This window comes from Lepisma saccharinum, chromosome 17 (genome assembly GCF_977018435.1).
Source record: "Lepisma saccharinum chromosome 17, izLepSacc3.1, whole genome shotgun sequence".
Classification (NCBI taxonomy): Eukaryota; Metazoa; Arthropoda; class Insecta; order Zygentoma; family Lepismatidae; genus Lepisma; species Lepisma saccharinum.
The window spans coordinates 24,337,652-24,460,550 of NC_139245.1; the positions used below are offsets into that span (position 1 = coordinate 24,337,652).

General features: G+C 37.9%; 2 protein-coding genes across 3 annotated transcripts; one reads left to right on the top strand and one right to left on the bottom strand.

Moving 5' to 3' along the window:
• The first annotated feature begins 1,009 nt into the window (after nucleotides 1–1,009).
• Rab3GAP1 (RAB3 GTPase activating protein subunit 1) lies at nucleotides 1,010–51,865 on the top strand. Of its 2 annotated transcripts, XM_083139167.1 has the most exons (16): nucleotides 1,010–1,340; nucleotides 1,654–1,969; nucleotides 7,432–7,568; nucleotides 12,303–12,507; nucleotides 15,704–15,936; nucleotides 17,138–17,319; nucleotides 19,522–19,596; nucleotides 26,696–26,868; nucleotides 27,813–27,867; nucleotides 28,259–28,334; nucleotides 29,255–29,460; nucleotides 39,686–39,823; nucleotides 43,732–43,831; nucleotides 45,049–45,368; nucleotides 46,188–46,397; nucleotides 51,383–51,865. In XM_083139167.1, the coding sequence occupies exons 1-16, from the start codon at nucleotides 1,139–1,141 to the stop codon at nucleotides 51,620–51,622; spliced, it is 2,868 nt and encodes a 955-aa protein (XP_082995293.1). In that variant the 5' UTR covers nucleotides 1,010–1,138; the 3' UTR covers nucleotides 51,623–51,865. The 2 variants fall into 2 exon arrangements, with proteins under 2 accessions (XP_082995293.1, XP_082995294.1); XM_083139168.1 differs by lacking the exon at nucleotides 19,522–19,596.
• A 56,615-nt stretch (nucleotides 51,866–108,480) lies between these two features.
• LOC146001233 (uncharacterized) lies at nucleotides 108,481–120,631 on the bottom strand. Its single transcript, XM_083138535.1, has 4 exons — nucleotides 120,357–120,631; nucleotides 115,591–115,761; nucleotides 112,952–113,093; nucleotides 108,481–111,272 (listed from the first exon to the last, which is right to left on the bottom strand). Exons 1-4 carry the CDS (start codon nucleotides 120,368–120,370, stop codon nucleotides 109,647–109,649), a joined length of 1,953 nt encoding a protein of 650 aa, XP_082994661.1. The 5' UTR covers nucleotides 120,371–120,631; the 3' UTR covers nucleotides 108,481–109,646.
• Between the last annotated feature and the right edge of the window lie 2,268 nt (nucleotides 120,632–122,899).

Here is a 122,899-nt window from a genome sequence, read left to right on the forward strand (position 1 = left end):
TAGGAACAAACAAAATAAACTACGGGTGTATGAAGTTGAAGAGATGAGACTTGATGTATTTGGCGTAGGAGAAATAAAATTAAAAATAAGGAATTTACTTTCAACCAAAAATGATCAAAAATAGAAAAATCAAAGAAATTAGCTTACTTCCAGACATGTCCTTGTGTATTATTGTATTCATTACTCGTGAAAAAAGTGTGTAGACCGTTTCAGAGGCCGTGTCCCAAAGGTGCAAGACCGTACTTGAAGCGAGCATCCTCCGAGTATGGTCTTGGAGTGCGGTCTTCAAGTCGTGGACTGGAAGTGAAAGTTTTTCGAATTGCACTTCGACTGCAGCGCCAAATACGATCAGTAGATAAAACTCAGTACTCTTTGTTTTCGCCACGTTTTAAACACTTGTCTTTCACCATAGAAATCTCGTTGCATTTTCATATGTTCGTACACATACATTTCCACACATTAGTAAAACTATAACCAACAACTTGCTGACCCATAACGTATATTTAACCTGTGTTGCTGTTTTTCTACCTCCGCGATTTTAAACAAACGAACAACGAGTGTGGAAATCACGTGACCGAGTCAGCTTCCATCTGCACTGCGAGCTATGCACTTGCGTACTCCTGTTCTTGGCGCTTTCGAACTGTACTAGGTGACGTCACTTCCTCCAAAACCATGCTTCAAGTACGTACTTCGTACCTTTTGGACAGAGCCAGAACTTCCTTTTTAAAATCGACAACGACGTCGATGGGTTCCTTCTGTGAAAAGAGCACCAAACAGCTGCAGCTACTATCCCACTTTGCTGGAGTCGAGTAGAAAGTGTGTAAACAGCTACTCGCCATAGAAGGTCCGAGTCGAGCAGACAGGCCAGTAACTCGTCCCAGTAACTCTCCCGCTCCTCGACCAATGTAAACCAGCCATAAAGATTGTGAAAGGAAAGGTCCTCCATGGACTTATGACGTCATGGAGCTAGGGGCCCTAGAGAAGGCATATGTGTTATGTTATGGTGACATGGTGCATATTATTGTCTGGCCGATATCCGCAACAGCTGTTGTTTATGGAAGCGTAGTAAACTCAAGTGAAAGAAAATATAGAAGTTGTTTGTTCTTAGTTTTAGCTTAAAGGTAAAATACGGAATATAATGAATGAAGAAACAGACGAGCATGATGAGCATCAGTTCACGGACTTCACAACAGCGTCGGACTGGGAAGTGTTCATAGCTCGTCTGGAAGAAGTAATTCACGACTGGAGATTACCCCAAGTTAAAGGAGGTCCTCCTCTGAAGAAAGGGGATCTATCTTCTGGAGATTGGGAATGCAAATATGAAAGACTTTCATTTGTTGGTATGTTCGAAAATTACATATGTGCGACTAATTATCTATCCACCTAAAATATCAATGCAAGCACCCAAGTGCACATTACTATTATGACATTTCTGTCGTAATTTAAAGTATGTTTGTATTTTTAGGTTATTTGATGTTATGTTAAAGTGAGCAACTTATATTAAACGTATAGGAGGGAATTTATTCGTTACTTCTATAATTTTACACTACATTGTAATCATGGAGTGTGTGTAGGAAACAACATTGCTGTAACATTTAAACTCATTGATTAGCTTATTACATCCAATTGCATGATGGGATTTTTTTTTTTCAGACTTTGATTTCAAACTGACAAGATACTGCTTGAAAAACCCAGCTGCAAAGGAAATAGTGAGTCCTCTAGAGGAAGAGACTGAACTGGAACCTCACCAGGCACTGCTGGATATTATGTCTAGAGAGAATATCTTCATTCCTGTAACACAATGCACAGTTGACAATAGCAGTGCAGAAGAATTGCATCCTCTCTCCAGGTGGTATGGACTGCGAGACTTCCTTGTTCTCTCTCCTGCAGGAAATGAGGAAATAATGTCAGAAAGCAAAGCAAAGGTTCTGCTAAGCTCAGTCTGTATGGCAGTCAATAACACTAATTGGTAAGTTATACACAAAATAAAAGGAAACAACAAATTATGGTAGAATTTTGGGTAAATATCCGATAACGCCCGAACGGATTTCTTCAAATTTACAGGAGAAACTACTTACTGAAATCAGTTTCTGTAGCATTGTCGAAGTTCTTCGAGGTATTTTCTGTCGCGGAAACTGAAAACTTCACCATAGAATGCTGCAGAACAAGAAATAATAACTTTTTATGTAAGGAACTTGCATTTTCTGTTAAGCGACAACATTATCCCGTTGTTTCCATTATGTGCCTGCAGATGGCGTGAGTGTCGAAAATTAACATGCGGTCTCGCCAGTGTTTCCAAATGTACCTTTTTTACGAGAATTTTTTCTTCTTTTTTTTAACTAAACTAACCTTGCTGGAAATGGTCCGTGGGGCTATCGTGAATGGTTTTTGGGGCTATCATGAATGGGTTTTGGGGGTATTGTAAATGGGTTTTGGGGCTATCGTAAATGTGTTTTGGGGCTATCATGAATGGTTTTTGGGGCTATCGTGAATGGTTTTTGGGGCTATCCGTCAATGGTTTGTGGCGCTATCGTGAATAACTTTTGGGGCTATCTGTCAATAGTTTGTGGGGCTATCGTGAATGGTTTGTGATGACATAATGAATACGAATAGGTATTTTTTGGTTAAGAAGGTTGAAACACTGCATACACACTCCAAATCGACAAAACACAAGCACGACGTGCGATGATCCATGACGAGTGCACGCCATATTGTCTGTTACCCAAGCGGAACAAGGAAGACAAATAATAACTTGTAATATGAAAAGTTGACACTATTTTATGGGAAAAGGCATAACTTCACCTTAAAGAATATTCTGCAATGCAGAATAGGTAAGTATCAATGCTAAAATTAATGAAATAAACGAGTGTTCGGGCTATATTGCATAATTACCGAATTTTGTATTCTGAAGAAATATTTAGGTACTGCTTTACTATAGGTGAGACACCTATAAATAATTTATTTCACACTTTTGTTCATTGCTGACGTAATATTCTGCATTGCGGAACATTTCTTTACGTGAAATAATGAATTTCTAACGAAAATAATGTCTATTTCTTACATTAACGAGTACTTACTGTTCTTCCTTATTTCCACACAGAATATGGTGATAGCTTACCCGTTCATTGCACGTTGTGCCAGTGTTTTTTCGATTTGGTGTGTGCATGCAGTGTTGCAACCTTGTTCACAGAAAAATACCTAAATTAAAAAAAAAAACACTTCACAAAATTTTTTCACAAAAAATGTTCAGTTTTTGACATAAAGAGTAATTATTAAACCATTGATGTTAGCCCCAAAAACCATCCACGGCTAGCCCCAAAAATCCACGATAGCCCCACGAACCATCACGGGGATGAGGTATGCCTATGAGGTTAGGTTAGGCCTGTTCGGTTAGGTTCCATTAGCACTCATTTCGTTCAATTAAGCATATACGGAGAACATCGGTTTTTCTCGATGAAAGAAAATACACTGAATTCTTTTCAATTTTAACTTTCCACGTTCTGCATTCTACTTCTTTCTTCAAGATTCTGTGTTGAATTACAAATTCCACGGCATCTTCCACACCCGGCAACAACTTCACGACGCATCCTCGACACGTCATCTTGTGGCGATAACACGGCGTTGTTTGAAACACTGACTATGGGGTTTACATTATCTAACACACGGAACATTGTGCTCTCGTGCAGAAAGCAAATGGAGGCAGCAGCAATAGAGCATCAGAAAGAGATTTTCATAGAAAACCACATGCATTCGCATTAAAATGGATCAAAACTACATTCCCGAACTTCAACAACGCTACAGAAAATGATTTGTGTAAATACTTTCTCCTGTAAATTTGAAGAAATCCGTCTCACCTATAGTAAAGTGTTACCGTTTGTTTTCTTATTTGTGTAATTATTTCCAAATAACATTATCGTATTGTATTTTTGTTATTTCACGTTTCTTTTCTGGCCACTTTTTGGGTAAATGTAAGCATGAGAATGAATGATGATCAAATTGAAATTGATGAATGGACACTAAACAAAGAAATACCCACGCAATCCTTGACTTAAACCAGGTATTTTTGGTACACCTTCCTCAACATAATTGGGGTACAATGAGTTAAATTGATGTACAAGAGTAGATGAACATTACTCTTACTTCGTTGCTTTTCCCTTTAGGATAATTACAGGATCCCAGTTGTAGTTTTGGAAAATGCAAGAGCCTACATCTTTTTACAAGGTTTGATTTGCCCTAATTTCATGTTTCATTGTAGTTGCATTAACGCTCCCTTCCTACTGTTCAGCTTCATATTGAAGTTGAACAGGTGGAATATGCTTTTCAAGTCTTGTTCAAGTTCATAATCCTGATTGAATATTTAAACAATCTGGAGTGTATTTGGTTCGTTCATTAGATTTTTAAGTGCTTTTTGATTTCTTCCTTTGGCCCATATTTTATGTTACGTGATTATTTTTCGTTCTTGATGTGTATGTGTGTATTACACATGTATATTGAATGCTTTTGCATTTTGTGTGCAGAGAAATTTTTGTGTACAATATTCTACATACATATGTCATAGTGAGTGATCATTTTATTACACAATGGACTCTTTTTAATTTGAACTCCATGGGGACACAAAAACAATTAGAATTAACAAAAACATCCATTATTAAAGAAAATCAATAAAACAAAACTACTGTACTACAGTATAAACAAATATATATAGCCTGTAGTGGACTGACCATACCATAAAAATTGCCGTATTTTGTCCTTGGTTCTACAGTGCAAGCCAATAAAAATTCCTCCCACAATAGTAATTAAGCTACCACTAAATGGAAAACACATTTAAGTAAGTACACTGTATTAACACACAAAATTACATCAATGTGTAACAACATTAGCTACCTGTTGTCCTTAACAAAAGCTTCAATTTCCTTTATTGAGTGAAACAAGTTTAGTTGCAGCGGTCAGAAGTAGCACGCTACTTGTAGCGTCGCTACAGTAGCTAGCTACAAAATTTGTAGCTGTAGCGACGCTACATTTTGAAAATTGTAGTTGTAGCTGTAGCGAAGCTACAAAATTCCTGAAGTTGTAGCGAAAATTTCGCTACAGCTACATTTTCTCTCACCATTTTGAGGTGAATTTTGAATGTGGCGACAGCGTTAGAAAAAATCGACAATAACCTTTAATTTTGCAGGAGGTTCATAAAGACAAAGTCTATTACATGGAAATACAGATTATCTAGATTGTAGATTATAGATATCTGCATGTTATTTAATTAGTATCTGAATAATTCAGATATCCAGGTAACTAACTGACATATATGAATATATTCCAGCTGGCAGCTATGTTTTTTTGAGCTGCATCACTGCTCGTTTGCATCACCCCCGGAACAAATCCTGTGGATATCCATGGTGCAAGAGACACCAAAATGTCATTAATTGCTGTGTAAAAAACAACTTGCAGTGCAAAAATGAGTGATTTTTTTCCGCTGCACTGACAAAGGAATAGTGCCAGCAATAAATGGTTCAGTACGTTAACAGCACTGATCATTATCAGTATATAGGATCTCACCAGCAAGAAATTATTGTTACAAGAATGATAGAGTTTTTGAAATTACAATTATTTTCGCTATAATATTTGTTCACAAATTTTAAAATTACAATACGTTTAGAACACTCGGGTTTACACGACAGTTTCCTCAATATGTTGTATCATATTGTGAAAAGTACGTATGAGTTATTGACTTTCTGCAGAAACGACAATTTTCTTTAGTTAATATACATAGTTTTCAAATTTATGTGTATGGGGCCTCCCCGATGGCGCAGTGGTAGCGTTGTCGCCTTGTAATCAAGGGGTCCCGGGTTCGATACCTGCTGGAGGCACATAGTGGTTCGGATCCCACTTTAAACTGTAGGTCCAGTTCCAATTAGCCTTACTGTGCATAAAGTGGACTTAAAACAACAAATCAATCAAATTTATGTATTTTTTCTACTTTTGCGTCACTTTTCTGTAACTTTTACTAATCATGACATCATCATCCTTCGCAGTTTCCTGCCTCTGGCTGGGTCGGCATAGAAGTCAAGCCTCCATTATTTCCTGGTCTTCCACCACTCCTCTCTTTTCACGGTGTTACAATCTTGTCCTCTTCTCCTAACACTCTCCGCTATCTGCTCTTTCCACCGACATCTTGGTCCCCCCCCCCCCCCCGGCCTTATTCCCACTCCTTGTGCATTATAATCTCTTACTGGTAGTCTTTCTGCATCCATCCTCTTGATGTGTCCAAATCATCTCACCTGTACCTGATCTATCCTGTCCTGAAGCTTCACCACACCCACTGTCTGTCGGATCTCCTCATTCCTTATTCTATCCCTTCTAGTCTTCTCCCATAGACTCCTTAAAAATTTCATCTCCACTGTCTGCATCTTTTTCTTGTCTCTCTATGTCACATAATTATTGGCACATAGTATGTGTTATATATTACCTTCTTGCATTTCATAGGTACATCCCTGTTCCATATTAATGTTCGAACGCTTTGATATAGTCCACCACCCATTTGTCCTCTTCTGTTTACCTCCTCATCTATTCTTCAACTCTTCTCAATCATGACAATGAGGATGAATGGTTTATTTAATTATTCTCTTATCTATAGTCGCTTTCTGCCACTTTCGGCTAATTGTGAGAATGAGGAAGAATGATGAACATTGTGGGGAATGGAGGAGCAGGAGGATCCCATTCTCCCAACTTGGCATCTTTCTTAGTTTTTGTTTTGAGTCTATTTTATGCATAGATAAGCTGATCGAGACTGGATCCGAGCCACTATGTGCCTCCGCTGGGTATCGAACCTGGAGCCCTTTTGTAAACAAAGAGCCCCAGGTACTTTTCATTCAAAATGCTGCCTTCATATCAGTCTATTAAAAAATGAAATATTTATTCTCAAGAAAAATATGTTGATGTGAACATAAATACGTAATCCTACCAAATTTGATTTGTGTATAGTTGTAATCATTAATTTTGTTTTCTCTTTATGAACATTATTATTTCAATGAAAAAGTGAAGCAATGACGAGAACAATATCTTACAAATCCTTTGAGATCCTTGCTTTTTAGATGTTAATTTTTAAGTGTGTGTGTATTTCATTAGAAATTGACAAACAAACACAATGATGATCATGCTTATGGAGGTAGATATGAATATTATTAAAACTAGAAACATATTTTTACTTTAAAAGAACAGAGGAGTAACAATTTGCATCGTTAGCAATTGATAATAAAGAAAAAAGTTTACATGAATAATATAAATAAAGATACTGGTGTATTACAGCATAATCACCAGTATCACTGAGTCAGACTAAACATAAAAATTGTTCATTTGGTACACACACACAAAATTCTACTGTTGTTTAATATGTGTTCATGGTTCACTTATGACCATTCCTTCTTAATTTGATAGCCCAATTCCTGTGTTTGTCCAAGTGCTGTACAACTGGCAGAATTTTTACATGGGGATATGCGAAGGGAGAGGCATAAGAACAGAATTTGAAATGATTCATCTGAAGAGGCCGCCTCCGCACTGTAACCATCTTGCAGGTGAGGGATGCCTTGTGTGCAGCAATGCAGCAACTTGAAACTTTGGATTTCTGTAGCCATCCTTTGTACTTTAGAGGTTTCAAATCCTGCATTAATAATTTTTCTGTTTTCTTTGTTTTAGTTTGTGATTGATCTTCTTCGTTGCAAATAGTATTTGTTTATGGTTGCCACTTTATGTCATTTCTTGACAAAATGAGCTCAAAACTTGGTGGGGACTTGAATCTTAAGGGTGAAGATTGTGAAATGAGCAATAGGTGCTCTTTGACACTTAAGGTGTATGGCAGGATTAGGAAGCATTCGTAAGATAAGAATATAATGTTAAATAACCTTTGAGAACATAATAATCATGTTTATTAATAATAGAAACTATTTCCTTCAACTATATTTGTTCCTGGAAAGTATGTTACAAAAAAATATTTGTATTTGTAAATTGCAGCTGTTTTGTTTGCATTAAAATATTCAATCCATGTACATGAGGGTAGGAAATTGTGGAAATACTAAGGTAATGAAACCTATTGGGCTTAATATACTCACAAAAGCAATCAGGGCAATAACGTGATAAATGCTATTAGAATATAATTTTAGTATTTAGTAATCAATATTATCATATTTGTGCTTGGTGATGTGTTAGAAGATGTGCTTTTCTAGTTATTGAAATGTTGTGTTTATACGAGGTGAAAACTATAAAGGCTGACAAAAATTACAGGACAGACTGTAAACAGCTCAAATTTACATGAGATATCGACTGTTATTTACAAAATGACCTCAAGGCTGCAACACTAAACAAGTGAGCTTCACAGCACCATATTTGTCATTTTAAAGATGGCACCTTATGCATACACATGCGCCAGTGAAGAGCACTGGTCCCTTGCCCTCTGGAAGCCTAAACGTTATAAACATTCTGCGGCAAATGAAAATTCAATGTGTCTATGCATGCTTACCACACCAGCAAGTGTACAAATAGAGGAGGAAGTTCAACAATGGCATGTCTGCATGCAGATGGGTGGAAAGACCTTTGTGGTGGCTCGTAAGTAGGGGGCGTGAAGTTTTCGCTTTAACAATAACACCGAAAAGTTGAGGAAAGCAAAATAAAGTGTTTAAAATGTATTTGGGTAGGTTAAGGAAGCAAGTTTTTGGTGTTTTGGAATCACGAATTATGCCATTTTCCAGAATAACACTGAATTTGCATTTTAATGTGAAAAACGCCGCGAAATATGCAATATAAACTGGGAATAACACTTTCTTCATTCAAAAAGAACTACCTGAAGTTCTATGAGATCTATCATTTGTAGTCTGGCTGGTGAATGTTTGATTCAAAAGAGATTGTCATGCTTCATGTATTGCAGTTTGGCGCAGAAATTATTTGACCTCGTCCTGTAATAGAATTTGCCACGGGGATCTTCTCAGAAGAGATGTTTCGTAGGAACGGGAAAATTTTCAGGGAGAAACGCCTGTTGTGTTGTGGTTTAGGTGTATGTAGGGTATTTTGAGGTGTAAGAGGGATTTTTTGGCATTGTTAGTAAAATTTCAGTCAGTCAGAATTCCTGATGCTGCATGGCTTGTGCATCGTATTGCATTTCCTTTTCCTCCTGTGGTGTACTTCGCAGTATGACAAAGCTAGCAGTAAATGCATTAGTTTGCTTCTGAAAGATATTATGCTTCACAGAGAACTACAAGGGTCGTTCAATGTTGACCGGGACTTTTATTTCTGCAGAGGAAATACGTAGCAGAAGAAACACCAAACTATGTCAGTTTTTCAAAGTATTCTCCGTGCGCGCCGAGGCACCGTTGCCATCGTTCTGGCAACTCCCGAATTCCTTTGGCGTAGAAAGAACTTGGTTGTTGTCGTAGCCACTGGAGGACATCGCTCCGCAGTGCTTCGTCTGTCGTGAATTTCTTCCCTCCCAGATGGTCTTTAAGGGGTGCAAACAAATGATAATCACTGGGGGCTAAATCTGGACTGTAGGGAGGATAGGGCAGAACTTCCCAGCGCATGTCGGCCAGAGTTGTTGTTGTCACATTGGCCGTGTGAGGGTGGGCATTGTCATGGAGAAGAATGACATTTCCAGACAACATGCCAGGTCTTTTCTTGCGAATGGACTTTCGTACAGCACCACTCAACAATGGGGAGTAATACTGGGCATTAATCGTGCTCCCTTTGTCCAGAAAATCCACATGGATAACGCCCTTCATGTCCCAGAAGACACTTGCCATGATCTTTCCAGCGGACGGCTGCGTTTTGCTTTTCTTGGGGGGCGGGGAACCTTTATGCCACCACTCCATGCTGCGTCTTTTGGTCTCTTGGGTTGAATTGTGCAACCATGTTTCATCACATGTGATGATGGATTGCAACAATTCATCACCTTCTGCTCGAATCCGATTCAGAAGCTGTTCACAGACCGTCCTGCGTGTCCACTTCTGATCGAATGTCAGCTGGCGGGGACCCACCTTGCACAGATTTTGCGGAAGCGTAAGTGGTCGTGAATGATTGTCTCAACACTCCCGACACTGATATTCACCTCGGCAGCAATATCCCGCACTGTTACTCACCGGTTCTCAAGAATCATTTGCTCAACACATGCGATATTCACTGGTGTGACTGCAGTCGGGCGAATGTGTCCACGCGCTTCATTTGTCACCAGCTCCCGTTCTTCGTGAAACTGCTCACACCATTCGTACACTCTTGTCCGCGACATCGTTTGTTCACCATACTGTGCTTGCAATCATCTGAAAATCTCAGCTGGTTTCACTTTCTCCTTCACGAGAAATTTGATTACACACCGCTGCTCCACAGCCACAGACACACTGCTTGCCGCCATGTTCGCTGCAACTGCTGCGCATGCGCGAAATACGTCATGCCGGGCGCTAGTTACTCGCAAAGGAATACATTACGTCACCCGCTTGTTTCATCATGATCCGGCTATTCATCGATTTTTTATGTACGAAAATCCCGGTCAACCTTGAACGACCCTTGTACATTATTTTGTTATCATTCAATTGCAAAATAACACACAACACAGGAGCGGAAGGATTTCTTGATTAAGCACAATGGAAGTGAGAGGCACATGGAGAAGAAAAGTTTATTTGTTTGAATTGTTGTTTTACGTCCACTTTATGCACGTAAAGGCTAAGCAGGATTGGACCTATAGTTTGTGGTTATTACAAGGTGGCCACGTTACCACTACGCCGTCGGGTAGGTCCGAGAAGAAAAGTAAATCGAGTGAAACAAACCGAAAACTTTCTGTCGTAGAAGGCTTCAAGAAGCTTAAAGGAAGGAAAGAAGACAAGGTGTACATCACACTTCGAACTGTGGAAGCCTTTGTTAAACATTCATTCCATTGGAGTGAACGAGGAAAAATGCTATCTTTCTATTTAGAAGTGATTTTTTTTATAGGAAGTATGGTGAGTGAATACTGTGAACATTTACTATGCACCATCTGTGTGTGGAAAATCATGAATGTTAATGTAAACTGAAAAGTGAATGTAAGAAATCAATTTTTTTTAAATTTATTCTGTGAGAGTGAAAAGTTTGAAATATGATTGTGTTCAATGATTTGGGCGATATCCTTCAATAAACATTTCATATTTAGTGACCCATGAAATGAAATAGTTTTCCAAATGCAAGAAATTTGGTTATTTCTCACAAAGGTAAGACTTAAATTTATTTCTTTCTGTCATTAAAACTAAAATTTGCCTTAATTTTCTATAACTAAAGCAATGTGAAAATCTTATGCATAGAAGAAACCTTAAAAATGCCTGTAAAAATAACACCAATTTTCAATTAATAACACCGAATTGCAGTAAAATATAACCTCGAAAATTAGGGAAAAATAAAACTAAAACTTCACGTCCCTACTCACAAGTGACTGCACACAGATTCCAAATTTTCTTCTTCTTGAAGTATGCAGGCACTAACTCAGACTTGAAAATATATGTGGATCAGCAATGGATATATACTAAAATGCAGCAAACTTGTACAGCCCTAGATGCAGAAACCTACTAGCTAAAAAACAAATTAAAGTTTTCATTTACTCTCCCTTGTAAATCATGGCTGATAAATGTAAGCTGAATCAAGGCATACCATTAGATTTACACATTTACACTGGTATTGTTATTACTTAAATTGATTTGTATTATCAGTGTGTTTGATGTGTACATTTTTCCAGAGTGTTTTCTATTCTGTATTATATCACACATAGAGAATTTAGCAGAAGGATATTTCTCCTGTACTAATTCATGCTGTGAGAACTGACGTTAATGTGAAGTTAGGCCTAAATTAAAAATTGTATAAATTTTTTTAAAGTGAATTTTCAGATTTCAAAAGAAACTATTGGTTATTACCAGGGATAGAACAGATTAAACAGTGTTCTATCAGTATCAGCTGATGTAGGAATATCGTTTAGGTGTTTATGTAGGTATTGTATTAGTTAATCGGAGAAATATATGATAATACACAAACAAAAGTAGTCTGTGATTTAGTCGATTTTGTTTTTCAATTTTCTTATTTTTGCATGCTATAGCTTAGTAATGTAAGTGTTTAAATATGCAGTCTTCAAAGGCAAAATTTATTGCAGTCGCATGGTTATGTACATTAATTGTGCATATTAATTCATGGTCTTCAAGCAACATTTTTAATTTCATATCAGATTGGCGTTAGTAAATTTTATATTGGCACCAACAATTTTCATGTCCGTTCTGTGTTTATAGTATGCATTCTTTATTTCTTGCATTAAGGTTTGTTGGTTGTGTTCAAGCAGCAGATAGGGTCCCCTCTTGCGCTGCCTTCAGTTACTGTTTCCGTACGATTTACATACATTTTGAAGGATTGGACGAGCAACACGTGGACCCAGGAACCCCCGGATTTCGACCACTTTCAGGGTGCTGTGGGAATAGTTGAGCTCGGAAGGCTTCCTTTTGGTGCCATCTATGATCCACTCAGGTATGAGTCAATGATTCATTCACTTACAGGAACTGCATACAGGGTGGGCCAAGAGCGTGCAACCATTACCTACAAAGGGTTATGCTACGTATCAAAATGGTCTAGAAATTCACGAGAAACATGATGGTGTGTTCATCTTTATCATCATTAATCTTCATGATTAGTTTGATCATTCATATTCATTGCTGCAGTTTACCCAATAGGCAAAAAAGTAGCGTAAAATAATAAAAATATAGCAATAAAATGATAACATGATAACGGTGGCTCAGTCGGTAACGTGTCTGACTACCATGCTAAAAGTCCCGGGTTCGATCCCCGGCCGGTTCAAATCAGAGAACTTTTCTAACGATGGAAAGCGGCCCCGGCGCACACCCAGCATCGAATAACATGGGTACCTGGGGGAAACCCTGGGGGGTAAAGGCGGTCAGGGGCATGATGCTGATCACATCACCCCCACTCACGACCGGATCAAGAAAGTTACCCCCACACCCCCTATACGCCTTCATGTCGTGGTGCTATGCGCAGGGGAGCACTTTATCACTTTTACTTTTTTTTACAAGAACTTCTTTGATTCTTATGCTGCTCATCAATGAAGAATGGCTCAGACAAGTTTTACCTTAGAATTGTTTTGAACATAAAGAAGATTACGTGAAGTATGAATTTATTTAAGAGCAATAACAAAATGGTGGAACTTTCTACTCAGTTACAGGCTATTTATAGGAATATTGAATCAATAAAAATATCAGAAATTTGATTTCAAAACAATACAGAAACGACATTGATTAATTAGCCCCATCTCTAATTTTTATTATCAGATTAGTAAAAATAATGCTGATGGGAACACACGGTTAGGCAAAGAATGCACAACTATTAACATTGTTAACACCGCAGTGCACATGCTCTTTTCACTAACATAATTACATGCGTGGGCGGCATGCACTCATTGACATATAAGCACAAATAATGTGTATTAATGTTTCAGCAACAATTTTTAATTTTCTAATTTTACACACCACTGAACATTTAGCTAAACATCTGTAATGATTGCTTTATATTTTTATAATAATTATCTTTGTTTTGTTCATGAAATTAATGTTGCATGCTTTTTTCGTAATACCATTACAAGCACAGGCAATGTGGTGCTCACTGAAATATTTTGCTTAAAATTATTAGTTTTCAGCAATACATGTATGATTATTTGTTTGTTTGGTCACTCATCTTGTTTATCAGGTCCAAAATTTGCCTCTGCTCTACATCGCAATCCAGTTTCACAGCAACAACTCAGATGGGAAACCTTGGTAGCATGCACGGGTGGCATGGAGCTGCATGCAAAAAGAACTCTTGACATCTTGACAGTAGCACAGGTCGAGGCAGCCGGGTATTGTGAGGAGTTGGAGATGGTGCTTTTGCAAGAGAATTCCTGCAAGGACTCATCGATCCAACAAAAACGTGCAATAATATCACAAGTAGATCTGTCCGTAGGAACATCTTCAAGCCCAGGCATTTTCATGTGTTCCTGCATCTGAATTCCATTCTTTCTGACTGGCAGTTCCATGAAAATGGGTGCAAAGCTAGAGAAACTGGTGCCCTTCAATAGCAAGTGTCTCAAGAATGATGCTAATTATGTCAAAGTAATGTATGTATGTACACCCTCCTGTCAACAGATGGTGTTTTATTTCAAGTCTCAACAGTTACAGATTGGCTATGCATACAGCATTGGCGTGAACCAATGCTAAATACTCAAGACTCACTTCAAAACTAACAGACTACGTAAAATACCTATTTTTCTGCCATGATTGTTGAACAAAAGTGGCTGACTTTCAATCTAGCAAGGGAAGACTGTTCTTTGTGATTGTCGCTCCATCAATTTCATCTTTTCTTTATTCATCCTCATTGTCACATATGCTGATGCAAGCATTAACAAAGTACAACTACAATAAAATATATTTTTTCAAGAACTCTTGAGTAGACTTCGGGCCGCAGCAACAGTGTGTTATTATTATTATTTGTTCAGCACAGGATACATCTCCCAGTTATGTTGAACATAATATACTATGCATAGAATAAAAAACAATGAAAATGACAATCTATATACACAATATTTACAATAATTTACACTAGTTCGTTCACTGTGTCCTGCATTTGCAGTGCAGGTGAAAACCTATGCACGTTGACTCTTGATCTCTGTGTGTAGAATAGATTTTGTTGTCTTGCACTGTGGTGGCCTACATTAAAGATTATAGTTTCTAATAGCTGGAACACTGACAGTCATGTTTAATCAATTTCTGTAGGAAAATGACGTCACTGACAACTCTTCTGTTAAGTAAAGGGTCCAAACCAAATTGTTTACGTAACATTTTGTAGTCCTTTCCGTGGTAAACATTATTCACTTTGACACAAAGCCATTTCACAAACTGCATTTTAACGCTCTCCACTTCGTTTAGCCATGTTTTTTGTACTGGGGATTCCATATGGGACTGCAGTATTTGAGTAATGGGCGAAGAAGTGTAATGTATATTTTGACAACTGTGTGCACAAAAAGTTTATTGTAAGAAACCAACTAGTCTTTTACACTTTTCACCTTTGTTTGATAATGAGTATTGAAAGACAGGTGAGATGTGAAGTGGACACTGAGGTCAGTGACGCCACTCATACACCTCACTGTGGAGCTGCCAATTTTATACTCGTGCATAATGGGTGTTAAAGGAGGCTCCTGTCCAATACAGGACAACATTATGTCACTGATTTTCTACAATTGTTTCAAATTTGATTATTTTGTTCCCGCTGATTATAATATGTAGCACTGAAAAGTACGAGGATGAGGAAATAGGGAAGGGTGTGTTCATTCTTATCCATTTGCCCACTTAAGTATTTTCCTATGATGTGAAGTCAGTTGTTACAACTCAACACCAATCATATCCAAATGTTCCCCATCAACCAGATATTTTCAAAACCTTTCAACTATAAAATAACCATACAGCAAATTATTCTTTTGTGTTCTCCAGCATATATGTTTAAAAGCATACATATGAAAATTTCGCACTGGAGTATGAGGCATTAAAAATATTTTGGGGGTACATTTCAATGATCCTGCTTGAAAAACAATTTTTTTTCTAAAATATTTGATAAGGAATATGTTCAATTTTTGTAGGCTTGTACAAGATATTTTTTTAACTATGCAGGCCTTTTCTTGCAGTGAGCTCCAGCTGTATGCCACCTGGCCCGAGGTAACAGAGGATGTGGTTGTGGACAACGAAGGGTATTCGGACTTCGAACCTTGTGAAGCACAGCAGTGGTCCGTGAAGGTCCGGATGATTGAAAAGCCGGCATGCCTCTTGAGCGAATACCTTACAGAATTCCTGCATCTCTGCACCAACACTAGGACCATGGTTGATATCCTTGGTGACTTTGTTGAGAGCCACAATGCAGGTAAACAGCTTGGAATTACAATCATATTGATGCATTTTTGAAAATCTACAGTTGCAATGGATAACCTCAGTAGATATGGGATATCTGAAAGTATGTTTAAAATGTAAATACCGTTTACTTTTATTTCGCATAATTTTGAAGGAATGCTATCATTAAGTTTAGTCCATACTGATGAACCAGCAAGCATGGTGTTTATATTAGAAAAATATTGGTTTGAATCGACATGATATTAGCTCAAATTGCATTTAGCTTACAAATAGTTAAAATGACAAGCACTGTGCACTAATCATATTAATGCTAATGGTCTGCGTTAGTGCACTACTTTTCACATAAAAGTGTCAGTTTTCAACTTGGAGTCATGTTTCAAATTCTCCTGTCGGTTAGCTCTTTTTCAGTCAACACACACAAAAACCACCCAAACAAGATATTGCTCTCTTGCAGTTTTAGTAAACCATGGGACATGCTGATTTCTTCTTTTTCTACATTTTTTATTAACCTTATTTCATGTCAACTTTTTCATTCTGAATGCCACTAACTACAGTTATAACTGCATTCTTGAATTATTTTTTATTTTATTTTTGGTTTTGCAAAATAACAGTAAAGCAAATACAAATGTTGTTTTTCATTGCATCAGGTTCATCAGGCCTTGTTATTTTTATTCTAACAATTATCAATTAATCCTTTAAAATGAGGAACGAAATTTGACTTTCACCTGGAAATTTGAAAGTGACTAGTGGATTCTTGACAGACCAGATATACAGATTTTATGAATTTTGTTGTCATTACATGTATCCATTAAAGTGGGATGCAAGGCATTGGGGGCTACCTGCATGGTGGAGTGGTTAGCACAGTGCTGTATGATGCTAGGTTTCCCGGGTTCAAATCCTGGCCAGGACATTGTGTTCTTTGTGACTGCCTCTTCATCAATTTTGTCATCATCCCTAATCTTCATCGTTGCAATTAGCCAAAAGTGGCACAAGCACAAAGTAAAATACAATCAGTCAATCAAGCAAAGCAGTGGAGATTAGTAAAGTCTCAGTTGTTATTGGTTTAGGGATTTTAGAAGACGGTAGTGTGAACATGCTTGGGAACAACTGTAGGTAACTTCTGTTGAAGGAGAAGTAAAGAAATGATGTGAAAGTTTTGTACATGAGTCATGGCACATGAGCTCTTATCAACTAAAGTATGTTTTTACTTTCAGAAGCAAATTTATCTGCACCACTTGACGTTCTGACAGAACCTCGCGTGCCCGGTTTAGGACTCTTCATGAGGCGTTCCTCCAAAGCGCAGAAGAGGCCTGTGACACAAGATGGCCCTATCAAGGAAGAAATCCTGATGCCTATGCTGTACTTTCTGTTCCCCGATGCAGAAAAGGACAATCCTGTAAGAACACTTCAGCAATGAATATTACTTTTTGTGGCTTGTTTTGTAATCTGATAACCATACTGAATTTATCTGGAAATTAGGAATATTTTTTGGAATTTGACCACCATTCAAAAGGCAAAAAGTATAGATGGACAGAAAATGCTAATTCTGATAGGAATAATGAGTGCTCACGTGTGGCTGAATGGTTAGCACACTAGTCTTTTCTGTGGACTGTCTTGGGTTTGATTCCCAGCGGAAGCTCCAAAATTTCAGTGGTGACCAGTATCGTGAGCAATAGTAGCAGGTGTTGGTCTTCAAAGCCAGAAAATAGCAGCTAGGGGGGACGGCATGGTGACCAGGTGTCATCTTAGGGCTGTTGACCACCCCTGATTTCATAGTAGTAACGTTGTCACCTTGTGATCAACTTGTTCCACTTTCGATCCGGTGGAGGCATATAGTGGTTCGGACCCTGCTTTAACACTGAGTTAGGCACATAATTTTCTATAACACACTTAGCTGAACTTAGAACAAAGAACGAACATTCAGCTAAAAAGCATTCCTGTGCAGTATAGTTCACAGTGTTGAAATCTTGCAATGAATATCGATTGGTGACACTGGTCACCGACATGCCTATTGGACAGCTAAACTGTAGGTTCAGTCCCAATTAGCCTATCTGTGCATAAAGTAGACTAAAAAAAACTGAAACATCATGGAGTTTAGTGATAAAGCATAAAGAATCTATAAAATGACAACATCGTTAAATACGTTAATGAACACCATTGCCGTCGAGCAGATATTGCCTAGGACATTTTTTTCTGCAGCCGACAGAAGCGAAGAGGGAGGCCGTTCCGCTACCCTGAAGAGGCAACAAGGAAGAAGAGGCCGCCAATGCAAGGAAAGAGCAGGAAAGGACTTTAGGGCATAGTGTGCTATGGGGTGATTCATATGCCTGTTAAGGGGCCCTGTTCCCGTTCAGACCTACCGGATCAGCCAGTGTTGTCACATTGGATTGGCAGAAAAGAGCTAAATCCCGCCTAAAATAGGAATACCATTTCTGTGAAGGAACTAGAGGTAGACTGCAGAGCCAAGGCTGGATTGAACTACAACTGAGACCAGTTAGGTAATAGACGAAAATATAGTTCGGCAACAGTAGTACGTACAGCTGGGCGCTTCCCTTCCACAAAGGAGCGGAGGTCTGTCGTCTGCTCAGTGCTCACCACACAAACGTCAACCTGACCCGAGAAAAGTGTGTATCTTCTTCTTCCCCTTCGCAACTCATTGCAAAGAAACAGAGACAGATGAAAAATTGACAAGGGTCTACCACTATTCATTGGATTTTCGTGGTAACTGTCTAATAAGTGGTAGTTCTTTTTAGGAGTATTTGTGGCTAAATCACTGTGCTGATTGCAAAGCAAGAACGAAATGAACAAATATCTAGCTCGAAGACAGGGGGTAGGGAGTGATAACGTCTAGCAGCCATAATTGTCGTACTGATAGCTGGTAACACTTTTGAAAAAGTCACGCCACGGCACTGGATGTACGCAAAACACAAGTGTATTTTCAGGTGCTGACCAACTACTATATCATGCAAGGCCCACTCTGAGAGGAGGTAAATGGCTTATACAGAAAACCTTGTGGTGTATTGTGAAGTAAACTTAGAAAACGACATTAGCACTTAATTGCTTCCCCCCCCCCCCCCCCCCCTGTGGTTCAGGAGTTGGAAACAGCAAACAATGTGTTTTGTCGAATTATTCAACTACTCTTGTAATTTATGAAAAAAATCAAGCTTTGATTTCAATTGCGAAAAAAGAAATTGAGGTCATTTTTGAACATATTTTACATCATCAACATCCAAGTTCATAAGCGACATAATCTTCAATATCCATGCAAAGTTTTCCACTTTCTAATGGGGCTACAGAGGGTCAAGGACACTCAGAGTAAAGATGTTACAGAATACTTTAAAAGAAAAGTTAATAGAAAGACTAGAAAAGACTGGAAATTTAGTTTGTCAAGAATATGTAGGAACCATAACTCTTAACACAGTGAATGAATAAGTGAATATCATCTTCCTAGAATTTGCAAAGAATTGATTCATATTGTGAAGTAACACCAACAGTGACAAGAAATTGAACAATTTATTTGGAAATGGATACAATTTATTGTTGTGGTAAGATGCTTGGATGCTGTATGGTACTAAAAAGATGTATCTATTCTTTACAGACCCACCCTTATCCAGAGTTCAGTAACCACCCAACAACAACAGCAATAGAGAACCTGTCTTTCAAACCAAGTGAGGTGTGTTGGTTTGTTGCATTTTTATATTATGTTATTGCTACAGAGCTGCAATCTTCTTGTACGAGGGCAAATCGAAAAGTCTTTGGCCCAATTTTTTTCAGCCAGCAAATCAAATTATAGGAATTGTTCTCTGTACCTTGCACTATTCTTCCTCATAGTCACCACAGCAGTTCAGGCATTTGTCCTATTGAACTACTAGTTTGGAGATGCCACTCTTGTAGAATTCAGCCAGTTGATCGTGGAACCACTGCTGGCCAGCGGTCTTCGCTTCGTCGATGCAAATGAACCTCTGTCCTTCCAGGCACTTCTTCAGTGGACCGAACATGTGGTAAACACTGGGGGCGAGGTCTGGTGCATGCTCCAAATCTCTCATTTGAATGACTGAAGTCTGTCGATGGTCCTGTTTGCCTCGTGAGGCCTTGCATTATCGTGGAGGATAACCACATTGCAGGCGCGGCTTGTGCATTATTTACCCAGGGGTTCACTGAAGTCATGTGACATATATTCAGTTTCCGCAAAATAGACTTCCTTCACCTAACAAAAGGATGGGGAGGGCTTAAAAGATTTGCCCAGAATTTTTTTTTTTATCTGGGAGTATAAGGTTTTGTAGTAGGTGTGTGCGAATAAATTTAGGGCTGAAACTATAATAAATTGTGCCTTTATGAAAAAAGTGGGGTTTTGTTGGAAAATCATGGACGTCCTCAAGTAGGGGCAAGTAATATATTTTTTTCCCAGGAGGAGCAAGAAACACTCCTTCAGTCTGAAGTTACTGCAATGCTTTTATAATAATTACCAAAAATTACTGTGACTGAAATTAAATTGTATGCGTGTAATATATAATTTTTGGTTGACATTCAATTTCCATGGGGAGTAGCCCCCTTTTCCCCTTCTGGACGTCCATGCCGACTAATCAGAACTGGTCCTACATTTATTAAAGGGAAATGGCAACTAATGGCATGTGCATACTAATAATCGAACCTGAGACCCTTTCATTGATACACGACAGCTTTGTTCAAATTTGGGGCTGGTTGACCAGCACACACTTTTTTTTCCGTGGACAAGGAAGTTTGTTTACGTTAATTATGTGCATTTCTATCGGTCATTTCTTACCTGCACGGACAGCAACGCCTATACTGCATCAAATGAATAAACCTAGGTAAAGTCCATCCCTCGCTTCACTCGCTACATCACTTAATACTTTCCAACAAGTATCCAAGCACTTCAAAAACTAACAAACTTGAAATGATTGACACCGAGCGATAGCGAGTCACGTCTTCGTGCCATTCTTTCTCTTTTTTGAACCCAAAGTGTTTCCACCTTTAAGGAAAAACCTCTGAATGCATGCACGAGCTATTTTGTTAGTGTATATCCTTTATTTTATTTCATCGCATCTAATTCCAGATTTTATTTGTTTCCACTCATCCATCTCTGCCACAATCTTGCATTTATTCCAAGAAGTTCGGTGCAAAAATGATACAAGAGAAGATTGAATATGTAATGTGTGCGCTTCAAAGTTGAACCGCACACAGCAACACTGGAAGGGAGAAAGCAGCGAGAACGGAGCCTTGTCCCGTGGCTTCTGCGAGAGAACGAACTGCGCATGACCGTTGGGTGGAGACATAGGTTCTGCAATATCATCTTCCATGTATTTTGCCCTATACCCTCCTCGAGCTTCTGCTCCCGCCCGAAGCTTTCACAATGGCACGAGCTGTCCTGTGGGGGTTCAACTGAGGGTCTGTATCAGGGCAGCCGATTCGCGGTTTCTTCTTCTCAGGAAAAGAGTTCGCCGTATTACGGACACAAATACATGACTTATTGTGTAGAATTTTTAGCGAAATCACGTGAAAATGTAAAGACATTGTTTATTGTTCATTCTCGAGGTGATTATCGTATATTACTGGGGGTTCACTGATCCTCTGCGCTATAGGGCCAACCGCGCCTGCCACATTGTCCACATGAAGAATCCCTTGGTGCTTTTTCCTGAAGGCAGCTTGCAGATGCGAGAGACACTTGTCCCCATATGTCGGCTGCATTTCCCTATGGATCTCGATGGGCATTCGTCCCTTGCTCCATAGAAAATGAATAACACTTTGTTGCTCATACGATGTGGACATGTTGAGTAGTACAGCCATGTTTGCAAACTGACGGCAGCACCATGCTGCAGAGCAGCCAAGTGTTAACGCTGGGCCGTTCCAAGAAAAACCTATTGCATTGAATGTATATCTCAGTTTCTCAATTGCACTAATATGCTGAAAAAAATAGGGGCAAAGACTTTTCGATTTGCCCTACTCCATAACAGTGCTAATGTATGTCAATTTATACAATTTTTAGACCGTTCATGTCTGTCTTAAAGTATAAATATTAAGACTGAGCTGATTTCAATGTCAATGAGTTGTTATTGTCCAATACTTCCCTGCATTTAGATCTTCTATGAGTTCTACAAAAATGTGCACAACATTCATATCAGCAATTGTACTGATAAATCAATGTGTCTAAATCCATCAATGCTGGTAGAATACCATTTAATCTGTTCCATATGTAGTATTCTTATCTCTATTGATATTTTAAAACCAAATTTATGTGGATCCATATGTAGGGACACATACTAAATAAAGTATCAAGATTTCAGCACAAAAAAGTAAAATACCTGAACCCAATATGGCCTATGTAAGGTTTGTGAATGTTTCTAATGGCGTAGAAAGTCATAAAGGTAAAATTAATCGCAAGATTCAAAACAGGGAACATTTCTGGACATTTACTGAAAATTGGAGCCAGTTCCAAGTAATAACATGGGTGCAGGGAAGATTTTATTAAAAAGTCATGTTTAGGCCAGATTGGGTAGTCATATATTTTGTTCTTTCTTTCACATAAAAGAAAAGCAACAGAAATTGTAAAGAAAGTGCCACAATGTAGTTTTTATAGGTAGATAAGTATATTGATACACTAACATTTTATTTACATAATGAGATGAGATGTTCACAAAGAAATAACATTGTATACAAAACAATAAACAAGCGAGTGACACATCACAGTTTGTTTCCAGAAGACCATGGATTACACATCACAATCTGGGTAAATGTAAGGTCGTTTATCATCCTTAGTGAGTTCCACACACTCTACGGGGTGGGAAATAACCTTTTGCTAGGGGTCCACAGTAAAAAGTAACAACAATTAAGAAATTATGGTAATACCAAATGTTTACTACGACAATTGTGGTTACAAAAACAAAATTAAAAGTTAGTATGTCCGCCGTTTGCTTCTCTCACAGCACGAAGACGATCAGGGTAGGAGCTCAGAAGATTCGCAAACAGTCCGTATTCCATTCCATGTCACGGAGGGCTTGTTCCAGATGTGCAAGGAATTTTGGCCGGGAATAGCGGTCCGATCCGCGTTCCACTATCATCAAGGACTCAACTGCGTTCTTCAGAATAGCCAAAAAGTGCTCCACTGCATTCAGAACTGCTGAAGAACTCAATGCCACTTCGCGAAGAAGGTCTTGGTTTTAGCATTTGCCTTGAAGTCAGGTGCTTTGTCGTGAACTAACTTTTAATTTTGTTTTTGTAACCACAATTGTCGTAGTAAACATTTGGTATTACCATAATATCTTAATTGTTGTTACTTTTTCCTGCAGACCCCTAGCAAAAGGTTATTTCCCACCCTGTACATGAACGTAAGAGTAACAAATGTCTCATTTGTGCATGTGGTTCACAATATATTACTATGTAGGCCATATTGAGTCAAATTTACATAGTGTTCTTTTTCCTTCATTATAAACAGTGTTTTAGATTAAAGTCCAAAGTACATTGTTGTAAAGTACAAAGTATGAGCTATCATAACAAGTACTAGAGATATAAACACGTAGTACTTGGAAGATGTAGTAAGTAATAACTTTCATATTATTAGAGTACGTAGAACACAATCGCAAGATGAAGCTATTTTGCTTCATTGTCGTCAAGTTAATGTACTATAGGTACAGCCAACAGGTTCAATCACGCCATTCGGACAGTCTAAATGACATACTAATGTCATCTGTTAAATTAACCATGCAACTAATTGGAAACGGCAAATAGGCCATATTGGGTTCAGGTAGCCTCAGTAAATTTTGAGATCAAAAGCAGTAAATAAATGTTTTTTTTTTTTTTTTGTTAAAATGTTGAATAAAGTCTTAAATTTTCTTTTAAAAACTATACTTAATACTATCCTAGATACTTATTCACAATAAGAGGTTGGCTACTAGTGGTCCCAGGTTCGAATCCCAGCCTGGGCATGGGTGTTCTTTGTGAGTGTTCCTTCATCAGTTTCATCACATCATCACTTATCCTTATCTTTGCCACTAGCCAAAAAGTGACGGAAAAGCGAAGTAAAATAACCAAATCAATCAATATACAGGGTGGCTCAATAAGTCACTTAACACCCCCAGTACAAGGCCACTGCGGCATGGAACGTGAAAATGGCAATACCCAATCGTTATCAGGCCAAGGGGGAACCACATTGACGTCACCCGCATAGTCGGCAGCCATCTTGATGTCCGCCATCTTGAATTCAACTTCAGAAATTTAAATGAGAAGGGGGTCGTGCGACATATCAAAATGGGCTAGAATTTCACCAGGAAAACAACTGTGACATTTGTTTTCACCTAACTTTAATTGTTGCAGAGTTAACAATACCACAAAGTTATAACACATGTTCAATATGACGTCCCTCTTGAGCAACACACACACGTGTAATCGTCTCTCCCATGACCTTACCACATTCTGAAGAACCTCAGGAGTTATTGCAGTACAGGCATCCACAATGCATGTGCGCAAGTGGGCCAGATCCCTGATTTTCGTAGCATACACCATGGCTTTCAGGTGTCCCCAGAGGTAAAAGTCCAATGGTTTCAGGTCAGGTGAGCGTGCAGGCCATTCCACAGTCCCTCGGCGACCAATCCAGTGGTGAGGGAATTGTTGATCCAGGTACTGACGGACTATCATCCCATAGTGCGGTGGAGCACCATCTTGCTGGAACCATTCAGGATAGCTCCCATCCTCGGACAGTAAGGATGGTAAGATCTGCTCCCGTAGCAGAAGCAAGTAGCCCTTTGCATTTAAGTTGCCCTCAATGAAAAATGGACCAACAAGTCGGGAACCCCAAGTACCACACCACACCATTAGCTTCCCGCCTCCTGTCACCTTGCTGGGATCTGTCCAATGTGGATTTTCGGGTGACCAGTACCGCAGATTTTGCTTATTCACCTCTCCCGACACATAAAAATTAGCCTCATCACTGAACAGAATCTTGCTACCGACGGCAGGGTCACGTTGCAGTTGTGCTATAGCCCACTCACAAAACTGCAAACGCCTGTCTGGATCGTCCTCACTAAGGTGCTGCTGCAGCTGTATCTTATACGGATGCTCGTGGTGGTCACGTACAATCCTTTGAATTGAACCCCTGCTAACACCGCTTTCCACCGCCAGTCTCAGTGTGCTACGGGTTGGGGACTTTGCAAATGATGCCAACACCGCTACAACGGTACCCTCATCCTTGGCTGTTTTCGGACGTCCATGTCGCGGCTTGTCATCCACAGATCCAGTATCTTGGAACTTTGCCAGCAACTGGCTGACGGCCACATGTGACACTAGTTGTCTTGCAGGATTGCGGTTATTGAAGTCTGCTGCAATGTCACGCGTACTTCTCTCCCCTGACATCAATATGATGGCAATCCGTTCCTCACGTGTTAGTGGCATTTTCGTTCAGATCAGTGAAAAAGGAAATATGCTACTCTTGACACGATCAATTCACATCATCACTCTTTTAAACTTTTATGTAAAGACAAAACACAATCGTAATTCCCATGCCAACCAATATTACAAGATATGTACATACCGGTAAGTCAATATCCGGACATTTTCAGTGATTGGTCTAACAATAAATACCACATAATCACATACTAACGATTATTTGAACAATAAACATTTAAGCAAAAAGGAAAGGACGTGTCACTCTCCCATGCGGAAATCGCCCTTAAATTTAAAGTTAGGTGAAAACAAATGTCACAGTTGTTTTCCTGGTGAAATTCTAGCCCATTTTGATATGTCGCACGACCCCCTTCCCATTTAAATTTCTGAAGTTGAATTCAAGATGGCGGGCATCAAGATGGCTGCCGACCATGCGGGTGACGTCAGTGTGGTTCCCCCTTGGCCAGGCAACGATTGGTCATCGCCATTTTCACGTTCCATGCCGCAGTGGTCTTGTACTGGGGGTGTTAAGTGACTTATTGAGCCATAACTTTGTGGTATTGTTAACTCTGTAACAATTAAAGTTAGGTGAAAACAAATGTCACAGTTGTTTTCCTGGTGAAATTCTAGCCCATTTTGATATGTCGCACGACCCCCTTCCCATTTAAATTTCTGAAGTTGAATTCAAGATGGCTGCCGACCATGCGGGTGACGTCAATGTGGTTCCCCCTTGGCCTGATAACGATTGGTCATCGCCATTTTCACGTTCCATGCTGCAGTGGCATTGTACTGGGGGGTGTTAAGTGACTTATTGAGCTACCCTGTACAATAAAAATTTGTAATAGAACTTTTATTTAGTTACTGCAGTATTATTAATTTTATTTTTTTGTACCGAAGTTCTATTTTCTATCTTAAATTTTGCATCAAAATTGATCATTGATTTTGTATAACTCATGTGGTAATTCATACTGTAGGAAGTGTTCTGTTGGTATATAAACACAAAATTATGTGTGTGAGAGTTTATTTTGCACTTAATTTTTCACAGAATTTCTTGACAGAATATTGTAGAAAAATGTACCTGACAGTTTTTGAAAACATCAAAAATTAACGTTAATCTCACATTTTATGTTAACGTCAAAAACAAAATATGAATCTATGTCCTATTGAAATGAAATACTTAGAATAAGGGAATTTTTATAGTGTTAAATATTGTATACAAATTTAAATTATTACAGCTTAGTAGCATTGGTTTCAGCAGGATTTGGTATCGGTTCAAAATGTCTTCAATTCAACACTTGTTAAAATATTTTCAATTTCATTAAATTTTATCTCGATCAACGTTTTATCTTGATTCACTTCTTGTATATTTGTTCTGGCAGGATCACATCAGTGGTGTGAAATCAGCTCCAGTTGATGGTTTAGTGTGGAGACTGGCTGTTGTGATATCCCACGTGGTTCATTCATTGGGGGGTGTGAAGGCAGCAGCCCACTTGTTCTATGAAGTGGCCCAGGAGCTACGCTATCGATGGGAGAGGAATATCAGCATACCTGGGTATGTGGTCTCTTTGCTTACTGTCTATGTTACAGATTATAACCGACTGAATGAACTGAATCATTTAATATATTAAATGTTGCAGTTGATCCATGTGGATGTCTAGTATGGGAAAGTCTAGTTGAGGGTGGACCTACGGTTTCAAGTGGGACCAGAACCAATGGAATGTTCTCCTCACGAGGAATCAAACCTGCAGACTCTTGATTACAAGGTAGTGGTAACATTGATTCCTTGTAATCAAAAGGTGCCAGGTTTGATACCCAGTGGAGGCACATAGTGGTTCATCTCCCACTTTAAACTGTAGGTCCTGTGCATAAAGTGGACTTAAAAAACAAGATTACATAATTCGTAACTGTGGTATCAGGATGCTTCCAGTGTAATTCTAATGGATAGAATTTGAGTTCATCTGCTTTCCAACCTATACGTGTCTTTTCCAAGGCAAATTATATTGTAGTTGGTAATGTTAGGATGAGGTACTTTTCTTGTCTAGTTGAAAATCATTTAGTGAAGTATTTATACAAGAGCACGCCATGCAGTGGCTCATTCTAACAACAGATTCAGTAATGACACCAGAAAGGGTCGGGGAGAGAGATTTCTGGGATGGGTCATTGACATAGTCTGTTCCAGTCCAGGAGTCTGTGGAGCAATGGTCTGCATAATAGTAGAGAAGGGGAGAAAGCGAGTGGGCTGAGCAAAACGGTGTATGCTGCTGCAAACAGCAGCTACAGTTCTGTTTCCCTCTTGAGTCGCTGCCTGCACAGAGAATTTGTTTCCCTTCTCTTGCTTTGCAACTTCTGGGACGGAGTGTAATATACCCTTAAATACTCTACAGAATGTATATTTTGGCTAAAATATCATTTTTCTATTTCTATTTGTTTTCTGGAAGTGATTGGGCATGGTATCAAGTAAATTGATATTGAATTCACATGCTGATTTCTTTACAGATTGCCAACAGGTTTTCCAGATCACAGAACTTGCCTCCTTCACCAAAAGTTTCAGGTACAGCTTTCTTTTTCAGTAACAATGATAGTAAATTCGGTTACTAATACACACACACATATACACGTAGATTTGCACAGATAATCACATAAATGCTCTCAGATTGATCTTACACTGATCTTTTCTGAAATTAAATGCAAAGGATATGAGGCCAACTGGTGCAAGTTAATTATGCTCAAAGAATACTCAGAAATTTTTCCATCATTCATGTCATATGCTGGATGCATAACATGTTGTGACTGAAATAGTGGAGCTCAAGTGGTTTTCTTTCAATTACAATCATAAAATGTGAATTAAACATGTTTTATTAGATTAGCTTGTTTTGCAAGAAAATAAAACACTTGCGAGCTTTAACTTTTGTTCAATGCACCCGTAAACTGTTTATTTGCAGATGCTTAACTACTGTATGGATAGGCGGAAGATGAGAGAGCAGGCAGCCAGAGCTGGTTCAACAAATGAAGATTCAGGTGAGGCTCACTAATGAAACAATAGTGGATGTTACAGTAGAAAAGTACGAAGTTAATGATTGGGTTTACCCAGAACTGTATACAAGATGTCCAAAAAGTCCAGCCCCGTAGACCAAATCATAGTATTTGTTTAATATGTACCCCGTCAAGTTTCACATAGGTTTGTAGGTGGAATCACAGGTTATTTGGCACAGAAGGAACAGATATTGCAAAGTCGAATTGATTCGTTCTGGCGAGCATGGGGTCCATTCAATATGTCCTCAATGACTAATCCACTCCACTCCGGAAATGTAGCATCTAATAAGTCTTGGACAGCCTTCGTAATTTTACCACTTGATCTATGGTGTGGAGACTTTCCGAACACCCTGCATATGTGTATATCATATAGTGCAGCAAAAATATATAGCTGATTCTCGAATACCACACTCTCAATATTTATATTCTTCTCTCTAGCTGATTGAATATAGTTTAAGAATTCATTTGTTGATTGCTTCGAAATTATTAAATGAATTAATCGTGTGTAAGTACTGTATAAATTGTAATTTTCCCCTTTTCAAAAATGCTTTACTGAACAATTTAGGTTAGTGGTTGAGATAACATGACTTGTATTCAGGAATCATAGTTCAAATCCATAGTTGGCCACATTTATTGAGGTTTTTCTTAGTTTTGCTGAGTTGGTCTAAGAGAATGCTTTAATATATGCCATGGATGCTGCTACCACTCCGTGTCTCTCTTCATCTATCATCCTCTCACCTTCTTGTTGCATTTAAATCAACCAATCAACTGCAAATGTACTGTAGGATGATTTAAAAGTTTGTGTTCTTTCATGTAGTTCAAGTGTATTGTGCAATGAACATGTTATATGCATAATTAATGCTTTTAGTTACGTTGCAATTAATATTGTCTGTCGCGCATTATAGAGTCTGAAGAAGAAATGTCTACTGATGACGACGATGATTTCGTTGATTGTCTTGAGGAACCAGAAGCAGAAGATGAGCTGCATCGAACAGGCAGCAGACGCCGTCTGAAGCACTCTCTCTGGAACAGGCCAGTTGGGCGACTCCAGAAGTTTGGCAATCTTCGTCTTCTGGAGACTAACGAACCACTCTACATCCCTGTCATGCAGGTAACAAAGACCATTCAGAAAATTATATCAATGCATTAAAAAAGATGTGAGTTCATAATTCATGATATGTGCAACTTACTCACTTTATATATATATATATATATATATATATATATTAATTTGTATTTTCAATAAATTAAAAATACAAAACTTCGTTACTTACGTGAAATGAGTATCTACTTTGTGCAACGACGTTTCGGAAACAACTGTTTCCTTTTTCAGGTTCTTTTCTCGGCTATCTGAAATGTGCCATAGCCTCGTCAAATCGTGTCGTTTGTCAGGATAAAGGAAACTGTACAAATTTGGTAAAGGTAAAATTTTTAAAACACTTGTAGAACCGTTGTTACCTGCATGTTCTCTATCATTTGTTAATACTATCACTATAAAACCTTCGCACTAAAAGTCCTATGTACAACTAAAATATTAAATATATATATTGAAATACATATGACATACGACAAGGAAGAAACTGGCAGGCCTCATGGGAACAGTGTAACAAGAGGGCATCCCTTCTTTTTTAATGTTTTAGTTGTACATAGGACTTTTAGTGCGAAGGTTTTATAGTGATAGTGTGATAGAGAACATGGGGGTAACAACGGTTCTAGAAGTGTTTTCCAAATTTTACCTTTACCAAATTTGTACAGTTTCCTTTTTTTGTACGAATGACACTATTTGATGTGGGCTATGGCATATTTCGGATAGCCGAGAAAAGAACCTGAAGAAGGAAACAGTTGTTTCTGAAACGTCGTTGCACAAAATACATACTCTTTCACGTAAGTAACAAAGTTTTGTATTCTTAATTTATTGAAAATACAAATTAATATAAAAGATGTGAGTTTCTAGAGTATAGTTTCCTCTAGATATGTTATGAGCAGGGAACGAATTTATGTGTAAATACATATCTTCATACAATGTCATTGTGTTTTATCTTCGTGGTATGTAAGCTCCAAAAAATGCTGTTTATATTATCCATATTTTTACATATTGGCTTTTAGCACATATTTTATATGTTTTTATTTTCACATGTAATGTCTATATTTTCAAACATTTTCCGGCATATATTCAATTTTCATGCTAATACTACATTGAGTCATTCCATGCCAAATCAACACTAGATATGTGCAATTTCCAACCTGACCATCTCCGATTTTCATGAAATTTGGGGAGTTGAAACTATGAATGGAACTTAGTAACTATGAAAATTTTTAGTTTCGTGCATCTTGCAATTGTTAAATTATTCAAGGTCAAAATTAGCATAAATTGCCCTTTTTGAGCCTGCTTAGCTATACTAAATCTGCTGTAACTCCGCACCTTTTTTACCTAGGAATCTCAAATAAAGCTTATTGTCCAGGGAATTGAACAAGCTTTCCAGTGATATATAACAAGCCTACCTTTGGATAAAAATATAATTTTGTCACATGACCTTGACCTTTGACCTTGAATATTTCAAAACATGTCATCACCAAAAATCGTGAAGAAAATATATTTGGTCCCTCATACCATACTCTAAAACATTTCAAAAAATCATTCTGGGACTGCAATGGGATCAGAAGATACAAAATAATATGTGTAACTATGTGACTGATAAAAGCCCCATTATATGAACTATGACGAGTCAAATGTCCCTTAACGCCCCCTACAAAATGTAGAGGAGTTATCCTGGGTATAATTGGTCATGAAAGAAATAGGTTAGGCACAGGGTGATCCCTAGCCGTGTGTGTTAAGCGAAGGTCTGGCATATTGTTGACCGCCATATTGAATTCAAAGGAAAGGGGGTGATGTGATATATCAAATCAGGCTAGAATTTCACCATAAATGAAGTGACGAAGGTTTATCCAACATATATTTAACCAGCAAAATGTTATTACTGCATGCTTGAAACCATTTTCTCCTTTTCGAGGTGTTAAAACAAAGCATTGGAATCAGCGGCGTATACTCTGGGTCATCTAGATAATCGCAGATGACCCGGCTGTATTTCTTTTCTTTTTTTAAAAAATATATATTCACATTTCCTCGCAATATTCTTCCAAACCAATTTCGATGCATACATTTCTTTGCTTCCAGCACGCGAATGCTTCCAACCGTTTGCCACTGACAATGACCGGGAACCTTTCTCCAGCCGGTGGAATGACTTCAGGGAATCTCACCCTGATGTCATTCCTCCCTCTTCCCTTACAACCCTTGGCAAGGAGGGAGGAGAGAGGAAAGAGGGGGGGGGGGAAACTGCTTCTCAGGCGCGGTGATTCCGTGCCCAGGGTAACCTCCTTCTTGTGAGAGTCCACCGGTCGCACTCTCAACCTTCAGAGCCTTTTCCGTTCCCTCCGCTGAACTAGGGAAAATATATCTGGTAGAGTGCGAAGAACAGTAAAATTGAATAACATGGGCAAACCAATTCTACGCTAATTTTCACTTTACATTTGCTTCTGTCTTGCTGATTTCTGTTACTTGAACAGAAATTTATCAAAAGGAAAAAGCTTAAATATTGAAGATGAAGCAAACTAAATTAAAATTCAAAGCTTAAGCAATTAAAGCACCTATATGCTGACTCTCCCTATCCTTGTATTTACAAAAATAGTGATTGTTTCTCCTGTCTAATCTTCAAAAGCGGCGAGAATACTTTTTTCACGGAACTGAATATTTTTAAAGGGAAAGATATCAAAAATACATTTTTTATATATATATATATATATATATATATATAAGTTGCTATATTCCGCCTCTTTAGATTAATAGTGATGAAGATGAACGAATTAAATATAAAATGAAAAACACATCAGGCACTTAGCCAGCTGGAGGACTCGGGGTGCTGAAACCCCCCTCCCCGAAATCCTACAAATATCTAATTTAAAAAGCGTATAGTGGTAATTAATTTTACTTCATTAGCAGGATTAAACACCTTGCATAATACGTTGTAATAATCTGAGATTCATCTTCAGGACTTCTAACCCCACTGTTTCAAATTTATGTGGTGGTTGCTAATAAGGGATGATCCCCATCCCGAAATAAAATTCTGGCTCTGGCCTGCAATGATTCGAACTTTTGAAACCTGTCATTTCGAGCTCGGAAAGGGATTTTTTTTATCATTCATAGGGAATTTCATTCTGAGCCAGGAACACAACAACAGAAGTTTGGCGCGTGAAACTGAATGCTTGTAGTCGTTGGCTTTGTGCTGTGCTTCGTATTTATTATTTATTTAGGTGTTAGTGTTTGTCGTGATAGTGCTGTGTTAAAGGGTAATGGATGTGATACAAGATTTGCTGGTGAAACCTTTTGGAACAAGATCTTTTCAGGAGAAGTTGCAAATTGTTAATACAGGTAGGCCATTGTCATCGCTTGAACTTATTTCTACACACAAAGACAAAAATCGGGAATATGTGAGGCATTTTTGCAAGCAAATTATGACAAATCGCAATGGTTGACAGGAAGTATAAGTGTTAATAAGCTTTGCTTTTTTGTTGGCCGTGCTTACTTTTCGGGGCTGAAAAGAATGTTTGGACGTGTGCTGGATACTGTAATCAAAACAATCTTTGCAACGCTTGTGCCAAACATGAAAAATCAAAAAGTCACATAACTTCCTTTGTTAAGCTGCAATCTTTCGCACAAACACGTATTGACATGCAACTGGACAAACAGCGTGCTTTGGATATGGTACGGCACAAGTAATCAGGTCCTGGAGTAAGTTGAATTTTGCACGTAAATTAATATTGTTTTTTTTTTTTATTTCACTAGTGCACGTCTTTCATTTTATATTTCACAGGTTGTGGGCCTCCCCCATGGCGCAGTGGTAGCGTCATTGCCTTGTAATCAAGGGGCCCCGGGTTCGATTCCCGGTGGAGGCACAAGTGGTTCGGATCCCACTTTAAACTGTAGGTCCAGTCCAGATTAGCCTTACTGTGCATAAAGTGGACTTAAAACACCAACCCAATATTTCACAGGTTGTTTTTTTATAGCTTTATAATACTGTCTTGTTTTATTATTTGAAATTCTACACGTATATTAAACTGTGCAATAACGAGAATTAATTGATTGTGGTCGTAGCAATAAGACAAACATTCCGACACAATATTCCTAAATACAATATGGGTCCTGACATAAATTGCATGGAAACTTTTGGAGTTTGAGGATCAAGGGTCGGAGATTACCCACTCGTTAGAACCAGCATACACCACTGATTGGAATGCTCCTAATGTGTTAGGAACTCATCGAGACCACGCTGACATCTTGGGAGAGAAAGAAGTATACTCACCATTGAATATGATTTTAATCAGCTACATTCACCAAATAGTTGAATAGTGAAGAATATTGGGAAAAATATCTGAAACAATTACGTGACACTTCCTTTGGAATGAAAAATTCTTCAGTCACGAGACTAATTTTTTATGTTCACGGTGAAGTTAATAAAAATAATATGCAATACCTGTGATTTGCCCTGCCGAATGGTTGTTGCTGGTAAGCTAATAATGTGGTATAGTGTATGGAGAACTGAAATTGTTGGTCCATATTCAACAACGGAACCTTAAATGGTGAGGGCTTCTTGGATTTGTTAAGTGAACAGGTTTTTCATCCTTGCTTACGGGATATGGCAATTTTCCAGAGTTTTGAACCAGGACAGAATGTGACCACACTATGTGGACATTGTGGCAATTTCTTCATGGTAAAGTTCTAGGTAGATTGATGGGCAGACAGGGATCTATTAAAAGGCCTGCACATTCCCCAGATATAACATCTTAGGAGGACTTTTACCTTCAGAAACATTTGAAGAGCATGGTGCATGCACTAAAAGTCCGTGATATTGACCATCTGAGAGAAGGCATGGTTGCTGCTTGCGATGTTGTTGCACCTGCTACATTGCCAAATGTTCTATGTGAGTGTGAGAGACGTCAACGAGTGTGCTCACAGGAACATTGGCAACATTATAATGTGCATATATATTAAGTGAAAGATATGCGTATACCTTTTTGCTGGTTAAATATATGTTGGATAAACCTTCGTCACTTCATTTATGGTGAAATTCTAGCCGGGTTTGATATATCACATCACCCCCTTTCCTTTGAATTCAATATGTCGGTCAACAATATGCCAGACCTTCGCTTAACACACACGGCTAGGGATCGCCCTGTGCCTAACCTATTTCTTTCATGACCAGTTATACCCAGGATAACTCCTCTACATTTTGTAGGGGGTGTTAAGGGACATTTGACTCGTCATAGTTCATATAATGGGGCTTTTATCAGTCACATAGTTACACATATTATTTTGTATCTTCTGATCCCATTACAGTCCCAGAATGATGTTTTGATATGTTTTGGAGTATGGTATGAGGGACCAAATATATTTTTTTCACGATTTTTGGTGATGACATGTTTTGAGATATTCAAGGTCAAAGGTCAAGGTCACGTGACAAAATTATATTTTTATCCAAAGGTAGGCTTGTTATTTATCACTGGAAAGCTTGTTCAATTCCCTGTACAATAAGCTTCATTTGAGCTTCCTAGAGTGAGAATCATAGAACTTCAGACCTTCTGTAAACAAAAGCACGTGTACCCTAACAGTGTTGCAAACTTATGAAAAAAAATAATCCACATAGCCTACAAGGTGTAAAAACATTCCATTTGTCAACAGATGCGGAATAAGCAGTGTATCACTGATGACCTGTTGAAAATTATTGAATGTATGTGAAAAAAAAGTTAAAAATGTACATCTTGCCTGGTGGCCGACTTTCAGACTCATCACCGAAGTTCCGGCTCGGGTGTTATTTGTGAGTGTCCCTTCATCAATTTCATCTGACGATCACGCATTCTCATCGTCGGGATTAGCCAAAAGTGGAAGAAAAGCAACGCTAAATTTAAAAAATCAAATACAAAATTTACATCTTATCCCCCAGGAGTAAGACGGTTCCGTACCAAAGGATTAATTTTCTCTCATATTTTACTAAAAAAAACCTTGCTAGAAGAATGTGACACATTGAGATAAATTAAGTTTTGAAACCGGGGTCTCTTCATTAAATTTATTTCATGTTTGAAAGTGTTATGATTTATTATTATATATAATGAAAGTAAGCTAATACATATGATTTGATTGACTAAATTAATAATTATTAATTAGATAAAAATAATGGAAAAACTCATTTGGTTTGATTGATTTGCTTTATTTTACTTCCCCTCTTGTGCCACTTATGGCTAATTTGCGATGGGGATGAATGATGATGATATGATGAAATCGATAAATGGACATTCACAAACATCCATGCCCAGGCCACGATTCGAACCCGGCACCCCTGGCGTCATAGCGCGATGTGCTAACCACTCCGTCACGGGGGCGGCTAACTAATCTGGAATTCAAATATCACCTATCCCTCATCGTCTCGTAACTAATGACAAATGTGCGTGTCGATCTACACCTCAATGTCACACATTCCAGTATCTTCCAGAGTGTACTTCAACATCTCTAAAGTTACTTCATCCAAAAACACACTCGTATGTCCTTATCATCCCGTTCAAAAATGCTGGATTATGCAGCAAAGACACCAAGGGAAACTTAGAGAAGCATAAAAGTGGGGAAAGAAGACTGTAGAATACAGAAATATTTTGAGGCAGTCACATTTTATTGTACGCTACATATAAAACAAAATTCATATTTAGGGGTGAATTTTTAAATATTGTCACATTTTTCTTCTCCTTTGTTGAGAGGTGTTCATTTTAAATCAACCTCCCTCACCCTACGGCCTGCCCTCCTTCACCCGCAAAAGTATTCCGGAGTGTGAGGATGTCACCATGCGGATGGTAAACACCTCTGGATTATAGATCGACTCCTGGTCCCACCCCACCGGAGGATCGTCACTGACAATGTGAAATCACACTATCATATGCCGACATTCGACATACCACTTCCGTTTCTGTACTTGACTTAGAAGTACGGAGGTTGGCAACAGCCTAATAACGGATTTCTTCTACATCATGTAGTCCGTTCTATGAAAGTAAGCTAATGGAAGAAGAATGTGTAAATTACATTGCATTATACATTTTAAAATATATTTTCATTAAAGGTTTCTGTCTATAATAATAATACGTGGTTATTGTATAAATTACAATCGATCACGTGAACAGTAAGAAAATAGCGCCAGTTTCGAACATGGCGACTTCCATGCGTGCAGGAAGGTCTCCCGTGTTTTCAGAGTAGTCTTTCGGAAATACAGCCGTTTGAAAAGTGGCAACAAGCAGGTTGTTCTTAACGTTTATGTGACGTTGTGTCGGTGCTATCCTGAGTGAGCAGTGAAGTTGGTGTCCAAGTGTAATTGTGTGTCTGCGTCTTTGTGTTTTCGTTGTGGTGAAAGAAAGGAAAACGACCGGTCAAGTTGTGAGTCCCGCGGGTAAAAACACGTTGTTGCTCGTATAAACAAGTACACCGATTTTGAGATAAGAAAAATACAACGCGAGGTACTTTCGTATTCTTTCAATAAAAGAGCCTTCCTGTCCACTGTGAAGAAGATGTTGATAGTGATGATTGATGACGATCTCCCCAATTTTAGCAGTCGACGTTAAATAGCCTCTTGAGTTCCTTTTTGGCAAGCAAATTTGACAGACCGTACTGTGACAGGATGATGTCTAGCGCCGAAAATGCATCAAGTTCAAAAAGGAACTGCTGAATCAAGGTAAGAAAATACATTTCTTGCATGAGACGTGCGTAAATAATGTGCTTATTATTGTCTTCTTGTTTTCTAGTGCACAAGAAACCGAGTGAAAGATAAACAATCTCTTTTTATTCCCCGGCTTATCTTTGTTTAGTTTCTGCTAAAACTGGCGGTATATTTGTTGCACAAAGGAGAAAACAATACTCTACATGTCAACAATGTTGGGCAATAATTTGGTGGAAGAGGAAGCATTAAAACCAAAAGGCTTGAATTTACTGAATCAAATCTCTCACTCTCTTCTACGTATAACTTTGGCACTGTCATACTGAGAGGGGGGGGGGGGGAGGAGGATCTGTTAACCCAGTGTCAGATAAATGGCACTTTTGGCGTAGAAAAATATGTTCATTCTTGAACAAGAACACGTATTTAATCACTTCTAGAAAATTTATTATACTTCAATGTGTAGATTATCAGTTAAAATGAGAATAAGTTTTTCCATGTTACGTAAAATTAAAGGTTGCGAGTGAGCAGCATATGATGGCCGTGTCATTCACGAACAGCTGGTGCGGAGTGATACATTACTCGAAGTGAGACGGTTGTTTACAGAAGGTCGGAAGGTTCGTGATTCTTACTATAGGTAAAAAAGGTGCGGAATTACAGCTGATTTAGTATAGCTAAGCAGGCTCAAAAAGGGCAATTTATGCTAACTTTGACCTTGAATAATTTAACAATTGCAAGATGCACGAAACTAAAAATTTTCATAGTTACTAAGTTCCATTCATAGTTTCAACTCCCCAAATTTCATGAAAATCGGAGATGGCCAGGTTGTGGGCTGTGTTGATTTCATATGGAATGACTCGTTACCTTTCTTGTGTTAAATACCAAAGGTTTACAATTCATATATATTTTGTACGGTTTATTTCAAATCTTGACAGTAGACAATGCATTTGTCATTGAAACATTCTTGTGAACAACTGAACCCTTCCCAGATGACCTATAGTGAAAAGGGGATAACTTGGTAGAACATCATGCACCTACCACGGAACACCAAGTAGAAGCTCAAACTTGCGCTGTGAAATCCATTTTATATTTTAAATATACCCATTGCTTCATGTGATATTGAAAGCAGTTTCAGTCAATATAAATCTGTCTTCAGGGACAATAGGAGATTCACGATTCAGCACTTAAAAGGAAGTTTGGTAATCCATTTTTTGTGTTTGGATTTTGCATTACAGTTAATGTCATGTAGGTCTAGGTGTGCAGTTTGTTTAATGAAAATTGCCATTTTTGACAATTGGAAGTCCATATTTTAATTCCATATTTTGATTAAAATAACTAAATATATATTTACATACCTTACACTTTTTCAATACATATAAATCCGTTTCCTGGATTTTAGTTTTCCACATTACTGTTTAATATCTTAAAGTAAGTTTTACCACAGATAAGATAAAGTAGATATAATTTATCAGTTCCAGTAACCAATAATGGTAAATATTTAGTGTAGATTCATTGATATCTGACCTTTTTTAACCCATGTATGCAATTTCAGTTCAAAAATTCATTATCAAAAGGAAGTGTTTATATGAAAATTATTCTTTAAATATATAAGCAGTGACATGAGCTGCAACCAAGAAGTGAAAATGAGAATCGCAATAGCAAAAGAAGCTTTCAATAGAAGAAAAAATGTTTTTTGTGGACCCATGGACATAGGTCTAAGGAAGAGATTAGTGAAATGTTTTGTGTGGAGTGTAGCACTATATGGTGCAGAAACCTGGACGTTGAGAAGAAATGAAGAGAAACGACTCGAAGCTTTTGAAATGTGGACATGGCGAAAAATGGAGCGTGTAAAATGGACAGACAAGGTAAGAAACGAAGCCGTACTGAAAAGAGTTGGTGAAAAAAGATCTATACTGGAGACCATCAAGAAGAGGAAAAGAAACTGGTTAGGACACTGTCTAAGAAGAAACTGCCTGCTAAGAGATGCCTTGGAGGGAATGGTTGAAGGAAGAAAAGTCCGTGGAAGAAAGAGATATCAGCTTATGGATGATATTAAATTAACTGGGTCGTATGCTATTACGAAGCGTAAGGCAGAGAACAGGGAAAGCTGGAGATTGCAGTGAAAAACCTGCCAATTAGGCAGAAAACAATGAATGAATGAATGAATGAATATATAAAAAAATATATATGGGTAAAAGCAAGGAGGGCCAAAAGGACTAAATAAAAATCAAAGAAGGAGAAGGGAAACACTCACCAGACTGTGGAAGAAATTCGAATTTTCGCTTGCTTAATCGTAGCATCTTCAGAGTAAGAAGAAAGAGACGGAATTAATTTTAAGATGAATGTATTGCAGGGAAAGTCATAACTGCATCTTTTAAAATCTCAACTTAACTAGCCATGAATAATAGATATATCAAGTCTTATTTGTGTAGTGTATGCAATTTGTACCATGCTGGTCACATTTGGTTTTCTAAAAATGAAGTGCATGTTAAAAGTTGTAAGAACTGCACTGAAAATTGAATCATTTTTGAAAGGCCTTTGTCGTACATGTATAGATGATATTAAGCTCTGAATCTCATGTGTGTTTTCTTGCAGGAACCTCCCCCAAAGACTGAAGATCAGCTAGATGAGGATGCTGATGTGTTATTACAGCTAGGGACAGACGCTCAAGGGTCGGAACTTCGTGCTAAGTTGATGAGTGCATCGCTGCTCTCAGACATGGAATCGTTCAAGGTAATGCACTTGTAGAAGAAACAGTCTTTGATAGCCATTTACTTAACCTGATGAGGTTAATTAAGGTACTCACGTTTTCCGCGAAGCTGATGACGATACGCTGATGACACCATAGTCATATACAATAAACCAGAAGAGATCAACCTGTTGTTGGAGAAACTAGATAGCATCTACCCTATTCCGAAGTTAATAGAAAATAATGTAAAACAGCTTCGCAAAAAATGTGAGTACCTTAATTATCTATTACCGCGTCTCTCATTCCCATAGTATGAACTGATAAGGTTGTGCAGATTACACTGGGGAACAGTGAAATTGCGGCACAGTGTTTGAGAGCTAATTTAGGGTGATTTCATGCTGCTGAATAATGATATAATAATAGATTTCCTGAATTGGCTCTAATTTATGAAATAAATGCAACTAAATCAAAATGGCGGAAACATAATACATACATATAAATGAACTTCCAACAACAATTTAATATTTCTTTTTGTGATTACAATAATTATTATAAAAATAAATTTATATAGGCCTATGATCATAATAATTAAGAAAATATGTACACAATGAAGTAACAAACTATGTGAAACGTTTGCTATAGGATTTCCTGCTGTATTGCTTTTTAGGACAATCCCTCTGTAAGCTCCAACAGTAGTCGGCCATCATGTGGCGATCCCACCGTCCCTGGTACCTTTCTTCCATTATCCTTATATCCTGATGGAACCTTTCTCCCTGTTCTTCCCTAATATCACCAAGGTTCTCAGGAAATCTGTCAATGTAGCTATGTAGAAAATGTATCTTCACACTCATATTAGCTCCCAATTTCTAAAAAAATTTCAACATATTTCCAACTATATCGCGGTAGTTTTCTGCTCTGTAATTCCCCAAAAAGTTTTTTGACGACTGATACAAAGCTCAGCCAGGCCTCAGATTCGGAAAGCACACACACACACTCACACTCACACTCACACTCACACTCACTCTCACACTCACTCACTCACTCACTCACTCACTCACTCACTCACTCACTCACTCACTCACTCACTCACTCTCACTCTCACTCTCACACTCACTCACTCACTCACTCACTCACTCACTCACTCACTCACTCACTCACTCACTCACTCACTCACTCACTCACTCACTCACTCACTCACTCACTCACTCACTCACTTCCATTGTTTCATTCTTACTAACATTTTTAACATTGCTACCTTTAAATTACCATCTAATTATCCCATTTGGAGACAGATGGCAGTCAGCTTCAAGACAAGCACACCAGCCTGTGTGATAGTTTATCATTGCACTCCATGAAGCCAAGGCATAGATAGATATTTCATTGTGTTCCTTCCCATCTATCTTGTCATATGAGGTAGAAAAATGATGTAAACAATAATTGGTACTCTGATGGTATTGGCCAACATAGGCATACCAGTGAATCAGTTTGCTTATAATTTTAAGTGAAAATTACTTCCCATTTTCTTGATATATTAAAAAAATATATATAATTATATAATTCATACATCCTGGTTCTATAAACTAAATATCTAAATACACAGGTTATCTTTCGAAGACATAATCCATAGCAGTCACCTTATTACATACATTAATTAGGGACATGAACCATTCATGTTCCTCGAGGAACATTGCAATTTTATATTGGATTGGTAGAGTGCAAGTTATTGGTATTGAAACATTACAGGTATCATTAAAACATTGAAAAGTAAAAGTAATGAGAAAATACAAATGCATTCCACAGAATTTGTGCCATGCCTGCGATAAGCAGTATGTACATCAAATACAAGCAAGCCAAAATTATAGGGGGGGCCTCTGATCACTGAAATAAATGAATGAATGACTCAGTCTCCCTTTTTTAAGTTTTGGCTTCAGTGTTCGGAATCTTATAAAAGTCCATGAATTCCTAAAAAAAATCAACATTTTTATTCACAGTTCGAATGCAGCATACTAATTGTCCACGGATGGACATGTCACAAGTTTCATCAACCATAATAGCAAAATATTCCTGATTTTTAATATCTGCTACCACGGAGCGCAAAACAGGTCTCCCTAATATATCAATGACAGAGGCATCTCGTGAACGCATGCGTCAATTGTGAGCAAAAGGACAGGTTGCTCTGCGATGACATTCATGAGCATTTCTACATTCTAATTTCTTCATATACGTGAAAGAAAGTAATAATGGTTGATGCATGCGTCACTTCAGATCCAAGAAATGTAATATAAGCTTAGTTCAGCGCTCTCGTGTAAAATAAATACTTCTCCTATATGAAGAAATTGGAATGTAGAAATGCTCATGAATGCCGTCGCAGAGCAAGCTGTCCTTTTTCCCACAATTGCCGCATGCGTTCACGAGATGCCTCTGATCAATGATATCGTTCTGAATGTCATGTGAGAGCCATTTGTAGCCCGAACTACTCAAGTTCATGCAAATCGTCTTTTGAAATGCTTTTTAGTAAAAATTTTAACAATACTCATAATTACATACTTAGTATATAGTAATAAGTCATGTGTTTTGCTGTCTCTGGTCATAGCCCCCCCCCCCTCCCCCAAAGTTGATGGTCTAGAACATTTCAAATGTGTATTTAAAGTTAAGTTCATGGGGCACAATTCAGAGTAAACTTTACAAGAGAAGCAAAATAATACATTATATCCTCTTAAGCAAAATTATTTGGTGGGCTCTGCCCCAACATTGTTAACATTGGGGGGGGGGGGGGGGGGCTCTAGCTTCCCCTAAGCCCCATGGAGTCTGCGCCTATGAATACAAGTGTAAGTTGCTACAAGAAGTTAAATTGGCATAGTCTAGCACTAACAACTATGCCACAGAGCCTGGCAGAGGCTTAATTGCTCAGTTTGTTTTTCAGAATTGAATGTCTGTTGACACTTTTCAGAAGCAGTTTGAAATATTTGGCTGGACTCTTCATCTGAAAACTCCCAAAGTCCTTGAAACTGTTCTGTGACATCTCTTGCATAAGAAATTTGATTGATTGATTGATTTAGTTTATTTTACTTCGCATTTTGTGCCTCTTGGCTAATTTGCGAAGATGGGGATGAGTGATGAAATGATGAAATTGATGAATGGACATTCACAAACAACCAAGCCCGACCGGGGTTCGAACCCGGGACCCTTGGCATCGCAGCATGATGTGCTAACCACTCGGCCACAGGGGATTGCATAAGAAAAAGCAGAGGCTAAATCATGATCAGGGCTCTAAATACTTGGACTAAATACTTGGAGAACTCTATAGTAAAACCTAAAACCTTTTCACAGATAAAGAGTACAATTAAGAAAGTCCCCTTTTTAACTGCTGCTAAGCCTCCCTGATGTCATAGAGGTAATGAAGGGGTCCCAGGTTCGATACTCGGTGGAGGCACATGGTGGTTTGGATTCCACTTTAAACTGTAGGTCCAGTCCTGGTTAGCCTTTCTGTGCATAAAGTGGACTTAAAACAACATTTCAATCAACTGCTGAGATGTTTCACTCGGGCAGCTCCACTTAATTGACAAGGTTAAAGAAATTTAACAAAAACATGAAGTGAATCATGTTTTTCTAGTAATAGAGTTTCTCACACAGTGACAATAGTTTTGTTTTTCTGTCTGGTACATAATGCAATATTTTGTTTTAGTATTTCACTTCTGTTGTATTATTTCTAAAAATTAAAAAAACAAAACTTTTAGTGGATGTTATTTTCAGAATCCAGAAACCGTGCACACAGAGAATTTCCTATACCTGTCACACCAAGTGCCTCATCACAAAGTATGCTGAATCTAAATTAGTATCTGTACAATAATTTTACATTTTTTCCTCCTTATGTCGTCAGAAAGTCACTTAGTCAATATTAGCTGACTATTGTTTGTCGAATGGAATGTTGATGAACATTTGTGTTTTACAGGCAGCAAATCCTGGTGCTATTATAGAGGACTTCATCAGATGGTATTCTCCTCGTGACTGGATAGAAGAAGATGCTGTCAATGAATTTGGACAAAAGAAGGGTAATTATTATGTTAGACCTCTCCTTCTTTGTGAGATTTTCGTAACAAAGATTTACATCGAAGGTAATTTGTTACTGAAGTTTTTCATGTCATGGTATGATACCAGCCACACCATTTATCATGGCAACTCTTGTTGCCATAAATGGTAAAGTTCCAAAAATATGATAATCGTTTGTGTTATAATAACCCGTGGTGCAACAGCCCGTTAGGGCCCGAGCGTACCTACTGACTGCCAGCCTCGTCTCACTCCCACGTGCCTCAGCAGAGGTGGACGCTTCTGTAACCAGTTACGAGGCGACGTGTGGTCAGCATGATAACCTCTCTACCCTTCCCCCCCCCCCCAAGTTGTTGTTGTTGTAGGTTTTTTATGACCGAGTTGCGCCAACTTCTTCACAATAGTGGGCCGCCATTGGTCCCATACACAGGCTGAAATCTCAGAAGAAAAGTTGTTACTCTTTCCCCAGGATACTCTAACCAGCATGCATCCCGTAGCCTGAGCCCAAAGCGTGATGCCTTACACTGCGCTGCCACAGTGTGGGAGTGGTGTTATAAGTAAAAAAAAACAACACTTCCCTACTTGTGGACAAGAGAGAAACCAATTTTGTAATATTGTTTAAACAACCATTGTTTGTTGCTCAAAGCTGAGTTTTACACTTGCTTATAATGTGAGAAGATGCCGTGTGGAGAAAAGTATCTAAACTGCTGGGTGTGGCAGAAGTAATGCCCTTTTACAGTTACTGGTAGTTTTGTAATTTGATCCACAGGTGTTAAAGTGCAGTTAGAAATACCACATGACTATTATGTAATATAAACATTGTTTATATAATATAAAACATTTCTTTTGCGAGACAGTCATGAACTCTACCTGATATTTTGTTCCGAATTGTGTGTTGCAAGTCAGCAATTAATGGTTCGGGGTTTTTGTCTGGTACACAAAATATTTAAGAATTAGCCCCCTCCTCTCAGAAAGGATGGTATTAGGTCTTGGAATCAAGGTGGCCATTCAACTATATGGGCCATTTTACCTCAGGAAATCTGAAAAATAAGCATTACTAACTTAACACGTCAGTTACAATTAAAACATCTTGACAATATGTACTTCATAATTCACTGGTAAGGAAGTTACATTAGTTTTACCTCACCATGTATTTTGGTATTCAGTTATATTTATGATCATGTAGTGAATATAGTTATGCTATCATTTCTTATGCATACAGGTCACCTGAGCTCCCGAATGTTGATTCCTGGCAACACGTGGCAGGATGTATGGGGAGCCGCAAAGCCTGTGCCAGCTCGTCGACAGAAGAGGCTTTTTGATGACACCCGAGAGGCCGAGAAGGTCCTCCATTTCCTGGACTCCACACGACCTTCGGGAATGGCTCAGTTACTTCTACCGGTCCTCGTGCATGCTGCCATCGTGAGGCTCATTGAGGAAAGGAAAGAGGAGTTGAGACAGTTGTCGCCTCTGTTGGACCAAATTACTAAGAAGGCCGTTAACCTATCTAGAAAACCAAAAGTTGAAATCTGGAAATACAAGGTTTGCATTTTATTTTTGTTACTAATGTAGATACTTGGCATAACTATGAAAACAAATATCCAACTTCAACATGCAAATGTAAATCTGCATTCCATACTGTTCGTGAATGTTATTATTTTGTTCTCAATGTTTTGAAAACTAAGATGGAAATGCCTGATTTTAACGTTAGTAAACAACTTTCTATTTTGGTTACCTTGTTTTAAAAAAAATGATAGTTTGGCAATTAGAACAGATTAAACCTGAGCAGTCGGTAAGTTTTTAAGATCACTGAAAAATACATTTTAATGTATATAACTGAAATTCTTGTCAACTTATGCATTCTTATCTTTCTTTAAATTGATAAATAAGTTTTCAACATGCAATGGCAGCGGAGGCTCATAGTGGTTCGGATCCCACTTTAACTGTAGGTCCAGGTCCAATTAGCCTTACTGTACACAAAGTGGACTTAAATCACTAACTCAATCAATTAATCAACGTGCAATGGAGATTGTTTTGCATTATGAATGATGCAAATATCCATAAACCTGAATGGGAGATGCTAATAGTATTTAGAAAATGTAGCAACAAACCATTAAAATTATTAGAAATTTATAGCATACTATGTAGTAAATAAAAATAAGTAAAATATGATTCTCAATTGCACTTCCTTTTGTTTTCCCATTTGCTCACAGTACTGTGGCATTTACAGTGAATCTAATCACAACTCTTGTCACTTATATGTTCTTTGGTTGATTGATTTTTATTATTGACATTCAGTTGTTTGAAACATTGTCATTAACATCTCTAAAGTGCAAATTTCCATTGGACCTTTTTCTTCAGGAGTTGCTGAATGATATGGCGAAGGCGGAGGCGATGATTGCCCAAGGTAACTCCATAGAGCTGAAGTTCAGCCAGGGGCTGGAGGAGAATCCACCTGAGCTGAAGAACTTCCTCGGGAACCTCATGCAGAGTCCGGAAGTTGAAGTCCCAGGAGGACCAAAGTCTGCCATTGGGAAGAGAATCCAGTCTATGTTCAGTGAAGCTCAAAAGGTGAGGAAGGTTTTCCATTTGCAAAGGAAAACCAGGGTTGAGTAGAGAACGGAGTGATTATCAATTTAAGAATTAAAGTATAGAAAATAGCATATTCTGTTGTATATCCCATCTTGTTAATTGAAAATAATAGTTTGAAGATGTTGTCCATTTCATGGTGGCCGCGGTGGCTCAGTCGGTAACGCGTCTGACTACCATGCTCAAGGTCCCGGGTTCGATCCCCGGCCGGTTCCAATCCGGGAACTTTTCTAACGTTGGAAGCGGCCCCGGTGCCCACCCAGCGTCGAATAACATGGGTACCTGGGGGAAACTCTGGGGGGTAAAGGCAGTCAGGGGCATGATGCTGATCACATCACCCCCACTCATGACCCGATCAAGAAAGTGTGGGGCGTTACCCCCACACCCCCTATATGCCTTCATGGCGTGGTGCTAAGCACAGGGGAGCACTTTACCTTTACCTTTTGTCCATTTCATTCTGCACCAGTGGTCTGGCCTGCAGCTTGCATGTGGTCAAGCACCAACTGTTTTGTGGTCCAATTATCACAAAGTTAAAATATATTGCCCATTTTTCACGTGCGTGAACACAGTAATACCTAACAAAGTCTTTCTCTTTATAAGTAATAGGTTAATTTATGAAGTCACTTTATCTGCGAAACTGTTTTTTCTTCCTTGTTCTATTAATTTCAGTGGCCACTGCCACCATCCTCGTTGAAACTCGTTGTACTGTTGCTTGGTGTGTGTTTTTTTTAATAGCACAAAGAAGAAAAAACAGTTTCGCGGATAAAGTGAGTACTAGTTTCTCCATTTTTATATACTACCACATCTCTTTTCCCAATTATGAAATGTAACTATATTAATCATGTGTGTAGTGTTATGTCAAAGATAATGTGAAAAGTATGCAGATATCCTCTGACGTACTGATCGTCTGTTAAGGTGATGAGTTTTGTTGAGTATTGTCAGTTACAGTCTGCATAACAAAAGTGAGAAAGAAAACACAATATTCATACAATTTTTTGTTGTGTATGATTTTGATACTTTTTTTCACATCATGAAGAAAGTTGAAAAGAATCACAAAGGTAGGGAAAATGAACTAGATCACCAAGCATTTCAGTAATTGTAATCTCCATCCTGAACAAATACTGAATCAAAATAATATGATAAACATGTGTATTTCCACGATCCTTGCCAAGATCAGACTACATATATGTGTATTTTTGTAGCAAAATTTTATCACTTTCTGGTCATTGCTGACTTCAACATGTGATTAGAACTACCCAAAGAAAGAGAGATGACCAGTCACCACCCTTCATGCTGTTAAGCAAGAAGACTTAGGTTCAATACCCATTTATTTCTGCTTGTTCCTCAATGTTGCAGAAGTCTACTGGGATAGTGACATAAAAATAAGTAGAATGCAATCAGTTCTAGCCCTAGATGATGCAGGTCTTTTATTGCTATCTTTGTTAATCATGTTTTTGTAAACTTCTCATGTACAGTGGAATGCACAAGTTTTGCTTGGACTATTGTACATGACTACTACTCTTGTATTGTACGTGTTTTCAAGATAAATATTTTTTACATATGCTGTTGCAGAGGTTGCCTGTAGCTTGTTGGGCATATTTTTTCAATGTTTGAAGCTTTCATTGTTTTAAAACAAAGAGAGTCAACATGGTGATGGATAATTTGCTTGGCAATACTTATGCACAGTGGCGCAACCACGGGGGCGGGTTGGGCAGGGGGCATTGCCCTCCCAACCTTGGATGGAAATGAGTTCAAGGGGGGGGGGGGCAATTACTGCCCACAACTTCAAATTGTATGCAAATAAAAATACTTCTTGTAAAATTTTCTTGCTCGCTTCGCTCACAAATTTGCTTTTCTTAGTCTTATCAAGTTCAGAACAGTAGCTAAGGGCTGCGGGAGTTGGCCCTGGGTGCCAGACGATCTAAATGAAAATAAGTTTTAAAATTGATTGATTGATTTGTGGTTTTAAGTCTACTTTACGGACAGAATGGCTAATCGGGACTGGTTCTACAGTTTAAAGTGGGATCTGAACCACTGTGCCATGTGCCTCCACCGGGTATCGAACCTGGAACTCCTGGATCACAAGGCGACGATGTTACCAAGGATTATATATATGAGGATAACCCAGCCCAATAAGCCAGGCAGACAACGGAAATCACTAGGCGGATGCAGAACTTGCTATACGACATTTCCGTTGGAGATGGAAGTGCATAGTGCCATCTAACAGCTTGGACGAAAACTAGCAGCCCTAAAATTATGGACAATTAATGGGACCTGCCTGGTCATGGTTGCCATTAGTCCATGATCAAAGTCTAACTCATAAAACGATCGTATAAATTCAAGCGATGTACATTATAAAGTATATTTGTATTACATTTTATGTAGTACTGCGTTATGTCGTACATATTCAAGCACTTGAAACTTTTAATAAAGCTGTGGTAAAGATTTTAGACTTTCATGGAAGATTGTGACACATTTCACTATTCTCAAAGTTCGTTATTGACTAACCTGTGGTAATGCACCGTGTATCAAGGACTGAGTTTTTGTTATAAGTACATTTCGATTTAGTGTGGCTATATTTTACTTTCTGAATCAAAATGTACGTTCATTGTGGAGAATTTTAAAGCTTCTGTGATTTGCCATATGCTATTCCTGGAAAGTTTAGGAATTTAGTGGTGATTGGTTTTGTGATTAAGCCTTGTGCTGTGAAAGATTTGTTTTATGTCTTATGCCAAGCATAGTATAGAATAGGCTAGGAATTGGATATTCGTGTTTAACGTAGACATCTCATTACAAAACTTTTACATGCATCGTTTACCTTCTATATTTATTAAATACCATCCTCTAAAAAGTCTCAAAGCACACAGGTTCAGTTTGATCGCTCTAAGCAAAGGTAGAAACTCTACATTTTTTATGTGTGTTTAATTTAAATTCGTGTAGAATGAAATTAAAGTTTAGTTGGAAAATAAATCTTTCTTGTATCCTACAAATGAGTTCTGGCTGCATATGTGAATATTTATTATTTTTAAGGAAAATCTAGACATATTTACAACATTTTGGAGCAGTAAATGATTTTTAATGTCGGATAGACAAGGTAAACTTATGATGAATCAAATAAAAAAAAGCACGTGTATGGTCAACATTAAAAATTCTTAGTTTAATATTTTATTGGTATGTTCTTCCTCTGTATTTGCATACAATGAATTTTCATTGTAACTTCACAGTACAATATTTCTTCTGTGATCAATGTACTGTGCTACGGGTAGTTTGTTATTTCAGTCCTGTTATTGTTAATTTCATTGCATATCACATGGATTGCAATTAATAAACCCCAATGTAAATAACAAATCCAGAATCAATTACAATAATGAAGTATTAAGTAAAATTTTTAGTGTTAGAATTGAAATGGTTCTTGTCTTAAATTTTACGAAAAGAAACAATTGACCCAGTATCATAAATATATAATAAATTAGAATATTTTCCAGGTATTTCCTTTGCACAATCCCAGACAAGATGGAACAATTTTAATTATTCCTTTTTTTTTATTTATTATTATTACATTCCAATGAAAAAAGTCTATTTGCTTTCCAAGTTTAGAGCTCAAACATCAATGTGCGTATTAATCGATAGTTCCTTACTGTTCGAGTTCGTTGTCTTCACCCGCCAGATGGTTCTGCTTGCACTGGGTATGTATAGTCTGTGGTTCATAAGGCCTTAGAAAAGTGTTCGCGCAAGTCAATAGAGAATATGCACAGTGTCCCATCCTGTAATAGATAATCCTTGATGTTACCATTACATCATCGGGGAGGCACAAAAGTTGTAAAAGAGAGAACGTGTAATTATTTGCACCTTGTTAAATCAATATTGATTTCAGTCTGCTAAAAAATTGGATCCAAAAATTTTTTTGCTCACTTCGCTCACAATATTTCATTCTTCTCTGTAATGCATTGTAAATTACCAGACAGGGAAATAAGACTTGTCTTAATTGATTTTGTTTTAAATGCATGAACAATTGTTTTGGGGAAAGGGAGCGTTCACATTTGAGAGACAATTTATGTAATTTTTGCTGTTGGTTTATTGGGAGATGGATGAATTGGTTGTGTACTATATGTTGTATATGAAAGTATTAAATAAATTTTGAATATGCTCCACATTGCATATATGTGAAAGATATATCGTGCATGAAAGTTATACATGTTAATGTAAAAAAGAATTATATTTAGAATACATTTATCAAGCATTTTCTGTCTTTCAAAAAATAGTTTGTGTGCTTGTTTTCCTTTATTACTGTCAAATTGAACATGTTGAGAAAATAATTCAAATCTTTTGTTCGAACACAAATGCTAAAGCACCAACTTCTACCTCCTTTTTTGCATAATTTACAAGGGTAATACCATCTTTGATACTACCACTACTAACACTAATAATAATATTAATAATGTTGGTCCCAGGTTTCGTATCTCTGCTTGGGCATGAATGTTTGTGAGTGTCCATTCATCAACTTCATCATCCCCATCTTCGCAAATTAGCCAAAAGTGGCACAAGCAGCGAAGTAAAGTAGAGCAAATCAATAATAACAATAACAATAATGTTATAAATTCATGGTTGCGCCTCTGCTTATGCATCCCACTGTACTCCATATTGAGTGATACAACACATTTTCCTTCAGTGGTTTCAGATATCCTGGTAGTTGGATTATCTGACACGTGCATGGTAAACCACCAAGTTTCAATCTACCAGGTGCATTAGCTTCTGAAATTTTCAAATCTTATATACATATATATATTAGAGTACAGGGGTTTCAAACTTCATCATTGTATGATTTGGAACATCGACATAGTATGCATTATGCATATCTAAATTGTGTTTTTGCTAATCATTAGAGCAATTTAAAATGTATTCTGTCATTTTTCACTTATTTGAGTTGAAGGAAGATTATACATTGTTCCATGAATATTTTCTTCCAGGCAGCTCAAATGATAACTGAAGGCGAGCCTCTAGAAAACAGCAATGAAGTCAGCACTGAAAACTCACGGTTACAATCGTCCATTTTCCCAAAGCCAAGTGAGAGAGAATTCCTTCTTCGTATGATGGCTGTTCGTCCAGCCAAGTACTCCATGCCAACTCCACAAAGAATGTATGCTATTCTGAAGAAAGATGAATTTAGATTGGTAGGTGCATTCTCTCAAGACACTACATTCCAGTAGTCTGATGTACATAGATTGTATTGTAAATATGTAATTTGTACATTTTGTTACTGGCAGGTTACATCTGCACACAATTAAGCAGCACAATGTTGTGGGATATGATATTGTGTATATTCGTAATGTAATTGTTTTCTATTTGCAGTTATATTTTATGAAAGCTGAAATTGTAAATTTTATTATGAGTAGCTGTTTACCTTCAGTCTGTCCTTTATTTATGCTTATGTATTTTCCTGTATTGCTCCTTAACGTTTATATATAAAAAAAAAATGTGTACATCATCTGTGTGTATTTCATTTTTTAAATTGCTTTCCCTTTGATTGAAAATTGAAATGGTGAACAGATGACAGATATTGAAAGACTGTAAACAAATAAACAAAAATATAATTGAATCAACTGTCAGGATGACAGCACTAACATCTACCACACAAGGATAGAATGGATAGAATTCAAATCAGTCGGTGCTCTAAGAGCACAAGCATGAAGCTTGTAGTTCAGTACACTGCCAATAGATGGCTCTGCTCAAGGAACATTACAAGTATAAATTGACAGATCAAATGCACAAGGTTCAGCAACTTCCCACTAGATGGCAGCACAATAAGACAGTGCTGCCATCTATGAACAGGAGGCTGAAGCTTGTAATTCAGAGCTCCACCACTAGATGGCCTGACATCTATTGGTGGGGCTCTGAACTAACTCCAGGGGAGCAAAAAGCAAAATTGCTCTCCCCTAGCTCATTCAGTGAAGGGGGATCATCCTGCCATTTGAGGCCTGGGCTCAAGCCCTTTGCTTGGTGCAGGTATGTAGGTCTTTGGACTTGGTGATCTTCCGTCCACCTCCCGCCGGCCCCCTAGGACAGGCAATGGTGGTTGGCTTCCGCGCCGATCAGAGAAGCTGGAAAGGACTTAGAAGGAAAGGTAAAGGATGGGCTTGAAGAGGTAATGAATTGGAAGCGACCAAAAACTCCAACCGCTCCGGGATTTGAACCTGGAACCTCTGGCATTCCAGGATGACACCTTTACTGACTGAGCTACATGAGAGCATAGAGATAGAAATTTCGGAACTTCTACTTATGTTGCCAATTGCTGTTGACTAAAAAAAATATATAGTGTGTCACTATGTGGAATTGTTCCTATTAACTTAAATAGGATTATGAACAAACTGAAGTTGTTCAAAATTCGTGTGTGTGTATTTATAATATTTAATATTATAAAAATTTCCTATGTAAGATAAAATGAACATATCAGTGTTGTATTTATTTCTCTAATGTATAATCTCCATGTTATATATTGTTGGAACAAGTTCCAAAGTACTGTAGGTGTACATAATCCTATTTTGGTTAATGACAATTCCACATAGCGAGAAACCACCACACACACATTACAGTGGGGGGAGGAGTGTTTCTAATTCTGATGCATATGTGGGTGGAAGAGGTAAGGCATTAAAGGTAGATTTGTCTTTGTGCCGAAAAACAATCTGTTGAATGTAAATATCTTTGGCATGGGCGTCGCGTCGCGTCCATAAGGTTATTGGCAGGGAGGGCAAGCAAGGCATTGCCCCCCGAAAACACTATTCAGTTCGAAGGTATGACAGGGGTCCCAGGTTCGAATCCTGGCCTCGGCATGGATATTTTTTGAGTGTCCATTCATCATGTCATCACTCATCCCGATCTTCGCAAATCAGCCAAAAGTGGCACAAAAAGTGAAGTAAAATAAAGCAAATCAATCAAAGGTATCACATTCCTGCAATTGCAATCCAGCACCACTGGTCTCTCCTTTATAATAAAGCAATTGCACTGATTGTATGTTGACATTGCACTCCAATGCTGCATGGAAGCATACCTTCACGGCAAAACTGCTTTTTAATTTTTTCTAAGCTCCCCTCGAAACAAAATGGTAATCTGCCCATTCTATCACTGTATTTATTATACGAAAAGGTTCTTTAGCATCGAAGTATACCTGCTTTGGTGCAATATACGTATTTTACCCAGGGTGAAAAATGTCCGGATAACACTAAGCCATGAACGCCCGCAGGATTTTTTCCAGGGAGGGGCAAGCAAGGTATTCTCTTTCTAGGGGGGGCAAAGGAGGCATATTTTTTCCCATAATAGTGACGCCCCCTCAAAAAAACACCATTTCAGTCTGAAATTATCATGTTTCTTGATCGATTTTATAATAATTAACATAAATTACTGTGACTGAAATGAAATTATTTGCGAAATATATCATTTTTAGGTGGACATTCATTTTCCAGGGGGGCCGTGGTCCCCTTCAGGACGTCCATGATGACTAAGCACTTGGGAAAACACTAGAAATTACACAAACATAACATTGGCCTGATTGGCTATCTTTGTACTACTCAGAACTCAACCCCAGCTGATGGTCAGGCCACAAACAATGGTCAGTCACCTGATTACCAGGTAAGCTTACTACGGCAGATCGGACCTCTTTACACTGTACTGCGCAGTTCTTTCTTTCACTACATTTCCCCACTCTTCCTTATTCCTTGGATGTCCCATCCTTACATTTCCTGCAGTTTCTTACAGTCTCGCTCCATCTCGATTTCATCTTGAGCAACAATTGCCTGTCTCGTCCTACCTTGACTTCTGACCTGAGCATTTCGAGTGTCGCGTACTAATCAATCATCCTCATAGTCGCGATTTCCCTAAAGGAGTAAATGCGTCGTAAAATAAGCAAAACACAAAATTCCTTCTCGTTCTCGTCTAGAATTACATATGACTATATTATTCTCCGTCTTGTCTTCATATGCTCACCTCGGTATCGAAGCGAAAGTCTCAACAGAATATACCATACTCTGACAAAAATGTTAAAAATGGAGGGAAAAAATACGATAGACTAAAACAATAATTTGTCGCGCATCAAACTACAGGTAGCCAGCCACCTTATTAGCAAGTACTATGTTTTTAAGTGTCAGAAAAAAAGCAAATTTTATTTAGATGAAAATTTCATTCTAAAGTACAGTACTTACGCCTGTAACGAGATGACAGTAAGTCTCGGTTTAATCTTGACAAATCTCGAAGAGCCTGGTCTCATCTCAACTTTTAACGATTGTCTCGGATTGTAAGGGAAAGGGCTCGCTTGTCATCCTAGAACTTCACAAAACAAGGTAATGTGATATCGCTGGCATATATTTTTGGCCAAAATTCGCACGACCAAAATAATATTCGCTGATAGCACGGTAATATCTGTTTATTTATCGGATACATTCATCGATTCTTCAATTCACCGTGCATTAACGTCATAATTCCAGGCTTTTATTCCAATACCTCAAACTACTAGAAGCTTGAAAAATCTTGTAATATTAAAAATATTGATAGCGAACCGACAGGACTACATTTCTTCTTGTAAGCCTTCCTCTCGCTGGAACTGTACCAAAATGATTAAGTATGTGGTCACGGCGCCAGCAATCTGAAAAACAAATAAATTATTACGAAAGGCGTTTAAATTTCATCAAAGCTTCTTATGTTAAGCCACTCAACGAATAACAAATCATGGTAATGACTGACAGAGTTGAAGATGTACTATGTGCAATATGCAATGTTCCAAGGTGATGCAAAGGCCTACATATACACAGGGTGTCATTAAAAAGGTGCCCGCGGGATACAGAGATGTACTATAACAAACAAATGTGTTGTTGCATTTTTGTCGTTGGAACGGCGTCTCGGAGCTATGAAAGTTACAAAAGAAAAGTTTGCCGCCTAACCGATGTGCCAATTACAATTTCCATCGGTCTTTCTACGCTTCCCCCCCCCCCCCCCAAGATTTCATTTTTCTGCTCTCTGAGAAAAGACGGCTGTCTTTCCAGCGTTCTTTCCCATGAAGCCCCGCATATATCACCGACCCTACTCCAAGGTGAAGGAACCAGTGTGCCTCGCAATAAACTCCCATATCTGTCCCGTCCAAATTCATCCAAATTCGGCTCACGTCAACATAAATTCAAGCCCAGATGGAGCCTATCGCGGAACTTCGGGCATTTTAAAATTTAAAAACCCAATGAAGACTTTGCCCTTCGTCGGAAACAAAGATCCTCTGTTCTCGTGAGAGTTTGCAGGTGGCCAGGCTCAGAATCGAGACAATTGCCCTACACATGGCGGCCTGGACGAGACGTCATAAATTCCACGATTACCGCCCGCCAGTCTGGCTCAGGCTCAGTGACAGCGAATTGACAAGAGTAAATAGCACAGAATCTTGAACTACAACCCTGCCAGAACATTTCTCTTCGTATCTCTTCGCTTCAGTGGGATTTTGGCAGCCAAGGAAGGCATAACTTTAACGAAGTGTCCCAGTTGTGAGCAATAAAAATTGAGTTGTGAGCAATAAAAATTAATTAGAACACGATACTTTTCATTCTCGAGATCAGCTCTCAAACAAGGTGCTATTGTGTTTTTGTGCTAGGCGAATATCACCCCTCTGTGTAAAGATTCTCGCCCTTACATGCAGAAGTGACCACGTGTGGGCGGAGCTAAAAGTTCGACGGCCAATAGAGTGAAGGACAATTCTTCCGGGAACGAAGAAAAAAGACGAAGTAAGGACTTGGCAGACACAGTTCGATATAGACAGTTCGATTTAGCAGTTCGATATTCACAGCTTAGAGACAGTTTTTGGAACATTCATTCACAGTTAAAACTTTCAGATAGAGAGTCTCGTTTCAGCACCTTTGTAGGTCAGAGAGAAACTGTTTTCTCTTCTCTGGACCAAGTCTAGATTCCTAGCTTTGTGATTTCAGACTTCTTTAACTTAACTGGTTAGGTAATGGTGCTTGAATATAGCGTTTATGTACAACGTCGACCATCAGCGGTCTGCGCTGCTAACTTGTTTTGACCCGGTGCATCGCGGGTCCGCGATAGTGTGTTGTTCTTAATGGCGCTTGTGTAGGCGAGCGACGTTGTAAGTATCTCAACAGTAATGTATTAAATTATGTCATAACATGTTTCAGTGTCCAGTGTTCTGATTTCTGATTCTTGATTTCCGATTTCTGATTCCTAATTGTCATGATAATTTTGGCTAGTAAATGAAGACCGATGTATAAGGAACTTGATCGTCCTTTTCCATCGGCCGAACTTTTGGACCGTAGACACGGTGAATAATACGGTCTTAATTCTAATTCTAATGGTACATTTAAATTTCTATTACATGAATGAACATACATGCCTTAAATAACGAAACGTTGGTTCGAACCAGCAAACGCCCCCAATTAATTCTTGATATAATGCTTGCAACCCAACGTAACATTTGGTCGCATTTGTGACTTAAATCCTGTCATGAAACGACGCGTGCAAGTGTTACAAGCACAGGTGTAGCTACGGGATGTGCCGGGTGTGCCTAGGCACACCCTAATGGGCTGCTTTATGAAAGTGAATTAAAGACAGAAATTTCAATAAGAGAGAAAATAAGCGACAGTTTGTAAGAAGTTGAAAATGTCATTACTTGGTACAAACGTGTGCATTATTGCTGATGAAACGAGTGTCTATAGTTTTTCGATATTTTGGTGTCATTGGAGAAAGAAGATATTTACTGCATTCTACTCTGTACTACAGCGCTTTTCTTCTATACCTGTCACAAGCTACACGTGTGAGAGAGAGCTTTCTTCAAGCTTCTCAAGTTAAAACTAAATTAAGAGCAACTCAGAAGGAGGATAGATTGGAAGCCCTGCTCTTGCTATTTGTGGAACAGGAAAAAGCTTAGTTTATTGATGTAAATGAAGTTATTGATGGGTTTAAGAACATTGTACCTTTTGACAGACGTCTCTTGTTATAGATGACGTGTATTTTGATGTATTTGTTTGTAACATTTATGAACATTTTGTGTGTGTGTAATTTCTATGCAATTTGATTTTTTTCTACTACATATACTCAGAAATTTTCAACACTGTCATTTAGTGAATTTATATTCCTTTACAAACATCAGTGCAGTTAAAGAGCCAAGTGATTGTGTTGCAAAATATGCTATTAAAAAGGTACAACACCTCGATTTTTCTTCTTTGTGCACACCCAAATATAAAGTTCTAGCTACGCCTATGGTTGCAAGGAACACATATATTCTGCGAAAAATGACAAACTACCAACTACATTATGTGCTATAAAACGTAGCGAGGAACAACGTCCAGCAACTCAACGGGAAGTAAACCAACGATACGAAAAACGGTGGAAAACCAAATAGGCTAACGTATCCAAAAGTTAGTGGTGGAAAAGGCAGAAGAGAAAGAAACGAAATCTTGCCTCGAAACGTGTCCAAGGGCGGAAACAGAAATTGCTGTCGGGAGGGAGGCGGATTCCGAGGGCCAATGTTTCTTTCTTCGGTTAGCATTGTATCTTGCGCATCTAAAATTTTTATGTTGGATTTCATCTCTTAACATGCATTTCATTAACTTGGGAATTAAACTTTCACTTGTATTTTGGTTTATGCTTTTATTATGAAATACCTACATTTTATACAGTGTAAAATTACTTTTATTTTGGGAGGGAGCGCTGTATCAACGTTTGAGCGTGTCGGAACGCAGATACACACTGGAGAATGTAGTTTATATCTCGATCCTTGACACCCTCAGTTGAACGCAATGAACAACAAGTAGTCCAACATTATGGATTGAAATTTTGAACAAATAACATTGACACATCTTGCTTTGAAATTAATTTCATCATTTAAAAAAATTACAACATACTTACAGAGCAAAGAAGCGCGCAGTCAAGGGAGAAAAATCCACACACTGAAAGCTTTATTTTGCGGTGAAGAAGTTGCATGGAGAACATTTCGAGCTGAAAGTGAAATGAATATTAATGTTCAATTCATTCACTACGTTCAATGTTGCACAACATTCAATTAAAGAGACGCTTCTTGTTCAATTGTGTCTCTAAGTGGATATAACTTCAACAAAAAGTATCACCAGCATAACCAACTACTAAAAGTTTGTGAATATTTATTATTGTTTTGTCATTTATTTCCATTAATTTTTAAAATTATTTTTTGTTCTTCCGTTTTTATCAATTTTCTGGCTATAATAGTTTACTTTGCAGCAGGCTAGCGTCTAAAAGAAAATAGACTAGCTTGCCAGATTCCAGTACAAATTACAACATAACTGAGAATTTTATTTTTTAAGAATTGTACAAACTTTTGGATTGCGCAAGACTTACTTAAAATGTTAAAGGACAAAACGTTTTCCAAAATTATTATGTGGCAGACGGTGTTGGGTGGCCCATTTTCAATCTCACCATCTAAGTTTCCGGGTTCGAATCCCGACCTGAGCTTTGGTGTAGTTCCGGACAATTTTAAAGAAGAAGGACCGTAAATATTGACGAGGAGTGAAGAGGGGCAATACTACCACATGTCCCTTCGGCGTTGACAGTTCTTGCAAGGTCACCCACGTAGACATGTGGTGGAAGGTCAGAATTTAAATTTGTCCGGAACTATATATGCAGATATTAAACAATTACAATATTTAAATTTAGTACATTAGAATAATTAAAGCGGCTAATAAATGTTATAGATATTCACAATAAGATTCCCAAGTATAAACATCAAGTGTACTTAAGCATTATGGCCTACCTCTTCCTTTGAATCTTTATCGAAGGCCTGATCTGCTATCCTGTTGAGTAGAACTCTCGTGTATTTAGCCTGTAAATATAAAATAAATACGTCCTATGTGATCACCAAAAGTGCAGGTAAATAACAAATGTTGCATGGCATACAGAGAATGCAATCCAGAAGCATACTTCGTTCGCGATACAGTAGGCACTGACTGATATTGTCTTCATACCTTGATGACTTTCGTAGATGCCTCGCTTGCTTTTGCAAATCCACTGCATTATCATGATTACTGGAACTACCAATTGCGTGTATTCTGAGAGCATAATCCTGACTGGTCCAAGTCAGGTGATAGTGAACTCAAAGAAGAGTAAAGTAATGCATATATCAAAGCATGGAAATGAAGAGAGATTGGAAATAAAATGGCAAGGAGAACAGCTAGAACAAGTGAATAGATATGAATATTTGGGAACAATAATAACAGGCGATGGAAAAGTAGTAGAAGACATAAATAACAGAGTTCTAAAAACAAATAAAATATATTACCAAATAAGTAATACAGTAGTAGGAAGGAAGGAGGTGTACAAGAAAATACTAAATTAAGGGGGTTCTAAAGCCATAAAGCATATGCCAAAATTTCAATGGATAACCAACCGTACAGCTAATATAAATTCGGTAAGGAAGAAATTTTCCGATATAAAAGATTGTTTTATTCACTAGAACCTGTGATCCTTATAATTTTGTTACGATTGAAGGTATATAAGTAAATAACAGAAAATAAAAAGTCTCCGTTATGTTCAAACTTCTGCGTACAGATGGCGCTGAAGTGGTAGTTTTGTCAATATCGATGCATTTTTTCTTTTATGACTAGTAAGGAAGATTTTGTTGTGAAACAACGACCATAGGCTGTAGCTGCAAACATCTGAAATACTATGTGAAGAAATTAAAACACTCCGTTTATTTTCTTGATCAGTGAGAGTGGTTGATTGGATAGGGACATGTAAGCACTTGAAGAAAGATGGTGTAGTCTAGTGACTGACAGTCTCGCGCCTAGCGCGGAACAGGTAGGTCGTGCTGTACGAGCTCTGTGCTTTGAGGAAAAGTGAAAGTTCAGCGCGATATCGGTACGTACGTGTGGGAGAGTGTGTGCTCTTGAACTGTGCTAGTGAAGAATTGGACAAAAGTAAAATATAGAATGGATCGCGAAAATACGATACAAATCAGTTTTGAAACGGGAACTTTGAAACCTAGTCCTTTGGAAGTACATGAATTTATTCATGATAAATTCAAACTGAGTGTGGATGAAATTGCAGCCATACAAATTCCCACGACGATTAAATGTGTATTTTTGAAATTAGTGCGTCCGGGAAAAATGAGAAAAATATTAGAAGAAAATACTGGTGAAGTGAATTTTTATTATAGTAGTGGAGCTGTTACACAAGTGAAACTGAGTGATGCGAATCGAATTTTGAAGCCGGTTCGAGTGTTTAATCTTCCTTTGGAAGTGCCAGAACGACAAATTCGTGAAAAACTGAGTGAATATGGGACAATCGATGAATTGAAAGCAGAAACTTGGAGTGACAAATTTAGATACAAAGTGTATAATGGGGTGCGTCAGGTTTTGATGGCAATTAAGAAGCCAATTCCCTCCTTTGTAAAAATAGGCCAATATACGGCACATGTAGTATATAATGGTCAAATCCCGACTTGTGAATGGTGTGGTAGTAGTGATCACATGCGGTTTAATTGTACCTTACGGAAACCAACAGTGTTCAAAGTCATGGGTCGTGCAGTTCGGTCCTATAGCGAAGCAATTGCACCGTCTACATCTACACACGAAGATATAAATGTGAGTCAAGAATCAGCACAACTGACTGTGATAGAAGGGCTTCAACAGGGAAAACATATACAGGAAGAGAAAAATATTCACAAGAATGATCAACAGACTTTGACCAAGGAAGGAACTGAAGAAAATATGGAAGAGCAACCAAAAGAACCTGTGTTAAATGTTCAACTTACGCGACAAAGTGAAGAAGTGTCCCTGGATACTATGGAGCAGAAGAAGGATGGAGTACGAAGACGACAAGAAGACATAACTAAAGTGCAAGAGAAATCGAGTGATGAAGTGCTACAGAGCAAGAAGGAGAGGAAGCAGAATCAGACCAAGCAAAAGGACTTCAGACAAGAAGCTGAACAGGAAAAAGATTCGGAAACGGATAGTGAAAGTGGAAGTGTCCAAAGTAGTACGGGTCGTTCGGTTTCCGGCTCACAAAAACGACCGAAGAGTATAAGGAAAGCGTCAGGCAGCAATCGGACGAAAAGACGATCATTGCGACATGTAAAAACAAATGTACAAGACATGGTTATTGATCCAAGTCCGGTAGGCCATGAAAGTTTGTGAATACTGGATACAGGTAATCCCTTTAAGATTAGAAAATAGTATTATTTGGAATGAATATTTTTATATGGACTGTCAGAGAGTTAATGATATTGTATTGCGTGGTGGTAGTTATTTATGGATTAAGCTATACAAAGGGAAGGGGTATTTCCTCCCCCCTACTAAAATAATATTGTTAGTGTGTTTGTTAATTTTTGGTGTATAACATTAGGGGCATATAAAAATAGTGTAAGAACTATTACTCTTAGATGGGGCAAAGGTGGAAGTATAAGTATTGGGAATACCCAATCCCAAAAATTTTGTTCATAGTATTTATGATGACGACCCTTCGTTTTGCTACAATAAATATAAACAAAATGAAATCCCTTACAAAACAGGCGGCGTTAGAGGACTTTATTATACAAGCATCATTAGATATTGTATTTCTCCAAGAATGTGGACAAATGAATTTCAATTTTTCCCCAACGATAAGAGTTCATAATAATGCAAATTTCCAATCGACAGGAACAGCTTTGTTAACACGTAATACGGTTCCCCTCTCAAATGTGGTATGTCATCCTAATAATAGAATCATATCAGCAAAAGTTGCAAATGTATGGATATATAACATATATGCTCCATCCGGGTCACAGTGTAGAAAACAAAGGGATGAGTTTTTTGCGCAGGAAGTTGCGGTTGAAATGCAGGGTAGGAGAGAACACATAATATGTGGGGGAGATTTCAATTGTGTATTGTATCCGCAGGATCAAAGACCTGGATTTAACACGTCGAATTCATTGCAAAAATTAGTAACTGGCTTTAACTTCACAGATGTCTGGAGTGACAAATGTTTTGGGCAGAGGGGTTTCACGTATATACGTGACAATTGTGTATCCCGATTGGATAGATTTTATGTCACACCCACATTACGTCAGAACGTAAAGTCCATCAGTATAACACCTACATGTTTTTCAGATCACAGTGCTGTCATTATGATGATAAATGTGGACATCCCAATAGTCCCGAGAGGGTACGGTTGTTGGAAATTAAATGCTTCAATTCTTAATGAGAAAAAATTCCAACAAGCATTTAATGACCAATGGTCGAGATGGATAACACACCGTCTGAGGAGGATAGATATAATCCGCTGGTGGGAAGAGATTCTCAAACCGGGTATAAAAAGATTTTGTATCAGTTACTGTAAGGAACGGTCGAGAGAGTGGACAAATAAATATAATTTTTACTACAGGGTGTTGCGTGAACAAATTCAGCAAGCAACAGACGGGAAAAAAGTGCAAACTGAAGTCAAACGTATACAAGCTGTATTGTTAAAAATGACTGCAGAAAGGCGTCAAGGGGTCAAAATTCGTAGTAGACTTCCTCATTTTGACAACGATGAGGTCGCCTCTATCAGCCATGTAATTCATGAAAGAAAAAATGCTAAAAGACAATGTATTAGTGAAATATTTGATAATGGGGGAACAAAGATCAATTCAGCCCCTGAAATACGTAATTGCATTTATAATTATTTTGAGCAACAATATTCCCAACCAGCGTCACATAATGGAGCTTTAATGGATGAATTGGCATCCGAATCAGAGGTTTTTACAGATGAAGAAAGTGAAAACTTAAACAAAGAATATACAAGTGAGGAAGTGTTTCGAGCGGTTAAGGTAGGGCAATCATTTTCAGCTCCTGGTTGGGATGGGATACCCAATAAGTTTTATCAAACCTTTTGGAAATTGATGGGTCAAACAATAACGGACTGGATAAATGCAGTGTTTAGCAAGTATCAAATGGGTAAATCTTCCAATACGGGTATTATAATTCTAATCCCAAAATGTCCAAAACCAAGCGAAGCTGGTCATTATAGACCCATCACCCTCCTTTGTACGGATTACAAAATATTGGCGCGATGTATGCTTGGTAGACTTATGCCTTATGTCGACAAATTAGTAGGAGAGGATCAATATGTTTTTGGTTTAAATAAGAAAATCACAAATGTTTTACAAACGATGCGTGAAGTAATTACATGTTATAGACTACAGAACAAAAACTCTGAAAATGCTATATTAGCATTAGACTTTGAACGTGCTTTTGACTCGATAAATCATGAATATCTATTTAACGTTTTGCAGGGCTACGGTATACGTGGACATTTTCTTTCAGTATTTAAAAGTCTTTATAGTCATGCAACAGCAAAAATTCAAATAAATGGTTTTCTGACAAAAGAACTCTATATTTATAAAGGTGTAAGGCAAGGAGATCCTTTGTCGATGTTAGCGTTTTGTATTGCACTGAGACCCATTCTGTCTGAAATAGGTCGAAAAGTTCAAGGAATTAACATACACTCTACTACCATTAAGGTGTTAGCGTATGCTGACGATGTTACTGTATTAATAAATGAACAGTCTGATATTGATGAAACATGTCAAGTATTACAGAAATTTGGAAAATGGTCGGGATTAAAAATAAACCAAGAAAAATCGTCAATTTTGAATTTAAATTTGGTTCAATCTCACTCGCAGCGAGCTAATTTTAAGGTTGTACAAACTATACGTATACTAGGTATAATATATACACACTCTATTCAAAGTATGATCCAATTAAATTATGATAGAGTATTAACTGGGGTTAAAGCGATATTACAAACAAATAAATTTCGCAGCCTTAGTTTACAGTCAAGGGTGACCTTTGTACAGGTCTATGCACTGTCAAAGGTATGGTACATGGCAAAAATCCTCCCACTACGGAAGTTAGATATAAATAAACTTAAGAGTGCAGTAAATTGGTTTATTTGGAATGGTCAGATATTGAGGGTGAAACATGTATTACTTTGTTTGCCTTTTGCCGAGGGAGGAATGAATCTTGTGAATATAGAACTCAAATGCCTGGCCTTACGTATTCAAGCTGACACGCAGACCTTGATTCAGCATCCACTCAGCCTCACAAGTAAAGTTTTGAGAAGCGCTTTGGACTATATTTCACTAGAGGCCCCTATTGATATTACTAGACTGGTAGACACTTTATGGTATTTTAAGTCAACAATAGTGGATATTAGTTATGCCCTATTACAATCTCCGATATTAACAATACCAGTGACATCGGAAATATATCGCAGACTATGTAAATTAGAACAACCAACATGTAAAATTATTGAGCAAAATCCCAGAATGAAGTGGAGAGAAATATGGAATAATATTCAGGCTCACCATCTTACATCACGAATCCGATCAGCATGGTATATAATTGTCCACCAAAAATTAATCACTGGAGAGAGACTCTATGATCTTAAATTAATAAATACGCCAATGTGTGCCAAATGTAATGTATCTGATAGTTTAGTCCATAGACTGAGTGAATGCAAAATAATAGAAAGATCATGGCTTTATATAAGGAAACTTGTGAGTACTATTTGTCGAACATCAGTGTATAACATCTATGTAGATATTCTTTTATATCCAGCTTTTGAATATTACCCAAAAACAAAACGTAAAAGTGTACAATGGCTCCTAGGACACTATGCCTATTTCCTATCGACATATCGGCAACCAGATTTTAATATACAATTTGTAAATTACCTCCATCAAGAATACCACAGGATACCTGACTGTAAAAGAAATAGATTGTATGCTAATTTTCTTACTGTAATGTTTACTTGCCCAATGAGTTGAAATGTAAATTGCAAATGTAATGTAATAAATTGCAAAATGTAATAAAAAAAAAAAAAAAAAAAAAAAGTGACTATGATACTTGCCCACCACACAAAGGGTCTCCGGTTCGAATCTCCACTACAACACTTTTTTTTAAATGATAAAATGCAAACTAATGTAAGTCTGTAAAATATTAATTGCAAATTTGATGACAAATGATCTTATTTTTTATTCAAATTGCAAATGTTTTTGAGACTGCTGAATACCAAATTACTTTAATAAATTTGAAGCCATCAAATGAGACGTAAGGTAAACCGGGGTATTAAGGACCACCAAATTGCTATTTCATTGAAGAAATTCATCAGGAGCTGTTCAAGAAAACACAAACAGGATGCATTCTGGAATGTATATTTCCTAGTTTACATTAATGACAACACAAACGAGTAGGAATATAATGCAAAGGCAAAAACAACAGTGAATTGAAAGGCAGGTTGTATGGTCCCGATTGCCCCTTTGCTGGGTAATAAGGACCAGCCAATGGGGTATCAATGACCTGTCCGCTTTTGAATGGTACGTCCTTCTTTTTCGAAACACAATAATTTTGAACTACGTCACACTAGTGTTATTTGTTCATTCCAAAACCCCACTGAGGAAATAGAATGAAGCACTTCTCTAATTGTGATTCTTTTGCAGCTGTTAGTGCAGTAGACGTTCCAGGATGCGCTTTTAACTTCATACAGCCGCTCAGCAGTTCTTTACTGCGTTTTCGCACGTCTGCCATTTGGCTGGTTCCGTTTCCCGGTCTAACTACGCAGCTTACACGCCATTTGTGTGCAGAGTACTATTTACACAAACAAAAGAGGATCACAGGCCGTGCACACGGCTGGTGTGCCTGCCGCTTCACATTTCTTTGAGCTTTTTATGAAATTCTAACACACGGTCCTTAATGCCCTGTGGTCCTTAATGCCCCGGTTTACCTTAAATAAAATAAACTATAAGTGTAGCCTATCATTTGAATCTAGTGTTTTGCATGGAATTGATATCACCAGATTATTTGCTTATATTAGGCTATAGCTATGCTATTGAATCTTGTCTCTAAATCTGACACAGACGCAAACGTTAATGTTGGAATTGTTAGCAACCTCGTGGCAAGCTCTCATTTCATAAAGTGATGTCTCTTGCACTTTATCATTTATATTCTTTCCATGAAAATGATAAACGATTTATGTTGTTTTACACTTTGAAAAATTGTGTAATTTTAAGCATTGTGTACATGCCTAGCGAGAGAAGAAAATATCGACTTTGCATCACTACATTTATCAGTCCCTAACTACCGCGTTTGTTACAACCTGTCCGAGTTCCCGCGCTAGCGATCGCTCGACAGTTTCGGTGCCAATGAGAAACGAGGAAAAAATCGTCTGCTGGGCACCGAGGGGCGAATGGAAGCCAGAAGAGAGGCGCTTACGTAGACGCTGTTGCGACGTTGCGTATTTTAATTGGCTGCCTGGCTTTGACTTTCCCCAGCACGGAGAAAAGCCAGCGATCAGCTAGCGCGGGAACCGGGACAGGTTGTAACAAACGCGGTATACGCACAAACATTCCTTAAAAATTTAAAGAACGTCATCACCCCCAGCCCTCTTTAGTAATATTTCTTATCTACAGAAGTCAAAGTGGGCAATAAAATGATGTGGAAATATGACTTTATAGTCAAGTCGGTATGATAAGTTGCCAATATGCTAAATGGTCCCTGGTTCGCTTCTCATGAATGATAGATTTTTTTTACAGTGCAGTGCCAACTAGTATATGTTTAGAATGAAATTAATTACACATTTAGAAACGTCTGCTATTATTAATAAAAATGTAATGGTTTTGAGAGTAACTACTTGACATTAAATCTCTTAGAAAATGTGGAAAGACATGTGGAAGAGCCATAAATACAAAAAAGTCGTAGAGAGTTGATACGAGCATATTGTTGTGTATGGAATTGATTTCACTATAGTTCTTACTTTGTGTGGAAACCTAAATCTGAAAATCCTTAACAACCACGTCATTATAATTTTGTTTTAATATCTGTGGCTATGTATAAGAATAGCGAAACAAATCTTCTTATGACCACCTATAGCACATCGTTTTTCGGCCAATCAGTATCGTCCCGATTTATATTTGTACTATGCATACGTTGTGTAAAAGTATAAACGTCTGTTATATTCTTATTCTAGGATTCAACAATATCTCTTTAGATACAGGACGAGAACCCAGAGACTTAACCCAAGTGGACTCGAACCCATGCCGTCCTGCAGTCGGAGCAAAAAGCACAGCCCCTTAGACTGCACGACAATGAAGGAGGACCTAGACAAATAGTAACTATACCCTGTCCCAGCTAACTGTAGAGCAGGGCGGCGCATATCGGCAGAGGAGGAGGGGAAAATTTGAGTGGTGAAAGCGCAGCGTTACCAACCGTACGGTCCAGGCCTTAGTCCGTACGCTAAATGCACGGCTTGTCAAAATTTGTTCTTGCAGTTTTATCCCTAATATTTCCCTAAGAAATTCTTAAACTAATCGTACGGAACTTGGAGACAAAAATAAGGTCCGTTTGCCATGTGCATTCGGTATTATCCTTTTCAAAAGTTGGTGCCCGACCCTGTGGCCAAGTGGTTAGCACATCGCGCTGCACCGGGTTCGAATCCCGGTGGGGCTTGGTTGTTTGTGAAGGTCCATTCATCAATTTCATCATTTCATCACTCATCCCCATCTTCGCAAATTAGCCAAGAGGCACAAAACGCGAAGTAAAATAAACTAAATCAATCAATCAATCAATCAATTTTCAAAAGTTGGCAACACTTAGTAGGAAATCGGGTAACTCCCGTTTCTCACACTGTTCATTGGTGGAGCCGTCTCGCGTCACTACTTGCGCAGAGACTTGTTCTCGTTCGCCTGGTTTACAGTTAGCTGGGACAGGGTATACCCTTGATTATGCGTAGATCTGGCAACATGGCACTCGGTTGCCATGACAAACGGTGCTGCCATCTATTACCGAAAAGTTACTGCAAAATTGCCTTTAGTTCTCCCTTAAGGATTTATAAAACCATAATTATACCAACAGTGCTCTATGGCATAGAAAGCTTAACGCTCCAAAATAAGCATAAAAGTAGATTAACAGCAACAGAAATGAAATACATCAGAAGAGTAGTAGGAAAAACCAGACGAGATAGAATCAGGAACACTAAAATCAGGGAACAGCTACAAGTAGAATCAATTGAAGAGAAAATAGAGAGAAGAACACCGGACTGATATGGTCATGTCATGAGATTAGGAGAAGAAAGAAAACCGAAACAAGTAATGGGAGCGAGACCAGAAGGAAGGAGAGGAAGAGGAAGACCTCGGATAGAATGGGAGCAATACCTGTCAGAGATGGTTACTAAAAGAGGGAATACACTAATGGAAGTCAAGAGAATGGCACAAGATTGGAAGATTTTTTGCAGATGGCTGAAGGACCCCAACGCCTAACAGCACAAAGGGGAAGTAGAAGTAAGTAAGTAATCCTGACGGGAATTCAGAGGTGCAACCACGAATTTTTTGTCTGGAGGGGGGGGGGGGGAAGCAAGTACCAGGATAAATATGCCAATAATAATAATAATAATAATAATAATAATAATAATAATAATAATAATAATAATAATAATAATAATAATTAGTGTTGTTGATGGTAGTAGTAGTAGTAGTATAGTAGCAGTATCAAAGACATTATTGTCCTCGTAAATCACGCAAACAGGGGGTAGAAGCCTGTGCTAAAGTATTTGCGTCGGAACAAACGATTTGAAATATTTTTTTCAACACGTTCAATTTCACGTTACCTAATAATGGAAAACAAGCACACAAACTGTATTTTTGAAAGACAGAAAATGCATAACGAATATAATTCTTTTTTGTTTTTTACATGTGACATGTATAACTCTCATGTACAACACACGTTTTACACACATGCAACATGGAGCGACGTAAAATAAGAAAATACATACACAACATGTTTACACTAAATTGTGTACGTATTCAAAGTTTCTTCAATACATATATATATATAACATATTATTTAAATACATTACATAATCAATTCATTTGCCTCATAACTAACCAACAGCAAAAATAATATAGAGTGTCTCTGAAATGTGCGCGTTCCTTTTCCTCAAAATAATTGTTAATGCATTTAAGACAAAACTGCTGAACAGAAACAGTCTGAAGTACATAGTTGGTCTTACTTCTGTCTCTCTGGTAATTTACAATGCATTACAGAAAAGAATCATGTTGGAAGCGAAGCGAGCAAGTAAATTTTACGGAATATATTTTTATTTGTATAAAATTTGAAATCGAGCGGGGGCAATTGCCCCTCTGTGCCCCTCGTCTAAAGGTGCACTTGGTCGTTTGGGAGAAAAATGCAAGAAATACGTGGAGACTAAATTCATCTTGAGTATCCTTTTGTCCTGCTACTCTTAGATTCTGCTAGTCTTGCTGTTTTTTTTACTTCACTGCTTGCCCCCCTAGAATAGATTCCCGTCCAAGGTGGAGGGGGAGCAATGCCCCCTGTGGTTGCGCTACTGCTGGGATTGAATTTATCCCTGATAATTATACCTCGGATTTTTAGGTTCTAAAAAGTGTGCTTTTAGGTCCCTATAATAGGCTCTAAAAATCCTAAAATAGGTTCTAAAAACCTTAAATTAGGCTCGGAAAATCCTGAAATAGGTTGCAAAAAGACTTAATTTGGTACACAATTTCTGAAAAATACTGATTTGATACAATCGTTAAAAACAAAATTTCACAAGAACCGTAATAACCAAATATTAATTTTCTAAACAAATTTTCATTTCCTTATATCATTTTCAAAATTATCTACAAATTATTATAATACTGCACTTGTGCTGTTAGACAATGTTCCTTGTTGATATGAAAAATGAATCACGTATGTATAAGTTGCTGCACAATATCAGGGTGACTACTCACTTGAAATTCCTCGAATTCTGAGAATTACACGTGTAATTATTGGCTCCGGAAATTATGCGTGAATTATTGGCTCTGGAAATTATTCATGAATTTTGGCAAAACATAAATTAAGGTACAAGCGGATGTTTTCTCTATTCCATTTTTTTCTTCGTAGACGTGAAAAATTGCAACTTTTATTAATCAAAATTCAATTAAATTTATACATATTTATAAATGTCCTGAGACAAGTTTCTCTCAGTTTAACTTTTATTTTTTTTAGGAAGAAAAAACGTACATGGAAAATAAAACTAAATTGTCTCAATCCGTTTACTTTGTTAGTGTATTTCACAGAACAATCTATCGGACAGACGGAAGATTATTACAAAATAATATATCTTGAAGTTGATTATGTAAATTTTTTGATTGTCAATATTTTTGTGTGTGGAAGGGAGGGTGAGAGTCGGTAATACGTAAGGTTGGAATAGAGAAAACATCTGCTTATATTCTTGAAGTATTGGAAAGGTCACCTTGAAAACCAGGAATTATACGAGGGTCACTATTTATATTTTGAGCCTAACAATGAAAAAAACAGGAATTTGGCATTGAAAACTGCTTTATTGTTTTTCGAAGTATTCTCCTTTATGGTCAATACACTTTTGCATTCGTTCGAACCATTTGTCAAAGCAGTTTTTCCAATCTTCTTGAGATACCTCCATAATATGGTTTTTGAACGCATCAACGGCGTCCACGCAATTTATTCTTGACATTCGGGAACAAGAAGAAGTCATTGGGTGCCCAATCAGGACTGTATGGCAGATGACCCATCAATTCGATTTTTTGACTGTTCATAAAGTCGGTTGTTAGACGAGATGTGTGACAGCTGGCATTGTCTTGATGAAGAATGATCCGACGGCGTTTGTTTGTTTTCCGTATTTGACCGAAGACCTCTGGCAAACAAATTGTTGTGTACCATTCAGAGTTCACCGTTCTACGTTCCTCTAAAGGCACAGTTGCCACATGACCAGTTTTCCCGAAAAAACAGGCGACCATTTGTTTCGATGTGCTTCGAGCGCGAACAACTTTTGTTGGATTGGGTTCATCTTGAAACACCCATACAGTCGACTGCTGTTTACGTTCCGGCTCATATGCATATATCCATGATTCGTCACCTGTTACAATCTTATATACGTCTTTTGAAGCACCACGATTGTATTTATTGAGCATTTGTTTGCACCAATTGACGCGAGCGTCTTTTTGAGTTTTTGTCAAATTGTGTGGGATCCAACGAGAACATACCTTCCTCACAGCTAAATGATCATGTAATATTTTATATATGCTTGTGGAACTAATGCCTATGGTTGCTTCAATCTCACAGTATGTCACATGACGATCTTGCAGTATTAGGTTTTGCACAGCATCAATGTTCTCTTGAACAACAACGAATCTCGTCGGTGAGCGAATGGCGGCCACGATTAAATTCGTTATACCAGCGTTTCACAGCGGCAAAGGATGGGGCTTCATCGCCAAATGTGGAAGTAAGTTGATCGATGCACTCTTGTTTTGATAATCCACGTCTAAAATCGTACAAAATCAACGCACGAAAATGTTCACGAGTTAATTCCATTTTATTGTTGTCGCGCAATCTCCAAGGCAACATAAACAACACAAATGAAGCTATTGACAAAACATTTGAAGTACGTTATGGTCAATAATGCCAGACGATTCCGTGCAAACGTCAAATCGCGCCAAACTTTAATCATTGTTGCCAAGGCTCAAAATATAAATAGTGACTCTCGTACTAGTGACCACCATGAATCTTTTTGCGTTATCCACACTCAAACTCCGCCTTTTGTGTGTGAGGATCATTTCATGTGCTGAAAATTATCTTTAAACAGAAACATAGTCAGTAGCGCAAATTTGAATGCTGAAACATTACTTCACAAAGCATGAATGCCAAGATGGAGCAAACTGACACGAGAGTGAACAAGGCTGCACAGATCAGAAGTTTGCACTTGGGACTGTGCAGGCAGTAGAGACGATTGGGTGCCAAAACTGAGAATGGGGAGGGGTGGGGCAAGGACAATTTACTTTATCTTAGTAGGCAAGGCTTAGAATTAAGAGTCTATAGTGCAGGGGTAAAAAGTTGGAGGAAACTGTCCTCTTTCTGACGTCACTCTTACCTGCAGATATCAGTGATGTCAGAATTTTTTTTGTTTTGTTTAAAGCTTTGATAAACATCATATAGTTACTTGGAGGGAGGGAAATCGACAGAAAACATGTTTCAAACACGCCAGTCATTGAATTATTTCACCACCAAACCTAGTAAATACCTCTGTGAGATATAAAAATCCCGCAAAACCTAAAAAAAAAATATATACAAAACCTAAAAAAAGGTTTCATTTAGGCACATAAACCTAAAATACGTTCTAATAAGCAAAATGAGTCATTCCACGCCAAATCAACACAGATATGTACAATTTCCAACCTGACCATCTCCGATTTTCATGAAATTTGGGGAGTTGAAACTATGAATGGAACTTAGTAACTATGAAAATTTTTAGTTTCGTGCGTCTTGTAATTGTTAAATTATTCAAGGTCAAAGTTAGCAGAAATTGCCCTTTTTGAGCCTGTTTAGCTATACAAAATGTGCTGTAACTCAGTGGCGTCTCCTGACCCTGAACTTAAGGCGTTGGCAAAGAAGGAGTGTTAACCCCTCCCCCTCTAATTTCTGTGAACAAATGTTACAAATTTTGCCTGAACATTTTTGGTGTAAATTTAGAAATATTTAGAAAAAACATTAAATTACATAAATTATTTTAAATCAAGTAAATACTTCATTTAAAATATTAATCGTATTTGAAGGGTAAGGAGAAACAAGGACTGCCAAAGAACAGTTTAAACGAGAAAATTAATGTTCAATACTTCGCCATACAATTAATTTTTAAAGCACGAGTTTCAATGATCTTAACGTATGTGGACATTTCTAATTCCAGTGGGGGAGAAATTCTAGTTACTTGGGATATTGTATGTATTATACCTAGTCTGGCCATAAATACTGTTACACACTATTTGGTGAATAAATTGAATATGGTTTCAGATTTTTAAATGTTCTTTTAGTATGTTACAATTACATATATTACACACAAATAGCACCAATCAGTTTTCAAAATGTACAATTTCCGAAAGTTTGTAACAGTATTTATGGCCAGACTAGGTATATTTAACAAGCCACTTGGGCTAAAAGTTTGCAACCAGAGGGGTCTGGAACTCCCACCACCCCCTACAAAGAACACACTGGACATAAGAATGACTCGTTAATTACAAAATTGCTAAAATGCACATGCACATTCCCGGTTTTTCCCCTTACCCTTCATTTATTCTTCCAAAAAGTAATTTTGAAAAATCAAATGCTCATTACTTACAGTTACTTGAATTCCAGCTCTATTCTTCTTTCTTTAGAGAGAAATGCGCTGATCACCGCCTCATAAAATTTGGATTTATCCCCTTCTCGCAGCTTAGAAAGTAATTCTTTCTCGATGGAGATAAGACTTCAATTCGTCATCCGGTTCTGAGTTTGAGTAGAGCGGCAGAATGTGTGGATCCTCTTCAGTGATCAGAACGATCTCTCGACAGATGACGTCGTGGAAGGAATTGTTGCGATCAACACTGCTAATTTATATATTTCCGTAAACCCACCCACTAGATTCGTGTCCAGTAGATAATTTACAATCTCAATTGGTGTTTTCTCTGATCCTTCAGTGGAAGCATACCAAACATAAAGTTCATTCTGTAGTTTTGTTAAATTAAACAGACTACCATAAATTTCCTGCAATTTATGTACGAGATGATGAGGAAAGTTTTCTCTTTTATTGAAGTTGCCCCGTTTTGTGGGATTTAGTAAATCAAAATATTGCAATTTTTCAAATGATGCGAATCTAATTGTGATCTCGTTGCTGATATTATCAATGATTTCAAAGTAAAGCCTCCGGCAGTGGTCTTTCTGTGATTCGTTGTTCAGTCGCCTCCTTTTCATTTCAACAATCTCTTCCTCTTCTACTGCACCAGTTATAGAATTCCAAAGTGTTTCGAAATTCTCACTTTCCTTTTTCAGTTGTTGTTGAAATTCAGTTATTTTATTACTGCAATACAAAATATCAACATTTTTAGACTGCAATATACTGAATAATACGTCTGAAAAGGCAAGCAAGTTGGATAAAGCCTTTATTAAAAATATGTTTTCGATATCCTTCAGGAAGCTAGAAAATCCTCTTGAAGTCATTGCAGTCAAATGATCGAAGTCTCCACTTTCACTAACATGTTCAAAAAACATAAGCAGTGCTTCTCTGTTGTCATTGACTGTCCACACTAGCCTAGAGGTAAAATTCCATCTGGTAGGAGCTAATGACGGGAGCTTTCTGGACATGAAAGAAGAAAGTTCGTGTAACCTCTTTGGGGAATGAGAGAAAAACGTAGGCAGTAATTTAAGACCACAAAAGAACACCTTAAGCTCTTTGTTACATTCTAACGATTGTTGCAGCACCAAGTTCATGACATGAGCATAACAATGCGTAAAAAAAGCTTTCGGATACTTTTCCAAAACTTTGCTTTGAAGGCCATTCAAATGCCCACTCATTACAGAAGATCCATCGTATGTCTGGGCAATTAATTTATCCCCACACTTATATTTATCCACTATTTCAGTCACGTGACTAAAAAGAGCTCCTGCAGTTTTATCGGTGCTCATGTCATGAAATCCAAGAAATCTTTCAATGACTTTTTTCTGTGAGGCCGAAAAAAAACGTAACACGGTTGACACGTGAGATTTATTGCTAATATCTGATGTTTCATCGACCATGATAGCCACAAAGTCTGCGTTTTGAATTTCATTATAGATTTCATCTCTCAGGACATCCGAAACTGAATTTATTAAATCATTTTGAATGCCTGCCGAAGTACCGCGAAACACTGTAGAATTTAATAAATGTTCTTTTAATGAGGGATCGAACTCGGCACTTGCAATAAGGAATTCAATGTAATTGCCCTTATTTAGAGATGCTGCATTTTCCTCATGGCCTCGGAATGGCAGTTCTTGCTTTGCTAAATAGCAGACGGCGTTAATCAACCTCTTTAATATTTCCCTGTTCTTTTTTACTTTTTCATTGTGTAGCTCTATTTCAGCTTTTCGTTGAGTAACCAAAAGAACGTCAATTCTAGTAGGAGTGGCAACAAAACTACTAAATTTAAAGAAACTAGAAAGATGCAATTCAGACTCACTGTGTTTTTTCGCTGCAGTATTGAGATGATTCAAATCCGCATACCCTTGATAATGCCAAACATTTTTTTTAGTGGAGAATAATAAACATGTCCAACAGTAAAATTTATTCACCACATCACACCCGCAAAGCCAGTCTAAAATTTCATAGAGTTCTTTTCGAAAATGTCTCTCAAAACCTTTTCCAGCACCATTTTTTCCTTTAACACATGTTGACATCGTGAGATTCGGACGTGGTCGACCATTGTCAATCACTTGTTTCTTCTCTGAATACGAAAGCGAAGAAAAGGATTTATTTAAATACTTTTGCACAACACTTTCACTATTCTCCATCTTAAAATAATCACATCACTTCACACCACACGTTTAAAAAATAATGCACAATAATCACGAGCAAAACAACGCGGAACGCGGGGTGAATGAAAGCCAAACTGTTGGGAACAAATACAACCAAGGAATATAGAGATTAGGTAAAGCCATCCGAAGATTGCCGATCTTGCACGAACGCGTGACGTCACCGGAGAAGCAGTGAGCTCGGCTGAAGCAGACGGCCCCTAGCATTTATATGGGAGATTCAGAGAGCGAAAGTATATTATTACTTTTAGGAGGGGGAAAATAATAATTGTCATCCTCCAAGATGGTATTGAGGCATCCTTTTAATGATTAGTAACATAATTGAAAACGCGCTACTTTTAAAAGGGGGCAAAGTACATGTGAAAAAATGTATTTTGAAAATCCATATTCCTGAAACTTTCTGACCGATGCGCTACAAAGAAAGTTACGTATTCTCCTTTAGAATTTCGTCATTTTACAAATCGTAATATAATTTTAACAAAAACGTGGCATGCTAAAGAAGAATTAAAGAGTTTAAAAAATAATTTATTAATAGAATTAGTTTATTTTACTTCGCTATCTGTCACATATGGCTAATCGCAAAGATGAGGATGCGTGATGATATGATGAAATTGAAGAAAGGAAAGTAGACCCATGCCCGGGCGGGGATTCGAACCTGGGGGCCCTTGGCATCGTAAAGCGTTGTGCTAACCACTTCGCCACGGAGGTCATCATTACAAGGAAATAAACAGAAATTGGCATCTATATTTTAATATGCGAGAAACATTTGCGAGAATGTTATTGAAGTAACAAATAATTATTACAAGACGTTGTGATGAAAATTATTAATATATCTGAAATATCGAGAGTTGACCTTGCAGTCTCTAAATGTACTTTTAGGGTTACGCAAAACCTTTACTCAAAATTGATAGTGTAAATTTATAAGCTATTAAAATTTAAAACTTATTCCTGTTCGAAAAGAGAAACTGCCAAGTCAAATTAATATTTCGTAGAAATACATGAGTCTTTCATGAGGCCAAGAGAGTATTTGGAGGGGACGCTGGCTTGGGAAGGCTATAGCCCCGGATCTCGATCTGCAAAGGGGCTTCCAGTGGGAAAACATTCCTATGAAATAGTCCAGAAGAAGGGGCGAAATGATTTTTTTTAAATGGCTCAAGAATACAAAGATATAAGTGGATATTTGACAAGCTTAGTCTAAAACTTACAACTGAAGTCGTACGTGTGTGTGTGTGTGTGTGTGTGTGGGGGGGGGGGTGGCTACGTGAGGTAACACAGTGGAATATGATTCACAATACTAAAATTAAAATAAATATGTGGGAACAATAGAAATCAAAATATGTTGTAGCTAGTGACGGCGCAATAGTAAAGATGGAGGGGTAAATCATATTTTCCCGGGGCAATCATTTTTATTATTCCGTTACATACGACACAAAAATGCACATTTTGGCTAAAAGAGCATTCATTCATTTATTTATTTTGTCGTTTTACTGGGGGCAGATAAGAGAGAGAGAGAGAGAAATTGTCGAACGAGAATTGGGGGGCGCTCCTCGCCCCCCCCCCCGTAGTGTGGTCACTGCCTATGGCTATGCTGGAGAAGAATGCACCAATTAATACGCTATTAAATAAAACAGATACTTTTAAAACTTTTAATCAAATTATTTGTGAACTATGATTTAAATTTAGAGAGAGCACATACCTGTTTAATTTAATTTGGATGAGTTAACTTCTGAAGCCTGCCATTTCCGAGCCTTCTTCCGGTGTAACTGCACTGCCCTTTGAGCCGTAGCTGCTGCGTTCAGGTAGCGGAACGAGCTGAATACTAATTAAAACAAATATGTGACAAATATATATAAAAAATACAACGTGCTGAAGCTATTGACGGCGCTAGAGAAAAGACAGAAGAGAAACGTGGAGAGTGCAGTGATATTTTACGGGAAGCAGCACGCACGTATCCAGGAATTCCTTTCGGGGCGGCGGCTGAACACCATTTTTTAAAGGGGTATCACAATTGTATGTTTAAGGCCAGTGGTGGCAATTGGGTTACAAAATGGGGGGGGGGGGGGGTTGGACAAGGAGACAAGCATTAAGAGGCCATAGTGTGATAGTGTGGAGGCAAAAGAATGGGGAGCAACTATCTCCTAAATCGTCGCCACTGTTTAAGGCTGTCATTTTAATCAGAACGTGAAATCAGGACATTTTCTACCACTCAACTCCTCTGTTTCCATGCATTAATATTGTGTGCCGGAACCATCTCAGTATGTATGTTTGTCCATTTCTTCTCATCAGGCATCAAAACATCTATGTACCAGAAGTGTTTTTACGAAGGTGTTACACATGCACGAAATGCACAATCCACTCGACAACGCAAGATTCAGACTGTGTGCAGGGAACTGGAATCAGACAGTTACACGAATATTTCTCTCTCATTCGAGCCTGAACACCACTAATGTGTCTTGTCCTCCCATGTTTGCAGCTCTTATAAAAGCCGAAACCCACCAAATTGTTCATATTCATGCCTAAGCACTCGCAAGTGTCCAAAATTGTCTGTTGAGTGTGTGTCGAACCCAGTAGCCTTAAACAAAAGTATTTTTTTATGCCATGAAATTCTCGGACTGCATACACAAAATTTGGTCCTGTCACAACCAAATCATCACTCAAAACTTTGATTTTCAGTTGATCTGTGCAGTTTATTTATTTTTTAATAAATCGCTCCAATGCCCAGCCCGATACTGCCGAAATATTCACTTTAGAGAGAGAGACCTTCGATCTCTTCGTCTTTCGACCCGAACTACTCGTAGCACTACTCGAAGTTCCTCTGTCGTCAATGTTTTTAGCTTTGGGACCGAACTGGAACTAGTGGTAGACTTCGTTACTTTACGGTATTTAGTCCTTTTCATTTTCGAATCACTAGATCTTATAAAGCAACCAATGGACACTGACTGATCACTAATGGACTGTATGAATTGTCATACTTACCTCTGAAGTCGCCACCTATTCTGTTGTACAGATCAACCGGGAAATTGAAGCCGCGTATTAATATCCTCATTATATTCTAGAACGTTCCGCAGATATAACTATTCGTAAATATTTCCAGTAGTTCGACTCCTTCTCTTTTTCAAGAACGTTCCCTCTCGCGCTTTCCAGAGATTAAAAAATTACAATGAATCCGAATCGCCCTACCTGCGGCGCTACCTTTGTTGTGCAGCTTCCAAATGCTGACGTCTCTTCTACATAGTGTTCAAGTTCGCTACGACAACACCGAAAGCGTAAGAAAAGTTTACGTGCAATATTATCAACAACAGGGTTATAGAACATTCTCCGTCTTGCCTTGATAAGTATTTCTCTCCAAAAATTATCGTCACATTATTCAAGAAGACAAAAATCTAATTTTATCTAGTGTAAAATGAAAACTTTCCTGTGGGGGGAGTCCACGAGTTACGATCCCCACCTTTGATACGCGCTATAAACAATAACAGGGTCCGTAGAACATTCTCCGTCTTGCCTCGATAATTATTTATCTCCTTAAATTATCGTCACATTATTGAAGAAGACAAAAACCTAATTTTATCTCGTGTAAACTGAAACATTTCCTGGGGTAGGGGGCTCGAGACACCTGATGCCCACCTTGGATACGCACTATTAACAATAACAGGGTTACAGAACATTCTCAGTCTTGTCTCGATAATTATTCCTCTCCTTAAATTATCGTCACATTATTCAAGAAGTCAAAAACCTAATTTTATCAGTGTAAACTGAAAAATTTCCTTGGGGAGCGGGGGGGGGGGCCTCGAACCACCTGATCCCTACATTGGATACGCGCTATTAACAATAACATGCTTATAGAACATTCTCCGTCTTGCCTAGATAATTATCTCTCTCAAATTATCACCATATTATTCAAGAAGCCAAAAACCTAATTTTATCTAGCGTAAACTGAAAATTTTCTGAAGGGGGGGCTTGAGCCCCCTGATTCCCACCTTGGATACGAGCTGTTACCAATAACAGGGTTATAGAATATTCTCCGTCTTGCCTCGATAATTATTTCTCTCCTTAAATTAACGTCACATTATTTTATTTGACACCACAAGAAACAAAAAAATCTCATTTTATCTAGTGTAAACCGAAAACTTTCGGGGGGGGCTTGAGTCCCCTGAACCCCCCCTTGGATACGTGCCTGGGAAGCAGTCACGTTTATTACACCCTTACATTTACATACAATATTATAAAGTTCTGCTTTTAGATCTCGCACAATGCCTTTTTCACAAAAATGGGCAATCTCGCATTTTTTTTATATCAATCAAGCTGTGATATTTTAGTTTCCTTCCGTTAGTTTTCTGATAATAGTTTTCACAGCTTTCCATAGCATTTAGGCATGATTTCAGTTGACAAGAACAAAATAATCTTATTTAAAAACATAGAGCAAAAAGAAAAACGCGCTTAAGTTAAAACTCCCTTACATTGGAAGCCTGGAGAGAACAAAACAGGGGTTCCTTCGTAACACGATTTCTTGAAAACCATTTTACACATTTGAATCAACTTTGTGATAAATTGATTAGAAAGGATGAATCTTAACAGTAAAAGTTGTAACTTTTCCCTTGCTACTATATTTTAGAAGATATTCGTTGTCAAATTTCTCAATATTTGCATAAGGAACCAGCCTTTTCCGTGCCGAGTGTTTCGATGGTGACGTCATGCATCCACGGACAACTGCGCATACGATCTGCGCCGCCGAACGAGCACCCCCTGAAATACAACGCCTTGAGAAGCTGACCAGTGCTAACCATGCTCGTGGGTGGTAGGGTGCGCGGTCATGCTATGTTTTGGCAGTGGTAAGACGTTGGATTTCCTCGCAACGCCCTGCCCGTCACGGACCGATCTGCCTGCCTGACAACCACTGCGCGCTGCGCCGCGTTCGTAAAAGTACAGATACTTTCTTCTTTATTTCATTTTCCTTTGGCCGTTGACACACGACTTACACACCCAGAGAAATCGCCACTGCTGTAACTCCGCCCCTATTTCGCCTAGAAAGCTCAAATAAAGCTTATTGTACAGGGAATTGAACAAGAGTTTTTCAGTGATATATAACACGCCTACCTTTGGATAAAAATATAATTTTGCCACATGACCTTGACCCTTGACCTTGAATATCTCAAAACATGTCATCACCAAAAATCGTGAAAAAAATATTTTTGGTCCCTCATGCCATACTCTAAAACATATCAAAAAATCATTCTGGGACTGCAATGGGATAAGAAGATACAAAATAATATGTGTAACTATGTGATTGATAAAAGCCTCATTACATGAACTATGACGAATTATAACACCATTAAGCCTTGTTTCCATGATTATGAAAAACTAAATATGCTGACCAAGGCAGTAATTTATTTTATTAAAAACATAAACTAACGTAACGTTTCAACCTTCTAGCAAGGTCTTCTTCAGACTCTGTATCAAGTACAAAAGTCTGTACAAAGTCTTGACTTTTGTACTTGATACAGAGTCTGAAGAAGACCTTGCTAGAAGGTTGAAACGTTACGTTAGTTTATGTTTTTAATAAAATAAATTACTGCCTTGGTCAGCATATTTAGTTTTTCAGAACTATGAGAGTCAAAAGTCCTTTAACACCCCCTACAAAATTTAAAGGAGTTATCCTGGTCATGAAAGAAATAGGTTAGGCACAGAGAGATCTCTAGCTGTGTGTGTCAAGTGCAGGTCCGGCATAGTGTTGATCGCCAAATTGAATTCAACGCAAACATTTCAAAGGAAACGGTGATATATCAAATCAGGCTAGAATTTCACGAGAAATGAAGCAGCGAAGGTTTTTCCAACTTATCTTTGGCCAGCAAAAAGTTATTACTGCATGCTTGTAGCCATTTTCTTCTTTTCGAGGTGTTAAAAACAAAGCATTAGAATGCTCCTAAAGTATTAAGAACTCATCGAGATCACGCTGACATCTCGGGAGCTACGCGTATACGCACCATTGCATATAATTTTAATCAGATACCAAATAGTTGAACAGTGAAGAATATTGGGAATAGTATCTCAAACCATTCACCAAATAGTTGAACAGTGAAGAATATTGGGAAAAGTATCTCAAATAATTACGTGACACTTCCTTTGGAATGAAAAATTCTTCAGTGACGAAGCTAATTTTTATGTTCACGGTAAAGTTAATAAAAATAATATGCAATACCTGTGATTTGATAATCTACAGTAGTCAGATCCCAGACGAATGGTTGTTACTGGTAAGCTAATGATGTGGTATAGTGTACGGAGAACGGGAATGGTTGGTCCATATGCAACAACGGAACATTAAATGGTGAGGGCTTCTTGGATTTGTTAAGTGAACAGTTTTTTTTTAGAATTGCACGAGCAAAAGAAAATCGGGAGGAGTTTTGTCATGGTCTTGATTTTAATTAAAGTTTTGATTGGTTTATTTTACTTCGCTTTTCTGCCACTTTTAGCTATTCGCGAAGATGGGAATTATTGATGATTTGATGAGATCATCACAAAGAAGACCCATGCCGGGTTTCGAACACAGAACCCCTGATGTCGTATGGCGCTGTGAATCTTAATTCAAGTGTATGTGTGTGTAGGGACCTATTATTATTATTATTATTATTACAGAATTGTTTGACACAATTGCTGATATAAATACATTTGTATATTGGGAATTATATCAATCATCACTGCACTGTTAGTTGTGTTGTAACATGTCTGAGGAATGAAGATATACGTATTCCATTCTGTTTTTGAGCGACTTTCCAGGACACCCCCTGCCCTTCTTTCACTAATACGTTTGGTCCTGAGGATGGTTCTATATTTAACCAAATTACTCTTAAAACTGGGATGCTAAAGAAATATTGCATTTTATTTATTGCAAAAATTCCTTTCTTAATTGCAATGCGAATTGTCGAGAAATATGTCATTCTCCATGCTTGTACAGGCACAGACACTTCTGGGTTGTAATGATACCATAGGAAGTCAATGGAATTGTTACAACCCAGAAGTGTCTGTGACTGTACGATAATTACCACTCTGGATCGTATACAAAAAATGCAAACATTGCTTGTGAATAGAGTTCTTGTTTCTTGGTCATTTTCTCGAAAAAATAATAAATACCTTTCGCTATACATAATATTTTGCAGAACATAACACGTGGGTAATTTAATATTCAAATGTTTCTAAAATGAAGAGAATTGTTTTTTAAAAATATAATTTTCTTTAATTAAATTTCATACCATTCTTATTTCAATAAATTATTAAATAAAATGTTATAAAATAGTTCCTCTTGTTAATAAAAAAAAATAGAGGTGATCTAACGGGAATCGAATCCAGAACCAGAAGTTTTGGTGCTTGAAACAGATATGCTACCTCTGCGACAGCGAGCCACTTGACAGTCAAACGGTATGTTCGTCTCATGAGGCACGCACTTGGAAAGCTTTGAAATGTTGTTTTTTTCCCCTCAGAAATGATTGGTTAGTGTGCGCTAGCACTTAGGCATATCAATACCATGTGAAGTCTCGTCACAATCTCAATTTTCTAAGCAGTAGACTCTTCTTGTTATAGTATCTGAAGAACATTTTAAAAACGTACTATAAAAAAACAACAGAAAATTCCAGCAACGTGTTGCTAGAATATAAGCCTACAAGTAAAAGAAAAAGAAGAAAAAAGGTCGAGTAACACCTTGCTAGTTTCAAATGTTATCTTACCTCAGTCACCAAGGTCACAGCAGCTCTCACAAGCGTGGCGATGTACAGAATGGCAGAACAACACCACAAGATAAGAATATATATAGGTTCCGACTGCTTGGAAGCAGCATATATCGCGTAGTAAATGCTGAACACAAGGTCACAGAAGTTCAGAACGAGCATGCACAAAATCTGAACTTCATATGCAGAACTGACATGGCACTCTAAATCGTAAAGGTCATTGTGCATTTCCCTCAGAAATTTCAACTCGCTGAGTTCGCAACAAGCAACACTATTGCCAGATCCAGTATTTGATGATGGCGTGTGCTCAGTGTTACCATGTAGATTCAGTTGTTTGTTCAAGTACATAAAACGTTGCTTCAGAACCTGACAAAAAGCGTCCACTTGACACATGATGCACACTGTAGCGAAATAAACCCAGCTTATGGCGAAGTTTGAAGGGGTCCCATACATAAAAGATGCAGAAAATGACACCGTGAGCGTGATAGACAACCGGAACAAAACGAAGGCAATGTTTCTGATGAAAAACGGGCGACTGAAAGAAGGGGGTATGTGGAATCGAAGGTCAAACGAGGAGAATTTAGCTAAGAGCTCAGACAGAGACACAGACTTTGAAAGAGTTATACAAACTGCCAATGTCCCTAGGGTGAAAGACAGGAATTCATTACCTGCGTTAGCATAATCCTTAGTACGTTTCCCTGATAATTCTTTCATGACATTCTTGAAGTGCTTGGAGAAGAATATAACATCAATTAACAATACTGAGACGGAATATAAGACAGATTTCCAACACCATTTTGCACACTCTCTCTGATGGGTAGTTTTGTAAGTGAATGCCTGAGTGCCAGTAACTTTCGATACGCAATGGACCGGCAGCATGGACCAGTAAACACCCTCATAGGAATATGCCAATAATTTCATTCTATAAGCTACGTGTCAGTTGACGCAGCACCTTTAGCAAAAAGACTAGAAACAGGGAAGGCGATTTCACAGTCTGAATACGGTAAAGCTCAGTTAACGCAGATCGAATGTCGCGTTTGCTAATTGGGAGGTTTCTCTATGTGCCACTCAAAGTGGAAAAGTGTCAAACTAATAAAAGAAAAACCATTAAGAACAATAAGGAAATGACCATAAAATGGAATATATAAGATAATTCTTGTCAACAAACGACTGACTTGAAAACAATGAATATCAAATTTTAAATGTTCTACGGTTGAGATAATTAATGGTTCATCGAACCATTATTTATTAGATTACACTGGTCAACAATAACAACAAAATTAATATTTTGTTTTTAAGCCTATTCCTGGGGTTTTGGGGGGCGCTGATTCCGAAAATTGCATTGGATAGACTGCATCAGCTTTAGTTTCTTAGATATGGATATAATATGACAAATATGAATGTATACAATTTTAAAATTGATCTCTTCTGCAGCACCAGTATGTCATGACAAGCTTACTTATTTGACTTGGCAATTATTGTATTTAGATTACCCACATTTTTAAAATGTAATTGACCTTTGTTTCACAACTATTCCCACTCATATAATTTATTTTTTGCGGATCGAACACCGTAGACGTTATGGCTACTTCAAAGCGGAGTTGCTTGAATCATCCCGACGTATTTTGTTATATTTGTGGGGAGTACACACTGAAAACAAGTAGGAAACCTATTTCCGAGTTTGTAAAAGAGCATATGTAGGTTATTTTGATGTCAAATTTGGAGACCAGGATAACCATGGGCGATCATATTGTACGCAAAACTTGAACGGAGCACTCGTGCTAGTGGATAAATGGAATGAGAATCTGCCTGATATTTGGAGTACCAATGGTGTGGAGGGAACAGAAAAAAAACATTTCGATGCCTGTTCATATATATATGATATGATATCGCACAAGGTAAAGAAAGTGGGGACAGTGAAATTGATTTCCAAACATCTTCACATAATGAACGTTTTGACCAGAATAGAACGTAGTTTGAAATGTGTTCTTTTAAGTAACGGCAACAAACATGGTTCTATTCCAATCGGACACTCGAACAGGATGAAAGAAAAATACAAGACTATCTCTTTAGTCTTGGAAAAGATTTCATATCATCAATGAATGAAATCGAATCATGTGCCTGCTCTTCATTTGTTCTTGTGAAAAACTTTCTTGGCAACAATAAGGCAGTCAACTACACACAATTAGTAAGATAAGATATGCTCTCTCATTTCAACAGACTTGGCTGTAACATGATTGTTAAACTACATTATCTGCACAGCCACTTAGATCGCTTTACGGGGAAGCTTGGCGACTTAAGCGAAGAGCAGGGTGAAATATTTCACCAGGACATAAAAACAATGGAAGCCAGATACCAAGGAAGATGGGATGAACACATGATGGCAGACTATTGTTGGAATCTTATGCGGGATTGTCCTGGCAGATCCCACTCTCGGAAGTCTTATAAAAGGAGCTTCTCGAGTGTCGAATGACTGGTCATAAATCTGTGCTTTTGGTATGAAATAAGTAGATTTTCAGGTAGTTCATTTTTCTTTTAATTTTTAATGTGTTTTCTTCATGCTCAAAATATAATAAATTAAAAAACTTTAAAATATTCTGATTTTTATATATTTATTATGGGCGAGCAGAACGGAGAGTGGCATATGGCTGGCATATGTACTATATCTCAAAAACTAGAGCTGGTAGGTAAAAACTGGTACACTTTTTGGAATCAGCATGTCAAATATACCCAGAAACAGGTCTAAGATTTGAGGCATCAAAATGTGTGTTGACGAGTGTTATCAGCCTACACAACCGTTTGTTATATGGTTGTATACGAGATTAACATAACTATCACATATGCCAAGTGCACTTTCCACATTCACGGATTAGTAATAATTCAAAACGACACATAGTAAGATATACAAGAAAATGGAAATGCAATAATTTCATTCTTTAGGATCACTGGCGTAAGCAGGGGGAGGTGATGAGACTACAGCCTCTCCAGAAATTTTGAGGAAATAAAAAAAATCAAATGAAAGCCGGAAAGAACTCGGGAAAACCAAACTGGTAAATGCAAACCCCTTTAAAATTACCTCCATTTAATATTCTTGTCTTTGAATGAATAACTTTTAAAATGAAGACTAAAAATGGTAATTACAAAATACTTTATTGTACATCTCTTCCCCACCTAGAGCACAGCTATATAACATCCACATTTAGAATTCCACCCCCCTCCGAAAAGAAATCCTGCGTACATCAGTGGTAGGATATTCAGTAAAAGAGGGGAGTAATGTTTGTGTATACGTATATATCGTCCTGTTTTTTTATCTTTTTACATTTGTACTTGTTCCAGAGTCTGAAGAAGACCTTGCTGGAAGGTTGAAACGTTACATTTAGTTTATGTTTTATAATAAAATAAATTACTGCCTTGGTCAACATACTGAGTTTTTCATGAAGAGGAGTATATTGCTGCATTTAAACGACATTAACCAACTAAATATTCAAAATGACGGTTTTTTATCTTTTGTTCTCTAATTAAGAAGTGAGTAAAGAGGGAGGGTAATGTGTTAGATTATAATAGTCTAATCACAAGAACTCGCCTTCGTGTAGACAATACATTACCCCGCATTCCCATCAATGAGTTTAAATTACCACACAATAGACTAACCCAATTGCAGTTTATATCTAATGCTCAGAATATTTTTCTATTATTAGTTTATGTACAACTGTAGTTCTGAGCCGCTGATGTACTTAGCTGATGACATAGAAATAGCAAACAATAATAATAACAATATTAATAAATGAAATAACTAAGAAAAAAAGAATATTCCTCCTCTCTCTTGGTAACATGAAGCATAATGAAATTAATTTGTTGCTACTTGTAGTGGGTTAAATATTTATGTTTGTTTAGAATTTCTAAGAATTGATTTTGCAAGTGACTGTAATTGGTTTCACCCCTTGAGTAAACGAAATAAAATAATGGCCTTTTCGTGGATTCGAACAATATATTGAGCACTTCGTGATGAAATCCGAAGTGGAATTTGATCAGAGGAACGTTCCAGTAGCAATGGAAGCCGTTACTGGACGATGTCTTAATGTGTATTCTTCATTTCTGCCAATCTACTATTTGTCCAGATTTGTAGGGACTCTGCCTGTCAAAATCAAGGTCAACAAACATGGTGGAAGTGTCGAGTCATCTCGAATTGCTTTTCTGTATTTCACTGTCTTACTTATCGGACTTACAACGTTTTATTGCTACATTCAATACTTTAAAGCTCAATTCTTCAAGATGGCAAATGCTAAATTTACTGTCCTGACTTATGTACAATTGGTGAACGATGTTTTCACGTTTATTCTTGGTGCACTTACAACTTGTGTCACCGTTTTAAAATCCAAGGACATTCCTCAGCTCCTTGAAAGGTTACATCAGTATGACCTGAAAAACGACATAAGCGGTTCACTTCATCGTTCAGCCTTGATTAGAAGTATTTTCCAGACCATAGCATTGCTTTCGATGTTTGCATTCTTAGAAAGCATGGTTTCGTACAGCTTCGGGATTTTCATAGTTCTTCCTATTGGTTGGGCTTACCTTTCTTTATACTCTGTTATAATTCAGATAAACTGGTTCTGCTTTCTTCTCAAACAAAGACTACGTGTCCTGAACAACCAGATGTTAGGTAGTCGTGACAGCAATGCAAAGACACAACTCTTCAGCGCTAGATATGTTGAAATTAGGAACGTTCACATGTTTCGTTTGTCCTACGACACACTTTATGAAATAGCGGAAAATGTCAGTTCGTTGTATTATGCCCAGATATTGTTTTTGTGTATCTTCGGATTCTTGGATGTAGTATTTAGCGCATACCATTTGATAAACGTCTCTTACGGCATGCAAGAAAATTTGTGCGTTTTGCCTATATGGTTTGCAAGTTCTGTAATTTCCTTAACAACTCTTGTGTGGGGTCCTGAGGAGTTACGAATGGAGGTAATATGTAAATAATTAATTTATGTTGTTTGCGTATTAATAAGCGCCATATTAATGAAATGATTGAAAGGACACTTACAAAGAACATACATGCCCAGATCTGATCACAGTAATAAAACAATAAATGAGGTGATGTTTTATAAACAATTAATTAATATGTATTTAAGGTCTCTGTTCCTTGGCTTGACGTCGCTATGAATTCGATGCCACTCTGTGTTTTACGATAATAAATAAATTGGAAATAATTAAAATAGCTGTACAGAAAAAATAACATATTAAAACAAACTAGTAGACTTGAAACAATATGATTAGAAAAAAATACCTGTAAATTCGATTTGTTTTCAAATTGTGTAAATGTGGGTAAATAAATGAGAAAAAATTGTGAAAAACTTCCTCCAAAAATAAATACAATTTAAAACAGCTTGTGAGCCTGCGTGTGACTAGTTAGTATGTACACTAATATACGTTCACATGTTAAAAATATCACATTATAGTCATTGTTTCCCCGCAGTAACAAACATACACATGTTACCGAAAAATCGCTAACCAGTGCTTGCGAGGTGTGATGCACTGGACCTTAAGCCACAAGATTTCAGGAGCTATGGAAAATTCGGAGGACTTACTTTTCCAATCAGAAGGACTTGTAATACATAATTACTTTACATTTTGATGTATTATGAATGGCGACAATTTTATTGAAATGTAGTACATATTATCATGTCTTCTTCTTTGCAGTATAAACGCACAGGCGCAATTGTTCATAAGCTTGCAGCTCAAAACTTACATCGGGATACAATACAAGAGGTGAGCTTCTTGAAGAACTTCAGCTTTCAATTTTGTTTAATAAAATAAAGCGGAGTGGATTCCATAGCCTATATACTAACGAATGATGGTTGCTATTTGAAATATTATCTTCATATTTGTTCTTGCTTTCTCAAACTAGACACCTAGGAATAATAAACATTGGGGATGATATTTTAACAAAGGCTAGAACCATTTTAATCATTGACTGATATCTGCACCAATCAAAATGAAGTTCAATTTACAATGAACTCTGTACTTCAGTACGAACAAATAAATTCAATGCACGGTTATGGTTGTGACTTTAAGCACAGGCTCAAAGAAGAACATTTTGCCGTTAGAAGAACAAGACGATGAAATATTATTGTACCAGCAATACCAACCTCTTCGAAAATATCACCGTTATGTATGTTCAATATGAACGAGGCTTTGTGTTTTCTTTATGCATTTCATTATTTATGTTGTCAATATGCAACCTAATCTCTTGATTGGTACAATATTTTCTAGCACTTATTAAAATGTTTAACATTAATTTCCACTCAAATTTCTTCAGATCTAAGCCAGTGACGAATCAAATATATTACCCGATATAATCTGTTTCAGATCCAATTGTTTTCCTTGCAACTTCTTCACTGCAAGATGGAGTTTTCTGCCTGTGGCTTCTTCACGATTGACTTCACACTTCTGTACTCTGTAAGTACATAACTTGGTGCCTCAAGAAATTCTAGGTTGGGAATAATAAAATTATAACAGGGCGCAAGGTCTTCGACTTTTGAGACTAACATCTTGTAATCAACACAAACCAAGTTTGATTCACGATAACCATAGTCTCGATTTGTCCGTGTTCGTAAAGTGACAATAAAATATTTGTAATTTTCTTTACACTGCCAGTCAGTGTAGAAACAAGGTCTGTTCCGAAATGCAATCACTATTGAGTAGTCTTATTTTATGAGACTACCAGACGTAACGATAACGATAAAAATAAAAAGTAGAAAATTAAGATTAATTTGGAAAACAGATTTATTTACAATAGTGAGGTATATTTACAATTTAAGGGAATGAATATTAATTTTCTCAATGTTAAACAGGAAAAACGGATGTGTTTCTGAAAACCGTAAAAAAAAAAAAGCTGCAGTTTGGTAATTTTCGCTACATTTTTTATAACTAAGCAAATATGCATGATTACTGAAAGAACTTGGGTCTGGTGAACAATCGTTTGTCGCCTGTTTATCACTTTTCTTCTGTAATAGTACAAACGTCTTGGCATAAAAGAGGAATACATTGCTAATATCCTACTGTTGTGTGCTTATTTCATGAGAGTTTGTTCTGGATTACAATAACAAGGAAATCTCAACCAAACCGAACGAACACTGTGTATGGTTTTCTGAAAAAAACATATCATCAGCTATAGCTGTTGGTTAAAGATCGTCATAACTGACACAACCACGATACAACTATCGTCTATTTTCTGCGTACATCTTGGTAGTGTGAGTATTTGTTGCCATGATCCTGTTTTTTCCACTCTTTCAGATCGCCGCAGCAGTTACGACGTATCTTGTAATATTGATGCAATTCCAGGAGGGAGACCGTCGTGAAACAATTGCACATCCTTAAGTTGCCGAGCAATCAGTGGAGGGGTTAGAGTATTTTTCCTGGGTTAACAGAAAACAACACCTTGCGGGCATTAATACCTATTTTACCATCAGTTTCAAGTCAGGGCAATTATTAAATTATATCAAATCAAAATGAAAGTTGGTGTTATCGATTAGTACAAACAGTGATTTCTTACTGTAAAGAATTAACTATCCGGATGTCTTTTTCTGTTGACATTTTTAGATCGAATCAGTGAAATGTTGACGTTTCATACCAAATAGTGTCTAAAACGTGCATTTGCCAGCAGCTTCAATTTTTGATTATACGTAAATGGGTCAATGGTCGATTCAAGTTAGATTGTATATCTTTCCGACACAAGATATAGTAATAATATGCCAGTCAACAAGGGATGATTTTGGGGTCCAATAAGGAAAAAAATTAGGGAAAGCTGGAAGAAATCTTATTATCTTCCTAGAAGGGTTCTTAACAACATATTAATTTTGCACCCCTGTACCATCCTACATTTGGCCACCATCTTTGAAAAATGGCGCCCAATATAAGTTTTTTGCAAATATCTTGCTTGGGAAGCACTTTGCAGCAAAATAGGTCATGATGAAAAATAATATACATAACATTATCTACAAAAAAGGTTATGTGGAATTTTGTTCTAAGAAGCACCGTTAGGGTGCTATAGGAGCGAGTAATTTCACTTATTTTTCTCCACTCTATTTTACAAGAGCGAAAGACAAGGAAACTTTCTTACAAGGTAACTTGAGGGCTTATTTCTTATTATAATAGCTATTCTAAATGTATGAGTCGCGGTAGCTCAGTCCTGTTGACCTCCGTGGTGGAGTGGTTTTCACAGCAGGCTGTAATGCCAGGGGTCCCGGGTTCGAATCCCGGATAGGACATGGATGCTTGTGTATGTTCGTAATGAGATAAACCTAGACTATTAGTCAAAAGTGATATGTGTGAAAGTTGAGAAAATGGTGAATGACGAGAAATACTACCGCATAGGAGTATTCCTTGAGAAAAAAGAGTCGTTAGGGCATCTAACCACCACGCGAGAGACCTGGGTTCGATCCCAGCGGGAAAGAACGGAGATTTCTTTCCACCTGTTCAAGCGGCTCCAGCACCCACACAGATTCGTATAAAGTGGGTACCTGGAGGAAACTGGGGGAAAAGGCGGCCAGGGGCATGGTGCTGATCACATCACCCCCACCTTCGGCCGTGCTCAAGAAAGTGTGGGCACTAACTCCACACCCCCCAATTCCAAACCTCTGCGTGAGACGAAACAGAATTGCGTGGTGGGGGAAAAACTACTATAGTTACTAGCCGCTTACAGGAGCTTGTGGTGCCTAGCGCCGCCCACTCGCTTTATCCCCTTCTCTACTATAATGCGCGCTGCCTTGCTCCAGAAATTCCCCGGACAGAGTATAGAACAGTGTCAGGTTTTGAACAGGTAAATCTTTGTAATGGTCATAGATCATTGAAAACTTTAGCCCAATTTTCTACAGCTACATGGCCCCTTGTGGAACCTTGAAGGCGTTCACAGAATATAATGCGAAGAAACTCTGGTGGTACAGCTTCCTTGTCTGTTGATACCATCTGTGAAACTTTCAGAGAGTGGTTCAAAGAGGATCATAAAGAGAAGGTTTTTTGGTTTTCCACATCCCTACCTCATCAGCTACAACGGGTATGGGACAGTTTGTACTCTGAATAGGTCTTGTGATTTTTTAGTAAAATTTTATTTTAAATAAAAACTCTGGATCAACTGGATACAATACATCTCTGATTTTCACTTCAGAAGTGACTGATCCAGTGATTAACTCTCTTAGTTCGTTCAAACTTGACATTTGCCAAATATTCAACATTGAAGATATTCTATCATGAGCAGCCGAAGGATTGGTTTTCTTGTTTCCTGTTAATCCTGGAATTATTGACTATATACCATCAAAACCAGGGAAAGATGGGCGAGGAAGAGAATCACTGACAAAAGAACTGGAAGTCTTTGCTTATCCCTTGATATAAGGGACTTTCGTACATCGACATGCAGCTCATCTATTTTATCTGTGAACTAGTAGGCATGCCAAAAATCCACTTGGTTAGCATTGAGTCAGTCACTTCTCTGCCGTCCGTCACAACTCTTCATGGGGCACATCACTGCTCAGTAGTCATATCTTACCAGATCAGAGACCAAAACTTTTATGATCATGTTATTGTGGTTTGAATTATTGTTTTAGGTCTACTTTATGCACGAATAGGCTAATCGAGACTGGATCCACAGGTCAAAATGGACTCCAAACCACCAAATGTGCCTCCACCGGGTATTGAACCTGGGACTCCTCGATTAGATTGATTGGCGTTTTATTGTTAAATAGCCCTTTTGGATAAAGTCAACATGTTCCTTTGGAGTTACTTGCTTTGCACACACTAAACTGGCATGGTGCAAAGCACAGGGGAGCACTTTACCTTTTTTTTTAACCTTTTTACACACTAAACTATTTCCTATAAAGTACTGCATCCAATGATAAAAGCAATTGAACCATAAATGACACTCTTAAAGAAAGAACAAATGTAATAAGTCCAATTTAATAGAAGAGATATACTGCAAAACATTATGTAACATGTGCTTCCTTGAGTTTCGCGCTTGCAAAACGGGGTGGGAAAATAACCTACACTTTCTCGCTCATCTAGCACCCAAACAAAACATCCTAGAAGAAAAATGCACAGAACATATTTTTTAGAGAATTTTATGTATATTATTTTTTATCATAATCTCTTTTGCTGTAAAGTGCTTTTCAAGCGAGATATTTGCAAAAACTGATTTTGGGAGAAATTTTTTAAAGATGGCCACCAAATCCGGAGTGGTACAGGGGTGCAAAATTAATATGTTGTTAAGAACCCTTGTAGAAAAATAATAAAATTTGTTCGAGCTTTCCCCAACTTTTTTTCTTTTTAGAACCCCTTATTGACTGGCCTATAATGGTAACGCTGTCTCATTGCAACCGATATGTCCTAGGTTCAAGGTACATTACACAGTCGTTAGAATCTCACTTTAAAATGTACGCCCAGTTCGAAGCATCTCAGCATAAAGTAAACTTACTATAAACTCTACCAGATTTCGCTCTGCCTATTGTATTATTTGTAGGCAACGGAATAATTCAAACTGACCGTTCAAAACATGTGCGGAGTCTAACAATAAAATCGCCAATTAATGTAAGAGTAAAATCGAAGGATCAATGAAATTGACAAATGAACTTTAAAAAGGCAATCTAAGAGGTGTTTAATCCACCACTGATATTTGGTATGTGACTAGAATAAGATACGTTAAATGTTTAAATGTGGTGTACTAATGTAAAGAAATAAAGTTGATTAATAAATTACGCAATACAAATCCACATATTTTAACAAGCAGATACTTAAGGTTCATTCGGTAAAGGTACGATGTTTAACTGTCTTCTCTTTCCTTTTTGTAAACTTGTCTTTGATATTTTCGAAATTCTTCCTTTTGGCGTCAAACGCGACAAAGATGAAAACACCATGTAGTCCGTTGAGGATGACAAAAGGGTACCACAGAGCTGGAATGTCGAAGAATCGAGCTACGAACCCTGTGCACCAGGTCAGTCCCATAAGCAGCGCCAGTTTGAAATATATCGAGACCCTGGTTCGCTTTCGAAGGATGGTGGAAGAATGTTGGGCACAGATGTTCGGCCTTAGACTTGCTGCCTAAAACTCTGAATTCTTCTCGGTGGAAAGTCCTGTAATGTACTGGCTGACAGCGCCGCAGAAGAGGGTCCCACAACTCGTTCATCCTACACCGTGTCCAGCTGAAGTCTAGAATTTTAAATTTACATTTTTCCCTGACAATTACAAACTAAACTAAATCGATGTTTTTGCAAATGGAAATAATAAACTCATACAGATCCACGTATGGATTTGTTAAGTACCAATATTATCTTCTATGAAATTGACTTAATTTCTCTCTTCTCTATTATTTGAATTCAAACAGCAAAATAGTGAATTTGGAAAATTATTACAATTCACAAGCTAGGGAAGGATTACGGAATTTTATCATACGCAGTAAGTTTAAAATAAAATACTTGATTATTTTTAAAGTTACAACTAAGTGAGATAAGAGTGAAGAGTGATTAATTAAGAAATACAATTTGAATTTTATCAGTCTACAATACATTCTCGGTATTATATGTTCATATTTCCACTGAGGTTTGGAACCCTCTGCTTGCAAGAACAATGAGTGCAGACTCATTTTTCGATGCATAAAGCTACTTCTCTCTTCTCTGTAAAGCAAACAACTTAACTCTTGAATATAAGTGAAAGAATTGAATTGAACAAAACAAAGTGTCATATTTCCGTATATTACCAAGGGGATTTCTGCTTGAGTACAGTATATCCAAGTGAAGTACTGTGAAACTGACAACATGAACGTAGGCGTAGTTTCGTTCGTCCACTTGGGGGCTAAATGGGGCTAACATTATTCATGTTTTTATTCATTACGAAAATCATCATAGCTATTCTCCAGAGGTGCAACCACGAATTTTTGCCTGGGGGAGCAAGTACCAGGATAAACGTACCAATAATAGTAGTAGTATCAAAGACGTTATTATGCTCGTAAATTACACAAAAGAGGGGCAGAAGTCGGTGCTAAAGCATTTGTGTTGGAACTAACGATTTCAAATATTTTTTCCCCAATATATTAAATTTCACATTAATAATGAAAAACAAGCGCACAAACTGTATTTTTGAAAGACAGAAAATACTTGATAAATGCATTCCGAATATAATTCTTATTTTTTTACATAAGGTCTGTAACATGGAAACTTTCATGAATGACATACATATGTTTTACACACATGCAACATGGAGCGACGTAAAATAAGAAAATACATATGCAACATGCTAATACTAAATTGTGTACGTATTCAAAGTTTCTTTGATACATATATGTAGACAATATATTTTTCAATTACAGTGCATAATCAATTCATCCAACTCATAATAAACCAACAGCAAAACTTATTCTGTACATTGTTTCTCAAATGTGCACGCTTCTTTTCCTCCAAACAATTTTTCATACAATTAAAACAAAATCAATTAAAAGAAGTATTACCTCTCTCCCTGGTAATGTACAATCCATTATAGAAAACAATGAGATAATGCGGGGGAAGCGAGCAAGAACATTTTTAGATCCAATTTTTTTTGGCAAACTGAAAACAATATTGATTTAATAGAGGGCAAATAATTTCACGGACCTCCATGGCAATCTCTCTTTAAAACTTTTTAAATCTAGATTGTTCGGTACCCAGGACCGATTTCCACCGCTCCCTAGCTACAGCTCTGAACTGGATAAGACTAAGAAAATTTTACGAAATGTATTTTTATTTTCATGACATGTGAAATCGAGGAGGCAATTGCCCCTCTGTGCGCCCTGCAGATGACCTTGACCGTCATTGTTTGACCCCCCCCCTAGAACTAACTTTCGTCCAAGGACGGGGGGGGGGGGGCAATGACCGATGTGGTTGCGCCTCTGCTATTCTCCTTGGGAAACAGGTGATCCCTACATCATCTTATCCAAAGGATATGCAATTGTGTTTATGTCGACTGTTACTTTTATGAAAGGAATAAATACGCTGTTACAGATGGTTGAAAATGTATTAAAGAACACACTCCTTCTCTAGGATAAAGGAGATATATTTTTAGTCTGTTATTATTGGGTAATCCTGTGTTCATATATGAGGGGCGTCCTGAAAAAAGCTCCAATGGTGCCTATACGCAGCACTAGTGGTCGGAGAGCGACACACACAGATGCAGGCAGGAAGAAGTGGCATGTAGTTGTAATCTGGTACAGTTGCAATGCAGTCGTTTTAGGACAGTTCTAGGTTAAAGATTGCAGCTCTCATACAGCTTCCCACCGACTGCGATGTAGCCTACGTGTAGTAATCAGATTTTTGCACGCTCAGAATTTGGCACAGAGCCACCAGCAATCGTGTGAGGTGTGCAGACCGAACGTCGTGAGTGATAGTATGGTCAGACGATGGTGAAGACAATTCACGGAAGGCCAATCGAATGTGCACAACCCAACACGGGCTCTTTGCATAACTTCAGGTGAGAGATCTTGGACCACTCCCTGTACAGCCCTGGCCTTGTATGTACCGACTTTCATCTCTTTGTTTAACTGAAGAGATTGCTGGCAGGACAAGGATTTGATAACTACACTGCAGTAGAGATAGTTCCAGTCTTTGCTGTCAGACACATATGCCATGGGCATACAAAATTTAGTGCCATGCTACGACAAATGCCAGAACAACGGTGGTGATTATGCCGAAAATTAGGTTAGTACTACTAATGCAATAAATTACAACTGATATTCTTGTTTTATTTATGCCTAATAGGTAGGGACCTTGATTTATTGTTATTTTTTTTCAAATTGGTGTATTTTTAATTTTTTTTACTATTAGGTGTTATTATCCCCAAAATTCACATTTTCATTTTAGCGCATTTTCTTTCAAATACTTGTAATTATACCTCCATTGTGTTTTTAAACTACTGTTTCAAATTGTAAGTCACATAGAGACGTGAGAGTTTGAGATCTTGAAAGTTATTTTGGGAAAGTTATTTTCCATACCCCCTTTTTAATTTTAAGGTAAGGGTTTTAGATAATGGAATTTTCCCCGTATATACTGAAGGGTGCATAATGACCATAAGTGGCGACGCACCCTAAAAATTTTAATCAATCAATCTGACGTGACAGATACCGATATACGAGGGCTATTTCTTTTCAACCTCCGATGGTGCCGCCGGGGGGCCCATGAAGCGCTAAAAAGCGGGGCGTCCCGCAGCGGGATTGGCATCCCCCTGCCACTACCACCACCTCTGCCAAGGCCAACGCTTCAGTTGAAGCTGAGCGACGGGCCCTTAGAGATGTCTGCTACAATCGACTCTCCCGCCAAGTGTAAGGTGCGTAGTGTGATGCGATTTCTACAGGCAGAGGGGCACAATGCAGCGGAAATTCACCGTCGAATGAGTTGTGTGCTGGAGAGGAATGCTGTCTTCGGGCATTGTCTTGCTTCATGACAATACCAGTCCGCATGTTGCTGCATCAACCCAAAACTTTCTTCATCGAATCCACTGGGAAGTGTTTGATCACCTCCCTACAACTCAGACCTGGCGCCGTGACTTCCCACCTTTTCCAGGTGATGAAGAAGTGATTGGGAGGACGGTGCTTCCACACCAAAGCGGAGCTTCGGGCAGACCTGGCTCAACAGACAGGCGGCACTTTTCTTTGCAGAGGGTACAGACATTGGAAAGCTGGTGCATCAGTACGATAAATGTCTGAATCTTGGTGATTACGTTGAAAAGTAGATTATACGTGTACGTGACTTTTGTGAATAGAGCCATTTTGCTATTCACTGTGGTTATGATTTCATATCCTATCGGAGGTTGAAAAAAAAATAGCCCTCGTATTATGGCACGAAATATTGGCATTATCTATTTTTTGACTTGTTAGTGTTACGTTTCCCAAAATTCGTGTTTTTGTTTTAGAACATTTTTCTGCCAAATATACCAAAACTTAATACTCCATTGTGCTTTTAAACTATTATTTTAAATTGTAGGTCATATGGTATACGTATTTTCGTGACAGTTTGATATGTTGGAACAGATTTTTGAGGAAGTAAAAGAAAAGTGCTCCCCTGCACTTTGCCATGAAGGTGTATAGGGGTGTGGAGTTAGGGCCCGACACTTTCTTGATCACGGCTGAAGGTGTGGGTGTGGGTTATGTGATCAGCACCACGCTTCTGGCTACCTTTATTCCTCAAAGTTTGCTCCAGGTACCAGCTTGATATGACGTTGGGTGGGCGCCGGAGCAGTTTGAATTGGTGGAAAATATCCCGGTTCTTCCCCGCAGGGGATCGACCCCGGGTCTCTCGCATGGTAGTCAGATGCCCTAACGACTGAGCTCCATTATTTATCACTCGACAAACGCCGATGGTGCGCATTTGGCTTGTTAATTCAAAACACATCTCGCGCGACAAATACTGAAGGTGTGTCTCCCGTGTGACGGTTGATACGCACTCGATCTCCTGTTAGAACCCTGCCACTTTGCTCTGTGATGCAAATGGTTTTGATAGAAGTTGAAAAAATCGTGGGAAATACATGATTTAATGTGGCTGTCGGAATTATTCCATGTATAACAAGCATTATAGTTTACTCTTGAATAAAATGTTGGAAAACTTGCATTTTCTATGTACACAAACATGTCCTAGAAAAGACAAGAATGTTGGATTTCGTGGAATTTTTCGTTGTTTTAGGACATTATTAAAAAAAATTCTAGAAACGCCAACAATTTGCATTTTATGCCAAATTCGCATTATTTCGATATTTCGAACGGGCGAAAAATGAAATTACTTTCTGGCCACCCCTTGTATAAATCAGTAGATGAAAAGTGAAAATTTAGCAGGGCTGGGAGAGAAAAGTCAATTCTTGAAGAAAGTTATTTGCTTTTATGATTGAATGATTCGAGTAAATATGATATTAAAATATTTACGTATTTATTATTAGTATTTTATTTCATAATATTGGACATTAACTTCACTCAGTGAGAGATTAATGACCATCTCTCACTAGTTTAAACAGACAGGACAGAGAGTGGCGTTAATTTAATTGAAATACTAGTGTTGCAGTAAATTTGAGGTTTGGAGCACGCACTTGCCAATTTTCATAACGTTCACCAATGCAGATTTATGTTTCACTGCTTCGTGATAGTATGCGAAACCAGCAATACGCCAGGATGATGAAATAAAACCTTCGTAAGCACTGCTACATTAAATAAGGTGAAGTGAGCCAAAAGAGCAATAAAATTCCAGCAGCATATTTGTCGTCTAAAGCTCTCCTTGTTTATGCATGCGATTTTTGTTGGATGTTGCAGTCCGAAGACATCCAACAAAAATTAATTCCATACGAGTTCCATTCATGCAATTTCTGTCACATGTTGTAGTGAGATACTTTGTCGGGTGGCGATATTCGACAAAAATCGTATGTATCAATGGAGTCTAATTGTTTCCATGCTCCTTCAGTTTGTCCAACAAAATGCACGACGTCCGACAACTATCGGACAGCGCCACCCGGTCCCATCCCCTACATCTCTTGACAATTCTGTCCCCTTACTACTCCCATACGGACAAGAGAAAATGATAATTCAATGCATTTTTCACGTAATTTTTAGAGGCTTAACACATTTTTCTGCCCCTCCGAAAATTTCTCTCTCTCTCTCCCCTCCTGCCATCACCGGATTCTGGCTCGGCGGTTGTGTTGTGCATAAAAGGGGCCCAAAAGTTGAGGCCGAAAAAAAAGACGTTCCATATATATATATATATATATATATATATATATATATATATATATAACCCATAACCCTACAGCTCTACAGCACCATGGCGGGCCTTGGCTTACCTACCGACTGCTGGTCTCCCTTCCACACTGTTCCGCCGTCACCTGTTATAGCGTGGAGGTCTCAGACCAGTGTTGGGGTGACGGGTGATCAGCCCGACGAACCCCCAGCCGTTATTGTAGGTCTTCTTGACCAGGTTACGCTCACTCACTCGGAGCTTCCCAATTTCCTCACGATGGTAGGCCCCTATACGTAGGCCGAATAAATTCCGACCAGAGCCGGATTCGAACCTACGTCGTCCCGCAGCGAACGATCTCAAGACGAGTGAACGCCTTAACCCGCTCGACTATATATCGACAAAATTCACTGACTATTTTTGACACCTCAAATTCCTTGACTTTTCCCGGTTTTCCAGGTCTGTCGCCACCCTGATTGTATTTATTGCAAAATGTATTTTTATTTGTTGTGCGAATTGTCGAGAAATATGTTATTCTCCATGCTTGTACAGGCACAGACACTTCTGGGTTGTAATGATACCATACGAAGTCAATGGAATTGTTACAACCCAGAAGTGTCTGTGACTGTACGATAATTACCACTCTGGATCGTATAAAAAAAATGCAAACAATAGCATTGCTTGTGAATAGTAATCTTCTTTTTTGTCAATTTCTCGAAATAATAAAAAATACCTTTCACTATACATAATATTTTGCAGAACATAACACGTGGGTAATTTAATATTCAAATGTTTCTAAAATGATGAGAATTTTTTAAAAAAGATAATTTTCATTAATGAAATTTCATATCATTCTTATTTCAATAAATTATTAGATAAAATGTTATAAATAGTTCCTCTTGTTAATAGAGGTAATCTAACGGGAATCGAACGCAGAACCAGTAGTTTTGGTATTTGAAACAGATATGCTACCACTGGGACAGCGAGTCACTTGACAGTCAAACGGTATGTTCGTCTCATGAGGCACGCGCTTGGAACGCTTTGAAATGTTTTTTTTCCCCCCTCAGAAATGGTTTGTTAGTGCGGGCTAGCACTTAGGCCTACAATGTGAAGTCTGGTCACAATCTCAATTTTGCAAGCAGTAGACTCTTCTTGTTATAGTATCTGAAGAACATTTTAAAAACGTACTATAAAAAACCAAATAACAGAAAATTCCAGCAACGTGTTGCTAGAATATAAGCCTACAAGTAAAAGAAGAAGAAGAAGAAAACAAGGTCGAGTAACACCTTGCTAGTTTCAAATGTTATCTTACCTCAGTCACCAAGGTCACAGCAGCTCTCACAAGCGTGGCGATGTACAGAATGGCAGAACAACACCACAAGATAAGAATATATATCGGTTCCGACTGCTTGGAAGCAGTATATATCGCGTAGTAAATGCTGAACACAAGGTCACAGAAGTTCAGAACGAGCATGCACAACATCTGAACTTCATATGCAGAACTGACATGGCACTGTAATTCGTAAAGGTCATTGTACATTTCCCTCAGAAATTTCAACTCGCTAAGTTCGCAACAAGAAACACTATTGCCAGATCCAGTATTTGATGATGGCGTGTGCTCAGTGTTACTATGTAGAATCAGTTGTTTGTTCAAGTACATAAAACGTTGCTTCAGGACATGACAAAAAGCGTCCACTTGACACATGATGCACACTGTAGCGAAATAAACCCAGCTTATGGCGAAGTTTGAAGGGGTCCCATACATAAAAGATGCAGAAAACGACACTGTGAAAGTGATAGACAACCAGAACAAAACGAAGGCAATGTTTCTGATGAAACACGGGCGACTGAAAGAAGGGGGTATGTGGAATCGAAGGTCAAACGAGGAGAATTTAGCTAAGAGTTCAGATAGAGACACAGACTTTGAAAGAGTTATACAAACTGCCAATGTTCCTAGGGTGAAAGACAGGAATTCATTACCTGCGTTAGCATAATCCTTAGTACGTTTCCCTGATAATTCGTTCATGACATTCTTGAAGTGCTTGGAAAAGAATATAACATCAATTAACAATACTGAGACTGAATATAAGACAGATTTCCAACACAATTTTGCACACTCTCTCTGATTGGTAGTTTTGTAAGTGAATGCCTGAGTGCCAGTAACTTTTGATACACAATGGACCGGCAGCATGGACAAGTAAACACCCTCATAGGAATATGGCAGCAATTTCATTCTATGAGCTACGTGTCAGTTGACGCAGAACCTTTAGCAAAAAGATTAGAAACAGAGAAGGCGATTTCACAGTCTGAATACGACAAAGCTCAGTTAACGCAGATGGAATGTCGCGTTTGCTAATTGGGAGGTTTCTCTATGTGCCACTCAAAGTGGAAAAGTGTCAAACTAATAAAAGAAAAACCATTAAGAACAATAAGGAACTTACCATGAAATGAAGATAATTCTTGTCAACAAACGACTGACTTGAAAACAATGAATATCAAATATAAATGTTCAACGATTGAGATAATTCATGGTTCATCGAACCATTATTTATTAGATTACCCTGCCCAACAAAAAAAAAATATATATATTTCTTTGGTGCCTTGGTTTTTAAGCCTGGTTTTGGGGTCGTTGATTCCGAAAATTGCATTGGATAGACTGTATCAGCTCTAGTTTCTTAGATATGGATATAATATGATAAATATGAATGTATACAATTTTAGTCCGCTCTTTAAAATTGGTATCTTCTGCAGTACCTGGGTGTCATGACAAGCTTACTTATTTGACTTGGCAATTATTGTATTTAAATTACCCACTTTTTTAAAGTGTAATTGACCTTTGTTTCACAACTATTCCCACTCATATAATTTATTTTTTGCGGATCGAACACCGTAGACGTTATGGCTACTTCAAAGTGAAGTTGCTTGAATCATTCCGACGTATTTTGTTATATTTGTGGGGAGTACACAATGAAAGCAAGTAGGAAACATATTTCCGAGTTTGTAAAAGAGCATATGTTGGTTATTTTGATGTCAAGTTTGGAGACCAGGATCAGCCATGGGCGCTCATATTGTATGCAAAACTTGAACGGAGCATTCGTGCTAGTGGATAAATGGAATGAGAATGTGCCTGATATTTGGAGTACCAATGGTGTGGAGGGAACAGAAAAAAAACATTTCGATGCCTGTTCATGTATATATGATATGATATCGCACAAGGTAAAGAAAGTGGGGACAGTGAAAGTGATTTCCAAACAACTTCACATAATGAACGTTTTGACCAGAATAGAACGTAGTTTGAAATGTGTTCTTTTAAGTAACGGCAACAAACATGGTTCTATTCCAATCGGACACTCCAACAGGATGAAAGAAAAGTACAAGACTATCTCTTTAGTCTTGGAAAACATAAATTTCATATCATCAATGAATGAAATCGAATCATGTGCCTGCTCTTCATTTGTTCTTGTGAAAAACTTTCTTGGCAACAATAAGGCAGTCAACTACACACAATTAGTACAAGATATGCTCTCTCATTTCAACAGACTTGGCTGTAACATGATTGTTAAACTGCATTATCTGCACAGCCACTTAGATCGCTTTACAGGGAAGCTTGGCGACTTAAGCGAAGAGCAGGGTGAAAGATTTCACCAGGACATAAAAACAATGGAAGCCAGATACCATGGAAGATGGGATGAACACATGATGGCAGACTATTGTTGGAATCTTATGCGGGATTGTCCTGGCAGATCCCACTCTCGGAAGTCTTATAAAAGGAGCTTCTCGTGTGTGGAATGACTGGAAAGTTTATGTCATAAATCTGTGCTTTTGGTATGAAATAAGAAGATTTTCAAGTAGTACATTTTTCTTTGAATTTTTAATGCGTTTACTTCATGCTCAAAATATAATAAATTAAAAAACTTTAAAATATTCTGATTTTTATATATTTATTATGGGCGAGCAGAACGAAGAGTAGCATATGGCTGGCATATGTACTAATTCTCAAAAACTAGAGCTGATAGGTAAAAACTGGTACACTTTTTGGAATCAGCATGTCAAATATACCCAGAAACTTGTCTAAGATTTGAGGCATCAAAATGTGTGTTGACTAGTGTTATCAGCCTACACAACCTTTTGTTATATGGTTGTATACGAGATTAACATAACTATCACATATGCCAAGTGCACTTTCCACATTCACGGATTAGTAATCATTCAAAACGACAATTGGAAAGATATACAAGAAAATGGAAATGCAATAATTTCATTCGTTAGGATCACTGGCGTACGCAGGGGGAGCTGATGGGACTACAGCGTCTCCAGAAATTTTGAGGAAATTAAAAAATCAAATGAAAGCCGAAAAGAACTCGGGAAAAACCAAACTGGTAAATGCAAACCCCTTTAAAATTACCTCCAATTAACATTCTTGTCTTTGAATGAATAACTTTTAAAATGAAGACTAAAAATGGTAATTACCAAATACTTTATTGTACATCTCTTCCCCACCTAGAGCACAGCTATGTAACGTCCACATTTAGAATTCCAACCTCTCTCCGAAAAGAAATCCTGCGTACATCAGTGGTAGGATATTCAGTAAAAGAGGGGAGTAATCTTTGTGTATACGTATATATCGTCCTGTTTTTTTTTAATCTTTTTACATTTGTACTTGTTCCAGATTCTGAAGAAAACCTTGCTAGAAGGTTGAAAGGTTACATTTAGTTTATGTTTTATAATAAAATAAATTACTGCCTTGGTCAGCATACTGAGTTTTTCATGAAGAGGAGTATATTGCCGCATTTAAACTACATTAATCAATTAAATATTCAAAATGACGGCTTTTGTTCTCTAATTAAGAAGTGAGTAAAGAGGGAGGGTAATGTGTTAGATTATAATAGTCTAATCATAAGAACTCTCCTTCGTGTAGACAATGCATTACCCCGTATTCCCATTAATGAGTTTAAATTACCACACAATAGTCTATCCTAATTGTAGTTTATATCTAATGCTCATAATATTTTTCTATTATTAGTTTATGTACAACTGTAGTTCTGAGCCGCTGATGTACTTAGCTGATGACATAGAAATAGCAAACAATAATAATAACAATATTAATAAATGAATTAACTAAGAAAAAAAGAATATTCCTTCTCTCTCTTGGTAACATGAAGCATAATGAAATTAATTTGTTGCGACTTGTAGGGGGTTAAATATTTATGTTTGTTTAGAATTTCTAACAATTGATTTTGCAAGTGACTGTAATTGGTTTCACCCCTTGAGTAAACGAAATGAAATAATGGCCTTTTCGTGGATTCGAACAATATATTGAGCACTTCGTGATGAAATCCGAAGTGGAATTTGATCAAAGGAACGTTCCGGTAGCAATGGAAGCCGTTACTGGACGATGTCTTAATGTGTATTCTTCATTTCTGCCAATCTACTATTTATCCAGATTTACAGGGACTCTGCCTGTCAAAATCAAGGTCAACAAACATGGTGGAAGTGTCGAGTCATCTCGAATTGCTTTTCTATATTTCACTGTCTTACTTATCGGACTTACAACGTTTTATTGCTACATTCAATACTATAAAGCTGAATTCTTCAAGACGGCAACTGCTAAATTTACTGTCCTGACTTATGTACAATTGGTGAACGATGTTTTCACGTTTATTCTTGGTGCACTTACAACTTGCGTCACCGTTTTAAAATCCAAGGACATTCTTCAGCTCTTTGATAGGTTGCATCAGTATGACCTGAACAACGACATAAGCGGTTCACTTCATCGTTCAGCCTCGATTAGAAGTACCTTCCAGACCATTGCATTGCTTTCGATGTTTGCATTCTTAGAAATCATGGTTTCGTACAGCTTCGGGGCTTTTATAATTCTTCCCGTTGGTTGGGCTTACCTTTCTTCATACTCTGTTATAATTCAGATTAACTGGTTCTGCTTTGTTCTGAAACAAAGACTACTTATCCTGAACAACCGCATGTTAGGCAGTCGTGGCAGCAATGCAAGGACACAACTCTTCAGCGCTAGATATGTTGAAATTAGGAACGTTCACATGTTTCGTTTGTCCTACGACACACTTTATGAAATAGCGGAAAATGTCAGTTCGTTGTATTATGCCCAGATATTGTTTTTGTGTATCTTCGCATTCTTGGATGTAGTATTTAGCGCGTACCATTTGATAAACGTCTCTTATGGCATGCAAGAAAATTTGTACGTTTTGCCTATATGGTTTGCAAGTTCCGTAATTTCCTTAACAACTCTTGTGTGGGGTCCAGAGGAGTTACGAATGGAGGTAATATGTAAATAATTGTATTTATGTTGTATTCGTATTAACAAGTGCCATATTAATGAAATGATTGAAAGGATACTGACAAGGAACATCCACGTCCAGGTCTGATCACAGTAATAAAGCAATAAATGGGGTGATATTTCATAAACAATTAATTAATATGTATTTAAGTTCTCTGTTCCTTGGGTTGACGTCGCTATGAATTCGATGCCACTCTGTGCTTTACGATAATAAATAAATTGGAAATAATTAAAATAGCTGTACAGAAAAAATAACATATTAAAACAAACTAGTAGACTTGAAACAATATGATTAGAAAAAAAATACCTGTAAATACGATTTGTTTTCAAATTGAGTAAATGTGGGTAAATGAATGAGAAAAAATTGTGAAAAATTTCCTCCAAAAATAAATACAATTTAAAACATAGCTTGTGAGCCTGCGTGTGAGTAGTTAGTATGTACACTAATATACGTTCACATGTTAAAAATATCACATTATAATCATTGTTTCCCCGCTGTCACAAACATGCACAATTTAACGAAAAATCACTAACCAGTGCTTGCGAGGTGTGATGCACTGGACCTTAAACCACAAGATTTCAGGAGCTATGGAAAATTCGGAGGTCTTACTTTTCCAAGCAGAAGGACTTGTAATACATTTTGAGATTTGTCAAATGTATGATGAATGGCGACAATTTTATTGAAATGTAGTACATACGATCATGTCTTCTTCTTTGCAGTATAAACGCACAGGTGCAATTGTTCATAAGCTTGCAGCTCAAAACTTACATCGGGATACAATACAAGAGGTGAGCTTCTTGAAGAACTTCAGCTTTCTATTTTGTGCAATAAAATAAAGCGGTGTGGATTCCATATATACTGACGAATCATGGCTGCTATTTTAAATATTATTTTCATATTTGTTCTTGCTTTCTCAAACTAGACACCTAGGAATAACAATTGGGGATGATATTTTACGAATGTCTAGAACCCTTTTAATCATTGGTTGGTATCTGCGCCAATCAAAATGAAGTTCAATTTACAATGAACTCTTTACTTCCGCATGAACAAATACATTCAAAGCACGGTTATGGTTTTCAGGGAGCTTGTGACTTTAAGGACAGGCTCAAAGAAGAATATTTTGACGTTAGAAGAAGAAGACAATGAAATATTATTGTAGCAGCAATACCAACCTCTTTGTATTTTGTATGCATTTCATTATATATGTTGTCAATATGCAATCTAATCTCTTGATGGGTACAATATTTTTTTCACTTATTAAAATGTTTAACATTAATTTCCACTCAAATTTCTTCAGATCTAAGCCAGTGACGAATAAAATAGATTACCCGATATCATCTGTTTCAGATCCAATTGTTTTCCTTGCAACTTCTTCACTGCAAGATGGAGTTTTCTGCCTGTGGCTTCTTCACGATTGACTTCACACTTCTGTACTCTGTAAGTATATAACTTGATGCCTCAAGAAATTCTAGGTTGGGAATAATAACATTATAACAGGGCGCAAGGTCTTCGCCTCTTGAGACTAACATCTTGTAATCAACACAAACCAAGTTTGATTCACGATTACCTTAGTCTCGATTTTTCTGTGTTCGTAAAGTGACAATAAAATATTAGTAATTTTCTTTACACTATCAGTGTAGAAACAAGGTCTGTTCCGAAATGCAATCACTATTGAGTAGCCTTATTTTACCAGACGTAACGATAACGATAAAAATAAAAATGTAGAAAATTAAGATTAATTTGGAAAACAGATTTATTTATAATACAATAGTGAGATATATTTACAATTTAGAGGAATGAATATTAATTTTGTCAATGTTAAACAGGAAAAACGGATGTGTTTGAATTAGCAAACACATTTCGTTAAGCTTTCTGAAAACCTGAAAAATAAAGATAAAAGAGGAATACATTGCTAATATCCTACTGTTGTGTGTTTATTTCATGAGTGTTTGTTCTGGATTACAATAACAAGGAAATTGCAAACAAATTGCACGTACACAGGTTTTTTTGTATAAAAAAAACGTGTCAGCAGTTACAGGTGTACGTTAAAGATCGTCATAACTGACACAACCACGATACAACTATCGCCTATTTTCTGCGTACATCTTGGTAGTGTGAGTATTTGTTTGCCATGATCCTGTTTTTTCCACTCTTTCAGATCGCTGCAGCAGTTACGACGTATCTTGTTATATTGATGCAATTCCAGGAGGGAGACCGCCGTGAAACAATTGCACATCCTTAAGTTGCCGAGCAATCAGTGGAGGGGTTAGAGTATTTTTCCTGGGTTAACAGAAAACAACACCTTGCAGGCATTAATACCTATTTTACCATCAGTTTCAAGTCAGGGCAGTTATTAAATTATATCAAATCAAAATAAAAGTTGGTGTTATCGATTAGTACAAACAGTGATTCCTTACTGTACAGAAGTAACTATCTGGATAATTATTTAATTACATGTTGTTTTACTGTTGACATTTTTAGATCGAATCAGTGAAATGTTGGAGCTTCATGCCAAATTGAGCCTAAAACGTGAATTTGCAAGTAGCTTTAATTTTAATTATACTTACACGTACATGAGTCAATGGTCGATTCAAGTTAGATTGTATATCTTCCCGACACATGATATAGTGATAATGTTAACGCTGTCTCCTTGCAACCGATAAGTCATAAGTTCAAGGTATATTACACAGTCGTTAGGATCTCACTTTAAGATGTAAGCCCAGTTGCAAGTATCTCAGCACAAAGTAAACTTACTATAAACTCTAACAGATTTAGATGTGCCTATTGTATTATTTATTTGTAGGCAACGGAATAATTCAAACTGACGGTTCAAAACATGTGCGGAGTATAACAATAAAATCGCCAATTAATGTAAGAGTAAAATCGAAGGATCAATGAAATTGACAAATGAACTTGAAAAAGGCAATCTAAGAGGTGTTTAATCCACCACTAATATTTGGTATGTGACTAGAATAAGATACGTTAAATGTTTAAATGTGGTGTACTAATGTAAAGAAATTAAGTTGATTAATAAATTACGCAATACAAATCCACATATTTTAAAAAGCAGATACTTAAGGTTCATCCGGTAAAAGTACGATGTTTAACTGTCTTCTTTTTTCCTTTTTGTAAACTTGTCTTTGATATTTTCGAAATTCTTCCTTTTGGCGTCAAACGCGACAAAGATGAAAACACCATGTAGTCCGTTGAGGATGACAAAAGGGTACCACAGAGCTGGAATGTCGAAGAATCGAGCTACGAACCCTGTGCACCAGGTCAGTCCCATAAGCAGCGCCAGTTTGAAATATATCGAGACCCTGGTTCTCTTTCGAAGGACGGTGGAAGAATGTTGGGCAGAGATGTTCGGCCTTTGTATCGTCTCCACGAAGTTACTTGCCTTCTTGCTGATGTTGACGAGAGTGACGAGGAAAAGAATCACGTTGACGCTCAGAAGAATGCCAGAAGGAAGAAGGAAGAACATCCCGTGGACCAAGGAGTTTCCCAGAAAGCAGACTTGCGTGCCTCTCTCTGGAAACACCCCAGAAATGGTTTCAGACACTTCCAGAACAATGGATGTAGCTACGATCAACGCAGGAAGCAACCAGGAGTACAAGGAATACCATGTGAAGTGGTCTCTTGTGGTTGCCAGTTGGGGTTTGGAAAACGTCACGCAGACGTCGATACTGATCGAGTTCATCCACGCGAAACAGGCCAAGTAGAAATAGTGCAGGAGCACGGACACTGTGATGCAGACCTCCTCAATGCTTTGCTGGTCGATTCCGAAGAGGAAGATGACGTGCGTGATGAGTAGGGAGCAGGACAAGCACAGCAGGTTCTTACCTCCTGACTTTCTAAGATCAGACAACAAACAGAAGAAGATCACGTGTAAAACGAGGCATAGAGAAGAGGCAGAAATCACTATGATGGTGAGTATACTAAACGCTTGCTGATGGAGCGTTTCCTCCAGCAAGTCCTCGCATACGTCACCAGAATAATAATCCTTTGTGGAAATTCTGTTGATGGACCCTCTCAGTAGAGACTTGCTGCCTAAAACTCTGAATTCTTCTCGGTGGAAAGTCCTGCAATGTACCGGCTGACAGCGCCGCAGAAGAGGGTCCCACAGCTCGTTCATCCTACATCGTGTCCAGCTGAAGTCTAGAATTACAGCGTACGACACTCCAAGTCGAAATATATTGTCATCCTCCTGATTCAAGTAGTCCCAGCAGTTGATAGAGTCCTGAGGCACAAAGTTACACACAGCACAGTAAGGATTTTTGTACAGTCGTCCTTCACCCACTACGTACAGCGAGTAACCATTATTGCAAAGCTCTTCCACAGAGGAGTCATTCCACTGCACATCACAGGAACTAACTGAAGGAGTGCACCGCCTACCAAGAGCAAGAGACTCATCCAAATCAAGCAGCAGCCTGCAGGATGAGTTTCCTTCGGTCCACAACAACTCAGAGGGAGTGTACGTGGCCGTGTGGAAGAAGTTTTTCCCCGGAGCCTCGTCGCACGTTTGGGTAGCACGTAGAGGTATCAAGTCGCTTTGGTTGTGGCAGAAAGCACAGTACGAATTCCTGTACGTGGTGTTGCTTCTTCGGCTTAGAACCGGCACATCGAGCACGTACGAGTACTCTTCTTCAGGAACTGATACTGTCTCGCATTTTCGTGCAACCTCAATCTCTGGATAATCGTCGGAGCAATGGCCTACAACATACACCATACTCTGCAGAGAGAAAGAAACGACTCATTATATGGCGACAAGTTTATCTAAACGGAAAACAAAACGTGTTTCTCGTCTAAGGATATTAAGCCAATCGTAGTGGTCTGACGACTACAAAATGTCCAGTATTTTCATTATTTAACTCGCATTTCTACCTCTCTAGTTTAATTGTCATGATGAAGTAGATTGATCAATAAATATAACGAATAAGAAAACATCAAAACTAAACTTAAATTATGATTCCAAACCAGGACCGTTGTTGACTTCGTGGTAGGTACGGAATTTTCATAAATGGGGATATGGCCATATTGGAGGATCGTGACTCTCATTACACTATCTAACTTTTGTGTGTGTGTGTATGGGGGGTGGGGTTGACTGAGACAATGGGAGGGAGATATAATCTAAGGTCATTTCGCCTAGTATCATTCTGTGAAGTTAGGTTAGCCGTGTTGTTTTCGAATCCCTGGTGAATCTGTGATAGTTTGTTTCCTTATGTGCACCATCAGATAACCATTCCATGTCAGGATTAACTTGTATGTGTAGAACACGCTACGGAAAATGCCGGAAGTTTTAATTCGATTTGGCTGTTGAAATTGTGACTGACCCAAAGATGTTTATTTACTTAATTTATTATTTATTGTGTAATTTTGTGTTTAATACGCATGATGATACATTTATGTTGTTATCAATTTGTATTTTGTTATATTTTGCGAAAACGTTGTGTTGAATTAATATGATGTATAATTAATTATGATCACATTATTGATAATGTCAAATTACGATGTAAAAATTTCTATATACCTAGGTACATTTTGAGCATAGCAACGGAAAGGAAAATAAATGACTGTAGATGTATAAGTGACTAATATATGGAAATTTTAAATAGTGACGTCCTAGTTTTATTTGAATTTATCAAACTGTAAGCAGATTTGGATAAAGGGAAATACTAGGATGTTTCGTTGAATTTAGTAAAAAGGGTTTGCTTCAAAATCAATATGGGTGCGTCAACATTGAGCTTACATGCATCCTTCACTAAAAAGTACGGAGACAAGAGCCCCTTAAAAACAACAAAAGATAATTTGAACCAATAAATTAAGAGAAGATATGTCTTTATTTACAACAACTATTATGGAGAGTACTCCTTATCACGAACGTCCATCTGAGAGCTAAAAAAATACTTAGATAGAAACAGGTTGTAAATGGCACCTATAACACACATGTAGACAAAACACAGACAACACACAATCTCACAGAAAATGTTACTGGCTGTGAGTCTGAGGCTTGAAACACAGTTTTCAGCGTTTAATGCGTGGAAGAGAGTTTAACATTGGATTATGTTCCGAAAAGGCCACTCTTTACAGCCTGAAACTTTAAAATGCACTGAAACAGAAACGTTGAGTCAGTGGTAACATGGGCTTTTAACAACGCATTACATTTCCACTCTCCATATATGTAACCGCTTGATTGATAAAACAAATTAATCGATCAAGCAATTTAATATTATGATGAGTGAAAAGATGAGCAATGAATAAGCATTAGGAATATTTTCAAGAAAATATAAATGCATAATTTCCTATTTTTATCTGAAGACTGGAAATCCATGTTAGCCAGTGATTTCGACATAAACCACAATACAATGGTTATTCTGCACTTCTGGACCGAAAATTGCTTTTCATACTGACCTTTCTGAGAGGCCGGATATCCGGGCACGTGAACCCAGCAGTTTCTGCCGGCCGACTGAACTTGTTTGTCACTTCCTCTCCCTTCTGGAAATCCCAACAACAATCGCCGAACGTCATGCACTCCCCATCGCAGTTACAGGGCCTGCAAGGCGACAATAGGATGTCAGAACAAACTATGGCGATTAAGCTCACTCTGAAATACTATTATTTGGGACTTATAGAAAAAACTCTGAAATTCATATACTTAAAGCGCGTTTGACTAAACTGTTGCTCTTCCCGCGATTTCTCTTGTCCTTTCTAGCAGAAACCACGCGGCGTTAACTTCAGGTTGTGGAAAGACCAGTGTGCGAATAAGCTACACGAGAATTCACTACACTAACCACTCCCACCAAAATTATGTGAAACGAACTTCATTAATCCTAAATCTTTCATATTTTATTAAACTTTATAACGTGGCAACAGCGTATACGTGAGCGTTGCTACTCGGCTTCCCATTCGCTCTTCTCTGTCCAGCTGAAGACATTTCGTCGCTTTCTATTGGCAGAGGAACTGTCGAACGATACTTAGCGCGGGAAAAGTAACAGTTTTTACCAAATGCGGTTTACACCCTATCCTGAAAAACAAGTATGCATTATCTGGTTTGTGAGTACAATATCATAGAAATGTTAGGGCTCCTTTCAATTATTCAATAACGTATGATTAGAGCTGAGCCGATACCACTTTGAACCGATACTGATGCCGATACTCTTACCGATTTCCACGGATACCGATACTGATGTTTGAAAATTGCAATTAAGACGTTGATTGAAAAAATGACGGCGTATGACCGTAATTTCAGTTGGCACCCAACTACTGTAAAAATGACCGTATAGCTGTTTTTAAAATATTAACGGTGCCACGTACCGTCGATCGTACCTTAGCCTAAGCCAGCTTAGCACAGGCGAAAGCAAAATATACCTAGGGCTAAGATTTGAGGAGCTAACGTTGGCCAAGGAAAACTCAAGGTTTACCTACTACAGAAGGAATAAACCGAAAATATTCTGAAAGACATTTGCATAATACAATTTCCACACTGAGTTAGATTTTTCTTTCTACAATTTCAGCTATTGGTCATATATTTTTGTATTTCCTTCTTTGTTGTGACTGTCATAAGGACTTTGGGCTTCTTCTTCTAAAGGCTTCTACTTCTAAAGACTTCTTCTTCTAAATGCTTCTTCTTCTAAAGGTTTCTTCTTCTAAAGGCTTCTCCTTCTAAGGGTTCCTGATTATATCTAGAAGCATGTATTATTCTTGAAATTCAATCATCTATCTGCATACATGAATTCTTCTTGGATTACAACCATTTATCTGCACACATATATTTTCCTTGGGTTACAACCATTTATCTGCATACATATATTCTTCTTAGGTTACAACCATTTATCTGCATACATATATTCTTCTTGGATTACAACAATTTATCTGTATCTGCATACATGAATTCTTCTTGGATTACAACCATTTATCTGCATGCATATATTCTTCTTGGGTTACAACCATTTATCTGCATACATGTATTCTTCTTGGATTACAACCATTTATCTGCATACATGAATTCTTCTTGGGTTACAAACATTTATCTAAATACATGAATTCTTCTTGGGTTACAAACATTTATCTGCATACATATATTCTTCTTGGGTTACAACCATCTATCAGCATGCATGTATTCTTCTTGGATTACAACCATTTATCTGCATGCATGTATTCTTCTTGGATTACAACCCTTTATCTGCATGCATAAAAATCTTCTTGTATTACTACCCCAAATATCTGTATGCTTCCCTAGGGTCGCTGCCTAGCTTTCTGCGCCACCTACTAACCAAATGCAAAAAGGGGTAATCAAAGGGCGCCGCCAATCCTGTGCTCACTTTGATCGGGGCTGCAATAGATGCTCCTGAACGAAGTGCTTGGGGGCAACCGAAGACTTAGCGCCACACCGGGACAAAACAACCAAAAGGTTTAACGGAAAATCTCGTCCCGTTAAACAATAAGGACCCAGAATCGTAATCACATTTCGACTTCTTTAATCTCTTCGTTTGATCATATATGTTATATGTGGCGATCGTTTGATCCTTTCTCTTTGATTTCACTTCATCATTATACTGAGTTCATAAATTAAGTCAAACACGATTAATTTCAATATTTACAATCACTTTTATTTAGTTCTCGCACTCATTGTTCCTTTAATCCACGATCCTAATACTTTTATCGCGTGCTGCCATCTGTTGTCCACTTTATATTACTTCGGCGCTACGTTTGGGTGCGTAACAACGGTTATTACGTAGTTAATCTAACTCCTGCAATTTTATTGATTCAATTTTCAAAAGTTATATCGTGTTTACGGAGAACACTAGTGCATTTTCAAGTCATTATCTATCTTTGTGCACGAAGATATTCAAATTTAAATTAGAAACAGTCTAGTCCCATTTTGTAAATTAACGGACAAACTGTCAAATTTTAACGGTACAATATTGTAAAAGCTTACGGTGACTTTTCTAACAGTGCAACTACAACTTCGCTTCGCGGAAGGGTCACCAATCAAGGATACTTCCTGAGCCTGAAAAGTATGCAAAGTAGTGAGACTCTTTGCTAGATACCTGGAGTATACTTCGCCGAAGCCACTACCAGTGGAGCACAGCTGCTCAGGACAGAGACTTCCAGAGGAATCCCACCGTTGGTCCAATGGGACCGAAGATGCCCATTCTGCCGTGATGTGTCTCAGAGAGATGATGATGAGTAAGGAACAGTGGCTCGTTGAAACAGACATTCTGCAAGAAAAAGAGGTTTATCATCAGAGTCAAGTCAAATTTTCCAAATTATATCAAATCAAAATAAAAGTTGGTGTTATCGACCTAACTTTACCTCACGAAAATTTAGGACAATGATTTTTTATTAACGTTAATTATAAATATTACTATAATCATTAGAAATTTGCTTCTTAAACTTTTCAATTAAATCTTTTTAAGGGTTAACGGTATCAGATATTCATTACCATATTTAATCAAGCTTTGTGATCATTCTCGTAAGCTAGATCTGAAGGATGACGTCACAGACCCGAATTTTATGTTCTTTCGGTCTATTGAAAGGAAAAATGGTATTCCCTCTCTAAACCTACCAGGTTAATGTAACTTTGCCTCCCCCCAGCGATTTAATGACCTATAATAATGTACTGAAATGAAGCACCCGGAAAATCCTGGAAATTGGTTGGAGGGCTGCGGGGGTGATAACTTCTTTCCTTGACAACTCTTGACAACAACTTAACTCCTTCCTTCATAACAACAATAATTATTCAATTAACTAATAAAGGACATTTAAATGAAACAATCTTCGGTGCGAGATGTAATGTGGTTCTTTTTATAATAACGAATTAAATCTTATCGTCAAGATCGTGTATCCCAGTGACACTCTGAAGTACAAAGTACAATCTCAACAATTCAGTAGGAAAAAATAGGATTTACAACTTCCTCACACTTCAAAACTAGGCTACATGTGTGACAGAGTTACTTCCTCGCCACATTACGTCACATGGATGTGTATGTTAACAAAAATATGTTATGTGCTTACATGTCGCGACACGTGTCACGTAAGCATTTGGCTGCAAACTAAACATTTATGCAAAACTTAGAGAGAATATGTGGGTGCAAGATGTTGCTTCACTTCATAGGCAACTGGCAGGGTTTTAGAGACCCTGTTTGATTTGCGGCTTCCATGCAACGAGCAATAAAACCTTACCTTTGACCTTTACAGAGTCACTTCACCATGAAATACTCGGGAGTAAAGATTTCACCGTTATGCAACAAAGGAATTTTAGGCACTTGTGCAGCATATTCTAGATCGAAACCAGGCTCCGCAAGAAGAACTGCACAGCTACAGAATCATCAAAATAGTGATGAAAATGTTGTGTTTGAAAATTCGCTTTTCATTGCACAATGCACAGTACACACCGATTTCCCTTACAGACATTAGATGTTGCTAACATGAATGAGACTATCCATCAGTCTTCCCCCAGTAGTTATAGCCTTAGAGATTTGCAATCCTTACTTCCTGCAAACTTACACAGAAAAAAATATCCTGAGCTTCAGGTAGAGAAGGTTCCATGACAGCTGCATACCACACATACATTTCTGATGTGATCTTACGTTCTGGTCATGTGTATTTAACAGCTTCTTGCTTTTCCATCTATTTAGGGGTGTGAGGGATGACCCTTTCCAAAGACACCCAAATGTGTCCCTTCCACATAGTGCATCCTGGGCCGCATTTTGCAGACTAGCAAGGCTTTGGCGTCTAGACTCATAGCCAATATAATCTTCTGTGGGCTCGTGTTGTGTCGTACCTGATTATCACTTCATCCATCACATCACCGTTCATCCTCATCTTCGCGATTAGTTAAAAGTGGCAGAAAAGTGAATTAAAATAAGTAAAATCAGGGGGTGGGGCACTTGCCTCCCTCAGATATCAGGAATATCTTTATACAATTCGAATGATGTAATTGTAGCGTGTACACATGATTGCTGCCATGAAATGCAGCAATAAAGTGGTCCCTGTTTGATATCTATGCATCGTGAAAAAGTACAAAAGACAAAGATTTGTTCATTATGATTCATGATAGATGTTTACAGAAAGGAAACCAAGCCAGTAGGATAAAGTTTATATTTAAATAGTGGACTCAAGTTTGAACTTCACAACAATATGAAGGTGTTTTCAATTCAATTTCGATTTTATGACTGAAGGGCAAGATAAGAAAAGAATAATCCACCCCTCAGTGTTCGAAGTGGAACTTCCTAGGTGAATGGTGCTTTGCCTAGTTTGGGGAAAGGTGGGACATGCTTTTATGGATTAACATGGATAAAATGTAGTGGGTGGGAAGATGCCTATGCAAATTATTCTAGTGGGGGATGCCTCATTAGAATTTCCTCTACGCTCACGTCATCCGCAACACAAACGACATATCGCTAGATAGAAAAAGAAAAAAACCCTCAGTAAGGGTGGGAAATGGTCAACCCTTGGTCATAACTTCCTTCATTGCCTTGTAATCAAGGGGTCCCCGGGTTCGATACCCGCTGAAGGCATATAGTGGTTCGGATCCCAATTTAAACTTAATGCCCACCCACGATTAGCCTTTCTGTGCATAAAGTGGACTATAAGCAAACTCAAACGTTGATCGGAAACCTGCTTGGAACCAATATTATAAGGTGGGAAGGAAAAATCAGCAACTATGTTGATTCCACCATCAAGGCAAACACTGCGCGGAAGTAGCCACTGTCATAAGAATCACAAATCTATGCACGGCTATTTCCAGACACATGGCAACGTTTAGACCTTCTGTAGCGCTTTATTGAGCAAAGTTTTATCCTTCCCATCTAGGAGAAGCAGCTAGGAAGACACCTGTTTTGTTTACTGTTCAATGTATTGCGTCACTCTTGTGAATGCGATAACGTAAAGACAAGAACTTCCATATTTTTTTTTATATCTGCGCAGGTGGTTTTACTAAACAATGTATGTTTGCGAATTCGGTTTGTTTAAAGCGTCGAACGCATGTGAAAAGCAAAGGGAATGCACTGATGCAATAATCTGTGTTATACGTACCCTATAGAGGCCCTCCCCGATGGTGCAGTGGTAGCGTCGTCACCTTGTAATCAAGGGGTCCCGCGTTCGATACCCGGTGGAGGCACATAGTGGTTCGGATTCCACTTTAAACTCTAGGTCCAGTCCCGATTAGCCTTACTGTGCATAAAATGGACTTAAAACACTAAATCAACGTACCCTTTAGAGAGAATATTAATTTCAATAATTATTTTTTATAAAGTGACATGCTGTGTATGTGGTCAATGATATTTATCAAAACCTTACTACCTCCTATGACCCAGTCTTGCTAAGAAGAAAGCAATAAAAAAATATAACATTGGCTACTAAAACGGAAATCAAAATCCCCTCGCCTCCCCTCCCCCTTGGACATGCCATTATATCTTTATTAATCAATTTTTTGCAAAAATATTAAGTGATTTTTAATGCGAGTTACCATACTTACTGACTGTGGCGTAGCAAGAGGTGGGCGAAGTGGGCCACCGCCCGAATCCTCGCGTCCCATGGGGATGATACCAAAAATGTAACAAGTAGATGGAAGGAGATGGATAAGGCTATTTTCTCGGGGGTAAATAATTAACATTCTGTTTTATCTGGCTTTAAATTCTAGTTAAACGTTATAATATGAATGAATACGTCAAATCAGGCACGTAACAGACAGGTGGGCGGGCCCTAACCCTAAGAGCCCCCCCCCAAAATGATGATGGCGAGGAAGGACAATCTGAAGTGTGTATGGATCCGGTCGTAATCCGGCCCCGTTTAACCGAACAATTTGATTTGATTTTGCTTTCAAAATTGTTAAAATTAAATAAATTGCAATATAATTAAGTAATGCATCATATATTAATACTTATGGAAAGAACTGGCATGCATCTCGTCGCCTATTTGTATTGTGTACGAAACCTCTGTGGTAACGTGTAACCCCCCTTACCAACAAAATGTGTCAAATGTATGTTACCAAGCGAGAATTAAAGAATGAATGGGAACATCGCATTCTAATATCGCCCAGGGCCTGGCGATTATATTGCTACGCCACTGCTGATAGAAATTAGTTTTCATAGTGTCAATAAGTCCAGTTCGTTGTTTGTTCCAAATGCGCGTATACGTGAAGAACACTTTGTTTTTCTAAAGTTGGCAATGCGGAACGACAACTGACAGAATTGGTTAAAATTAGGGCTGATCCCATATCGATGCTTGAAAATTGTAATATTAAATGCATAAATTTACCAAGATTTTTATTTTAAAATATTGAAGAATTAAATCAGAATATTAATTAAACAATTGCGAATTTTCCTTTTCGCATAATTACCAAGATAATGAGAAAGTGTCGTGCGGCATTTTTTCGGAGCCCGTGAAAGACGTAAATACCGGGAAAGCATCTGCCAGTATCGGTACATTCCTAGTTCAAATCTCTGTAAAATTAAGTTTCCAGAGGTGCACTTCAGAACCAGACAGTGAATTTTTAAATTAATTTTCTGGCAGTAGTAATGCACAATGTAAAGTAGTAAGCTGTGAAGTCTTTAACATGCTTCAAGAGAAAAGCTGCTATCCTCTAAAAGTCATTATTTCGATAGTAAGAACCAAGTAATACAAATAAGTAAGCACTGAATTAGACGTGTTCAAAATAATCAACAACATATATGGCCATAATGCGTGTATTAAATATTCAATGCTTTTACTTACTTTCAACTAACCTATAAAATAGACACTTCATGAGCATAGTTTCTCACTAATTGGTAACATATATCCAATCTGCGTCACACACGAATACACGACTCACCTGTACGTACCCATCTCGAGCAACGTTAGCGGTATATGTGTATATAACAGAGCACGTTGCTGTCTTTTGTCCACGGGTGTACATTCGAGCACAAAGACGCCAAAGATTATTTTAGCGCTGCAATCGTTTCAGGTTAATGGCTTCTAAAGAAAATTTACAACGTTGGAGCGTAAAAACGAAAGAAAACCAAGCTAACATTTTCACGTGGGATGACAGTCCTTGTCACACGGCTTCCGAACGCTTCCCATGCCGTGCAGGATGCATCGAAGCGACGCCCGACACTAAAACAAACAACGGATTGAAGAAATAAACTCACCAGTTCTACGAATGCAAGAACTTTGGAGCTGGTGGTCAACTCTGTGGCGACGATTTCTTTATCGTGGTCCACGCCAGCGGAAGTTAGTCATGTAGGATTGGTTGCGACAGAATTTCCTGATATTTAACTGAAATGTTACAAGGTTGAAATATAGCTCAAGGACAAAATATATGCCAACAAGCAAATGCGCAATTTGCAATTTCAATAGCATCACCGCTACTTTTGCGTCATTATCAATATCAGTGGCGTAGCCTAGGGATTTCCGCAGAAGGGTTAAGGAGGAGGTTTTTCTTTTACTCTTCTGGAATATACAGGATGTCCCAAAAGTCTCCATACATGGGAATAACATTATTTCTTTGCAAGTGAGACGCAAAAATGCCACCAACTCATGCCGAGCGCATCCACATGAAAAAAATTATTGGCAGGAATGCATTGACTTGCGCCTGGCTCTCGAAGGTCGTCACATCGAGCACATTATGTGACATGCCGCATGTGAACCTCGCCCGTCAATAAAGGATAATTGAATTGAATTGCATTTTAATGTTAAAGTGACATTCCCCTATGCATAGGGACTTTTGGGACACCCTGCAGAAAAATGGCTTGCTAATTTTTGCCTTTCTTTCTGTCTTAGAATTTACTTATTATCGCTTACTCTGTTCCATTTGTCACAGGTGTTACATTGGTCATACATTTTTAAACTGTAAAGTTAGTGACTTACTTTTCTTTCCCAATTCTAACATCAACAACTTCCTGCAGCTAAACTCGCATGAACAAAAATGAAACCTCGTTAAGGAAATTCAAAGAAATATGCTGCCACCTTTGTTCCGACATTTGTAAACTGTCTTTTGCAGGTGGAAAGCTTGAAATACAAAAGAAAAACCTTGAACCTTGAATGAACCTCATGCACTGAAATGTATACGACTGTGTTATGCATAAAGAAGAAAGTAAATACTCACAGTTTTTAGTTTTTAAAATGTTATTAAATTCAATATTATAAAATCATCACTGTGAGGGGTGTTAAACTTGCTTTGTCACGGGTGTTAGAATTGATCTTCAAATTCAAATTTAATACCAAATAGACATGCTAAAAACAAAAGTGAAACGGCAAACTCGTTAGATCCATGCAATTTTATGTATTTGAAAGACGTTAAACTAAATAAAAAACATCTGGTTAATTAAGAACATTTTTTTTCAATATTCTCACTTATCATGGATTTGCTCCTTATATCATTTTCCTTCGCTTTCTGTCTCTTGATTTGATTCACTATACTTTGCTTTTCTTCCACTTTAAGCTAATTTGCGAAGATGAGCGTGAGTGATCATATAATGAACATGATATAGGACCAGTCTTAAGAAGGTGAACGTGCAGGTCGTGATTCGAACCAGGGACCCTTGGTGTCGTAGCACGCTGTGCTAACCCATCGGCAACCGTCTCGGTTTATTTTATTTCACTCTGTCCTTCTCACTCTCTAGAGTTTCTTTTATTTTTCTCCTTCTTCTTCTTTCATTGTTCGTATTTCTCTCTTTCCCGAGCTTCTTTTCTAATCTCTCCCTGTCTATTTTTTATTTCTTTGTCATTTACTTTTGTTATTTTTTCCTCTCCATTGTCATCTTATTCCTCTGCCTCCCCGTGTGTCGGTCTCCCTGATAGCTCAGTGATAACGTCGCCGACTCGTAATCGAGTGGGTCTGGTTCGATACCCGTTGGAGGCACATAGTGGTTAGCATCCTAATTTAAACTGTTGGCCCAGTCCTGGTGAGTCTTTCAGTAAATAAAAGTGGACTTAAAAACTAACTCAACAAGAGTTGAAATTTGAAAATTAACCAAACTTTTCCAGCACATTGGATCGGTAGATTTGGCCCAATTGACTAGGCCTCCTAGTTACACGCCTGTACCCTTTTGTCAAGGACAAAGTACAAAGGACAAAGTGCGACAAGTATGGACAGACTTGCAATAGCGTATAGATGTTGTAGACACAAGAAGAGGCACACAAACATTTTTTTAAGTTGGCGCATCACATGAACCACAGTATGCTTACAGTTCTTGTTTTTAATGTGTGAAATTGTAAAGAAGCTTTATGGGCATTCTGTATATAATGCCTGTTTTAAACCTTTTTGTTGTCATGTGAAACCATCCTTTGCTTTTTGGCGACTGAATAACAGATTTCGGAATCTTCGCAAGTACTTTCGCTCTTTCTTTATGCCTTGTAACCATCCATCAATAATTG

Coding starts and splice junctions, on each gene's coding strand:
- Rab3GAP1 (XM_083139167.1), top strand. CDS start 1,139: ATGAATGAAGAAACAGACGAGCATGATGAGCATCAGTTCACGGACTTC. Junction 1,970..7,431: donor GCAGTCAATAACACTAATTG/GTAAGTTATACA, acceptor TTAATTTGATAG/CCCAATTCCTGTGTTTGTCC. Junction 17,320..19,521: donor ATGCAGAAAAGGACAATCCT/GTAAGAACACTT, acceptor TATTCTTTACAG/ACCCACCCTTATCCAGAGTT.
- LOC146001233 (XM_083138535.1), bottom strand. Junction 113,094..115,590: donor TTCGGCGAAGTATACTCCAG/GTATCTAGCAAA, acceptor GTCGCCTTGCAG/GCCCTGTAACTGCGATGGGG. Junction 111,273..112,951: donor ATATCCGGCCTCTCAGAAAG/GTCAGTATGAAA, acceptor TTCTCTCTGCAG/AGTATGGTGTATGTTGTAGG.